The sequence below is a fragment of the Taudactylus pleione genome, unplaced genomic scaffold (assembly GCF_031769625.1).
Source record: "Taudactylus pleione unplaced genomic scaffold, aTauple2 ptg000019l, whole genome shotgun sequence".
NCBI classification, from domain to species: domain Eukaryota; kingdom Metazoa; phylum Chordata; class Amphibia; order Anura; family Myobatrachidae; genus Taudactylus; species Taudactylus pleione.
Window position 1 is genome coordinate 19321634 of NW_028284421.1, and position 113960 is coordinate 19435593.

The 113960-nt window shown below is 43.1% G+C and overlaps 2 protein-coding genes across 4 annotated transcripts; one reads left to right on the top strand and one right to left on the bottom strand.

Annotated features, from left to right (window-relative positions):
• Positions 1 to 23415: 23415 nt before the first annotated feature.
• Positions 23416 to 53683, bottom strand: LOC148540385 (uncharacterized). Of its 3 annotated transcripts, none has more exons than XM_088445813.1 (6): positions 53295 to 53683; positions 48832 to 48999; positions 47835 to 47950; positions 39845 to 39901; positions 34683 to 34830; positions 23416 to 24396 (listed from the first exon to the last, which is right to left on the bottom strand). In XM_088445813.1, the coding sequence occupies exons 3-6, from the start codon at positions 47916 to 47918 to the stop codon at positions 23489 to 23491; spliced, it is 1197 nt and encodes a 398-aa protein (XP_088301939.1). In that variant the 5' UTR covers positions 47919 to 47950; positions 48832 to 48999; positions 53295 to 53683; the 3' UTR covers positions 23416 to 23488. The 3 variants fall into 3 exon arrangements, with proteins under 3 accessions (XP_088301939.1, XP_088301932.1, XP_088301924.1); XM_088445806.1 differs by having other exon boundaries at positions 48832 to 49016; XM_088445798.1 differs by lacking the exon at positions 48832 to 48999.
• A 64-nt stretch (positions 53684 to 53747) lies between these two features.
• On the top strand, positions 53748 to 113274 carry MAN2C1 (mannosidase alpha class 2C member 1). Its single transcript, XM_088445792.1, has 26 exons — positions 53748 to 53974; positions 55002 to 55127; positions 55419 to 55542; positions 56019 to 56089; positions 56629 to 56806; positions 57223 to 57412; positions 58946 to 59052; positions 59373 to 59483; positions 60723 to 60815; positions 70156 to 70272; positions 74610 to 74705; positions 86028 to 86173; positions 86356 to 86479; positions 87054 to 87175; positions 88690 to 88775; positions 93444 to 93614; positions 94901 to 94983; positions 96882 to 96976; positions 97831 to 97935; positions 98029 to 98185; positions 100535 to 100678; positions 101812 to 101921; positions 109100 to 109179; positions 109753 to 109898; positions 112297 to 112400; positions 112887 to 113274. The coding sequence occupies exons 1-26, from the start codon at positions 53844 to 53846 to the stop codon at positions 113002 to 113004; spliced, it is 3135 nt and encodes a 1044-aa protein (XP_088301918.1). The 5' UTR covers positions 53748 to 53843; the 3' UTR covers positions 113005 to 113274.
• Positions 113275 to 113960: the final 686 nt, after the last annotated feature.

Here is a 113960-nt window from a genome sequence, read left to right on the forward strand (position 1 = left end):
TTCTGTTCTTGGATCGCTCCTATTCTCACTCTATATGTCCTCACTAGGTGAACTAATAAGCTCTTTTGACCTCCAATATCATCTCAATGCTGATGATACACAGATTTACCTTTCCTCCCCTGACCTTTCCCCCTCTCTCCTCACTCATATCTCCAACTGTCTCTCTGCTATCTCTTCCTGGATGTCCCAGCGATTTCTTAAACTTAATATGTCTAAGACTGAGCTGATCATTTTCTCACCCCCCAAAATAACGGCACTTCCCACCATTTCTTTATCAATTGATGGCACAACTATCTCCTCTTGCCCCAAAGTGTGTTGTCTTGGAGTTATCCTGGACTCCTTCCTCTCCTTCAAATCACATATCCATAATGTCTCGCAGTCCTGTCATTTTCATCTCTAAAAAATATTTCCGAGATTAGACCCTTTCTCACCCAGGACGCCACTAAAACCCTCATACACTCATTGGTCATCTCCAGATTGGACTACTGTAACCTCCTCCTTTCTGGCCTCCCCATTTCCCTTCTCTCCCCTCTCCAGTCTGTCCTCAATGCTGCTGCTCGGCTCATCTTCCTCTCCAAATGCTCTGCATCCACCTCCCCTCTTCTACAAGCTCTCCACTGACCGTTTCCCTTTCAGAACCCAATTCAAGGTTCTCACACTCAGTTACAAAGCCCTCACCCATTCCTCTCCCATTTACATCTCGGACCTCATCTCCCTTCAATCTCCTGTCCGCCCTCTACATTCAACAAATGCACGCCGCTTCTCATGCCAATTGATTACTTCCTCTCCTGCTTCCCAGATTTTGCCCGCGCTGCTCCCCACCTTTGGAACTCTCTCCCTCTTCCCATCAGACTCTCCACCTCTCTACAATCCTTCAAATGGGCTCTCAAGGCCCACTACTTCATCAAAGCCTTCCAGCTCTCATCTTAACTTGCTGCTACATACTCCTTCCTCCCTACCTACCCCATCTGTGTCACACCTGTTTATCTACCTCTCCCCTTTACAATGTGAGCTTTTATGAGCAGGGCCCTGTACTGTCTTGTGCTTCTCCTTCTCTACTTTCAGCTACTTCTTCTCATTATGGCATCTAACACTTGGTTGCTTTGCTTTGTTGTTTATCTGGGTGTTATGGTCTGTAATGTAGCAATGTATATTATCCATGTCCTTGTCCTGTATTATACTGTAAGTCACTGGTCAATTTATTTGTTTTTGTACTTTGTAAGGTGCTGCAGAACACTTGTGGCACCATATAAATAATAATAATAATACATTGAGCCAGGTTCCCACAACGGATACACCAGCAGTCTAACACATGTGGATCTAACATCTGACCAGGTACTGTTATTTCCAGCACTTCTATTTTATGGAATTACTAGCTGATGTACCCAGTTTCACTGTTACAATTTCCATCTCACCGCTCCAGTAATACATGAATCCTTCACCTCTATAGTAATGCATCACTGGCATAGTAAGACTTTACCCTCCCTAACACATTCCACTCCCTCGTCTCTGTAGTAACACATTATCCTCACTCACCTCTGTATTAACACATTTCCCTCCCTCATCCGTGTTGTAACTAGGGGTGTGCACCGGCCACTTTTCGTGTTTTGGATCTGGATCTTTCTTCGTGTTTTGGATCTGGATTGGTTTTGCCAAAACCACCCTTCCGTGTTTTGGGTTCTGGGTTTTGTGTTTTTTTGGAACTGTATTTTTTGGAAAAAAAGCATAAAAACAGCTAAAATCACAGAATGTGTTGATTTTTCTGCTCCTATGCTATTATTAACCTCAAAAACCTTAATTTCCACTCATTTCCAGTCTATTCTGAACACCTCACACCTCACAATAGTGTTTTTATGTCCAAAAGGTTGCACCGAGGTAGCTGGATGACTATGCTAAGCGACACGAGTGGGCTGCACAAACACGTGACCCATCTAGGTGTGATACTGCAGTGGCAGACAGGATGGCAGTTTGAAAAACTAGGCCCCAAACTGTACATACTGCAAAGAAAAAAAAGAGGTGCAAGATGGAATTGTCCTTGGGCCCTCCCACCCACCCTTATGTTGTATAAACAGGACATGCACACTTTAACAAACCAATCATTTCAGCGCCAGGGTCTGCCACACAACTGTGGCTGAAATGATTGGTTCGTTTGGGCCCCCACAAAACAAGCTGGCAATTAATGTGTCCCTGCACAAACTGGCTCTACGGAGGCAAGATGTCATCCTCATCCTCCTCATCCACCGATTCCTCACCCTCTTCAGTGTGTACATCCTCATCCTCACAAAGTATTAACTCGTCCTCACTTGAATCCACCACCACAGGTCCCTCTGTACGTTCTGGAGGCTGGTCTCCCTGGAAGAGCTGATAATTCATTTTGATGAACATCATCTTCTCCACATTCTGTGGAAGCAACCTCCTACGCCTTTCGCTGACAAGGTTCCTGGCTGCACTAAACACTCTTTCGGAGTACACACTGGAGGGGGGGCAACTCAGGTAAAATAGAGCCAGTTTGTACAGGGGCCTCCAAATTGCCTCTTTTTCCTGCCAGTACAGGTATGGACTGTCTGACATGCCTACTTGGATGCTGTACCGATGTAATCCTCCACCATTCTGTCAATGGTGACAGTATCATATGCAGTGACAGTAGACATGTCAGAAATTGTTGCCAGGTCCTTCAGTCCGGACCAGATGTCCAAACTTGGTCCTGCCTGCCCTGCATCACCGCCAGCGGGTTGCTTAGGATACCTAAGTTTTTTCCTGGCAGCCCCAGTTGCGGGAGAAAATGAAGAAGGAGCTGTTGACGTGTCACGTTCCGCTTCAGCTGACAGTGTGTTCACCAGCAGGTCTTTGCACCTCTGCAGGCTTGTGTCGGCCAGAAAGAGAGACACCACATAGGCTTTAAACCTAGGATCGAGCACGGTGGCCAAAATGTAGTGGTCTGATTTCAACAGATTGACCACCCTGGAAACCTGGCAAAGCGAATGAAGGGCTTCATCCACAAGTCCCACATGCCGAGCGGAATCGCTCCGTCTTAGCTCCTCCTTCACTTTCTCCAGCTGCTTCTGCAAAAGCCTGATGAGGGGAATGACCTGACTCAAGCTGGCAGTGTCTGAACTGACTTCACGTGTGGCAAGTTCGAAGGGCTGGAGAACCTTGCACAACACGGAAATCATTCTCCACTGCGCTTGAGTCAGGTGCATACCCCCTCCTTTGCCTATGTCATAGGTGGATGTATAGACTTGAATGGCCTTTTGCTGCTCCTCCATCCTCTGAAGCATATAGAGGGTTTAGTTCCACCGCGTCACAACCTCTTGCTTCAGGTGATGGCGGGGCAGGTTCAAGAGTGTTTGCTGGCGCTCCAGTATCCGGCACGCAGTCGCTGAATGGCGAAAGTGGCCTGAAATTTTCGGGCCACCCAAAGCGTCTCCTGCACGCCCCTGTTGCTTTTCAGAAAATTCTGCACCACCAAGTTTATTGTGTGAGCAAAACATGGGACGTGCTGGAATTTGCCCAGATGTAATGTCCGCACAATATTGGTGGCGTTGTCAGATATCGCAAATCCCCAGGAGAGTCTAAGTGGGGTAAGCCACTGGGCGATGATTTCCCTCAGTTTCTCTAAGAGGTTGTCGGCGGTGTGCCTCTTACTGAAACCGGTGATACACAGCGTAGCCTGCCTTGGAACGAGCTGGCGTTTCTGAGATGATGCGACTAGTGACGCTGCTGCTGTTGCTGCGTAAGGTGATACATCTACCCAGTGGGCTGTAACAGTCATATAGTCCTTAGTCTGCCCTGTTCCACTTGTCCACATGTCCGTGGTTAAGTGGACATTGGGTACAACGGCATTTTTCAGGACACTGAGGACACTTTTTCTGACGTTTCTGTATAGTCTCTGTATCACCTGCCTAGTGAAGTGGAATCTAGACGGGATTTGGAACCGGGGACACACTACCTCCATCAATTGTCTAAATCCCACTGCACTAATGGCGGACACCGGACGCACGTCTAACACCAACATAGCAGTCAAGGCCTCAGTTATACGTTTTGCTTCAGGATGACTGCTGTCGTACTTCATCCTCCTCGCTAAGGACTGTTGGAGGGTCAATTGTTTAGTAAAAGTAGTGGTGTTCCTACTTCCTCTCTGGGATGATGAACGACTCCCAGCAGCAGCAACAGCAGCAGCGGCAGCAGGAGGCGTAGCAATGCAGGATCCTCCGGAGGAATCCGGGATAGGAGAGTCAGTCATGCCAGTGACATGGCCTGCAGGACTACTTCCGATCCTGACTAAGGAGGAAATTGACGAGGAGGGAGTTGACGGTGTGGTTTGCAGGTGCTTGGATACAACAGGACAACAGGATTTAGGTGTCCCTGGACTGCTTACGGTCTTAGCCAAAGTTTCTGAACTTGACAGTAACTTATTATGAACGCGCTGCAGGTGCCGTATAAGGGAGGATGTTCCTAGGTGGTTAACGTCCCTACCCCTACTTATTCCACCTTTACATAAGGTACATATGGCAAGACAGTTGTTGTCCGGATTTGGATAGAAATATTGCCAGACCAAAGAGGTGGAATGTTTGGTCTTCTGCCCAGGCATGACCGTGATGGGCTTTTTCATCCCACGGACAACAACTGTCTCCCCCGGAGCCTGATTTAAACAAACCACATCACCATCAGAATCCTCCTTGCCAACTTCCTCCTCAGCGCCAGCTACACCAGTATCCTCATCCTGTTGTACTTCAACAGTGACATCTTCAATTTGCATATCAGCAAGTGGACTGTGGGTGCTCCTTTCAGCACTTGCAGGGGGCGTGCAAATGGTGGAAAGAGCCACCTCTTCCCGTCCAGTGCTGGGAAGGTCAGGCATCGCAACCACCACCACACTTGGACTCTCCTTGGGGATTTGTGATATCTTCTTAGAAAGCACAGTTCTTCGCTGTGCTTTTGCCAGCTTAACTCTTTTGAGTTTTTCAGTGGGAGGAGGGCTTCCATCGTCATGTGAAGCTGAACCACTAGTCATGAACATACTAGGGATCGACCTTAGCCGTTCCTTGCCACTCCGTGTCGTAAATGGCATATTGGCAAGTTTACGTTTCTCTTCAGCTGATTTAAATGTTTTTTTCAAGGTCATTTTCCTGAACTTTGTCATTTGGGATTGTATGTGCCCTCTATTATGACATTGGGCATCGGCCTTGGCAGACGACGTTGATGGCATGTTATCGTCTATGTCATGACTAGTGGCAGCAGCTTCAGCACTAGGAGGAAGTGGTTCTTGATCTTTCTCTATTTTATTTTTATCGGAGAAAGTTTGGTCCTCCATTTATGTTATATCGATTTGATATATACGTGCGGCTAAACACAGAAAATATTTTTTTATTTTTGCTGGAGAGTAGTGCACTTTGTGGGTTACACCAGCCTTTAAGAAATGAGCCAGCCGGCTCTTTACTTATGGGACACAGGCGCACGCTTGGCGCTGCTCCTTTGTTGATGCACGTGCGGCTACTGCGCACACAATTCACAAACACAGAAAATAATTTTTTTTTTGGTTTGGACTGGAGTGTACTTTGGGGGTTACAGCACCCTTTAACGGTCAAGCCAGCCGGCCCTTTACTTATGACACAGGCGCACGCTTGGCACTACTTTGTTGATGCACGTGCGGCTACTGCGCACACAATTCACAAACACAGAAAATTATTTTTTTTTTGGTTTGGACTGGAGTGTACTTTGGGGGTTACAGCACCCTTTAACAGTCAAGCCAGCCGGCCCTTTACTTATGACACAGGCGCACGCTTGGCACTACTTTGTTGATGCACGTGCGGCTACTGCGCACACAATTCACAAACACAGAAAATAATTTTTTTTTTGGTTTGGACTGGAGTGTACTTTGGGGGTTACAGCACCCTTTAACGGTCAAGCCAGCCGGCCCTTTACTTATGACACAGGCGCACGCTTGGCACTACTTTGTTGATGCACGTGCGGCTACTGCGCACACAATTCACAAACACAGAAAATTATTTTTTTTTTGGTTTGGACTGGAGTGTACTTTGGGGGTTACAGCACCCTTTAACGGTCAAGCCAGCCGGCCCTTTACTTATGACACAGGCGCACGCTTGGCACTACTTTGTTGATGCACGTGCGGCTACTGCGCACACAATTCACAAACACAGAAAATATATATTTTTTTGGTTTGGACGGGAGTGTACTTTGGGGGTTACAGCACCCTTTAACGGTCAAGCCAGCCGGCCCTTTACTTATGACACAGGCGCACGCTTGGCACTACTTTGTTGATGCACGTGCGGCTACTGCGCACACAATTCACAAACACAGAAAATATATTTTTTTTTGGTTTGGACTGGAGTGTACTTTGGGGGTTACAGCACCCTTTAACGGTCAAGCCAGCCGGCCCTTTACTTATGACACAGGCGCACGCTTGGCACTACTTTGTTGATGCACGTGCGGCTACTGCGCACACAATTCACAAACACAGAAAATTTTTTTTTTTTTGGTTTGGACTGGAGTGTACTTTGGGGGTTACAGCACCCTTTAACGGTCAAGCCAGCCGGCCCTTTACTTATGACACAGGCGCACGCTTGGCACTACTTTGTGATGCACGTGCGGCTACTGCGCACACAATTCACAAACACAGAAAATAATTTTTTTTTTGGTTTGGACTGGAGTGTACTTTGGGGGTTACAGCACCCTTTAATGGTCAAGCCAGCCGGCCCTTTACTTATGACACAGGCGCACGCTTGGCACTACTTTGTTGATGCACGTACGGCTACTGCGCACACAATTCACAAACTCAGAAAATATATATTTTTTTGGTTTGGACTGGAGTGTACTTTGGGGGTTACAGCACCCTTTAACAGTCAAGCCAGCCGGCCCTTTACTTATGACACAGGCGCACGCTTGGCACTACTTTGTTGATTCACGTGCGGCTACTGCGCACACAATTCACAAACACAGAAAATATATTTTTTTTTGGTTTGGACTGGAGTGTACTTTGGGGGTTACAGCACCCTTTAACGGTCAAGCCAGCCGGCCCTTTACTTATGACACAGGCGCACGCTTGGCACTACTTTGTTGATGCACGTGCGGCTACTGCGCACACAATTCACAAACACAGAAAATAATTTTTTGGGGGGTTTGGACTGGAGTGTACTTTGGGGGTTACAGCACCCTTTAACGGTCAAGCCAGCCGGCCCTTTACTTATGACACAGGCGCACGCTTGGCACTACTTTGTTGATGCACATGCGGCTACTGCGCACACAATTCACAAACACAGAAAATAATTTTTTTTTGGTTTGGACTGGAGTGTACTTTGGGGGTTACAGCACCCTTTAACGGTCAAGCCAGCCGGCCCTTTACTTATGACACAGGCGCACGCTTGGCACTACTTTGTTGATGCACGTGCGGCTACTGCGCACACAATTCACAAACACAGAAAATAATTTTTTGGGGGGTTTGGACTGGAGTGTACTTTGGGGGTTACAGCACCCTTTAACGGTCAAGCCAGCCGGCCCTTTACTTATGACACAGGCGCACGCTTGGCACTACTTTGTTGATGCACGTGCGGCTACTGCGCACACAATTCACAAACACACAAAAAATATAATTTTTTTAGCACTTGGGGGGAGCACCCCTGATGGACAGAGCACCCCCTGGACAACACTACAGCACCCCTTTAGGACTGGAACACTGCACAGGACTTTGGAGTGGACACAGCCCCTATGGAGAACTGACTGCACAACACAGTCCAGCCAGCCCCTATGAACTTTGAAGTAGTGGACACAGCCCCTATTAACAACAGCAGCACAGCACAACACAGCCAGCCCCTATGGACTTTGAAGTAGTGGATAACAGCAGCACAGCACAGCACAACACTACTCTGCACTACACTACACAGCCCAGCCAGCCCTAACTCCCACCCTCCCTCTTCACTGTCCACAGCCGAGTGAGAAAATGGCGCAGACGCGGGTACCTTATATAGGATCTAAAACCCGCGAGACCCGGAAGGCGGGATGATGACGTTTTGCCTCGATTTCAGATCCGAGTCAGGCGGGAAAAGTCGAGCCTGACTCGGATCGGACTCGGATCGGGGGGGCTCGGGGGGATTCGGATTTCAGAAATCCGAACCCGCTCACCCCTAGTTGTAACACATATGACATTCCCCTGCCTAACCAGTGCAAAAAAACAATCCCTCCCTCACACCTGTTCTAACACATTACCCTCACTCATCTCAGTAGTAACACTACCCCCATTCACCCCTGTAGTAACACACTCCCCTCCCTCACCTATGTAGTAACATATTACCCCCGCTAACCCCTGTAGTAATACATTCCCCTCACTTGCCTCGTAGTAACAAATGTGACATTCCCCTCCCATATCTATGTAGTAACACACACCAATACCTCATCTGTGAACTAACACATTCCCCTCACTGCTGTTATAACACATTCTGCTCTCTAACCTGTGTAGTAACACATTCCCTTCCCTCACTATTCAAATAGAGGAGCCACACCAACTGCCAGTGATGTTTGGCAGCACTTGGGATGACAGTTGGTGTTTGAATTCTGAACTGTGCTGCAGCCACGATGACAGTCAGAATATTAGACAGAGGGAGGAAACATTTTAGCCTTTTTCACCCTCTTAGGAGTCGAATTTCGAAAAATCCCTTCTTAGTGGGCACCTACGTCATGGAAGGAATATAATCCCCGATTTTCTTGTTTCTAGGTCCAAGGGTTTGGGCTGGGTGTTGATGAATCAGTCAGGACATTTGAGTATATATATATATATATATATATATATATATATATAGTGTATGTGTGTGTGTGTGTATATATATATATATATATATGTGTGTGTGTGTATATATATATATTTAGTTACAATGTGATCCCCCTAAGTGGAGCAGACAGGTGCATGGCAGTATATATGGCCACCAATTCTGATTAGTGCCCTCAGGATTAAGGTAGAGCCAGTGGCAGAACTAGAGAGTGGTGGGCCCAGGTGCAAGAATATGCTTTGGACCCCCCTATGCATTGCCCCTTATACAGTGCCCCCCACATATATAAGGCAAACACACGCAAAAAACAAAACAAAACACAATTACCTGAATCCCCGCTCCTGCACCCGCCACCATCAGCTCTTCTGTCCTCCCACTCTGCACGATGGGATTTCCCATCACCCATTGCGGGACCCGTAAGGTGGAGCTCAGGATTGAGCTCCTGCCTGGCTCCCTCCATGGACGCTGCAGCCACCACTGGAGGTGGTGTGTTTGTTACTGTGTAGTGAGAACTGCTCTCACTGTGGTCTGCACTACACTTAAATACTGTGGGGCCTGGGGGACACTGGCGGTGGGTGCAGTGGCGCTGTTGGATGCAGACGGCTATGGGCCCCTTCACCACAGGGGGCCCCACTGCAAGGCACTGGCTGCACCACCACTAGTTCCACCACTGGGTAGAGCTACACACAGCTCTACTATTGCAGGTACTTTTACTCCCACCAGATAATGGGGGAGATGTATGAAGTAACAACAAACAAATGATAAGTTGAATCCTGGTGCAGACAGAAACCATGTCAGCCCAATCCTATTTCCCTCAAGCCTTCCCAATAAGGCAAAAGGATATAGTAATAGTGAAGATGGGGGATCAGATCCAAGGTGATACAGACATACAATAAAAAGTTATAATAATAATGGCACAGTCAAACCCCAATGTTGTCAGGCGACTCCCCCCTCATAAAGGTCAACTCCAAATGGGCAGAATATGAAAATTAACAAAAAACAGAAAAAGGCAAAATGTGAAGTACAACAAAAAATCTTTATACAAATAATTAAAGAATTAATCCCGTGTAGAAATATCCTTTTGCCTTATTGGGAAGGCTTGTGTGGAATAGGATTTTGCTGACACGGTTTCTGTCTGCGCCAGGATTCAACTAATCATTTGTTTGTTGTTAGCTCTTTCCCAATTTAGTGGATTTAGGCTGCATTATGTTCAATCACATACAAAATAGAAAATAATTAATTAAAGAAGCCTTTGACCTGAATTGTTGTAGGGATATTGATGAAACATCAGATGAGGATCTGGAAACTGCTATGAACAAATTGGGTTCGCTATTATTAAAGGAAAATGCACTCTGGTGGGAAGTAACCACCTTAGAGAAATATCTCGAGGATGAAATTATACCCAAAGGCCTTAGAATTAAAAAACTCCCCACTTTTCAGCATTCAAGTGAAACCTTCAAAAGAGAATGGAGCAAAATTTTAGATATTTGCTCTTTCTCCCTTATTAATCTTATTATTAAAGAGAGAAACTATAAACTTATAGGCATTATTGAAAAGAGATCATGAATTCTATAGAAATGGGTGAAGTTATTAATTCTGCTTTAAAGCGTATTAATTCTGCTTTAAAGCGTAAAAATAAAAAAAGATAAAAAGGTGAAAGAGAGGATCTACACTCCAAAAGGAACAAAAAACTAAACGACGAGTACATTTTGTAGAGGAAAATATAATGGAATTTTCAGAAGATGAAAATTACCCTATACCTAAGAATAGAAATGTATATGATCGAAACCATAGAACTTTAAATCATCCAGTTGAAGACCCTTTTGAACAACCTAGATGGAGTTATTCTAAAAAACCCTTCAGAAATAATTATAGGATCAACAGAGATTAAAGAGGACAACAAGTTGATACGTACAATAGATATGAACCTCTCCATAGATACAAATCTGATTTCCAGTCTTTTTTAGGACCACGGAACCACCAAAGGAACCCATGGTTCTAAATAAAAGAGCTAACAGGGGTGGATCAAAAAGAAAAAAGATAAACTCCATTCAGATCCCAACGAATGATCAAGTAGAAAGTGATGTTAAAATTTTCAATTTAAGTTCAAGAACTTTATCAATAGAGGAAGAAAAAGTTCTCAAAAAGGGTCTTAAATTTGCCACCACATCCCAGAGTGACCCATTTCAAACACATATAGATATACATAAATTCTCTAGAAAAATAACATTAAAAAAGTTTATTGCTATGAATAACACAGATCCAGACTATACCAAGTGATAATAATGAAACCCCATTTAGAAAGAAATCTAATTTCTATCCAGCTCGTATAAAAGGATGTATGGTTGATAGCTTTACCAAATCTGTAATTTAGGATATGAATAAAATTCCAATGAAAACCCCAAAAAAGTTTAATATTACGAAAAAGGAAAAAGAAGCCATCAAATTCCTAAAAAATTATACTGGTATTGTGTTTAAACCATGTGACAAAGGTGGTGGTATTACTGTCCAGGATAAGACAGAATATGTTAAGGAAATAATATCCCAGTGAAGTGAAGATGGAACAGTGTCTGAAACTAAAGAATGACCCCACGTCCAGAATTAAAGGGAATTACTATAAATTCTTAGATAAACATAGAGAAAAGGGAAACATTAGCCAAAAAGAATATGACTACTTGAATATCCAGAATCCAAACACCCCAACCATTTATACCCTACCAAAGGTTCACAAAAATCCGGTGGCTCCTCCAGGACGTCCGATTATTTCGGGCTCAGGAGGGTTGACCACGAACCTTTCTGAAATGATTGATTTCTTTCTGCAACCCTTGGTCGTTCAAAGTAAATCTCATTTAAAAGATACAATGGTTACTATTAATAAATTGAGTTATATTAAATGGGAACACAACACTTTTTTGGTAACGGCAGATGTTACCTCTCTATGTACCATTATAAACCACCAAGATGGTCTGAAAGCAGTGAGATGGCATCTAGAAAAAACGGAAATGACTAGGGATAAGATTGATTTCATTTTAGAAGGAAGTCAATTTATCCTTGAAAATAATTATTTTTTCTTTGAAGGGGACTATTATGTTCAAAAGATAGGAACAGCTATGGGCACAAAGTTCGCACCCAGCTATGCCAACTTGTTTATGTCTCGGTGGGAACATGACTCGGTGTGGTCTGGTCTCGGAATGGGCGTTTCTATCTAATTTTGGAAGCAATTATAAGGAAAAAGAAAAAATTATAAAAAAGCATTGGCATCTGCTATTAAGAGACCCAATTTTTAAGGATATTCTACCTAAACATCCTAGGTTCATATATAGGAGGGGTAGTAATCTTAAAAGTAAATTGGTACGAAGTAGTTTGCCATTTGAACCTTTCAATCCAGTGAGATCGAAGGGCTTTCACTGATGCAGTACTTGCATTGTATGTAGAACTATCCCCTCACAAGAGTCCAAAATCACTGGATTTACTACAAAAGGTTTTAATTATAAAATTAAAGATTTTATAACATGTCATACGACGAATGTTGTATACCTTATAGAATGTTCTTGTGGTTTAATCTATATAGGTAGAACAGGGAGAGCTCTGAAAACACGGATATCGGAACAGGTCCGTAATATTAAAAAAGGTTTAACCACACACACTCTATCAGAACATTTTTTAAAACAGCACAGGTGTTCTACTCCAAACATTGTGAAATTTATAGGTATACAACATGTTAAATCCAATTAGAGAGATCGAGATGTGGAGGGAAACTTGGCTAGGTGTGAAATGCAGTGGATTTTTAAATTGAAGAGTATGATGCCTGAAGGTCTCAATTCAGATTTTGAATTAAAATGGTTTTTAAATTGATGAACCTCTATTAATGAATTTTAAGCTGGTAATTTTATTCATGAATTGGAATGTAGTTGTTTGATTTGCCTTTATTATTCATATGCACTTTATGGATTTATCCAACCATATATAAGGGTATCTAGGAACCCATTTTAAAAGGGAACTGTTCCTCCAGAGGTTTTATGCATCCCACCTGCCTGATTTGCAGCATTTGGTTCCTAATTCTTAATTCCCACGCCATAACCTACTTGCCATTTCTGATTTATGTGTGTGTATACTTGATGCACACATTACATATAGGACTTCCGCCTTGCGTCCCTCACTATTTGATTTGTCTGTGGAACGCTTATGACATGCAGAACCTCCTGGTCCACGTCTCACTGGCCACCTGATTCCCGGAAGCCCCAGAACACATACGAGGCAGTGGAACGCTTGTGACACGCAGGACTTTCTGGTTGACGTTTTACAGGCCATGTGATGTCCAGAAACCCTGGAATGCTTGTGGAACGCAGGTGGCTATATTCCAGCTTGTTTCCACCTTATTCTATGCACTAGCATTTTAGATCCTTTATTGGACGCAAAATATGGTAGCGATATCCCTGAATATATATAATTAAAGGTAATCTTTTGCTTTTTTCTTTCATGCACCTTAGATAAGATTTTATTACATCACTTCCTGTTAGGAAGGATAAATAGTACCATCCACCCACTGTCTTACTACACTTTGATAAAGATCCTGTGGAGATCGAAACGGCGTTGGTGCTGAGACTAGTGGACATTAAGGACAGTCACAGAGACCGGGACATTTGATCTGGAGGATATACAGTGAGTCCGTGACCTATTTTAAGTCCGGACCTTATACTTGTTTTTGAACTTATTGTTTCCTCCGACTTGGATATCTGGGATCTTGTTGATTGTACCTAGTGCTTTTTTAATCATTTTGGAATAAAGTGACCTTTATTAAATTTCTACAATTTGACCAATTGAGTATGTGGAGTTTATTGGATTAAAGAGACCACCAGATTAAGAAATCTAAAGAAACCTTTATATGTGTATCACCTCTATATTACCACGTGAGTTGGGGTACGCTTATTTGGAAAGATACCCTTATATACATTTCTTCTCCTAAACTTATGTGAGTTCATGGTATGCCCAGCTCCTCCATTAGTGGTGGCGAGGTTCTATCCTTTGGATTTTCTTCAGTTGTTACACTGCTCCATTTCTACACGGGATTAATTCTTTAATTATTTGTATAGATTTTTTGCTGTACTTCACATTTTGCCTTTTTCTGTTTTTTATATATTTTCATATTCCGCCCATTTGGAGTTGACCTTTATGAGGAAGGAGTCGCCTGACAACATTGGGGTTTGACTGTGCCATTATTATTATAACTTTTTATTGTATGTCTGTATCGCCTTGGATCTGATCCCCCATCTTCACTATTACAAGATGTATGAAGTGTCAAAGCGGCATCAGCACACGTTATGTGCACTGGTACCGCTTCTCCCCAATGTACAATCGGGGGGTATGGTGGTAAATGACTGTCACTATCGGCGCTGCTGTCTACAAGATAGTAGCACCGATAGCAAGGGCAATGTATGAACGGTCAGTTCGCCTGACCGAACCGCTCACTGCAGCTGTTTCTATCAACAGCTACAGCCTGGCGATGCCCTATCCCCACAGCAGGGACAACGCTGTCCCGGCTGCCGGCTCCAGGGCTGCACGCGGGTAAACTCGCGAGATCCCGCACATGCTCAGTGGAGCTGGCCGGGTCAGATACACAGCGCATCAGCACTTGGCTGATGCGCTGTGTACTCAGGCATGGATCGCCGGAGGGGGGAGTTAACACTCCCCCGCTCCGGCCGATGAGATGTTCATACATCTCATCGTTAGTGCTTCCTGCTTCGCCTCATACATTTGCTAGTGCTTATTCTTAATCGATACTGGTACAACTTGATTGGTGTAGCTATATATTTAATACAGTATTGTGTTATTTGTTTATTTATATATGGAGTAGTTGATTTAAATCAGTCTTTTAATGGATCCCCAGTGTGAATTATATGCTATTTTTAAGTCTGCTATAAGCACTTTTTAATTTTATTGATATAGGATATACTAATCTCTAATATTTAATGTATATATTCAAATGTATTAATACATTTGTTTACATTATAAGCTCAAATTGATCAACTTAATTTGTTCTATCTGCCTATTATAGCACTGCTATTTTATAATAACGCATATTAGCATGACTCCTGCAATAAAGGGCAAAACTCAAGTCATGTGGGATGCTACAGCTGCATGGAAAGGAGTCACATCACACTGTATTATATATTGCTTGCACAAGACGCTTTATGGGCCGTATTCAATTTGAGGCGAAAACCCGTTATTAATTAAATTATCGCCTATGACGTCATTTTCGCCTGTTTTAATTATCCCCGTATTCAATTTCAAAGACTTTTCGCCGGTGCGAAAAGAAAAGTCTTTTTAAAAAAAATGGGGATAACTTTTCTCCACACAATACGTGGCGAAAAAAAGTGCAGAATTGGGGTTTAGGGGTGCAGGCTTAAAAAAAATAGGGAGAGAACCCTACAAGTATTCTGTGTTAAAAAAAAATGTAAAAAAAAGCGTTCATTACACCACAAAAAAGGTAGTTTAATTTTGGGGTTTAAAAAAAATAAATTTGGAACAAAGTTTTAAAGTAGCAAAATTGGTTCAGAGGTGGTCCCCATGTATGCGACAGGTGTTTTGAAGAATGCGGGTAGTAGCGGCAGGTGCATTTTTGAAGAATTTTAAAAGTGCACTTTAGGGACTTAAAAATATGCTTGCACCCATTTTCATGTACCCCAAATTTGATGCAACTAGTTTTTTTTGCAAAATAAATAAAAATCTAAGTGCTATTCTTCACCCCTTCTTCACAGGCGCATTTATGCACCTGCTGTGGCTATTTAAAAACCCTACTTACCTTCCGCAGGCCAATACGGGGGTACCCATAGTGATGCCCCATGTCAGGACATCATTAGGGGGGTCCCTGGATGATTTCCCGAAAATTCTCAGATTTTTTTCCATACTTACTTTTCCGCCGAGTCCCGATTCCGCAGCTTATGGAATTGAATACGGGGGATAAGCAGACATGCGCCCGATACTTTATCCCCTTCAAAAGCTGAGATGTGGTGCGAAAAATCCGTCATGAGAAAAGCCCAGACTTTTCGCACCAAATTGAATACCCCCCTATGCCTTCAGTGAGTATTGGTTAGTGAATAAACAGAAGACTTGGGTTTATAAAAGTTTGTGGAATAAAGTTTTACCCAACTCATTGATAAGGAATAAATAGAAGACATTTGATTTATTAATACATCACTAAAGACTGTCACATCACACAGTCTTGTATTCATTGACATAAATGTTGTTCTTTTTCACATTAGATTGCAGAAGTCACATCATTTAAGGTAGTTTTGGAACTGGGAAAGTTGGGTTGAATCGTTTACTACACAGATTCTCAAACTTGGTCCTCAGGACCCCAAACAGTGCATGTTTTCCAGGTGACCTCACAGAATCACAAATGATATAATTATCTCCACCTGTAGATCTTTTAAAATGTGTCAATGAATAATGACTACACCTGTGTACCCTGCTGGGTGACCTGGAAAACATGACTTGTGTGGGGTCCTGATGACTGAGTTTGAGAACCTCTGGTTTACTACATGTTGATGGCCATCCTATTAATCCTATCACGTTAATTGATAAAGGGTGTACTCAATGGTGGTTTAGTAATGCTATATGGGGAGGATAATGTAAGTTTGACGGCAGCTCTGTACATGCCTACAAAAACAATGCATATCCTAGTGTCTGGATCACACTTTTCCTATATCCCTGACTTGTGTCTCCTTGCATTTGGAAAGACAGAGGGGCTGATACAGAGGTGGACAAAGAAGCAGCTGCATCTACTGGCAGTTGTCTGTCTGCGACTTTATGCAATTGCCGCTAAGTCCTTTCCATGTGTACATCCGTGTGTACGAACGTGCAATGACTTATACGCCTACTGTCAGTGTCCAAAGATGCTGAAATAAAGCACCATTGAAACTTGCACCAGCCCTATGGCAGGTTCAGTTTTCTCCATCAGAGTATGGCAGAGATTTTCAACCTTTTTGAACTCGCGGCACACCGAACAAATTTTTAAAAGTACCAAGGCACACCATCTGTCCCCCATGAAGAAAAACATGCACATTGGTCCCCACGGGGGGAACTAAAGCACATTTATTGGCCTCCACGGAAACCAACAAAGCACATTGGATTCCACATAAAACAAAAATAAAACACATTGGCCCCCATTTAAAAAAAACAATCATTCTGGCCCCCACAGAAGGGAAAATAATACACATAGGGGGTCATTCAGACCAGCTCGCGAGCGGCAGTACTCTTGCAAGCGGGTCGATGTTCCCCACTGCGCATGCGCACGACGGAGGGAGCTCCATCGTGCGCATGCGCGAGACTCGGGGAGCGACGGGCTTTCCATCGCTCCGGGTCTCGCACCAAAGGGGGCGTGCTGTCGATGTTGATTGACAGCACGCCCCCTTTGGTGGGCGTGCCGGGGGCGTGCCTGCCAGACGGAGGCGTTCCCATGGGAACGCCTACCGTCTGAAGCCGGCCCCACTGACATCACTAGTGATGTCAGTGGGAGTGATTTTGGAGTGATTTTGGCTCCATGGCTTGTGGCAAGGAGACCCTACCGCTGGGTCTCCGTCGCAAGTCCGATGGTCGCGATGGTCAAGACCATCGCGACCATCTTTTTGGCCGCTCGCATATGCTGTGGGTGGTCACCCACAGCTATACGAGCGGCCAGGAGGCCGCTCCATTTTCATGGAGGAGGGCCCTGATTCAGAGCGAGCGTTCTGGTCAGAGCGTTCAGCTCTGAATCAGGCCCATGGTTCCCACATAAAAACACAATTACACTGGTACCTCCAGAAAGCAAAATAAAACAAACTGGCCCATAAAACGAAAAAAAAAAAAAATTCACACTATCCAGAAAGCAAAATAATATAAATTGCCCCCACATAAAAAAACACATTTACACTAGCCCCCACAGACAGCAAAATAATACACATTGCCCCCAAATAAAAAAAAAAACACATTTACACTGGCCCCCACAGACAGCAAAATAATACACATTGCCCCCACATAAAAAAGCATATTTACACTGCCCCCCACAGACAGCAACATCAAACATATAGACCTCATACCTGGAGCTCCCTGTCCCTCGGTAGCGTTACTGGGCAGATCCTTCAATCCCTCAGCGCCGGTTGGTGCAGGCTTGCAGCAGTCACATTCACTGCTCATCAGCAGTGTGAAGTACCGTGCAGGCGAGACAGCGATGTGGCGTGCGTGACCTATGATGTTACGCCGACGCGTCTCCTTTGGTATGGCCCGGGCGGCGGCTGACTCACGTGGAAGAGCTCAGCGCTGCCCCGGCACAAAGTTAGGGAAATAAATTGATGCAGCTGTGGGGGGCATCTCCCGGCGGCACACTTGGGAACCGCTCGCGGCATACTAGTGTGCAGCGGCACAGCGGTTGAAAATCGCTGGAGTATGGCCTCTAAAGGTGCGAACACACGGGATGATTTTCTCCCCAAACGAAATCGTCCTGTGTGTCCCGGCAGGGGTTTGCTCAGTGTTGTTAACGACACGGAGCACAAACACTGAACGAAATCAAGAACGATTTAGTTCCGTGCTGGGTTCCCTCCCTCATCCCCGAACATGTTCAACCTGACAATATCGTCAGGTTGGACAGGAGGTTTGGTCGATGTCCGGCAACTACCAACTACAAACGGGAGCGAGCAATGGTAGTTATCGTTCATCGTTTTGGGGATGAAACTGGACGATTTTTTTGACGACTGAATGATAACGCCATCGTTATCGTTCAGTCGTGTAAAAAAATTGACCTGTGTGTACGCACCTTAAGTCCATGGCTGAGCGTGTGTGTGTGCAACCACTTTCACCAACATGCCCACAACACTCCAATAACATGGACCACCACCGTGTGTGCGCAAAGACACTACTCAGTAACCGCCCACTACTTTTCAAAGGCCTTTTTCAGGGGACTTCACACTGATAATGCCCGTGCAATTTCCGCCAAGAGCCAGACAATATGTGCTGGTTCTTGGATAATTTTTTTTTTTGTAGAGGGGAGTGTGTGTGTGTGGGGTGCGGGTAGGTGAGCATATTTTTATTTATTACTTATTTAAACCACCTGTAAGTACAGTATATATCCTAAGATCTATTCTTCCAGATTTATGGTGCATATACACAGTCAGATAAAAAGAACGATATAAACGATAATGATATCGTTTGATCGTTTATATCGTTCTTTTTTGTAACCCCCCAAACTATGGTCAATATCGCCCATCGCCTGTGCATGCAGGCCAACCGGGTTGATGTCGACCCTGTTAGCCTGTTTGCTATAGGGACCCGCAATCGTCGATCGCGGGTTGTTACGTTGTTTGAGGGTTGGTGCATGTTGCTGGATGTTTGTTGTCTGATCGTCCCGTGTGTACGGGCCATTAGGGGTAAATTCACTAAAGGTCGATTTTAATACTTTAAAAATTGTTCAACATTGATGTTGTTTTTCAGGGGCTAAATCACATATTTACTAACACTTAAAAATCGATATAAAAAAATAATTTTTTAGTAAATGTGATTTAGTTCCTGAAACACATCATCCATGTTGATCGATTTAGATAATTTTTTAATGGATTAATAATAAAACTTTAGTAAATGTACTCCTTGATATTGAAAAAGTTAATTTCTAGCTATTGCGCAACAGGCACATACATATGCAGAAATGTATGTAGGGCAGCACGATGGCACAGTGATTAGCTTGCTGCCTCACAGAACTTGAAGTCTTGGGTTTGATTTCTACCAAGGCTCTGTCAGTGTTGAGTTTGTATGTTCTCCACATATTTGCATGGGTTTCCTCTGGGTACTCCAGTTTCCTCTCACTATACAAAGACATACAGGTAGATAAATTGGCTCGGACAACAAATTTACCCTAGTGTGTGTAAATGTGGTAGGGAATATAAACTGTAAGCTCCACTGGGACAGGAATTAATGATCGACAAAATATTATCTGTAAAGCGTTACAGAATATGTTTGGGTGCTATATAAATACCTACTACTAAATCATATGCATGATCAGTCAATCATAGGAAAGCACTGAGAACAAAATGGGATTGAAACCAGGTGGAAAAAAAAATATTTTTTTTTTGTTATAATACAACGTATGTACTTTTTAATTTTTTTAAGGCATATATATATGAGCTCTCGCAAGCGGGTCGATGTTGGCTCCGTTGTGCGCATGCGCGAACCCAGATCGCGACGGCCAAGCCGTCGCTCCGGGTCTCGCTACAAAGGGGGCGTGCTGTCGATGGTGAGTGATAGCACGCCCCCTTTGGTGGGCGTGCCGGGGGCGTGGTTGCCCAGACGGAGGCGGTCCCATGGGAACGCCTACCGTCTGGGGCCGGCCCCACTGACATCACAAGTGATGTCAGTGGGAGTGCTCTCGGCTCTGATAGAGCAGAAACCACTCCAGGGCTTGCGGCAGACAAGACCCTACCACAAGGGTCTCGTCGCAAGCCCGATGATCTCGATGGTCTTGACCATCGTGACCATCTTCCTGGCCGCAGGCTATAGCTGTGGGTGGTCACCCACAGCTATACGAGGGGCCGGGAGGCCGCTCTAAAATTAGGAAGGACGGCCCTGATTCAGAGCGAGCGCTGTCAGAGTGTCCGGCTCTGAATCAGGGCCTGTGTCCCCACAATATACTGGACACAAGAGGCGGCACTCTGAGTCCTTTAGTGAAGAAAAAGGTGCTGAGATTTATATAATCATCAGCTCATCGACGTTTCGGGGCCACGTGCCCCTTCATCAGGATGACAAAGATAAATGAGGATAAAACAGATTTATATAACTCCACCGGACATGATGGTTGCTCTCCCATCCTCTGCGCCGGTCCGAGTCTCGGAAGTTCGGCCAACATATGTGTATAGAATCACAGTGCGTGGCAGGTGCCCCCGTAACGCGGTGAGGCGCACAGGATGACGGAACCTGCCAGGTTCCCATAGGGTAGCCATGGCAACCCTATGATGAATAAACAATATAAACATACTGTATATTCGAAGTGCATGTTTAACATAAGCAAAGGTTCCCAAATGCGGTTCTCAAGGCTCCCCAACAGTTCAGGTTTTAGAGATATCCATGGTTAAGCACAGGTTGTTAAATCAAATTGACTGAGGAACTAATTAAATCACCTGTGCTCAACCAAGGATATCTCTAAAACCTGAACTGTTGGGGAGCCTTGAGAATCGTGATTGGGAACCTCTGACATAACTGATAAAAGAAACAAAAATATTATACATGAATAAAATGCTTATACAAATTACCACCTTAGTGTGTATATGACACATATATTTCATACTAGTGATCAAAAATGTGGAGGCAGAAACACTGGAAGACCACCGAGAGGGAGGAGGACTTCATTTTTAATTTTTCCTCTGTTCCCTTTACTCCAATTGAGACACGGGTTCTTAGTAAAGGTTTGACACTCATTCCACTAAAGAGATGGATGAATTTAAATGGAGAATCGATAATTACAAGTTTTTGCGCACACTCAAATTGAAAGAGTTTTTCAGTAAAAACAAGACACCGCACACAGATCTACCATTATCACCATCTCTTTTGAAGATTGGCCCAAAATCATCATTTGACCCTGTCTCATCCAATGCCTCTATTAGGACATTCCACAGAATGATGGAATCCCTCCCGAGTGAGACAAACACAAACACCTTATACCTCACTTAACATGAACAAAGAGGAATTAACAACCCTCAATTCCCTGAGTTCAAGACAAGATTTTGTAATTAGAGGTGCAGGTAAGGGGGGATCTATAGTAGTAGTGGACACCCCCTTATATAGGGATGAATGTTGTAGGTTAATCAGCGACAATGAGACATATTGTTGTTTATCTGGTTATCTGTTGCAACAGGTCGAAGTAGAGGGCATTATTTCTGAAGCAATTTGTAAGAGATTAACCACAGAGTTTCCTATTGTAGCTTTATTTTATGTTATACCAAAAATACATAAGAATCCACAGAGACCTCCTGGGAGACCCATTATCTGAGCCAGGGGGTCTGTGTGTGAATCTATAGCGGTATTTGTTGATACCTACCTGCAACCCTGTGTACAGGATACCTTTTCATATTTAAAGGATTCCACTACTCTTTTAAAATGCTTGTCTTCTAGGAATACAGTACCTGAGGATCTCGTCATGGTCACACTTGACGTGACAAGTCTATACACCTGCCTTCCGCATGGTGGAGGAATTAAGGCAATTGAACACCTGGTGGTTAATAACCCCAAATATAAGGGCCCTGATATAGGTTTTTCTTATCATTACTTGATTCACATTGAGTCATAATTATTTTTTGTTTGGTGGCACTTATTACAGGCAGAAGACAGAGTGTGCCATGGGTTCTGCGGCAGTCCCTTCTTTTGCGAATGCTTACATGTGGGAAACAGAGAAAGGTCTCTTTTTTGAAAATCCAGATATAGCAGACCGTATTCTGCTATATTACCAATATATCGATGATTTGTTTATATTTTGGAAAGGGGACAGTTCAACATTACTAGATCTTGTAAATACACAGAACATGTCTTCTAGTCCTATCAAACTAACAGCTCACTATAGCTGTAAAGAAATCAATTTTCTTGATATCAGCATCAAAGTTGAGGAATTACAGATACATACTTCGCTTTTTGTTAAGCCCACTGACAGAAATACCCTGTTACGGTATGATAGCTTTCATCCGAGGTCCACAGTGTGTGGCCTGCCTTACTCTCAGTTCATTAGGGTTTGCAGAATCACCAGTGTTAATTTTTTGTTGGGAGCCAATTAACCTACCAGTATATTTTTGGAGTGTGGGAGAAAACAGGAGTACCCGGAGGAAACCCACGCAAGCACAGTTAGCACAAACTCCACACAGTTAGGGCCGTGGTGGGAATTGAACCCACGACCTCAGTGCTGTGAGGCAGTAATGCTACCATTACACCGTCTGTGCTGCATATACATCTTTAGTGTTATGACACTCTTACTTAAAATATAGGCCCTCATTCAGAGCCGTTCGCTATTTGCGTTCGTTCGTTCAAAAACAAGGGGTGGCTATGCAAATGATCCGTTCGCACATTGCAGTCTGTTCACACCTCTAAGTCTGAGCGAGCAAAACATACGCTCTTTTATTTCTTAAAAACGCCCCCTGGCCGCTCGCACCATACGTCATGTCCGCTATTTATTAGATTAATCGAGTACATCGAACAGAATATGAACTGCTCGCTATTCTTGTGGTTGGTTTTTTCAACCGCTATTTTGCGAGCAGTTCTGAGTTTAAAAAAACCAAGTGACGTGGTCATTGACGCTGCTATATTAATTATGCACACCCATAAAACGCCCGTTTTGACCTTTAAGCACGCCTGCGATCGGATCTCCACTCCCCGTTTTCAAGCACCTTCCCCTGTTACCACCCACATACACCTCATTCTGTCACTCAAAATAGCAGGCACTCGCTATATTGCGTACAAATGATTTTCGGCCGCACTGACTGGTTCGCGCATGCGTACTAAAAACCGTACGCATGCGCAGATGTGCGAACATCGCTTGGAACGAGCGTACTGCCGATAGCGAGTGGCTCTGAATGAGGGCCATAAACTCTAATGTACTGTGGTATTATGTAGGTCAGTGATGGTATTTACATAGAAAAACAAAATGGGTTTATTGATAGTAACATAAATTACATTGTGCAATTATCAAGCCAAAAATTTAAATACTAAATTTGCTTCATAAGAAAGCAATTAAATCCCCAGCCACCAGTTCTAGGAATACGTAGCAAACCATTTAAAGTGTCCTTTATTTTCTTTAGAACTGCAGGGGTTAGCTGATATGCCATTGATGTTTCACTGATAATGACTTGTTTCAGGTTATTTGGTAGTGCATGTTTACCACGAGAGCCATCATAATTCGTTTTGTGTATCCATGTTTTATATAACTTGTAGGGTACATGGTGCTGAAACAGCAGTTGTGCAAATCGATGAGGATGGCCCTGGCTTTGCATCTTGAAGTTGTTCAGTAGCCCTCTTGGCAGAGAAGCAAGTGGGATGTCTGGTAACGCTTCTTCGACCAAGTCAGAGATCCGGAAGACATCACGGCGGACCTGCGGCTTTTCTGAAACCTCTAATAAATTAGGAAATGTTGGTGTGCTAATAGATTGGGTATCTATATTAGTTACAGTGGAAAGGGCTATTGATGGGGCACAACTCAGTGGTCCTGTAAATGTTGGTGAATATAAAGACTCATAGGATGATGGAAGTGGTGGAGTCTGGGCTGGCTGCTTTATCGTATCCTTGCAAATATCTAAAAGCAAATCATCTTCTTTGCAGGACATAGAAGCAGTACAATCACTAACCATGTAACAGTGGTTGGCAGGTTCTTGAGTGTCACGTTGTTTAGACTCCACATTAACATTCTTCTGTTTAAATTCTTTTAGAATGTGAGTAATGTTCCGGTCTATTTTTGCGACTCTGTTCCCAAGTTTAGTAATGCAGTGTATGAGCTGTGTAAATTGCACTGAGAGCGGTACGTGTAGATGTGTTTTTTTCACAATACTTGATCTGCTTTCTGGTGTAAGCAGCACCATACTGGGTATATTGGTTTTGGTATCCAAATATGTGATAGCATCTACAAGAGGTATGAAAAAACAAGAGCATATAATGCAATTAACATTCAACAATAGACCAGGCAGTAAACAGAACAGATACACCTATAAATGCCTAAAGACAAATCTGTGGCAACATTATTTTATTTAAATGTCTATCAATTTCTTTATTTAGTCAAGAGAAGACCAAGAAAGAGAACATGAGTTTCTGGAACGTGATACGCATTCCTTATATGAATACACAGTAAGTCAATGACATACAGAATTATAATTAACTAGCTGTTGCCCACGGCTTCGTTCACCCTGAAATCACTTCTGCCAACATTTTTCTATTTGAAGTGCTATAGTCGTATTGCTTCGCATAAGGGCCCTGTTGCGGGAGTGGCCCACGTCACCAGCAGCGCTCTTCAGACTGGTGGCAGCAGCACGTTCACACACTACTCACGCCAATGTCACTGTGTGCCCTGTAAACAGATTGCGATGTAGCCTATCCTATTCAATACAGGCCCAAAGCACCTCACCCCCCCAACCCTTACTGGTCACACGCATCGTGCATTGATGATGCCAATACATAGATTGAGATGAAACAAAGTACACATTATTTCTAAGAGTTTCCACTACAAAACAATGCATGGTCATGAAAATAGGTCCATTATTTTTTGCACCTGCTTGGAGCAAGCCAACAGACACAATGTTCTTATAATATAAGTATAGATTTACAGTCATAAGAAAATTAAAAACATCATCAAATGTAGTCATCATTAAGAAACCATGAGCCTTATTCATATGAGCGGACCCGCGATACTTTTTCGTCTACTTCGTCTGTTTTGCAGGCGGAAAAGTATCACGCGCGTGCCTGCGTATCACCGTATTCAATTTGAATACGCGACAACGTGACCCGGCGAAACAAACAGGCGGAAAGTCCTGTCAGATTTGGGAAAATCAGGCTGACACCCCCCAAAAGATGCTCTGACATGAGGGTTAGCTATAGTACCCCCCGATTTGGCTTGCTGAAGATATTTGGTGTTTTTAAACGGGCTCAATAGCTGCTAAATAGCATTTTTGTATATAAGTGGTGCAGAATAGTATTTTGCAGAAAATAACTTATCCCAGCAAATTTGGGGTACTTGAAAATGGGGGTCAGCATATTTAAAAGTTGCTAAAGTTAAGTTTAAAAAAAAAGTGAAAAATCCACCTGCTGCAAGCCCCTGCAATGAAAAAAGCACATGGGGCATACTTGGGGACCCCCCAGAGTCAAGTTCGCTAGTTTTTAACTTTGTCCCCAAACATTTTTTTTTTTCGCCCCCAAATTCAAAGTGATTTTTTTGGGGTGTCCTTAAGTGTTTTTTTTTACATTTTTTGACACAGATTACCTTTGGGGGAATGTCTGAAGGCTACTCGGGGGTTCCCACAACGTTGCACCCCAAAACCCCAATTCTGCACTTTTTTCTGCATGCTATTCATAGGCAAAACTTTTTCGCCTATTAAATTGCATTGACTTTCCGCCTAGGCGGAAAGTCTTTCAAATTGAATACGGCGATACCTTTCCGCCTAGCGAAATTACGTAATCGGCGAAAAGTTTTCGCCAAAAACATGCAAAAACGGCTTTTCGCCTCAAATTGAATACGGGCCCATGTGTGAAAAAGGAATTACAATCAGGTGGTTTGCTGAACCACCCTTACCAGTAACAACTTCTGTGTGAGGAATTAATCTCTGACATGGTATACAAGACATTTTTTATACTCCTTACCACGTGTATTTACTTCATAGATGTTACAGGGCACAGCTCTCATAAGGTTCTGCCTATGTATCTAAAAGGGAATCGGTAGCAGCAGCCCGACAGAGGAGGAAATCCCGATCATCCCCAGGTAAGTATAAACTAACCTAATTTTACCCCTTAACCCTCCCTTAGGTGTGCCTAACCCTAATCCCCCCCTCTAAGTGCCTAAACCTAACCCCCCCCTTCCCCGCCACCTAAACCTAAGTCCCCCGGGGGGTGCCTTAACCCTAACATCCCCCCGGGGATGCCTAACCCTAACCCTCCCTCCATCTAGCCTAACCCTAACCTCCCGGGGGGGTGCCTAACCCTAAGTTCCCCCTGGGAGCCCTAAACCTACCCTCCCCCCCCGCGGCTGTCCGCCCCCGGCATCCCTTCGATCGGGATGCCGGGCGCCGGTCTTCCGGCATCGGTAAAATGACAGGCATTTAGATTTAGACGCCTGTCATTTAACCCTCGCCAGGATTAAGTAGTCTAGAAGCCGGCGGTTGGCATTCCGTCCGCCGGCTTCATAAACGTATACTTCTAAAAAGGCTTGAGGTCTGCACTTTATTGGAAATCCCAAATCTTTATTGTTTTCTTTACTCAGCCAACCAATCAGATTTACACATGAGCTTTGTATTGATGACCCATTTTTAACCTAGCTTCAGGTGTCAGACAGTTGGCAGGTATTCAAGTCAAAACAATCCTAAATCATTACCTCTCCACCAATATGCTTGACGGCTGGTAGGAGTTCCTTGTGCTGATCTGCTGTGTTTGGTTTTCATAGCTTTATGCATGAAGACCAAACAAATCTTTTTGGGTCATGGCTTTCAACAAGGATACTGTTCCAGAAATATTGTGCTTTGCTTAAATGCACCTTTGCAAACCTAAGTTGCACTGCAATTGTGTATTGGAGACTAGCGCCTTTCTTCTGGTTCTGGCTAACCTTACATAAATGTCATACTTATTTAGTATTTATCTGATGGTAGACTCATGAGTTTTAAAAATGTCTGTGCTGACAGAGGCCAGTAATCCCTGGTTATAGCTTTTAGTTTTTTTGCGTTTTCCCACAACATCTTTCACTGTGTTCTTGGGGTGAATTTGTTGGGATGCTTAATTATGGGATGATTTCCAACTCTATTTATTGTTATCAGCTATTTGTAAATAATCTTTCTCACTGCTCCATGATAACGATAAGTGTAAAGTTGGGTACACACTAGAGCGATGTGTACCCGGACGATATGGCGGACAATATTTTGTATCCGCGTTACACATCAGAACAATGTAAAGAAGGATGGAACGATCCCTCGTTTAGTCTTCCATTACCTTGCATGGCGCAGCTTGCGGTATCGTCCGGTTGGCTGTGCAGCATGGCCGACAAGATGATATCATATCGCTAACAACCACGGGAGCACGCAAATTGGCCATACGCACTGAGCGATCCGGACCACATGTCTAGCTGATTCAGCCAGAAATGACATATCGCGCTGATATCGCTCCAGTGTGTGCTCAATTTAACTTTTTTAATATTATTAGGTGGAGGATACAGTGTTTTGCAGCGTACACGCCTAGGCCCTCATTCAGAGGCGGTTGGAGGATGCAAGCGGTCGCTCAGAAACTGGGCGGCCGCTTGCATCCTGACTGCTCGCCTCTGTTTCGGTCGTTAGGCTGTGGGTTTACACCCAGCTCTAATGACTGCTAGGGTGATGGTCAAAGACCATCGCGACCATCGGGGCTTACGACGAGACCCTAGGGTAGGGTCTCACTTGTCGTAAGCCCCGGAGAGCGTCTGGCTCTGTCACAGCCGGAAGCTCTCCACTGACATCACTAGTGATGTCAGTGGGGCCTCCCCCAAACGGCAGGCGTTCCCATGGGAACGCCTCCGTTTGGGCTGCCACCCCCCCGGCCCGCCTTCCAAACGGGGAGAGCTGTCAATCAACATCGACAGCTCGCCCCCTTTGGAAAGAGACCCGCTACGACCGGCGCTGTCGGTCATAGCGGGTCTCACGCATGCGCGCGAAGGAGCCGGCTCCCTCCTGCGCATGCGCACTGGACAAACATCGAGGCAGCCATGCGGTTGTAGACCGTACGGCCGCCTCTGAATAAAGCCCATAGTACCCTCAATCTCAGCTATGTGCATTAGTAGATATAAAAAATAAGAGTTATGGTATAACATACCTTTGTTAACTCTTTTTCTTCGAGGTCCATGGGGTCCACAGCCATTACGTTGGGGTATGAATCCCGGTCACCAAACAGTTAATACAAACGAGCTCTCTGCTCCCAGGATGCACCGGGTTTCCTCCTCATATACCCCACCCCCTGCCTCAGGTAGCCAGTTCGTTACCAAGCTCAAGCAGGCAGAGACAAACAAAGGGTAAGAAAGAAAAGACCCATACTTACGAGTCCAGACTCTCAAAAGAAGAAACTACGGAAAACCTCCCCCAGAACTACAGGTGCGTCTGGGTGGGTGTCCTGTTGACCCCATGGACCTCGAAGAAAAAAAAAAAGAGTTAACAAAGGTATGTTATACCATAACTCTTATTTTCTTCTTCGGGGTCCATGGGGTCCACAGCCATTACGTTGGGGATATCCCAAAGCACTAACCCTACGGGCGGGGACGCTCCTGACTCTCGGAAGAGAGGAGAATCCTACGCCCGAAGGAGGCATCCTGAGAGGCAAAAGTGTCAAAGGCACAAGGTAAAGGTAAAATTTGACAAAGGTATGGATGGAAGACCATGTGGCTGCTTTACATAATTGCTCAGCAGAAGCACCCCGGCGGGCCGCCCATGATGGACCTACCGCCCTAGTAGAATGTGCCGTCACTGAATCCGGCACAAGCATACCAGCCTGTGTATAAGCCAATGAAATTGCCATGCGAATCCACCTGGCCAGTGTCTGTTTATTGGCTGGCCAGCCACGCTTATGACAACCATAAAGCACAAAAAGTGAATCGGACTTCCTCCATTTGCTCGTGCGTTTAACATAAATTCTCAACGCACGGACCACATCCAGGGAAGCCTCACCTTGTGAGAGACTTGTGACCTGAAATGCTGGAACTTCTATTTCTTCATTAATATGAAATTTAGACACCACTTTCGGAAGGTAACCCTCCCTAGTACGTAGTACTGCTCTATCTTGATGAAATATCAAGAACGGCTCCCGGAAGGAAAGCGCAGCTAAATCCGACACTCTACGTGCAGATGCCATAACAAGGAGGAATACTGTCTTTGCTGTTAGTCACTTGATGTCTATTGAATTTAAAGGCTCGAACGGAGGAGCCTGTAAAACCTTCAGAACTAGAGTCAAGTCCCACGGAACAACCGGGGAAACGAAGGGAGGCTGAATCCTCAAACACCCCCTGAAAAAAGGTCTTTATATCCGGTCTCAGAGCAATTTTATGTTGGATTAGACTGAAAGAGCTGACACCTGTACCCTTAAAGAGGCCAGGCGTAGCCCTTTTTCCAGACCGCTTTGAAGAAAATCCAGCACTCTGGATATCAGGAATTTATGTGGATCATACATTCTTTCAGTGGTGTGAACTGAAAGGGTATGCCAAACCCTATAATATATACGGGCTGAGGATGGTTTCTGTGCCTTCAGCATCGTCTGTATAACAGACTCGGAAAACCCCTTTTCCCTCAAGACGGAGGCCTCAAGAGCCATGCCGTCAAAGATAGCCGATGAAGATCCGGGTACCAGCAGGGACCCTGTAGCAACAGATCCGGTCTCAATGGCAGAGGCCATGGAGTGTCTATGGAGAGAGACCGTAGATCTGTGAACCAGTGTCGTCTCGGCCACGCCAGAACTATTAATATGACGGTGCTGCCCTCTTGTTTGATCTTTCTGATCACTCTGGGCAGAAGAGCAAACGGGGGAAACAGATATACCAGCTTGTAACGCCACTTTACTGTCAGTGCGTCTACAAACTCGGCTCTCGGCTCTCTTGTCCAGGATCCGTACTTGGGAACCTTGTTGTTCCTTCTTGATGCCATCAGATCTATTTCAGGTAGACCCCACCTGTCCACAAGGTTCCGAAAAACCTGTGGATGTAGGGCCCATTCCCCTGCATTTACCTCTTGCCGACTAAGAAAATCGGCCTCCCAATTCAGGATTCCTGGAATGAACATGGCAGATATCGTGGTCAGATGAGTCTCTGCCCATACCAGGATTCTTGATACCTCTGCCAAGGCGGCCCGACTCCTCGTGCCCCCTTGATGATTTAGGTAGGCGACCGCGGTGCGATTGTCCGACTGTATCTGCACCGACCTGCCCTTTAAGATTTCCTGAGCCTGCACTAAAAGCTTTGAATATAGCTCTTAGTTCCAGGATATTTATCGGTAGCCGGCTTTCCGTCACTGACCACCTTCCTTGGAAAGTGTGTGACCCCGTCATCGCCCCCCAACCTTGAAGACCGGCATCGGTTTTGACTAATGTCCAATCCGACACCCAAAAGGGGTGACCCTGCCTGAGATGCATTGTCTGCAACCACCAGGTCAGGGACAACCGTACCTCTGGTGAGAGATGCAGCAGCTGGGACCTGATCGTGTGATGATCCTTGTCCCAGCGAGACAGAATGAATTGCTGCAGTGGTCTGGAGTGGAATTGTGCGTATTCCACCATCCTGAAGGTGGCCACAATCAACCCCAGGACCTGCATGGCTACTAGAACGGATATTTGCCTGTTGCGAAACAACCTGCGTATTCGTGATTGTAGAGCAAGGATCTTCTCCTCCGGCAGATATATTCTCTGCACCACGGAGTCCAATCTCACTCCCAAATGACATATCTGTTGTACCGGATAGGGCGACGACTTTTGCCAGTTTATGATCCAGCCGTGACTGTACAGACATGATACGGTCAGCCTCAAATGATCCTGTAACTGCTGTGGGGACTGCCCCAGCAACAGGAGGTCGTCCAAGTAAGGCAAAATCCTGACGCCTTGGCGCCTGAGGCATGCCATCATCACTGCCATCACCTTTTTGAATACCCGAGGGGCTGTGGACAGGCCAAACGGCAGGGCCTGGAACTGAAAATGTTCCTCCCCTACCGCAAAACGAAGACATTTTTGATGAGCCTGTGTGATTGGGATTTGAAGGTAGGCATCTTGTATGTCTAGGGACACCATATAGACCCCCTGTTCCATTGCCAACATAATCGATCGCAATGTTTCCATCCTGAACCCGGGGGTTCGAACAACTTTGTTGAGCTCTCTCAGATTTAGAATAGGCCGGTATGACCCATTCGGTTTCAGAACCAAGAACAGATTGGAGTAAAACCCCTCTCGGAACTGGTTCTCTGGCACCGGAATCACTACTTCTGATGCTAGTAAGGCAAGAATAGCCTTCTGAAGGGCCAAAGCTCTTTCTGAACCCACCTGTGGGTTTACACAAAAGAACCTTTGAGGAGGAGTCCTCGAAAACGTCAGGGCATACCCTCGGGAAACAACTCCCCGAACCCAGGCATCCTCCGTCGTGAGGTGCCAGGGCTCTGAGAACCAAAGCAGTCGGCCCCCCACCCTGGGATCCCACAGGGGGAGGACCGTCCCATCAGGCCACTAGTTTATTCGGGACTCTAGATCCTGAACGTTTGTTCTGCCAGGGCTTCCTGGGTCCTGCCTTTCTTGGTGGAAATCTCGCTGAGGGCTGACCTTTGGCCTTGCCCTGCGGCCGAAACCCCCGAAAGGACGCCCTCCTCAATTTAGACGAGGTTGCTGATGGTAAACCTGCCGTCTTTGAGGCTGCCATGGAGGATACAATGTTGTCCAGTTCTGGACCAAAGAGCACACCTCCTGTGAATGGAAGGAATTCTAGGGCCTTTTTGGACCCGACATCTGCCCTCCAAACCTTCAACCAGAGGATCCTACGTGCCACCACGGACTCAGCTGAAACTTTAGAGGAAAGGATCCCTGCATCCAAGGCGGCATTACCCAAATAAGAGGCCCCTTCTCTAATAAAGGAGATCATATCCAGTTGCTCCTTAGAGGCATCTGGTAAAGACTGGTAAAGTTTTGGCCCACTCCTCAATAGCTCTTGCTACCCAGGCAGTGGCCATAGCTGGGCGGGTGGCCGTTCCTGCCAGCGAAAAAATTGATTTGAGACAAGACTCCAGTCTCCTATCTGTGGTTTCCTGCAGCGAAACTGCTGGGATTTGCAAAGTGGTACGTTTAATCAGCTGTGCCACATGCGCATCAACTGATGGTGGATTCTCCCACTTGGTACAGTCCTCTGCTGGAAAAGGATATAGAAGCGCCATTCTTTTAGAAGAATGGCTTATCTTATCCGGACGGACCCAGGCTTCCTCCATAAGTTCTGATAAATGTTCAGACTTTGGGAATTCTGCCTTAACCACTTTTTGGCGCTTGAACAGGGGGGGCTTTCCTAAGCGGAAGATCCCCTTACTCGATATTTAACACCGATTTTACAGCCCTTATCAGAAAAGGGACATCGGCTACTGGGAAATGATCATCACCCTCCTTGGAACTAGACTCCTGCGAAAAGTCCTGTGCCTGTTCCTCCTCGGAGGAGGCACTCGAGTACTCACCCATGTAAGGCGGTACATGGCGCCTAGATTTAGGCTGCTTTGGCTTGACAGCCTGAGGCTAAAAAACCCCCGAGGATGATGCCATAACCTTACCAGCACCAGGGTCCATCCAAGGTGGCCACATCATGGGCATAAGATGCATCTGCTGAGGCAAACCCCAAACCAGTGGTACCGGGGCAGCCAGCCGTTCCGCCACCTGAGCCATAACCTGAGAAAATGATGCCCAACGGGGCTCAGGGCCTGAAACAGGCAAACTTAATTGGTGTAGTGGCTGTCTGAAAGTCCTGTGGGGACAAACCTGCCTTGCAGGCTACACAGGATATCAGCAACGGGGCTCCCGCCACCTGACCCTCAGACTCCTTAGACATAACACTATGCCACTGTTTCTGAGTGTATATGTGCTGCTTTCTACTCTCAACCCACACACCTGTAGCAAGGGAAGGGGAGAGACAGTATACAGGAATTACAGTTCTTTTACAGAAGAAACAGTGGGCCTTATTCAGAGCTGGACGCTCTGACCAGAGCGCTCGCTCTGAATCAGTGCCCTCCTACCTAAAAATGGAGCGGCCTCCTGGCCGCGCGCATAGCTGTGGGTGACCACCCACAGCATATGCGAGAGGCCAAAAAGATGGTCGCGATGGTCAAAACCATCGCGACCATCGGGCTTGCGACGAGACCCTGCGGTAGGGTCTCGGTGACTGCAAGCCCTGGAGTGATTTTGGCTCTATCAGAGCCAAAATCACTCCCACTGACATCACTAGTGATGTCAGTGGGGCCGGACCCAGACGGTAGGCGTTCCCATGGCAACGCCTCCGTCTGTCAGCCACGCCCACCAAAGGGGGCGTGCTGTCAGTCACCATCGACAGCACGCCCCCTTTGGTGTGAGACCCGGTGCGACAGCTTGGCTGACGCTGTCCGGGTCTCGCGCATGCGCACAACTAAGCTCCCTCCGTCGTGCGCATGCGCATTGGGGTAACATCGACCCGCTTGCGAGCGTCCAGCGCTCGCAAGCGGGTCTGAATGACCCCCAGTATCCATAAACAACAATCACATATCATGCATAAATACTCTGCGAGCCATATGCATATAAGCTCTCACTACCATAATCAGCCTCAGCTTAGGTAGGATAGAGCCCTGTAAAAACCTAGACCAGCAGTAGGCAAGGTATACAGGGAGACTGCCAGCGTCCCTCTTGTAGGAGCAGCGTTCAGAGAACAACTGACATACACTCTGGCTGCCCTATATGGAGGCTGGGAGGAACAATCCACAATCAACTGTGCCAGAGGACTGAAAAAGCGTGTGGATTGGGGGAGGGGCCGCCGGGGAAGCATACCTCCCCTATGCTGCTTGGACCTGCCCGGTAAACTGACCTGGCCGCCGCCACAAGCCCCGGCTGGTCAGGAACATCAAATCCCGGCGGTCTAGGCTAGGAGAACAAGCCGTATGCCTCCTGACTGCAGCGCGCCTCCGGCCAGTCTCAACGCCGGAGGCCGGACCGCCATGTGGTCCCGGCGTCAGCGGCCGCCGCAACCACCTGCTTACCTGCCATCTCCTTGATCCGGTTGCGGTCCAGGGCCAGAAAGCCCCTGCCGAATCCCCTGCCAAGGACCTGCCGAGGCTAGCAGTGCGGCGCCGGAGGAGGTAGTTGCAGCGCGTGGCCAGTGCACCTCCAATCAGGCGTGAGGCTGCTTCCAGGACAGCTCAGACCACCCGCTGAGATAGAGAGTAAATCTTTTTTTTTTTTTTTTTTTGTACTTGTCTGCAGGACTGCTCCAGCAGTCCCACTGTCTATGTGGTGAATACACCAAACAGGAAGAACTGGCTACCTGAGGCAGGAGGTGGGGTATATGAGGAGGAAACCCGGTGCATCCTGGGAGGAGAGAGCTCGTTTGTATTAACTGTTTGGTGACCGGGATTCATACCCCAACGTAATGGCTGTGGACCCCATGGACCCCGAAGAAGAAACATAGATTTGAAAGATGCATGTACATTATATTAAAAAAAGAGCTACCTGATCTCCCATTTGCTAGGATATTGTATGTATTCTGTGGCTGTTTATTCATTGTGATTACATCCGGATACAACTCTTTATGTGCTTGTAAATATTCCCACTCCTCCTTTGAAAAATAAACTGCAACGTCATCATATTTTACAGGAACCTGGAATAGAGAGGGGAAAATCGTGATCACCAATTTCACAGTCAGGAAGTCTTATGTGCAGATTAAATTTTTTTCCCATATACTAGCATATTTAAAATAGTGATGAGCGGTTTGGCTTTGGCTCAAATATACCCGCCATGTTCTGATCTCATAACGAGGCAAAACGTCCTCTTTTCTCTTTCATGGATAACATGTAATTTTTGTCCCTGAAAGATGACGTTTTGCCTTGTTCTGAGATAAGATCTTGGCAGGAGGAGCCGAGGCAAAACCGAACCGCTCATCTCCAATTTAAAATATCTTTAGTTTCCTGCTACATTGCATTTTTAATTTTTAAAATGATATGCAGTATGCCTATATTCGGTAAGCAACTGCGGATGTATCTGCATGCGAAACGCTATGTTACAGTGTCAGCGGCTGTAACACTAACGTAGCGTTTCGTATGCAGATACACCTGCAGTCGCACACAGAGTATAGGCATGCTGCATATCATTTTAATCAGCAGAAGATGCTTGTGCTAACTATTCACATCACTGTGTGAATAAGACGCATTTGAAGGTAAAAAGTCACATGAAAAGTCGCTCGGCACTACCGAGTCACACAGAGGACATAAAAGTAGTGCTGGATGAGACAGCTCTGGTGACCTGTCAAGGGCATCCAGCGGGAGGAAGATGGTAAATACAGCCCCCAGTACTGCCTGCCACTGACCTTCTCTTTGCCCCCAGTACTGGCTCAACTGCTATCTACCCTTACCCCCTCCCCCACCCCCAGTACTGTCTGCCCCTAACCTATCCTTGCACAGACTGCTGCCCCAACTGCTATTTACAGTTATCCCCTTTACCTTTCCCCAGTACTGCCTGCCCCTAACCCCTCCTTGCCCCAAGTACTGCCTCAAATGCCGCATATCCAAACTCCCCTCTACCCCATCTGCTGCCCCTCCCACAGCACTGCCCGAACTGCTGCCATTACCACATATACCTCAACTGCTACCTGCCCCCAGCACTGCCCAAGCTGCCACCTGCCCCCACCCCCAGTACTGTCCCAACTGCTCCCTGCCCTTACCCCCCTCTCTGCCCTCAGCACTGCACCTGTTGGCTGTGTGAGATCAAGGCAATTTATTTATAAGCTTTTTCAGTATTGAAAATATTAGTGTGACTTGCCATGGTGTAGGTGTAGGGCATGTGGAGTAGTCTGATGGCATATGGGGAGCTCAAAAGCGTAAATTGTAATGAGACCCAGAAAGAGAAGAACCCCAATTTTTTTAAGTGAGTGGTTCCTGGGATCCACATATTTTTTCACTCAGTGCAATCACTGGTTGTGCTTTTGTATCATTTGTTAAAATAATAAATTGCTTATATAAAATTTTTATATCCTAGCCCGCAAGTCCTTTATTAGCAATTCTTTATTATTCATTATTTATATATAACAATTACACTTTATCCTTTAGAACTATGTGTCCCTTCTGATTTCTTTACAAAGAGAAAATAGATGACTTGACATCTGGTACTTGCGGTCCGGATGTGTCCATGCAGCAGACAGTGCGTTCTCCAATTGCAGAGATGAAGAAAAAGTAACTTTCATGTCCTCTTAAAAAGAGCTACATCCTGAGACTCTGAGGATTCTCTGTCAAAGATGTTTTGTCCAGATGTGTCCTCATACACTTAGGGTTAAATTTACTAAAGTGAGAGTTTTTAGAAGTGAGTTTTAAAAGTGATGTTGCCCATAGCAACCAATCAGATTCTACTTAACATTTAACTTACACCTTCTAGAAGATAATAGCTATAATCTGATTGGTTGCTATGGGCAACATCACTTTTAAAACTCACTTCTAAAAACTCTCACTTTAGTAAATTTACCCCTTAGCCACAATACGTCTGGCGTGAGTGAGCTGCCATGTCCCATGTGACTGCTTGTGCTGAATGTGTTTTTCGCCCGCAAATTCTTCTTAATCACAATGTGATGCGACTAAGACGCATCAGGAGACTGCGCCTATTAATTTCATATGCAACACTTGTATATATGTGTGCTACTAAGTCTGGATCTGTATATGAAGTACTGTGTTGCAGTGGCTGCAGCATTTTTTCACACCAAGTTTAATTGTGCATCGTTTATAGAACAGGACCTGATTCAGCAAGGATCGCTATTCTGCTTATACGCACGCAACGCAGTGGCTAATATCAGCAGTGATAGGTAAATGTTCGCATTTGCATTGCGATCACAGCCTGACATAAGGACGTCCACTTCCCCTTACTCACATCCATATACTTGGGCAACATAGTGAAATAATCGGTAAAATCGGACCCATAAGCACAGTTAAAGCAGGTCAAACCTCACTCAGGAATTGTTTACTTCTGCGCAAGCTGTAAGGCCTCAGGCTGCCTATGGTATAGCAGTGGATAATTTATGCACGCCCATGCAACGGCGTTGAAACGTACTGGCACACCTGCGGTCGCCCGACCATCCCCCGTCACCACCTACAAACGGCGCTTCCTGTCAATCACTCTGTGATGTGTCTGAGTGGTCACTGCAATCACAGTCCCGATCGCAGTGGCTGGTTCGATGCAAGCGCGGTAGCAACAATAGGCCGACTGCGTGCGTTTAAGAAATTGCGATCCTTGCTGAATCAGGCCCTCAATCACACACAGATATACAACTTACACATCTGTACCTGGAGTACTGCCTTATTTGAAGCTACTACACACTGTGCCTCAGTTGCATCATCATCTGGTACCCAAGAAAGATCCAGGTCTGATTCTTAAAGAGGCTCTTCTTCTCCTTGAGATGAGCAGTCCAAATTAGATTCCTTCCATGACTGTAGAATAGGTGAAAGGCGCCACTTCTGAGAAGTGTTCCACCTGGTTGAATCTCTAGAGGAGGTATAAGGAAGCCTCTCTCAAGAAAGAGAGGAGGAAACTTGTACCAACCCTTGAGCAGACCAAATATTGTGGCCAGGGTAGCTCAAGTGACCGAAAAAGGCTGAGGTGCCAATTGAGTGAGTGGCTACTTCAGCAGGAGAACCGCCTGGTCTCAATTGACTGGAAACCACCAGTTGTTATGACAATTCCGACTTGGCCCCAATCAGCATTGCCACTCAAGCCAGCGCATCCACCGGAGGAGACACACTCACTGGTACTGCTGCAGTCTGGACCAATGCTGCACAGGAGCCACAAACCGACCCCAGTCTGAGAGTGCACATGAAAATTTACATTATGGATATAATGTCCGCAAGTCCCTACTGGGATCGGAACGCAACCATGACTTTGATACTGGAGACCCATCCACCACTAACTGGAGTATGGAAAACTGTATAAATAATAGCTATGTAAACTGATTAAGTATAATTTTATTGACAAATCTACATATTTAATAATAACATTACACTTAATAAAGTTTAAATATCTATTTACATAATTTGATAATAAAAACAAAATCAACGCTTTTGGGGGCATTTTTTGAAAAAATATTAGCCAGTTAAATGGTTAAACTAAACTGAAGTCAGATGGGGTATGGTGGGGGAGGAGCCAAGTTCAAATCATCCAGGATATAAAGTGCCAGGCTCCATAACCCACTGTCTAGACCTCAGTGTAACTCAAGTGGAAGAAGGAGAAAAGAACTGAATAAGACAAGAATAATAGTGGTGCTTCAAACAGGCTGTTCAGTTGGTACTAGCAGGCACAGAAATGTTACATAGATTTATTTTCTTATAACCATTAGATAGTTGGTAGAGAAAAAACCTTTACGGTTTCACATGTCCTATTAAGGCTTCTTAGACATGATCTGAATTTTCACAAAACCTACTGAATTTCTGCCACTCAAACAAGCAATGAAATTCCGGTCATTAAGGCTGTCACCTTAATGAACGTGTTCCTTGCGCAATACAGATATGGTATGCCATCACACCCTGTGGTTAACTGCAGATTCAGCACTCTCAGAGTGAGATTGTTGACACTCAGAAACTGGTGGAGCTGCTAATTCACAGAATTGTGTGCTCATTGGAATACACACATGCAGTCTATGCAATTGAGGTCTGAGCAGTAATGTAGCACACACATCCCACTCAGTGCCCACAATCTGCCCATTCGTTCACCACAACAATCCCACTGGGTTCCAACATTCTTCTCACTCCATATATCCATCTCATTCAGCTCCCTAATTTCTAAAACTATCATACTCTGTCTATGCATGTACACTATATGCACTGGTTTCCCCCGCCGCCGCTGGGCCCCGCTGATGCCCGCACCGGGCCTCAAGTCCTGGCCTGTCTAACTCACACACTGTTGCCAGGTCCCCACCACTGCTACCGGCCGCTACCATTGCCGGGTCCCAGCACCGCTAGCGCCCGCAAAGGACAGCCATCTTGGTGCACCCAGGTGAAGCCACAGTGAGTACACCCCCTGCTGGAGGCACCTACTGAAGTTGCGTAACAAGTTGAAGCTCCCTATCTATATAAAGGGGCATTTGTGAGGTAATAGTTTAAAAACTATAACTTTCTCAATTACCTGAACCCCAAAAGCACCTACCCTGGAACAAGAGCTACCTAATAAAACAAACCTCAAGTCTAAATTCGGCCTGTACCCTGACTTATGCCTTCCCAAAAATCCCCCATACAGAACAGCAGAAAAGTGGTTCTAATTGAGAGTGTCAGAAAAAACAGAAATTTGGCATGCAGCACAAAGCAACAGTAATACTTGCCCATGCCAAATTTCAGCTCTGTACCACCAATCGCTTTTGAGGTGTAGCCCCATAAACACCATGCACACTCCTCAGGAATTCTCTATGGGAGAATTCCATTTTCTTTGATTCAGCCTTAATATAAGGGCACAACTGTGCCCTTATAATTTCTTTGGGTACATATTATAAAAGAGGGCTAGCGTCTTAATTTATGCTTATGACTTGAATTTGAACAATTGTAGCCCATCCCTCAACTACTGTTGCACACAGCAAACACTTCTTGCCAGGAAGTCAGGATTGCACTAAATAAAATTGGACACCAACACCATTAACGATACATTCTCACCTCTTCAGTCACATGGCTGCTGCACTGGTGGGAGCTCTTCTTGACAACAGTATATTCCTACAAAAAATGTAACAGACATTAGGCTTTATAACAAACCTTCACATTATGCAAGACAGGTTTCTGGTATTTCATCAACAGTTGTCACATAATCTGTAATGGAATATCTGACTATAAATACAAAAAAACAACAGCAAAAGCAGAAAAGGAGGAATAAGTGCCAACACAAAAGTATGAAACACTTTATAACCAGAAAAATTATAGCTATTAATAGGAGTATTCAATATGGGAGCGATAACATCGTTTTTGCGTTAATATCGCACTTATGACATCATTATCGCAGGTTTTACTTTTAAACCATATTCAATTTCAAAGACTTATCGCAGTTTTGAAAAGTCTTTGATAAAAAACGGTGATAACTTTTCACCATTGAATAGGCGTCGAAAAAAAGTGCAGAATTGGGGTTTAGGGGTGCAGGCTTAAAAAAAATAGCCTGCACCCCTGGGAATGACATTTAAAAAAGAACTGTGTCAAAAAAAGTTTTTAAAAAAATAGGGACACCCCAAAAAATTAATTTAAAAATTGGGGTCAAAAAAAAAAAAAAATGGGAAAAAAAAGATGAACAATAGGGAAATAGGTTCAGGGCTATTCTGCAAGTGTGGGGCAGGTGTTTTCTAGAATAGATTTATAGCGGCAGGTGCACAAATGCAGAATTTTTAAAAACTTACTTTAGGGACACCAAAATATGCTAGTACCCATTTTCATGTACCCCAAATTTGATGGGACCACTTAAAAAAACGGAAAAAAAAAAGTGCTCTTCTGTATCACTTCTTCAATGTCGGGAAAAAACACCTGCTGCGGCTATGTAAATCCCCGACTTTCATTTAAAGGCTAAAACGGGGATACCCATAGTGATCCCCCATGTTTTTACAACTTTAGGGGGGTCTTACAATTTTTTTAAGCAAAAATTCGTAACTTTACGCAAATCCAACTTCGGAGGCTCCCGTTTTCGTTAATTTTATATTGAACACGGGGATAAGCGGGCGCGCGCCCGATACTTTAACGCAGGTAAAAACTCCGATATGAAACGTTAACTTCGTCAGTGAAGTTAACGTTTCATATTGAATACCCCTCTTAGAGATTAAATCAATAAAAAGCCACTACACAGGTATTAAAATAGGATACTGAGAATTAACGATTTAATTTTCATATTTTAAGATGTATCTAAAAGGACCAAGTGAAAAAAAAAGGAACAGGATTTGTCAGCAAAAAGGTAACTGAATGGTAGATCAGGGACTGTTCTTTTAGGGGGGCGATTAATGATTATGATTCCTCCTCTTCCGGTATTGGCACCACCCCTTTCGGTTCCCAATGCCTCCCCTTTGCAGGTTTTTTTTTGTGGCCACATTTATTATTACAATGTATACATTTATGTATTCACTATGTGTGAATACACAGTTTGAGCACCAGCAGCCATCTTTCTTCTCCCCCCACCAATTCCTGCTCCCCCCATTTCCAGCGATCTCTCTGCGCCCCCCTTCCCCATGCCCCTGTAGTAGTGCCCATATAGTAATGTCCCCATAGTAATACACCTTTGCCCATATGGTAACGCCCCATAGTAATGCCACTGTAGTAGTCCCCATATGGAAATGACCCCATAGTAATGCCACTGCAGTGCCCATATGGAAATACCCTATTAATAATGCTCCTCTAGTGTCCTTATAGTAATGCCCCCTGTAGTGCCCGTGATACTGTAACACCTGAACCATGTGATCCAGGTGGAACTGAAGTCAGGCAGCTGAATACGCCTTCACTAGCAAATCGTCCAAGTAGGGCACGATTGTTATCCCCTCGGAATGCAGCAGACTCGCCATCGCTGCCATGATCTTTGTGAAGACCCGCGGAGCTGGAGCCAGTCCGAAAGGCAGAGCCTGGAATTGGTAATGAGCTCTTCCAGCTGTGAACCTAAGAGAGAATGATGCCCCGCCCAAATCGGTATGTGGAGATATGCTTCTCTGATGTCGAGAAACGCCAAAAACTTGTTTGCCGATCACAGACCAGAACGATTCCATGCGGAACCGATCCACCCATAGGCTGGCATTCAAGGCTCGCAATTTTAAAATTGGCCGATGAGTGCCGTTGGGCTTTTGGACCAGGAACAGGTTGGAGTAAAAACCCCGTTCTTGTTGAGACTGTGAAACTGGAGCTATAACCCCCTCTGAACAGAGGGAACTGATAGCCTGGTTTAAGGCCAGTCTCTTCTCCGGCTCCTTGGGCAATGCCGTGGCGAAGAAATGTTGCGGCGGTGGCCCCTTAGGTCGATCACATAACCTCAGGAGACAACGCCCCAGGCATCCGCTCATGAAGCTACCCACCAGTCTCGGAAAAGGAGGAGACGGCCCCCACCTTCCCCGAGACCGCATGGGCTGAGATCTTGTCAGGTACTCTGCTTCTCGGGTGCCCTAGCACCCAGGCAACTGAATGTACCGGAGAATCTACCCATGGCGGAGAACCCCTGCTGGGGAAAGTGCATCCTCGGGCCATTTGACCTCTAACTGGTCCCCCCCTCGAAAGGAAGAACGGAAGACCCGGAATTGTGAGCCCTTTTGCTTCTGGAGCACCACAGGTAGGAAAGTGCTCTTTCCACCTGTCGCCTGGGATATGATAGTATCAAGCTCGGAACCAAACAGGATGCCTCCGCCATAAGGGAGATATTCTAAAGCGCATTTAGATTCGGCGTCCGCCTCCCAGGCGCGGAGCCAGAGTGCTCTGCACGCCGCGACTGCCGTAGCTGAGACTCTATAGAGGAAATCTGCACTCCATCTTGTGTGGCTTCACACACACATACAGTCTGCTGCTGCACTAATCTGTTCCGCCAGTTCCAGCAACTCCTCTCTGGATGAGTCACCGGAACGGCCTGCCACTAATTTGTCAGCCCACTTCTCCATGGCTCGAGAGACCCATGCAGACACCATCAATGGGCGAATAACAACTCCAGCGCCCATAAAAATACTCCAAAGGCATCCTTCTAATTTTTTATCCAGCGGATCCTTAAAGGAGGCCGCCCCTTGAACCGGCAGAGCCGTGCGTTTGGCTAAACGAGCCAAGGCCTCATCCACTCTCGGAGGCAGCACTTAGCGACCTGCTCCTGTAGAAAAGGATGAAGGGTTGCAAACTTACGAGGAGTAGCATATACTTCTTGTCCGGGGTCTTCCAGGCTTCTTCAACGAGATCCGAGAGATCCTGAGAAGCCGGAAAACAAACGACCCTCTTACGCCTCCGCTTGAACGGCCCCTCCAGAGGTGTCAAGGTCCAGGCAGTCAAAGGACTGTTGTACCGCCATAATTAGGTCCTCCACGCCCTGACTTGATGCATACTCTGAACCTTCCTCTTCAGGCAGAACCTCCTCTACTGGGAGTTCCCCCTCCTAATCTTCCTCCCCCACGGGATCTGACCCCTCTAACAGGCCCCTGGATGGAGGAGGACACTTAAACACAGTGCATAGCCTAGGATCCTCAAAGAAGCGTTCCATAAAAGAGGATACCTTCTCGAACCCTGCAGCTGAACGCTCCATGGTACGGACCCAAGGCGGATCAGGGCCCTGGTGACCAACCCCTGCTACTGCGGGTGGCGAAGGGAAAATAGGGCTGGCACTGCTTGAGCTAGTTCCTCTTTCTGGTGGAGCAACATCACCAAGTCACAGAGCGAATGGTTCATAACCTGAGCCCACGCAGGTTCCTCTGTAACCGGAGTGGCTCCCCCTCCTGGCTGCGCACAAGTGAGCCTCAGCTGACAGTCCAAGCACAATGCCTCTGCATCCAGTTGTCCACATGATAATTTAACCTGACACTGGGCACATGTAAAAAATATAGCCATAGTGGGGTCTTGGCCCTTTGTGGACTATTTGGCCGTCATTTGAGCCCCCCTCTTCCTGCGCTACCCTGCCGTAGCAGGCAGCCCAGAAAAAACAATAAATACATAAATATATTATATATGCGGCAATGAATATGCAAACACTCCCAAACAGGCACGAAAAAGATTCAGCGGTAACTGAAAACTACTTAGCTGCACCCTGCAGAGGGAAAGGAGCTTGAGATCTCTCTGTCCTTCCTCCATGCTGGTCAGGCTTGACCCGTTATACCGAAGCAAGCTCCACGGCTCCTTCCCTCAAGTGCTATACTCCCCTCTGTGGGTCAAGCACTTGGACTAACCCACGCTCACCGTGGGTGGCCTGTAGCCGTCGCTCTCCCGACAGGAGCCGCCGACAGGAAGCCCGACAAGATGGCGCCTGCCACCCAGGACCACGCCAACTGCCTGCACCTCTACCAGGTACAGCAGCGCGCAACCCGCGGGCCCAGATGGTCTCACAGAGACCGGAGTGTGTAGAACGGGGGGAAGCGCTCAGAGCTATCCCCCCTTTAGCTGCACCTCTCACCGCCGCTATAAGCAGCGTACAGCACCTATACTAAAAATATAAAGAAACATTTACAAATAAAAAGAAAAAGTCTTATGCTAGAAAAAAAGTGCCGTCCTTCCACAGGCACTAAAACTACACTGGAGTCAGGGGTTGCAGAGGGGGTGGGGGAGTTATAGGTTTCAGTCATTAGTGCCAACTCCACACCTTCCCACCTACAACCCTATGGTCCAGTGTCCCCCAGCCCAGACGAAAGAGAAATAGCAGATAAAAAGGTTGACACATGGTTTTACATTATTTTTAGGGTTAGGTTTAGGCACTAGATGGAGAGTTAAAGTTAAAATATAAAAAATAAATCCGTCTGTCGACCATTTGCAAGTCGACCTTTTGACCTTGTCGACCCTTTAACCCTGTCTGCCTTGTGGCGTATCTATTGATGGTCTATATAGATACTATCAATCCACGCGTCTTTTTCAGTGAGCAACTAATATATTAAGTATATACAGATGTGTCCTCACTTGTCTTTACTGAAGCTGCACCAAACAGCCCCTCTCGGTCTGCTTGGTCCCTGAGACTCTGCTAGCCCCGGGCGTCATTTTAACCCAAACTACATCTAAATGGCAATGCAATTCCAGTAGGTTGCACCAGGAGACTGTGCTGATTAAATTGATATGCGACACTTGAAAATCTGTGTGCGACTCTCTCAATCAGCATGTGAAGTGCTACGATGAGGCAACCACAGCTTTTTTTCCACAAAGTTCCGTATACGGACTCAGTTGCACACAGATATACAAGTGGCATATCAAATTAATCAGCACAGTCTCCTGGTGCCTCCAAGTATTATCGCATTGCAACTTAGACACATTTTTGGCAAAAAAAACCTGCCCAAAGCTAGCATACTTGCACGGGACCTGGCGGCTCACTCACGCCAGGCATATGAGTAAGGACATATCTGTAGCTACTTACCATGTATTAAATTTGACTACTAATCTTGTGTGCTACATATTCTGCCATTTTTTATATATATATATATATATATATATATATATATATATATATAATTAACTTTTCTTTTTCATTATTAACTTTTTTAACATTTTTATTAGCATTTTAAAATATTCAAATTTGGGTATGGATTGATTGTTTGATAGATTGTCTATCTAGATAGACTACAGAAGGTAGACAGGCAATAGTTTGACACAGGGTTAAAAGGTCGACAGATATGCGCTGGATTAAGCGATTATCACTGTTTAGTTTACTGTCCAGTTATCATCAGCTACAAGAGAAAAATTTTCCTGTTCCTAGGGACCCCGAATCAAAGCTGGATGCAGTTTAGATTCGGTCACAAATGACTGTTTTGTGGTCAGTACATGTGTCAAAGCCGTACTTACGCATGTGCCGCATTACTCTCTTCTTCTAGACTGTAATCTCTTAAAAGCAGGGCCCTCTATATCTTTTACCTCGTGTCTGCACTTCTCCATGAACATCATGGGGTCGATTCATTTAGGTGCGAATAGTCTTCTGGAATGCTATTCCACATTGCATCTACATTGTTATTTTTTTGTTTGCCCCCTAGAAGTACACACAAACATCTACGATTTTTCTATTATGCCAGGAGTATCATATATAGAGCTAATATGCATACCCCTACATCACATTCACTAACTGAATTGACCCACATACAGTGGTGCTTGAAAGTTTGTGAACCCTTCAGAATTTTCTATATTTCTGCTGAAATTTGGCCTAAAACTACCTCAGATTTTCACACAAGTCCTAAAAGTAGATAAAGAGAACCAAGCCAAACAAATGAGACGAAAGAAATTAGACATGCTCATTTTTAATTTTGAGGAAAAATTATCCAATATCACATATCTGTGAGTGTCAAATATATGTGAACCTTTAGGCTTAGCAGGTATTTTGAAGGTGAAATTAGAGTCAGGTATTTTCAATCTATGGGATGACAATCAGGTGTGAGTGGACAACCTGTCTTTTTAAAAGAACAGGGATCTATCGTCTGATGTTCGCAACACATGTTTATGGAAGTGTATCATGCCATGATGGTCACAACACATGGTTATGGAAGTGTATCATGCCACGAACAAAGGAGATTTCGGAGGACCTCAGAAGAAGAGTTGTTAATGCTCATCAGGCTGGAAAAGGTTACAAAACCATCTCTAAATAGTTTGGACTCCACCAATCAACAGTCAGACAAACTGTGTACAAATGGAGGAAATTCCAGACCATTATTACCCTCCCCAGGAGTGGTTGACCAATAAAGATCACACCAAGAGCAAGGCATCTAATAGTTCGCAAGGTCCCAAAGAAACCCAAGGTAACCTCTAAGCAACTGAAGGCCTTTCTCACATGATAATGTTAATGTTCATGAGTCCACCATCAGGAGGACACTGAAAAACAATGGATTGCAAGGAGAAAGCTACTGCGCTCCAAAAGAACATTGATGCCCATTTACAGTTTGCTAAAGATCGCCTGGACAAGCTAGAAGACTATTGGAACAATGTTTTGTGGTCAGATGAGTCCAAAATAGAGCTTTTTGGTTTAAATAAGCAGCGTTATGTTTGGAGAAAGGAGAACACTGCATTCCAGCATAAAAACCTCATACCATCTGTGAAACACAGAGGCGGTGGGATCATAGTTTGGGCCTGTTTTGCTGCATCTGGCCCAGGACGACTTGCCATCATTGATGGGACAATGAATTCTGAATTATACCAGAATATTCTAAAAGGAAAATGTCAGGACATCTGTCCATGACCTGCATCTCAAGAGAACATGGGTCATGCAGCAAGACAACGACCCAAAGCACACAAGTAAATGCGACAAAAGAATGGTTAAAGAACAATACATTTAACGTTTCGCAAAGGCCAAGTGAAAATTGTGGAAGGACCTGAAGCGAGCAGTTCATGGGAGGAAACCCACCAACATAACAGAGTTGAAGCTGTTTTGTACGGAGGAATGGGGTAAAATTCCTGCAAGCCGCTGTTCAGGACTAATCAACTAGTACCGGAAATGTTTAGAAGCAGTTATTGCTGCACAAGAGGGTCGTACCAGATACTGAAAGCAAAGGTTCACTTTTGACACTCACAGATATGTGATATTGGATAATTTTCCTCAATAAAAAAATTAGCACGTCTAATTTTTTTGTCTCATTTGGTTCTCCTATCTACTTTTCTGACTTGTGTGAAAATTTAAAGTAGTTTTAGGCCAATTTCAGCAGAAATACAGAAAATTCTGAAGGTTCACAAACTTTCAAGCACCACAGTAAGTCCATGTTCTGTTTCTACTAATAATTATCCTATCCATACCCAGATTAATAATGCCATCTACTCTTTAACTACAGGTATGCCTTCTTCATAAAACTATTTAAAGAAAACCAAACAAAACCATTTATTGAGGTCTTGGCCTGATCAGGGTATCTTGTCTCTCTTTGTGTTGTGGTTGATGGCACACTACCCCCTCATGTTACTCTAATGAAAGTGCCTAGTTGGGGCCCCCAAGTTATGTTTGCAGTGTAGTGGATACAGTGCTTTCCTTTTCTCACATACAACATTATTACACACTCACCTCTCCAGTTAGCATATATATAATCTCTAATGCATGGTTCAAGATCATTTCAGTCTTTTGTTTGTCATGTTTGATGTTGTGCATCCTTATTTTGTTGGATTTTCCAAGAATGGGACCTAAGGAACAAATGTGCAGAATGTACACATTTTTAATAATTCTTTATAACAATAAACAAAACAAATGACTACAGCAACAATAACTAAAAAAAGGAAAAAAGAAGAAGATGAAAAAAAGCAAGTGATAACAGACCAGGAACAGAGATGACAATAAGGGGTATGACAGAAGAGTGGGCATTGAGGATAAACGCACCACTGCACTGAGAAACAACGCAGAATAGAACTGCCTCTTAATTTATACTTAAGTACGATACATGCAGCAGCACTAAGGGCCACATACATTTTAGGCTGGTTGAGCTGAAATGGGAAGGGAGGATATACACACATTTTATATATATATATATATATGTAGTACCAGTCAAAAGTTTGGACACACCTTCTCAATCAATGGTTTTTGTTTATTTTAATTATTTTCAACATAGTAGATTAATACTGAAGACATCAAAACTATGAAAGAACACATGGAATATGTTGTAAACAAAAAAGTTAAACAAATCAAAGTATGTTTTATATTTTAGATTCCTCAAAGTAGCCCCCTTTTGCATTGATGATAGCTTTGCACACTCTTGGCACTCTCTCAATCAGCTTCATGAGGTAGTCTCCTGGAATGGTTTTGAATTAACAGGAGTGCCTTGTCAAGAGTCAATCTGTGGAATTACTTGCCTTCTTAATATGTGCTTGAGACCATCAGTTGTGTTGTGCAGATGTAGGGTTAGTACACAGTGGTCACCACTATTTGACTACTGCTATAATCCATATTATGGCACCAACTACTCAACTCAGTAAAGAGAAACGACAATAAACAGTTTTCAAAAAAAAAAAGAGAAACGACAGTCCATCATTACTTTAAGACATGAAGGTCAGTCGAGACCAAGAGTTACCTCTGCTGCAGTGGATATGTTCATTAGTTACCAGCCTCAGAAACCACTACTTAACAGCACCTCAGATTAGAGACCACATAAAGTCTTCACAGAGTTCAAGTAGCAGACAAATCTCAACATCAACTGTTCAGAGGAGACTGCGTGAATCAGGCCTTCATGGTCGTGTTGCTGTGAAGAAGCCACAACTGAGGATGAACAACAAGAAGAAGAGAATTGTTTGGGCCAAGAAACACAAGTAATGGACATTAGACCAGTGGAAATCTGTACTTTGGTCTGATGAGTCCAAATTTGAGATTTTTGGTTCCAACCGCATTGTCTTTGTGAGATGCAGAGGTGAGCGGATGGTTTGTACATGTGTGGTTCCCACTGTGAAGCATAGAGGAGAAGGTGTGATGGTGCTTTGCTGGTGACACTGTTGGTGATTTATTTAAAATTCAAGGCACACTTAACCAGCATGGCTACCACAGCATTCTGCAGCGCCATGCCATCCCATCTGGTTTGCGCTTACTGGGACCATCATTTGTTTTTCAACAAGACAATGACCCCAAACACACCTCCAGGCTATGTAAGGGCTACTTGACCAAGAAGGAAAGTGATGGAGGGCTGCGTCAGATGACCTGGCCTCCACAATCACCCGACCTAAACCCAATTGAGCTGGTTTGGTATGAGTAGGACCGCAGAGTGAAGGAAAAGCAGCCAACAAGTGCTCAGCACCTCTCGGAACTCCTTGAAGACTGTTGGAAAACCATTCCAGGGGACTACCTCATGAAGCTGATAGAATGCCAAGACAGTGCAAGAGTGTGGTACTGTATATATACACACATGTGAGCCATATGTAAATAAACTAACAGGTGACCATAGGAGGAAAGAGTCATGCCCTCTAGAGACATTGGGGAGAATTTTGAAGCGCTTCCCGGCAGATTACAGGTGAATATTTGAAACAGCACTCAGAGTCAGTGTAAAGCCCAACGTGCTTTACACTGATTTTGGGTGCCGTTTTAAATATGTACCTGTAATCCACCTCGAAGGAGCGGCTTTGTAAATTCTCCCCATAATGTTTAGTTGCCCTGCCTATTGTACTATCATTGTAGACAGGTTAATATTTACAATGAGTAAAGATTCTTACATGTTAAATTTTATTTATATATGCCAGTTCTGTAATTATTATAATGGAGCAGGTGAAAGACTCACCTAGGAGCAGTTAAGTTGGTATCGGTGGTTACAGTATGTACTGAAACTGCTCTCACTAATGTACACAACGACCTCCTTGCTGATAAATCCAAAGGCCACTACTCTCTGCTCATCCGCTCCTCCTGCAGATGGTCTACTCCCTTGGTCTGCGCGATACTGCCCTCTCATGACTTTTCTCCTACCTCTGTGACCGTTCTCTCCTCTCATAACTCCCCCCCCCCCCCCACTTTCTCTGCCAGTAGGTTTCCCCCAAAACTCTGGTTTGGACATCTCCTTTTCTCCCTCTATACATCCTCTTTAGGTGAGCTCATCAGCTCTTTTGACCTCCAATAGAATTCTCTATGCTGATGATACTCAGATCTACCTTTCCTCCCCAGACCTTTCCCCCTCACTCCTCACTCGTATCTCCAACTGTCTCGCTATTTCCTCTTGGATGTCCCAGCACTTTCTTAAACTTAAAATGCCTAAGACTGAGATGATAATCTTCCAATCCTCCAACATAACCTCACTCCCCACGATTTCTTTATCAATTGACACCACCATCTCCTCTAGCCCGCAAGTTTGCTGTCTTGGTGTCATCCTTGATTCCTCACACTCCTTCAAACCACACATCCAGCACGTCTCACAGTCCTGCCAATTCCAGCTAAAAAGTATTGCTAGGATTAGACCTTTTCTAATCTTCGGGAACCAAGACCCTCATCCACTCACTGATCATATCCAGACTGGACTTCTGCAACCTCCTCTTATCTGGCCTCCCTGACACCCACCTGTCTCCCCTGCAATCTGTCCGTAATGCTGCTGCCCAGCTTATATTCCTCTCTAAAAGCACTACATCTGCCTCCCCTCTCCTACAGACCCTTCACTGACTCCAGAAAGCACTTACTTACAAAGCCCTCACCCAATCTTCTCCTATTTACATTGCTGACCTCATCTTCCTCCACACACCCACTTCGCTCCACCCATGAATGCCGCCTCTCCTACCAGCTGATTACTTCAACCCACTCTCACCTCCAAGATTTTGCCCAGGCTGCTTCTCACCTTTGGAACTTTCCCTCTTCCTTGTAGACTCTCCACAAAATTTCAAATATGCTCTCAAGATCCACTTCTTCATTAAAGCCTTCCAGCTCTTATCCTAACCCACTACCTCATGCTCCTTACTCACTGTCTCTCCCCTGTCTGTCTGCCCCCTCCTTTAGACTGTAAGCTCTTTTACGAGCAGGGCCCTCTTCCCTCATATGCTTTACTTTCACTTGCTTATACCACCATATCCTCCCCACTGCCTACTACAGTACCCATCCTTTGGGTTACGCCATCCTGCTGCTTTTTTGAGTGTTATGACTGCTGGTGCAGCAATGTTTATAAACAATGTCCATATTCTGAAATGTTCTGTATGTCACTTTCATTCCTGTGTTATCTGTTCATACTGGTTGTGTCTTTTATTACGCTGCAGACCCCTTGGATAAAGGATAATAATAATAATAATGAGAGTTCCTCTCTCCATAATACTTTAACACACAGGGTACACCAAGTTAAAAAATAAAAATTTTTTTTTATCCAGGTCAGGAAGTACCAGTTATGGGGCTAAATGTAAAAGCTTGCGATCTTCAGCCACTGCTGGAATTTATGTGAGTCTCCCTGTATTTTTAAGCTTGGTTTAGCGTATAAAATGTATTCCATTTTAAAAATACGGAGAGACTCACATAAATCTCTTCAGCGGCTTGTGTGACAACTGCAATGTTAAAGTTCTCCTCCCTTTTCCCAAAATATAGAATCAAATAGCTACCCCTAAAGACCCAGAGGCCATGGTCTTGCAAAACAGCATGCTGGACTGGTTTTTCAGAATTTAGGACAGACTGATGTGTAAAAAATCCTATAAGGTTTTAATTTGACAGCACTGCAAGGTTGTGCCTACAAGTTTAAGCTTGCAGAGAAAGGATCCCCTAGGTTGCAGTTGAAAGATAGTTGAGATGAAGCAATTCCTTAGCCATCACTCAAACAATATTTTGGACATACCCAGATGAAAAACATGGAACCCAACTACCATACAAATGAAAAAATTATGCCCTTTGAAATTTTTTTTTATTGTTTTTGCATGGCGCACAGTGTCAGTTTCCAGAGCCAAATGGAGGCTGCAGGAGAGGGATCTCCTGCAAAATGCCTCCAAAGACATAAAGCAGTTTACACCATCTGAGTATGGCGTAAACCAACGGGACCAAATTCCGAGCAAAGGATCACACTGTAGTCCTCACTTGATAATAATCTGCAGCAGTAGTTAATGTTACAGATGAAAAACCAACTTGATAAAAACACCTTGATAAATAGACCACATTAGACGATATTTGGGTGAATATATTTTCAATATCGTCTAATGTGTATGCTCTATGTCGGGCCAGGCACGCTCCCGTTTGGTTGTCAGTCGCATCGTCAGGTCGGCCCTACATGCAGCTCAATTTGACAATGCGACTGACGACCAGCGGAAGGATCGTCAAAAGGTCCCCATACATCAGAGATAGATTGCAGCAATCGTGCAATTTGCAATCGATTGTGTATAAAAATCTTTCCCTTTTTCAATCGATTGTGGCAATTCTGCAATTGATTGAAAAAGGGAAAGATTTTTATACACAATCGATTGCAAATTGCATGATTGCTGCAGTCAATCTCTGATGTATGGGGGCCTTAATATGTTCTGGCCACCCCCGATACGTCGGCCCGTCTCCCATGCAGTCGTCCTCTGAATCGCTATTTAATATATATTATTTAATGTGTACCCAGCTTTAGATTAAATATAACCAGCAGCAATAATGTCAATTTAAAAATCAATCAGTAAATGAGTGGTTTGTTAACTCGTAAAGAAATGCATCAGTTTTAAGAGACTTGACAAATATCTCATCTTCTTACTTACAAGAACTTAAAATAAAACACAAGGACACTTTGTTGCTGGGCTGGCTAGATACATATGTTACGTCAGCCTTTATGCAAATTGTAGTGAGAATGAGATTTAACACAATCTTCAGGAACAGATTTCTAAACCCAGTTTGTGTGTGGCCAGTAATAATCAGAGTGACAGACAGTAACTACAGTAGGTGACCAGGGCATTATTATGAAGAGAGATGAAACAGAGTATGTACGACCAGAACAAGACAGATACAGTATAATATAGTATATAGACAGGACGCCCACGTTTGGCAGCAGAATTAAAACCACAACGACCAAAAAGTTGTATTTGTTCCCCCAATGTTGTAACAACAAGAATAAACAAGTGAAACAACTACCTCTCACAGCCAGTACAGTCAGTGTGGTGCACGCAAGGCAAGCTCAAGCCTCAAGAAGCCGCTTGTTTGGTGGCATGTCACGTAATGGTCGCAGGAGGTTCTGGGAGTTGTAGTCTATTTTGCTACAGACTATAAGGAAGAGTAATGACACTAGTACTTCATGTCCCAGTATACAACTCATGCTTGCTCCCATTTATACAGTTGCCTACCCATGCATGCTTCTGGGTTAGTAGGCTCAACAAAGTAATAAGGTAACCGCAAATAAATATATCGTGTACATGCGGGGACCTAGTTTACATTAGTTTCATTGTCTTGGGTTCATCACAGAGCAGCCAGGCTGCGTGTTGCCCATATGACATTTGTAATTATTCCAGCATGTTGTTGTTCTGTAGGCGTACTACACTGATTTATATGTTCTATTTATCAGCGGACTTTATCCAGACACTTCCGCTTCCGGTGTCATACAGTAATAATAACAGCTGTCACCCTGCGCCTGTCACTGACTGATTGCAGTGACTGTATGAGTACAGTGTGCACAGATACTGCGACATGGAGCAGCAGCGGGGCTGTACGGGGGCGGCAGTAGTGTGTCTGGTGCAGAAGAACAGGAGAGCGACCTTAGAGCGTGTAGAGAAATTCATCTCCGAGCTGTATTTCACTGACTGCAATCTGCGGGGAAAGTGAGCAAAGCTGATATGTTACACCTACTGTATATCCCTATCCCTGTTACTGTAGTACAGCATGTCCTCATTCATTCCATGTATCCACTGCCTGTCATTATAGTCCTGTTACTCATAGGCTGTCCTCATTCCATGTATCCACTGCCTGTCCTTATAGTCCTGCTATTCATAGGCTGTCCTCATTCCATGTATCCACTGCCTGTCCTTATAGTCCTGCTATTCATAGGCTGTCCTCATTCCATGTATCCACTGCCTGTCCTTATAGTCCTGCTATTCATAGGCTGTCCTCATTCCATGTATCCTCTGCCTGTACTTAGTCCTGTTACTCATAGGCTATCCTCATTCCATGTATCCACTGCCTGTCCTTATAGTCCTGCTATTCATAGGCTGTCCTCATTCCATGTATCCACTTCATGTACTTATAGTCCTGTTACTTATAGCTTGTCCTTATTCCGTGTATTCCCTTCTTCCATATATCCACAACCTGTCCTTTCTGTCTTATTGCTTTTATTCATAACCTGTCCTACCGTAATTTGTATCCACAATGTGTCCTTATACCTTTTACCTTCTAATAATGCTGGACAATCCGGCATGCCCGACCGAGGAATATTTAACCCTCTGTCGCCCCCCACACACGCTACAATTATCGGGGCAATCCGCCGATATAAGGCGGATCGCCCCGATAATTGTAGCATGTATGGCCAGCATTATATATAAAGATTCAAAAAACCAAAACAAAAAATTTGTTATGTTTATGTTACTAAAGGATACTTTAGAGTAACTTTTTGTTGACCATGGCAATGTGTAATTTTATTCCATATTTATGTGTATGCAAAACCATGTTTTGAGACTGCAAGGCAAGTGTGCTTAATTTGTGTTTTTGGGCTAACATGTAGCTCTTTCCTTCCTTTTGACTTTGTCACTTTTAAGAATTTGATTGAAATGCAGCCCTATACATTTAAACTGTTCTGTTTAGTATTAACATCTCCTTCACAAAGATTTGTCCTTTGTGTGTGTGTTTTAATAGGTTATTTGGAGCGACATGTCCTGTAGATTCTCTCTCCTGCTTCCTAACAGAGGAACGTGTCCCATATGATATTGCTGTGACAAGAGAGTTTCACAAAGCACAGATTGGACAAACCTTTGGCCCTACGTAAGTACCATAAAAACTAACTCCTTTAGTTTGATTAGATAGCTTAGATACACCTGCAGTCGCACGTAGAACATGGGCGTGCTGCATATCATTTTAATCAGCAGAAGCTGCTTGTGCTAAATATCCACCCTGCTGTGCGAATAAGACACATTTGAAGGCAAAAAGTCGCACGAAAAGACACTCTGCGCTACCGAGTCACATGGAGCTCCCGCATAATGTGTAGCGCATGGAGGATAGATGTATGTGGACACATCTGCATGTGTGACAACCAGCTTTTTTATTTTCTTTAAGATGGTGGACATGTTGGTTCAAAGTACAACTAAGCATCCCTAAAGAATGGTCAGGACAGGAAGTCCACCTAATATGGGAAAGTGATGGTGAGGGATTGGTGTGGAAGGATGGTGTTCCTGTTCAGGTGAGAGCTTTCTCTAAACATCTTTCAATTGATTACATCATTTCTCTACTTTGAACTTATCACACATATAACATCCAACTATAACTATATTACTGTCGAAGGAGATGTTCCGTATTTTCCCATTGAGGAACCCAAATAGCCAGTTGGTACTGTTTGCTACCGTAAAGGGAATGAAGGCTTCAAATCTCTTGAGAATCCAAGCTTCAAAGCCCCTTTTGGCGCAGGTTCTACCAATAGAGACATAAGTGCCACTTTGTTAAAATAATTTATTTAAAAGTTCATCATTAGTAAAGATGCATGAATCTAGTCCCAACAATACAATGGATAGGACACTATCGAACAAATCAGGAAATTGTTTGTGGTTGGAATTCTGCATACAATGTTTTTTTTTTTATCTTTTTTTTTTTTTCATGCTTCTTCTGTCCTGTTCATAGCTAATGCTGGATTGACTTAATAATTTGGTGCTTTTAATTCAGGGTTTAACAAAAGAGGGTGAGAAAACCAGCTACATCTTAACCAGTGAATTGAAAGCTGTGGATCCTCATAGGTGAGCATACTGTGCAGTATATATAAGTGTAATGTTAAATAATAATGATATATTAGTGTGTTTGACATAGAATTGTATTTACTGTTCTGCAGATGTGTTCTTGTATGAAAAACTAAGCGATATCCAAAGAAAGTGAAATACACACTGCAAAGATAGTATGTGGTCATCATAGACCAATGGCCATGTCAGCTTCAGACAGCATACCTGTCAGAATCGCTTTGGATTCATATGTGCTCTCCAGTTCACTATGGCTAGTAATAATAATCTTTCTGTTCTGCTGTAGAGGCATCTTTTCTACCTCCCACATACAGTGTGTCCAAATCAGGACGAGCTGTCCAGGTCTGCCCCATTCACGTCCTTATCCTTTCCTGTGCAGCAAAGCATATAAGGGGTTTCACTGTGTGTATAAATACACAATATTGTTAGATTACATTTCCCTATAAAATATCTCTTGTAGCATCATCTTCGCTATAAAGTCATTTTGTAGTATTATTTGAATGTCTGTACCTTGTTCTGAGTCTCCTTCCTCTGTCTTTCAGTATGACTCTGTACATTGAGATGGCTTGCAATGGGCTCTTTGGGGCAAGTCAGGGAGGGATGATTGCTCATGTTGATCCACATAAAACATTTACTCTGCAAAAAGCTGAGCTTGCCATTTTCCACCGAGATGTAGAAGAGCTCATTCTGGATTTTGAAATTTTATATGATATGGCTAAGGTGAGCTACTGTCGTTCTTAGATTGCTTTCTGCATTTCTTCACATCAGCTGATATATTTCCAGATCTCTGTAATATTTTAGAAAGAGAACTAGCCACATTTGCAGAAAAGTATATGAATTCCTTGCCAAGAAAACATAATCATATCTAGCTACTTTGCTATCTAAAATAATGTATTAATTTGAGCTTAGTCTCCTTTGATTTCCAAAATCTATTGAGACATGCACGGGTTAATTTTTTTTTTTCAGATATGTGGGAAAATTTGCACCCAGCTATTTCTAATAATAATAATAATAATAATGTTTATTTTAAAGTAGGCTTGAATAATTTTATATGTGGTATAAATTGTATTGTTTTACAGGTGGTCATATACATTTAATCTTTCTTATTATTGGATGTTTTATATATTTTTTTTAAGCTACTTGGTGACGAAAACCAAAGAAGCTTTCAGGCTCTGTACGTAGCCAATCAAATGGTCAATTTGTGTGATGTCAATGACCCTGGAACATTTGCTGCTGTCCGCAAGTTATCTTCCACATTCTTCAACCAAAAGAATGGTGACAGCCAACACCTTGTTCATGCCGTAGGGCACTGCCATATTGACACTGGTAATTTTATTCATTGAAATGGACATATGTAAAAAGTAGCACTCATCTGTAGTCCTAAAATAAGGCGAGACTGTATTATAGTGTTTGCTAAATGTTACGGTCACGTCTGTATGTCTAATTCATGAATGGTTACAGCCAGGGGCTAAACTTTTACCTGGGGGTTGGTAAAGAGGTTAATACATGTAAATGCAGATAGGTAAGACTGGGCATTTTTTAAATTAACTAAATAAGTGTGGTATTTGATTATATTATACACCATGTCTGGGTGGATGACGTGTGAGATATTATTTTTATTCTCTTTCTTCCATGTTTTATTAGAACTTTAAATATGTTGATAACTAATTCCTATATCACTTAAAAATTTGAGACTGCAGCTTGCACTTCTTCTTAGGGGCATATTCAATTAGACGCGAAAAGTCGGGAAGGTTTCGCCTGTCATACTTTTCGCCGCCTTTGTGTGTTTTGCAGGCGAAAACTTTTCGTGCGTGGCCCCGTTTTTCGCCCTATTCCATTCCCAAGGACCTGAAAAGGGGACCCGTCGAAACGCAAACAGGTGTAAAGTGCTGTCAGATTTGGGGAAATCAGCCTGACACCTCCCCAAAGATGCACTAACATTGGGGATCATTGTAGATGCCCTCAAATAGCCCTACTGAAGCTATTTGGGGTACTTAAATGCTCTCAATAGCTGCTAATTTGCGTATTTGCACAAGTGGTGAAGAATAGCATTTAGCAGGTTTTTTTGGAGAAAATAGTCCCAGCAAATTTGTGGTACATGAAAATGGGTGCAAGCATGGTTAAAAATCGCAAAAGTGAAGTTTTAAAAAACTTGATAAACGCACCTTCAGCAAGCACCTGCAATAAAAAAAACACCTCCCCCATACTTGCAGACCCCCCAAACGCTTATTTCGCTAGTTTTTAAGTTTGTACCCCAACTTTTTACTTTTTTGCCCCCTTTTTCATAGTCATTTTTTGGGGTGTTCTTCCATTTTTTTGTAGGATTTTTTTGACGCAGTTAACCTTTGGGGACTTTTCCCAAGAGTGCTGGGTGGTTTCCCACCTTTGCACCCCAAAACCGCAATTCTGCACTTTTTGCCGCCTGCTTTCATAGGCAAATCTTTTTCGCCTATACCAAAGCATTCACTTTCCACCTAGGCGAAAAGTCTTTGGAATTGAATACGGGGATAAGTTTTCGCCTGGCGAAACTTTTTATCCGAAAACGGCTTTTTGCCTCTAATTGAATATGCCCCTTTGTCCAGAATGTTTACTCATTGTGTACTGCTGATACAACCAATGCACTAAACCAGTCCAGGTTGGTAGGGTAGAATGCCACAGTCCAGTATTTATTCACGGTAATCCAGGCCTAGCTGTCCATTATGGGTTGCATAATGCAAAACACCGAGTGACTGAAGATTTGAGCTAGCATATGTCCTGACAGCATAGACGTTCAGATTCTCTGTAAAGGGCTTTGTAATCTGGTATCTAAATAAACAAGGTTACAGTTAGTATGACATTGATTATAAAATCCTGTTTCAGCTTGGTTATGGACGTATAAGGAAACCATTCGGAAATGTGCTCGCAGCTGGGTTACCGCAGTGCAACTAATGGCAAAACATCCAGATTTCACATTTACATGCTCTCAGGTAAGCCTGAAATAGGCTTTGTTATATTACTGCATGTAGAAATACACATTGGCATGCTCCTACTACTTCAAATGTCACAGAATTATGACAGGCACGGATCATGTCATCACAAGTAGATAATGTCTACAGTTTAGTCCTGTCCCACTACTGACCCTTAGCATTTCTATGTAGATACAGTATGTGTTAAATGTGGACACTGATAGGAGGTGAATGTACGGGTCAATTTTTTTCCTACATACACTTCGAGAACTATATGATTTATAAGTGATTGCACATCAACACTAAACACTCTCATCAATAATGTCTCATCACCATTGCAGGCTCAGCAACTGGAATGGGTAAAAATACATTATCCAGGATTATTTTCACAAATAAAAGAGTATGCCAAGATTGGCCAGTTCATACCAGTTGGTGGCACATGGGTGGAAATGGTAAGATTCTGGTTTTATTTTCACCTTGATCTTAAGCATATGCCAAAATCTAGTAGAGTACACATCAGTAATATTTATACAAACAAGTATCACATTTTGTTTGTGGCAGAGACACTGAGATTGAAGACTGTATGGGAAATGATTAATGATTAGTACTCTACTTTGTGCTTGTGGAAAATCCGTTCTTCATGCTTTGATTGCTCTGCAATGCTGTAACGATTAAGAATTAAGCTGGGTACACATCTTATGACAGTTGGACCCAGCGATGCGATGTAACGATACATTGCGTTGGTGTACACACTATATGAACCACCATATGATGGCGTGATGTATTGTTTCACACTGCATTTAACAGCACTGCGTCAACCGTCGAGATGATTCAATAAATGATGGATAGGTTATACACGCTATACAATGTGTATAGTTAGAGTCTGTATTAGTCAATATTACAATTAGCAAACACAAAGTTAAATATCCGGAATAATAACCAGCAAAGGCTTGCTCCTGAGGAAGTTGTGGGTATATTCTATGACAAAACACGTTAAGCTAGTACCCCCATTTAGGACACTCTGGAAATTTGTACCCATTTACTGACCCATCTGGACCGGCTCTTTGGATTTATTCCACCATACCTATGCTTACCATCCACTACCATATGTTGCAAAGACCCTTTTGCTAATTTACAAAACAGAGTTTCAAGCTATCTGCTGTACAAGTTGGTAACACGACTCCTTTGCTGGTTAATTAACTTTGTGTTCACTAATTGTAATATGGACTAATACAGACTCTACCCCTTGTGGTCCTATATTTATGAGGTGTCCATGCATTTACATTTATGCAGTATATGTTATCTTTTTAACTATTCAGCTTAATAAATTTAACTTTTTTTTTTTTTTTTTTTACATTTCAACCAAGCCGTATTTGGATTAATTTGTTTATTAGTAAATGCAGATATTATTATACATTTATTAATTATTATATATTTAATATTCTAAACATTTTTTGCATGCTATGCACAAATACTGGGTAACTTTATCTGCACCATGTGGATTAGAACTGAGCTAGTATGAGCCCTCTTCCCAGCTCTAAATCGGTAAGCACAATTTAAATTCACCCCCTGCAGTGCAACATGATTTAACGATTTAATAACTATAGCTGAATCTAAATGGAAGGAAAGCAATATTTAATGGTATGTTTCTCTTGCATGGAAATATAAAGTAGAGATTATTATTTTCTCAGGATGGAAATCTTCCCAGTGGAGAGTCCATGGTGCGCCAGTTCCTGCATGGACAGCTCTTCTTCCAAGAGGAGTTTGGAAATTTGTGTTCAGAGGTTAGATTTATAATATACACATCTTGAATGAAACATAATTATATTGTTAAATGTATTTACATATTTTATAAGGATTGTGCAGTTTTGCTTCCTGCTGTCTTTTGGTATATACATAAAATAACAATGTGTTATGTAGGCGCAAAGTAACACATCACATGCTCTAGCTTCACTGTTTGTTCCAAAATGTAAAGCACTACCAAAAATGCTCACACTTTTTGAAGGTATAAACCTCTTTATATACCTTGCTCGCCTATTTTATTGTAAGAAATACTTTGTGGCAAGTAAGGAAAAAAAATAGATTTTTGGTTACTTACCATTGAGTCCTTTTCTCTTTCATCAAGGTTGGGGGACACTGGACCATGGGATTGTCGGTTGGGCTGGAGCAGGCACTTACCTACTCTGTAGCTTTAACTCCTAGCTCCTCCCCCCTGCAATCCCATCATGCCAGTCTTCGTTAAGTGCCTGAGGAGATAGGCACAATTTTTATGGGACCCCCCCACAGAGCACTATGGTCTCTCTGAGAGACCGCCTGGACCCGGGGACCCTTTTAGAGGGTGCAGGGTGGCAGTGCTGTCCCTGATGGCGACTCCATCTTGGAGGGTTTGAAGAGGGCGGCTCTATTGCGGTAACGCGCTCTCACAGGCAGCTCGTTAGGAGCTTCGCAAGTGCTTTCCCCGGACAGGGGAGTAACACTTCTGTGGGCAGACGGTAGCGACAGCAGCTCCCTTCACATGGAGGCAGGAGGAGCGCGCATGCCATGGAGGTCCCACTTCAGCGGGGCTTACGCTGAGTTTTCCCCTATCAAGGGAAGGTACTCGGTGGCCGGGACAGTGGAGGGGGTGGAGCGTCCAGCGCTGCTCTCCCCCTCCTGCAGAGATACAAGGATAGAGCTTGCAGCCGCTGGCCTCCCCTGAACAGTATTGCTGGGCTTGTTTTGGGCAGCGGCTCCCCTCACATGGAGACAGGAGGAGCGCGCACGCCACAGCCTGCCCGAATCAACCGGGGATCGGAGTCAGCGGGGATAGCACGGAGGCTGTCTATTAAATCTTGTCTCAATGGTTTATGGACTCGGTTCCTTGGGTACTCGGGGCCTACCAGTTGGTGGACCCTTGGCTCTGTGGATTTGCACCACAATACGGTAGGCGCGGACGCAACTAGTGCGCACAGAGTGTAGCACAATGCGGTTCTGCTTGTGTAGGATACAGGGCCGTGTCCCGACTTTTGCAAGGTCTTCCTTGCTTCCAGGTCCATTCCTCGGCTCTGGGGGACTTACCACCTCTTCTTACATCTCCCTCCCTATTACTGACCATGTTTAGCACTGTTGTGGGGTTGAAGGTAGTATTGAGGACCGTGGTAATGATATTATTACATTGTTATAGATAGTTTAACTGAAGATAAAGTGCAAAAGAAAAAGTATGTAAGTCTTATGCACTTTATCTCTATTTAAAACCTCTATAACCATGTAATAATACATTTACCATGGTCTGAAATACACCCACCCCACACCAATGCTAAATATACAGATTATTTAACAATGAAACACATAATGATAAAAAAAGTAGGGGTAAAATAAATATTAAATGACATATTAAATTGTAATAAATAATAACTACATTATGTCTACCCTTCAGACACCCTCTGAGTGACATAATATCACTAACCTAAGCAAAGGCAAGGAGCCACGCTGTGAGGTGCAGCCTGCATGAAGAATGGGAGTCCAGGATGTGTAGGAAGGGGGCGGGGCCGCTGGCTGTAACTGTGACTGTCAGTGAGAGCCAGCCCAGTAGCGGCAGCAGCACAGCATGGGGCTCTGTATGTGTGTAAGTGGCCGCAGGCTGCTGAGAGAGGCAGCGTGTGGCCCGACCAACTCACTAGCTGTGCTGTCAAACCATTCACCCAAGGCACCCCTGCATAAGCGCCGCAGCACCCCTGGGAGCCGAGGTGCACAGTTTGTGAACCGCTGGCCTAATGATTGAATAGATTTGGGCTAATTGAATCTGCCCTTAAATGTATGTGGAAAAACTGATGTATTCGATATTCCACGGTGTTGCATTCTCCACATAAATTATTTGACCACATTCAGCCACAGTACAAAGGTATAATACAAGTCCTGTCTGTTGTTAAATTTATAGTAATTTACAGTGTCAAGCATTTTGTTTTTTTTCTACATGAGGTTCAGAAATCCCCTGTTACTTGGTTAGCAGTTTTGGATTTCTTAATAGTATCTGTAAAATAGGACCTGAAATGTTTGCTTTTTGTATGTGCTGATTATAATCACCATCCTCCACATGGATCTAGCACCAGGGAAGAAGCAGCCACAACAGGTGTATCTGTGGCTGCTTCCGCCTCTACGCAGTACATGCCGTATGTAAAATGCCTATGCATCATTTGGAGTACACGTTCTTTCCCCTTCCTTCAGTTTTTGTAAGTTTGGAAAGGAGCACCTGAGAGCTTCATGCAAAGGCCCCCATACATCTGCTTGCCGTTTCCCCGATTGGCCCGGAAATGCCGATAGACGCCATAGATGTTTGCTGATCCCTCTGGGAATCAGTGAAATTCTTCAAGATAACATTCCTGTAACTATTGCTGACTTTTTTTTTTTTTTTTTTAAACATTACATTTTTGTTGTTTCAAGAATATAAGGGAAAGGCATGGGATACAGAAAAAAGAAAGGGAGGAGGAGAAAAAAAACAACAAAAAAAGCAATCATAAAAAATAAAATAAAAGACACAATGTTTGCAATACAGAGAATATAGAAACTTGAACAAAGATAATATATAGTAAAGACAGATTTAAGGTCCTGACATTGCAACTGTTCTTGTCATCCAATATATGGTGATATTGTGTAGTTCTAGCTATCATTCACTTGACAAGGCTAAACTAAAAAGGTAAAGAACGAAGGCTGAAACATTCCATATGATCAAGATTGTAAGACAAGGGTGATCAACTCTCGCCCAATCAATTATCGGTTAACCTGTAACCGTTTGATTGTCAGTATATTAAAGCTTTATGTCTCATGCTTTGGGTTTTGAGGCCCAGTAATCTGACCAATTTAACCATTGAATCAATGGATTTGATGTCAATGAGGAGTAATATACTCCTGCCGTTTCAAACTCACAATGGTGTTGGACATTTTTCTCTATATCTTCTAGAGTAGGAATTATAGGGGATCGCCAGAATTGGGCTATCAATATTTTAGTAGATATAAGGATGTGTCCCATTATATACCGGTCATTAGTAGTTATAGCTCTTTTTCATCTATATAAAGGAACTCTAACAGGATGTGGTGCAATAAACATCTTTAGAATTTTAGATATTAAAATAAATACCCTTTTCCTCAATGTGGTGATATAGGGACATGCCCAAAATCTGTGAAATAGGGACCCCACATGTCCACAGTTCCACCAGCATAAATTGGAGTGGGAAGGTGAAATAATATGCATTAATATAGGCGTAAAATATTGACGATGGAGCAACCGATAGTATTGTTCCATATGAGAGACACATTTTGATAGTTTATAGCTGGTTTTAAATATCAGACGGCAGTCTTCTTCAGAAAAAACACAAGAGAGGACTGCCTCCCATTACAATATTGTAGATTTCTTAAATTCTGTAGGAGTGATCAGGTAGGAGTACCACCATGTGATGCCTCCTTTGCTATTTGTTTTATTTAGTTGATTAAATAAAAAATGTAGGGAGTTCATGAACGATGTGTGGGGTTGGGGTTATACTATTTTAACCAGTGTCTGATTTGTAAATATATATAAAACTCTCTAAAAGAGGTGTTAAATTGTGCGTGTATTTGGGTGTAGGGCAGGGTAATGCCTGAAATTGTAATTTATTTAAGGGAGACTATACCCTGAGCTTTCCAAGTCACAAGACTTAAGTTAGGTATTAGTGTAGCTAGCCCCTCCAGGGTGAAGTTGGTGGACGGCAGACTGGTACCCGAAGTCACGTTTACCATTTCTAACCACGCCTATCGGGTTGGAGATACTGCCGTGGATCTTTCAATCCACGGTATTTTAACATGTGAAGGCAACCAAAGACAGTCTGTGAGCGGAAACGGGGAAACCATATCACATTTGAGTTGAACCCAGGGCATTATTTTCTCTTTTGAATGCCAAGAAGTTAATTGAGATAATATTGACGCTATTTGGTACCAGTGTAAATCTGGAAGTCCCTGACCTCCCTCCGTTTTTGGCAAAGATAATTGTTTCCTGGCCAATCTTGGTTTCTTACCTTTCCAAATATAGTTGGTAAAAACTTTTTGCATCTTAGTTAGAATATAGTTTGGGACTAATATGGGTATTGTTCGGAATAAATATAATAACTTTGGTAATACAACCATCTTTAAGGCAGAAAGTCTGCCCATCCATGATACATTATGCATCATCCAATCATTTAATAACTACGAAAGTTGTCGTTGCATCGGTAGGTAGTTGGCTGAAATTAAGCTATTAATAGTAGCTGTTAGATGTATTCCCAAATATTTGATATAATTATCCTGCCAGGCATATGATGCTTCCCTTTAAGGGACATTAATAAGCGTTGGGGGAAGTTAATAGGGAGTGCCTCCGTTTTGCAACAATTTAGTTTATAATATGATACAGTATTTCAGTATATTTTTCTAATAAACCATGAAGAGCTGGGTGGGAAGTAGTCTGGTCCGTGAGGGTCAGAAGAATATAGTCAGCAAAAAGGCTAGTTTTGTAAATTTTGTTAAATAGTATGGGGCTTGTAATGTCATGGTCCTTTCTAATGGCCTCGGCTAGGGGCTCGATCGCCTGTCTGGTGCCGTTTGTAATCCTACATGGGGTTGACAATATGCCACTGACAAAGACTCTGGCTGAAGTGGAAGAGTAAATTGCAAAGATTGATGATAGCGGGCTGCCCTTAACTCCAAATTTCTCCAAGACAGCTCTTAGGTATCCCCAATTCAATCTATTGAACACTTTTTCCACATCCACCGATAGAAGAAGTGGTTGGTCCAAACCAGAAAATGATTTGATGATATTTATCACCTTCCTCATATTATCCGGGCCTTGACGTCCCAACACATATCCTGGTGTATTCATTTAGGTAGTAATAGATTAAGTCTATTCGCCAAAAGTTTGGCGAATATTTTTATATCTGTGTTGAGGAGTGCTATTGGCCATGGATGTCAGATTCTTTCCTGGTTTGGGAAAAGCCACTATTCTTGCCTCCAGCATCTCACCCGGAAACGTGCCCACCGACGAGGCGTCATTGAACATTTGTGCTAGAACAGGGGACAATGTGTCTTGTAAACATTTAAAGAATTTGTTTATATACCCATCTGGTCCAGGAGCCTTATCCAAAGGGAGGGATTTTATACTAAGATTTCTTCCTCTGACCAGGGGTTTGCCAGGATACTCAAGGTATCAGCATCCAAAGATGGCAGATCTGCAGAACTCAGAAAATCATCAATCTGTGCTGGGATGGGTTGGGGAATCACTGGGTCATCCTTTAAATTATAGAGGGAGGAATAATATTGCGCAAAGGATTCTGTTATAGCATAGGGGTCCGTGATTTTGATACCTTTAAACGTTGGAGATTGTTCTGATACTTTCTTTCGCTCTTTTCCCCCTCAACTTCCGTGCCAGTAAACGACCAGCCATATCTCCTTGAGTATAGTACTTGAACAATGTTTGATGGACATTTCTAAGTCCCAATGTATTCCATTCTGCTCGGACACTGAGCAGCTCCTCAAGCACTTTATCGTCATTTGGGTTAAGTTCATGTTTAGCGTCTAGATCTGCTAGTCGACATTCTATGTCAACTTGGTGTAAAACAGCTTATGTAAATGAGCCGCGGCCTGGATCGCTGATCCTCTAATCACTGCTTTTAGAGAACACCAGAATGTAAACGCAGAGGTATCTTCTGGTTTGTTGGTTTCTAAATACATAGAGAGGGCATTAGATATTCTGTTTAGCTTCTGTATTTACCAGGAGGTGCTCTCCCAATCGCTAGGGGCCCGGGGAGTTCTCAATCTGGTGATATCCCAAACTAAAGATATCGCCGCGTGGTCTGACCACACCACTGGTGGGGTTAAAGATCATTTGATATATGGCAGGGGCCATTTGTCTGATAAGGCCAGATCTATACGAGAATATGATTTTTGTACCTGGGAATAGAAGGTGTAGTCCCTCTCCCCGGGATGTCCCGCCCTCCATATGTCATAATGCTCATATTCACTGAGAATTCGTCTAAAGCTCAGGGAGTGGTCTGGAGTGGAGTAGGAACCTATTTTGCGTTTGGAAAAGGATTTATCCAATAAGGGGTCTAGGACCATATTGAAATCCCCCAATAGTAGTAAGATACCTTTTTTACACGATTGAAGAACCGTGCAAAATTTCCTGATAAAAGACACTTGTTTCGTGTTTCGGGCATAAATTGATGCAATTGTCACTGGAACATTGTCTATCTTACCTATAAGAATCAGGTATCTGCCTTCCTTATCATTTATTTGTTATTCCAAAACAAAATTGCATGTATTGGAAAATAATATCGCCACCCCTGCTTTTTTACTAGGACTGTTGGAGATATAGAAATGGGGATATTTTTGGTTGTAGAATTGGGGAGGGGAGGATTGTTGGAAATGAGTTTCTTGCATCGCGATTATATGGGCTCTACATTTAGCGAAATGTCTCAATGCACGTCGTCTTTTATTAGGAGAGTTGAGACCCTTCGCATTAATGGAAAGTATCTTATCCATTTGGATAAAGAAAGACGTTGCTGGGAATTAACTTTTCTGAACCATATTGTACATATAACCAAGCCTGTGTATCATATGAAAAAAGTACCTGTAACATTGTTGTGTCAGTAGAATAAAAAAAAAAGGATAAAAAAGGAACACAAATAAAGAGAAAGTAGTTCCTAAAAGGGACTATCGGGGACCACCTTCGTAGGTGGTACATTGAGGTGAGTGGCCAATAAGGCAAATAATCCCCATCGCCCGGGGTTTAATATAGAAACCTAAGAAATCAGTGGTCCTTATGTAGAAAGAACAAGCATAGAGCTAATGTTGAACATCATTTAGAAAGACAATACAGGAAAACATTCCCGGCGATATACATATTAATATCAATACCCAGCCATTAGACAGAGTTGCAAACCAAACATAGGAAAAACAGGATATTCAGAACTGAAACAGGATGGCAGATCCTGTACATAATCCAACAATTCACTACCCCTATACTAGTCAACCAAAACTCGGGGTTTCACATAAATGGAACATCTGGAACCAAACTACAATAGGTGTGTATCATATTCTGAAGAGGTAAGAGTCTGTTATGACCAGTCCTGGTTTACATGGAGGTTTCTTGGGATTTGCTGCGAGATGTCTTCCAAGTTCCATTTCACTAGGAGTTGGTTTCCGTCAGCTGGGTCTGATATAACCGTAGTAGAGCCATTTCTAGATATTATCAATTCAGTGGGAAAGCCCCATCGATAATTGATGGATGCTTTTTGTAGTGCTCTGGTAACCGGAAGAAATTATCTTCTTAACGCTAGGGTTGCTGCTGAGAGGTCCCCAAATATTAGAATTTTTCCCAATATGGCAGCATCCGCTGACCTTGCAGCACAAAGTATCGCTTCTCTAGTATGAAAATAGTGCAGTCGCATCAGAACATCTCTGGGAGCGTTGGTAGGAGCATTACGAGCTTTACGAAATCTATGAATACGGTCTAGCAGAAAATCTGAAATCTGTGTAGTTGGTAGAATTTTTGCAAAAATTTCTGTTATGTGATCCGTCGGCTCCGAGAAATTGCCTCCGGAGTCCCATGGAGTTTAAGATTGATGCGTGAGACCTATCCTCTAGGTCTGCGGTCTTAATTCTAAGAGATGTGACCTCTGACTGTAGATCTTCATGGAGCGTTATCAGTTCATTGTGCGATTTTACCACTCCTAATTTGTTCTTAGTGATCCGTACGTGTCGCCAATTCATCATATGATTGCTGACAGGAATACAATGCCGCTTTAAATTTGGTTGTAATATCATCTTTAAAGGTGGCCAGTAACATTTTCATGGAACCCATTGTAAGAGGTGCATCATCTACAATGTAAAGTTGTCGAGAGGTAGACGGTGGGGATCCGTCAGGCGGGTTGCTTAACGTTTGTAGATGTTTACCGCTTTTATTATGAGTCTGACCTGCTTTACCTATTTGTGATGAAGGAGATTCTTTAAAGAAGGAGACTGGTGGGACAATCGAGGAGGGCTTTGGGCGTTTAGGCGCCATTAATGGTGAGGCCTGAGGACACGTAGGTATGTAATAGATATAAATAACAGCACTGTAGCTCGATATCCAGGTCAGGCGACGGGGGTTAATAATAGAATTAATAAGAATGGGCCATTATTTTGGAGCGGTGGCTATATCGAAATGGTAGCTTAGGAGCCGCACGTATACTGCTCCGGAGAGAATGGCCGCAAGACCTGCTAACCACAGGTATGCTGGCCACTTTTTCAGTGGTGTGATCAGAATGTTCAGTGGTGTGATCAGAATTGCTGACAATTAATTAAATTATTATAGAGCACATCTGTCCCCAGGCTCCTTTAATAACACAAAGTAACCACTGGGGGTCAGTATTGCTTCATAGATGGAGCAGCTAATCCAGATATGGTGGAACAGCACTGTATGCCACAGCCATTTCCTTTTTGTTGTAATAGCGATCAGGGATAATGTGGAGACCTCGGTCCAGCCGACAAATCTCCCACCACTATCTCTCAACTCTCAGAGCATATACAACTATCAGGTCACGCCTCCCTAAGATCTGATTTTAAGCAGGAGATGACACTTGTCAGTGGCCCTCTGGGTTATTATAGCACTGCTTCTTTTCACAGCAGAAGGGTATGGGGTGATGCAATAGGAGTGGCCCCTCCGGTACTCACGTTAGGGCCCCCGGTGTGTGATACAGCTGATCAGCCCGGGTTATTTCCCCCGCGATGACGTCACCTCTCATGGTCCTGCGATCTCCAATATCCCCGGTGAGGGAAAAACCACGGTCCGCTGGAGTAGAGGGAAATCATCGGGGGCTCAGAATGGGAGATGAGAAGGCGTGGGAATAGTCCAAGTGTTCTCCGGTGCCGATCCCAAGGGTCCCGATATTGAGGGCTCGCTCCGATATGTGCGCTTTGTTCAGGCGCGCACACCGCCGTCTGAAATTGAGGTCCTGGCTTCAGCTCCGACTGCTACCAGGCCACGCCCCCCGCTGACTTGTTTTTAATTGCCTATATTGATAACCCTTTATCTTCAGTTAAGAATTCTGTTTTTTGTTATTTCACTTACTGCTAAATGATCACCTTGTGTTCCTTCTCTTTCCCTAGTTCTGGTTACCAGACACATTTGGTTATTCTGCTCAGTTGCCCCAGCTAATGAATGGTTGTGGGATCCATCGCTTCCTCACTCAGAAACTTAGCTGGAGTTTGGTCAATACTTTTCCTGTAAGTACGCTGTGGAGAACTGTGGTAGTTATCCTACAATAGAAGTGTACATGCCAAATAAACCAATTGTGTCATTTTTGAACTACATAAAATGTGGCTGGTACATGCATAAGTCATAATGGTTTTGGAAAGTGCCTATATGCATACTCTTCGCTTAGGTGCAGATTATGAAAGAACTGTATTTGCAGCAAAAGTAAAAAATGTCACCTCGGAGTCCTGACTACTGAAAGTTTTTGAACAATACCCTAATTGCAACTTTTTCTTTTTTTATAATATACTACTGTTGTAGATTTATTTAAGTCTTAATTAAGTCATGATAGTATGGTAACATCAGGCTGTCTATATTTCATAGTTGTACATTTAGATATGTTTATTAGGTTATTTTTTGCACACATATAAATGTGATATCACATATAATGACTTCTTGGATGATGATAAAGGCTTCCCATTGAAAGTAATGGGTGATGCATGAATGCCATCATCTCCAAGGACCAATACTGAACAAGTCATGTTGTTTGTGTACTATTAAGGCACCCACTAAGGCTGGGTACACACCTAAACGACCGGCAATCGTGCCGATGTTAAGGGCGATTTGCCTTCACCGTGGACATCGCATGAATGCTGGTACACACTGCACAATTTAATGAACGACTGAATGATTACTTGTTCCATCCTTCATTAATATGTATTGCGCCGCATGCGATATTGCGTGATTGACTGTGCAGCACAGCCAATCACACGATAACACGTGCGACCAGTGGAAGCGTGCAATTGTGCATACACACTAGGCGATATACACGATTTGTCATACCGATACGCCAAATCGTGCCAATATCGATCTGGTGTGTATGCACCCTAAGATAGGAACACCCCCATTTAAATGTCAAGACACATATTAAAGCACATTTAAATATTTCAAGCTAGAAGAGAATATTTAGTTGTTTTTTTTATTTTTTTTATTTTGCCCTTCTCCATAGGTCCCCCTATAACACCAAGAAAAGCTATGCACTTTACCAGTTGCTGCACTTTTGATGTAAATAAGGAAAAATAGTCCTATAAGGATTTGTACTTGTCTAATATATTCCTAATTTGGAAGTGGTTCATGATACCTATCATGGCCATTTTCAAAAATAAAATTCTACATCCATTTACCTGGTACAGATTGGAACAATACTCTACTTACGTATTCCACCATTTAGAACAAACGATTCTATTTTTCACAAATAATATACATACAGAGGACCTGATTCAGTAAGGATCGCAACTGTGATTGCAATAACGATTACGCACGCAGCCTGACTGCGATAATATGCTAATCCATTGCGATCGCTATGCCGTCACAGCACTACATAAGGACGCCCACTTTACCTTACACACATCCGTAATGTTTAGCAAAACCATTGGTACCATCACAGCCTCACACACACTTGCACAAGCTCTGACCTTACTCAGAAATTGCTAACTTCATCGCATGCTATTGTAGAGGAATCTTTTCTATATTTTATATTTATACCGAGGTCTCCAATAATAATTATTGTTACATATACATATATATATAATATATTTATGTATGTATGTATTATTTATAAGTATAGATGAAGATCAATTAACATACGTTTTATTATATATATATATATATATATATATATATATATAATTTGCACACATATGCAGTTCTCATACGTATGAATTATGAAATAGTGATTCCAATGAGTTCAGACATGAAATTCAAGCTCTGATTTCTGATAGTTATTTACAGGCAAATCAAATTATACAGAATGAGATATACACAGTAGTGATGCATATAGTAGGCATATTTATGCTTCTCTAAGACCTAAAACTTAACAAATAATTTAACAAACTTAGACAATTAATAACATGAATGGCATACTTGCAAGTTCATAGTTACCCTAAAAGATCATTATTCATTTCTCCTTCCTCCTGCGCAAGCTTAAGTTCTTCTGGACTCTGGACTGCACTGTCTTATCTCCACTGAGCTGTACTGCCTGAGCTCCTATACTCACCATACCTATCTCTTCTCTACTGCAACTCATATTTATATCCCTAACTTATGCATTAACTGGCATATTCTCATAGGTTTCAAGTTAAACTCTAAGGAGTTGTAAAACAAGTTTGCTGGACTCATAAAGTCTGACATTTGTCAGTTCATCAAAGGCTCTCCTGTAGTTGTGTTTGATGTGTAAATAAGTATGTAATGCCTGGGGTCCAATATATATGACCTCTGCTGTTATCATGGCCCCTCTTCTGACCCATACTGGACAATGAACATGTCAGTTTATAATTACCAAAGGTACAATACTTTGACCCTGATCCTAATGCTGGGTACACACTGGCCGATATATTGGCCGATCAATTGATCGGCCAATATATTGTACCCCCGTCTGCCAGTGTGTACAGACGATATGTCTGTGAACGACGTCGTTTAGAGATATCGCATTGGCTGTGTTGCACAGCCGATGAACAGATATGACATCGGCAAGTGTGTACGGGCAATCAACCGATCGCCCGTGCACAGGGGCGCCGAGAGGTGGGGGAGCCGCGAACAGGTACTAATTACCCGGATCCAGCACCGCTCCCCATCCCTCTTAGGTTCACAACAGCCCAGAACACGCTGCTGTGTGCTGGGCTGCACTGGGAGACTGTCTGAGGCTGCTAAAGCAGCAGCTGGAGAGTCTCCTATGCCAAAGGGGGGGAGCGATTACGCTGATCGTGCCCCCACTAACTGTGTGCTGGGCTGAGGGGCACACAGCAACCCCCTCCCCAGCGTGCAGCGCCGCAAATGTTATTTCTTTTTTTTTTAAGGGGGCGTGACCACGAGCGCCACGATTAGACCACGCCCCTACCCGCCCCCAGGCCGTCCCGACCCACTGCAGCATGCAGATGATGGTCGTTCAGTGTGTATGAACGACCATCATCTGCAGATATACCTGCAGATCACTCGATCTGCAGATATATCACTATAGTGTGTACCCACCTTAACTGTATGCATTCTCTCACACAAGTATGGATACCAGTGTCTGTTTTGCATATTGTATGGTCTAAGCAGTAAAAACCTGTCTCTTACACAATGAACAAAAAAAAACAAAAAAATGGCAGCTCCTATTGTTCCTCAGCACACTGAATAATACTTGCAACAATATATGAACACTTTATGGTAATAGAACTTCAGAGATATTGGTTGCATGCATTTGCAAATACATGGGAAGCTGCTAGGCCACGTCACGGTTTCTCTATCACTAGCAGTCCCTAACACGAAGGGGTTCACATCCGGGTGCAGAGCACCCCAAAAAACGTCCAGCCCAGGGCATCACATGAAAAATGGAAAAAGAGTGACAGTGCAGTGTAAAGTATAGATGTGTGCGAGTAGTTAATAAGTGTTGAAAAAGAGGTTAAAATATATGTGAAAAAATTACATGAATAAAAAACAAACATAAAAGGTGATGTGAAAAGTAACTGTGTAATAAGTGGTGATGCCCTGAGGAGGCCAAGCCAGAGTAGCCTCGGGGGCCCTACGCCCAAACGCTCACCCCACAACAAATATATCTATATGCATGCTATCTAAACATTTAACATATACAGTATATTTAACCCTATTTAATTTATTTCTTACTTTGCAATATATATATATATATATATATATATATATATATATATATATAAAATAACCATTAATAATGTTTTAATTCTGGCAATGTCTCTAATCCTGATATTCTTTACTAAAGGATATTATTACAATTGATTACCAGCTGCGGCAACACTATGAGTATTCAACCTGCGTACGGCATTGCAGTGGATAATGTATGCATTCCCCCGCAATGACATTCAAACACACTGGCCAGTTTGTGCACGCGCACTATGATGCATGCGCAGAATGCAACAATCGGTCGATTGCGTGTGTAATCGCAGTTGCGGTCGTTAGTGAATCAGATGTTTACGTATATTATGTGTAAATATAATTATATGGCTTCTGTATTTGGAACATAAAGGTAAGCATTTACATTTCTATAGTCTCTGTGCTTATGTTGCTTATTTTGAAATCAACTTTTAATGATATATCATTACTATGAAGCATTGTGTATTACAATTTTAAAAGCTTTGATCTGCATCTTTTACAATTTATAGTTCACAAATTCCTTCTTTCATTACATTTGTAAATTCACTAACCTCTACACCCATGTCCTTTGGTTCCGATTTACCGCAGTGGTGTTATCTGAAATCATATACACCGCTTTATTCTAAAATGCATATATCCCTATTTGTAGTTTATAGACATGTTAATGCACAATAACGGTTTACATTAGCATTGTCTCTTGCAGCATCATACATTCTACTGGGCCGGCATTGATGGCTCTACAGTCCTGGCACATTTCCCTCCAGGTGATTCGTATGGAATGAAGGGCACAGTGGAAGAGGTGAGATATAAAATTCTAACTGTAAGTCGTTATTATGTATTGCTTCATAGTGTGTGTGTGTGTAATAACCAAATGAAATGCTTTGATTTAAACTCCTTACTAGAAAATAACCCCTAAAACAGAATATTGTACAAATTATGACACCTTCAGTACTCCATTGCAGCCTTTCAGATAGTTTGTTCCTTCTAAGTTATGTAGAGACAGGTATGTAAAAACACACCCATGAATGGTATATAATGTAAAGCTTCTTCTTCTTCTGTGTTTTTCCTGTCTCTGTGCTAGGTAAGTCAGAAAGCAGGTTCTTACCTCTCTCTTTGGTCACAGTGGTGCATCATCCGAGGCTGCAAACCAAGGCTGGCTTGCTGGCTGGCTACAATAGTTTGCTACTTCCATAAGTATAACTGGCTGTGAAAACATTCAAATACAGTCATGGCCAAAAGTTTTGAGAATGACACAAGTATCGGTTTTCACAAAGTTTGCTGCTTCAGTGATTTTAGACCTTTTTGTCAGATGTTACTATGATATACTGAAGTAACATTACAAGCATTTCATAAGTGTCAAAGGCTTTTATTGACAATTACATTAAGTTTATGCAAAGAGTCAATATTTGCAGTGTTGACCCTTCTTTTTCAAGCCACTTAGCTATCACTTTTGCCTTATGGCAAGGTGCTCCATCATGCTGGAAAAGGCATTGTCCGTCACCAAACTGTTCTTGGATGGTTGGGAGAAGTTGCTCTTGGAGAATGTTTTGATACAATTCTTTATTCATGGCTGTGTTCTTAGGCAAAATTGTGAGTGGGCCCACTCCCATGGCTGAGAAGTCATGAATGGTCTCAGGATGCTTTACTTTTAATGTCGCCCATGTATACCTCTGGAGCGGAGCAGACTGCTGCAACTAAGGACGAGCCTCCCATGAATAGCTGCGCGCATATCAGTGGAGGCAGTGTCAGTCAGGGGAGTCGCGTCAGAAGAACTGAAGAGCCACAGGTTGGCCACCGCTGCATTAGAGCCTAAGAAAAATTAAGTTCAATTTGGCAGTGCACTAGGGACTTGGGATACAATTTCAACATTTAAAACAATAATCTTTATTGATGACTTCTTAAAACCTTATGTGGAATCCTACTTTAAATCTCACTACGGCTGTTGACACCATGTGGACGCACCTTGCGTATGGCAGTATGAAAATGTGTATGCACAGTGCACGCAACGTGTGATGCATACGCAATACCTTCCCTTATTGTAACATCACTAGTATGCATAATAGTCGCTATCTTTATATCAAAAATACAATATGAATTATAGTGCTATATATATATATATATATATATATAATGTGCGTGTGTGTGTATATATATATATATATATATATCTCACAGTATAATAATCTTATGTGAAAGCAAGTGAACACACACACCAGTTTCTGTGGTCCAACACACAAAAGTAAGTATTGTATTAAAGGATATAACAATACTGTGACAAGTTATACAGTGGTACAAAACAAAAAGGTCAGAGTTACAAACCAGTATACATATGTTTGCATGCGCTCCCTGGATCCAGAGTACAGTCGTCACCAGATGACCGGTAGAATACAGATACTGCTCTCTGGATCAGGGGAGCCTAATTTCTACAGTTAAATTATGGGTGAGTATAATAGTAAGCTGTGTCTTCTTCCATTCGTCCAGGTGCGGGACGTTTCCAGTTCACTGGGGGTGATTGGTTGGCTTAAACAGTGGGCGATGCCTAGGCTCAGGATGCATTTTCAGGAGTTCACCTCTGGGTTCCCTCCGAAAAGCTAGTTTAAATCAACCATTGTTATATGCTATATTAAACATAAATCCGGCATTGCTAATATCTGCTTGCCGCAATGTGCGACAATCTATTCGCAAACACCGGATTACTGCTAACACAATTCTGTACATTGTGACCCCAAACACGATGTTAATATGTGGTTCCATCCCTGGACTATATGTATAGCTGTTTTTCTTCTCTTCAATATATATATATATATATATATATATATATATATATATAAATATAATGTGTGTGTGTGTATTTTTGTGTAAACCGTTGGTTATATGTGTGACTACTATGTGTAAGTTATTGGGTAGGAGGCAGGTTTGTATTGTGTGAGCCATGAAATCCGGGATATATATAATACATTGGACATGTCACTATTAATTCTAATATAAAAGTCTTATCCGTTCTATATATTGTTTTTTGGATAGACTGTATAACTATATATTTTAAAGTGAGAAATAGATTAAATAGGTTTGAACATACTGTATAAGTTAAATGTTTAGTAGCATGCATGTAGATGTATTTGTTTTACACGAGACTATGGGTCATTGTATAAGAGACAGACGGGTTTTTATTGCTTAGATCACTTAAAATGCACACAGATAGTGGTATTCATAGGTGTATGCCTACAGTTCTAATCAGGATCAAAGTATTGTACCTTTGGTAATTATAAACTGACATGTCTATTGTCCAGTATGGGTCAAAAGAGGAGCCATGATATAAGCAGATAAGAAGTCATATATTTTCGTGGACCCCAGACATGACAAGCTTATTTACACATCAACACAACCAAGTAAAGGAAGATTATTAATTAATAGAAATACCACCTTTTATGACACCCTGTCTGCTGAGGGGGACAACAAGCCTTATTGTTTACGAAACCTTGGTATTTGTTACTTAACAACATGGTGTCAATAGAATGGAATAAGGTTCCTTTGAAGAAAGTGATGTATGTGTATAGATCACAGGTTATGGTTTATTGAAATATGCCATGAGAATATGCCAGTTAATGTTAAAGTCTGGGATATGAGTGTATTTAATATTTTTGACTTCAACACTTATCAGTACTGAGATCCACTATTAGTTGAAAGCAAAATATTAAAAAGAAAGATGAATAAGTATGTGAATGTTAGTGAGTGTATTAAAAACCAGGCTGTTTCACCATCTAATATATACTGTTAATTCAGTGGATAGGAATAGAAGTATAATATGCAGTTGAGTGCTGCTGCTGTATCTCTACTTATACAATATTATATCCTATTTGTCTTGTGAGTATAGACAGCAGAAACATATTTAGTTAGATGCTGCTGCTTTTTAAAGTCTCACAGTTGCATCAGTAAGGATCATGTACAGTCTAGCTACCATGTTTCGCAATGTGTATGTAAGGATAGTGTATTTGGTTTTGTTACATTGTAACCAGATGTTTAGGGGCCTATTCGTGTTCACTAATGGGCCTGTTACAAATGGGGAAATTCTAGTTTCCGTATTTTTTAAGGAACTGGCCCAATTATTATAAGGGGCCCGATCTGGCACATAATATTCAGCAAACTTTTCGGAGCAGCTGTCCTCGCACCAGAGCAAAAACAAACTGCTCCAGTAATTAAGTATCCACCGCTGCAACTCGCGGCTAGTTGGATACTTAATCATCAGGGGCCACCCGGCATCCAAAGATAAATAGGTCCCTTAGTTCCTTAATTGATTCGTCTGTGGATAGTTAGGAGGCAGTAGGTGAGGTAAATTGAAATTTAATATTCGAGGTGTGGCTATTGCATAACAAGACTGTGTGAGTTAAAAGGGAGTGGGGGAAAATTGACCTTGGACTATCCCAAAATGTATTTTTCAAGTTTCACCCCTCTCGCAATGATAGTTTGCTGTCACACAGCGTTCAAAGAAGTTTTGTTTTTCCCAGCATCGTAAAAATGCTTAGTTCAAAAGTAGAGCAATGTAATTTTAGTTACATTGAACAAAACGCCCATCAAATCTTTCCGTATGCTAACCAAGGCTTAAGGGGCAGATTGTATGTCACGTGCATGTGTGTTTGAGTGGCACAAAACATTTAGTGATGGTCATGAGGATGATGAAGATGATTAATGCCCCAGAAGACCTTGTACTTTAAAAACAAATGAAAATGTGGAAAAAATTGAGAAGTTCAAATTGACTGACGACCCAGCACCTGAATGAAAGCAGAGATGATAAATATCGACAAACTCTTTTTGGCAAGTTTTGCATCAAGATCTTAACATGATAAACAAAAAAAACAAACAAAAGTTTGTGCTAAGATGATTCCAAGGCTTCTCACTGCCAAGCTTAGAGAATATCAAAAGCAAATTTGTACAGACGTTTTGTAACAAATTCAAGCAGATTCATATTTTTTAGATAAAGTTATTACCTGTGATGTAACATGAATCTTCTAGTAGGATCCTGAGACAAAACGCCAGTCCCATGCACTGGAAAACACCATCATCACCAAGAATGAAAAAAGCACGTCAAAGCAAATCCAAATTCAAAGCTTTGTTAATTGTTTTCATTGATATCAAGATTGTTATTTTGGAATACTGGGCATCAGAAGGCGCAACAGTGAATCACCATTACTACAAAAATGTTCTAGCAACTTTGTGGGAAAGAATCAGGAGAAAGATGTCAGAGCTGTGGAAAAATGGTTCCATCCCCCATCAGGACAACGCACCAGCCCACACAGCTCTCTCTGTGAAGCAGTTTTTGGCTGAGAAATAGATTACAGTGCTAGAACACCCTCCATACTCACCAGATCTAGCACCGTGTGACTTCTTTCTTTTCCCTAATGTCAAATCTGTACTCAAGGGAACCCGTTTTGCATCATTTACTGAGGTAAAGAAGAAAACAATGGCGCTGTTGAGACAGCTGACAGATAATGACTAATGGACATAAGAGTACAGCGGTATGTGGATGCAGAAGGGGAGTGCATAGAAGGGGAACAGAGTTTAAATGTACATAATATAATAAAAAATAAATTTATAGCATCAGTCTTGCTATTTAATAGCCAAATCCCATATAGGTCTCTTGTGAGATAGCTCAAAGGAATTATCTCTTCTATCCTTGTCATTAATTAGGTCTCCTGATATATTGTAAGTTGTACTGGGGTGGGGTAATTTTAAAAATTCTGCAAAAATGCACCTGCCGCTGCTCTGCGCAATGAAGAAAACACCTGCCGCATACTTGGGTACCCCACCAGAATAAATTTTGTTAGTTTGGCATTTTGTTCCCCTATCTTTTTTTTCACCCCCAAATTTAAAGTAAATTTTTTGGTGTGTCCCGATTTTTTTTTTTTTAAAAACAAAAAACTTTTTTTGACACAGTTTTTTTTTAAATGATACTCCCTGGGGTGCAGGCTAATTTTTTTAAGCCTGCACCCCTAAACCACAATTCTGCACTCATTTTCGCCATGTTAAACATGGTTAAAAGTTATCCCCGTTCTTTTACAAAGACTTTTTTCGCACCGGCGAAAAGTCTTTGAAATTTAATACGGGGATATTTCAAATAGGCGAAAATTATCGCCTCAAATTGAATACGGCCCATAGTGTATGTCGACATAGAGTTTTTTACAGTATTTATGCCTAAACCCAAACCTTAACCCTGACGTGACTATCAACATGATGTCCATGTCGACATTGTGAATGTTGGCATTTTCACTATCAACATTTCGACCATGTCGACACTTAGATATTCTCGCGTCGACATGATGACTGCATACCATACTGAGGTTTGTATTGGAATATTGTTTCAACACATTAACAAATGGCTACAACTATTCTGTGCAACAGGCACTGCATCAGTAACACTAGTTCAGATTGAATAGTATTTCTACCTATGATACTATACCCTATATGGAGTGTAACAACACTTCCTCCAGTAAATCCATTCATTTTATAGCCAAGTCTATGGAATGTTGAGCACTTCCTGTTGTATACTATAATGTACAGATGTGTCCTTATACACTGTTGCTTCAGTTGCACCAGCACCTCTCGGGGCCCAGGTACCGGGCGACTCAGCAACAACAAGCGTCTTTCACACTCAAATTTTGCACCTTATTTGCACTAATCAAAGAATTGGGGGCGTCAAAATGACATTGCTAGATTACGCTGATCAATTTGATGTGCTACATTTGTACATCCTGCGTGCAACTGTGGGCCTGATTCAGAGATGTATGTAATCCCGATGTTTATGCACATCTCCAATGTTATTAGTTATGCGCAGAGGCCGCACTGTGCTTGTGCAGATTTGGTGCTTCGGTGTCACTGGCGTGTCGGCCCAGTTTTCTGGGCATATCGAAGCCAGTCCTTGAACGCAGCTTTACTGGTCCCGGCAGCGTGAATTCACCGGACATCCTGAGTAATCTCAGGGTTACTCACATATCCAGTGTTCAAGCAGTTGATGCGATGCTGCGTCTTCGAGAGCAGCATCAGATCACAGAAGCTGGCACTGGGTGTCTTTTTACACAAGATGCCTCCTGTGTTGTTTTTGCATATTTTAGCACAGCCTATGCCTACAAAGACGCAGTGGCAGAGCCGTAACTAGACTTTTTGGCGCCTTGTGCCAGAGAGAGAATTGGCGCCCCCCCTATTTTTTAAATAGGGACATAAGACAGTGCACCTGAAAAAGGGCCATGACCTCATGGGGAAGGGCCAGGGAAGAGATAGTTGAGACCAGGAGATGCTGGGGATAAAGAAGAGGAAGCTACAAGAGAGAATGATAACAAACAGGAAAATTGACAGGCCCAAACAGCGCCCCCTGCCCTGCTGTGCCCTATGCCATGGCACTGGTCGCACTCCCTAGTTACGGCCCTGCGCAGTGGCTGTACAAAAGTATCCATATCTGCATCAAGCCCTGAGTGTTAATCTGTGTAAGGCAGCATACAAACTAGACGATGTGTGTATGTGGCGACATCTTCTGCGGTGGGACCCAGCAGGGGGTGCCGACATTGGTAAGTGTATACACACTTACCAGTGTCGGCCACGACGAACGACGGCAGGGGAGGAGCAGGGTCATGCTGCATTCGGCAGCATGGCATCGTTAATAATATTCCCAGATTGAGCTGCATTTTCAGCCGACTGGGGATATCGTTAATAACCCGCAGGAGCGCGTATCGTTGGTCGACCAGTGCATACACACTGAACGATAACGATATTGATATCGTTCATAAGAATCGTTTAGTGTGTATGCTCCTTAAGAAGGGCTCTGATGCAGCGCCCAAGGCTTTTTCTCACGCAAAGTTCTGTTCTATTTAAACTACGACTTTGTAAGTGTGTAAAATCAATTTTTGTGCGGTTAATGTTGCAGCCTAGTGTCTATAGTACACTGTGAGCGTCTTCTAGGAGCAATGTATATAAGGAGCAATATTGAAAGAAATGTACAGTCTGCTACTCCTCTCTGGGCTTTTCAGTTGTGCCAGGAACTGCGCACCATATGTCATTTAGACGCTAGGAGTATGAGGACATATCTGTATTAGGTTGTTGCAGTGGGTTGGGTATGCGATGCCGATGCTGATAATGCCAGCTGTCAGAATCCCGGCAGCGTAATCCCGATGATGGAAATCCTGGGTATGCGATGCCGATGCTGATAATGCCAGCTGTCAGAATCCCGGCAGCGTAATCCCGATGATGGAAATCCTGGGTATGCGATGCCGATGCTGATAATGCCAGCTGTCAGAATCCCGGCAGCGTAATCCGATGGTGGAAATCGCGACGCATGCAGGTAAATATACTAACCCTTCCCCTATGCCTAACCCACCCCTCCCACAGCCTAACTCTATCCCTCTCCCTAATGCTTAAGCCTAATAGTAACACCCACCGTTGGGATCGCAGCTGTCAGGATTCTGGAGCCGAGATTCTGACCACCAACTTTGTGTGCGCTGGGATGACGACTACATCCCGTTCAAGCGGACACCACATCAGTACATCTAATATTTGTTACAGTATTTACATTGCCTCTGAAGTTTTATGTACATGGTAAACATATCACATGGAGGTTTTCATCACACCGGAGCAATGTAACAAGGGACTTGTGTATAAGTTTAATCTATTATTGTTTAGCAGTTTCATATATTTATCTATCTTTTTTTTTTTTCAGACAAAATATTTTACACAGAGATAGTATGGTTTATCAAGGTTTGATTTGAGCATTTAAATTCGCTATATACAGATGTGTCCTAACACATCTTTGCTGCAGTCTTGCTAAAAAGCCCCTCTCTGCGCACCAGGGGGGAGATGTATTAACTGCCAAAGCAACATTAGCCACATTATGTGCGCTGATACCGCTTCTCCCCCATGTATGATTGGGGGTCTGGGCTATGCGCCCCTGTCATTATCGGCGCCGCTATGTATGAACGGTCAGTTTGTCTGAACGTTTCTGCCCGCTGCAGCTGTCGCTATCGACAGCTACAGCTTAGCGATGCTCTATCCCCACAGCAGGGAAAGCGCTGTCCCTGCTGCGGGGGCTGCCGGCTCCAGGGCTGCATGCGGAATCTTGCGATATTTGCGAGATCCCGCGCATGCTCAGTGGAGGCTGCTGGGACTGAGACTCAGCACTAGGCTGATGCTCAGACAGGGATGGCCGGAGGTGGGAGTTATCATTCCCCGCTCCGGCCGATGAGATATTAATACATCTCATAGTTAGTGCTTCCTGCTTCGCCTCGGTAAAGTGTTATAGCGACGCGTTAAGTTTTTTTTTTTGCCAAAAATGTGTCCAAGATGCAATGCGACTAGAATGCACCAGCAGTGCTGATTAATTTGATATGCGACACTTGTATATCTGTGTGTGACTGAGTCTCTGAAACTGTATACAAAGTGCTACAATGTAGCTGCCGCAGCTTTTTTTTAGCAGATTCATAGTGTTTTATAAACAGACTCGGGTGCACATAGACATACAAGTGTCTCATATAAAATTAATCAGCATAGTCTGCTGTATCAGTATTAGGTGCACCAGATTGTTCTTGCAAATACTGTATCTAATCAGCCAGTCATGTAGCAGCAACTCATTTCGTAAAAGCATACAGACACGGTCCAGAAGGTTATTTCAGACCAAACACCTGGGGGTGGGGGACTAAATCAGAAACTGCTGATCTCCCAGTATATTCACACACGCAGCAGTCACTACAGTTTACATAGAATGGAGCTGTAAACAAAAGACATCCAATGAGTGTTCTTGGGCCGTATTTGCAGCGAATAGCCGTTTTCGGCAGAACTCTTTCGCCAATGACGTCATTTTTGCCGATTTCACTTATCCCCCTATTCAATTTTAGCGTCTTTTCGCCAGTGCGAATACGCAATGCAATGTAATAGGCGAAAAAGTTTTGCCTATGAATACCCAGCAGAAAAAAGTGCAGAATTGGGGTTTTGGGGTGCAGAGGAACGGAAACCACTCTGCACCCTTTGTACACCCTTCTTGACGCTAACTGCGTCAAAAAACGCTAAAAAAAAACACAAATTACACCCCAAAAAAGAACTTTGAAAAAGTGGGCGAAAACTTTCAAAGTGGGGGTACAACTTCAAAAATCAGTGAAATAGCCTTTGGGGGGGGTCTTCAAGTATGGGGGAGGTTTTTTTTTATTGCAGGTGCTTGCTGAAGGTGCATTTTTTGGTGCACTTTAAAGCTTGATTTTAGTGATTTTGAACTATGCTTGCACCCATTTTCCATGTACCCCAAATTTGATGAGAATACTTATATTGCCCCACAAAAGTTGCTAACTGTTATTCTTCACCACTTTCTCAAAGACGCTAAATAGCTCCTATTGAGACCAATTAGGGCAAAGCCTGCGTTGGGGCTAGCATTGCCAGGAACGCTTGCATGGATGAAAGGGCTGGCTGGGACCTGTAGTTCCACGGTTGAAAGTAGCATTGGGAGATGCGCTATTAGCGGGCAGCGTCTTAAGCCAGAGGGATGCGCCCATATCCAGGAAAGCGGGGAGCACAGGGGGGGGTTGATAAAGGGGTGCATGGGGGTGCCCAGCAATTAGGGACAAGGCCTGCAAGGTGTACGTTGTGGCTAGCATTGGCGGGAGGCCGCTTGCATGGATGAAAGGGCTGGCTGGGACCGGTAGTTCCACGGTTGAAAGTAGCGTCCAGGGATGCGCTATTAGCGGGCAGCGTGTAGGATATGTATACCTTTTTTGTATTGTCTAAAAGTAGCATGTCGATCTATCAACTGTCGACCTAGTTGTCATCGATCTTGGACTAGTCGATCTTTTATCTGTCGATCTATTAACTGTCAATCTTTTATCTGTCGATTTGTTAGCTGTCGATTTATTTTATTTCGATCTGTTATTATGTCTTTGCGTGGGTCGATCTATTAACTATCGATCTATTATTTGTCTACCTATTTGGTTTCAAACTTGTAACATTGTCTAACTATTAGTTGTCGATCTATGTTGTGTTGCCCTTATATACCTTTCGATCTTACATATTCAATATATTACATATCGATCTAATGTCCTGTTCGACTATATTACTGTCTGGCTATTGTTTGACAGTTGAACAAAGGAAAAATGTCTCCTGCTCTGACAAATCTACATTTCTGCTGCAATGATGGAGTAAGAATTTAGCATGTACAGCATGAATCCATGGATCCATCCTGCCTTGTGTCAATTGTTTAGGCTAGTGGCAGGAGGGGGGTATTCTGGGGGATGTAGTCACGAAGCCGGCAGTTGACATGCCGACCGCCGAAATCCCGACAGTGAAAGCCCGTCATGGGACTAAAGATAGATGTCTAAATACCGATGCCTATCATTTAGCCCCACGCCGAAATCCCGATGCCCAGCATACCGACACCCCTTGGGGGAGGTTAGGGCTAGGCACTAGGGGGGGGTGGTTAGGGTTAGGCACCACTAAAGGAGGGTTAGGGGGGGAGAGAGGAGGGTTAGGGTACTTACCTTAGTCGGGATCTTCATCTGCCCCCCTTCCGGTTTCGGGATTTCATCCACCGGGCTTAGATCTGGTGTTACATACCTATTCCTATTCTGGTTTGGTGAATGTTTCACTGGCACATTAAATTGAGCACAAAGCCTTCTTGAGTATTGTTGATGACCATGTTTGTTTCTTCATGGACACTATCTATCTTCTAATGGCTACTTCCAGCATATATCCCACATTGTCACATATCCTCTCAAGGTGATTCCATGAACAAGACCACTAGTTCAATGTATTGCTGTGAATTCCAGCAGCACCTCATCTCAATCCAATAGAGCACCTTTGCTATATGGTCGGAGATTTGCAGCAGCTGACAAATTGGCAACAGCTACATATACATATATGATCTCTTGATTTGTACAATATAATATTTTATATGTGTGTATGTCTGTTTTTTGTTTCATAATAGGAGTGGAGATTCCTATAATGTCATAGCCACAAAGCTTTTATCTAGATGATTTCTAATTGAGTTCTCTATTAATCCTCAATCCCAAAACCTATGCACAGCACATTTTTCTTTTAATAAAAGAGAATGAACATCAAGTTCTCACTGTTTTTAAATCTCATTTGATTCACAAATTTTCAGATGCTTAAAACTATAAGGAACAACCGGGATAAAGGTCGAGTCAACTGCAGTATTGCCCTTTATGGCTATGGGGATGGAGGCGGGGGTCCAACTGAGAAGATGTTGGGAAGATTTAAAAGGATGAAGGATACAGATGGTCTGCCCAAGTTAGTACATGTAATTAAATGAACCCGGGGGGAGGGGAAGCACTACTAACCAGTTGCTAACTCAACTCTTTGCATTAAAGCACTAGTATTCAACATATAGTACATATAAATAAATGTATGTGTAAATAGGGCATTAAAACTGCATTATGACCCTAAGTTGCCATTTCATGTCTGCATTGCAGAGTACAATTATCTACTCCTGATCGTTTTTTCTCTGCTTTGGAGTCAGACACTTCACAGCTCTGCACCTGGGTAGGAGAACTGTTTCTTGAGCTGCACAATGGTACCTACACAACACAAGCACAGGTAATTCTATTTTGTTCATGTGTCCACCATTTTTGTACATTAACCCTCCACCTTGTGCTTTCATTTTTAATTCACAGCATTGCACTTGGTTTGAACTAATAACAAATGGTAGCCTTGGAATGGGACGTGTGAACAACAATACTTTAACTGGTTATCAGTAATATTATATTTTAATTTACTCAGCAGGAGGATTTAATAGATTAAGTTGGTGCTGTATCCATTTGTCATTATCCACTGAAGCTAAAGAAAATACATGGGAAGAATAAATAGCTGCTTAGAAAATGCAGCTGCTTCTATCTGGTGTGTAACCATTGTGTAATAGATTTAGTATATTTTATTTATAAATAATCTCTCGTGATTTGAAAAAAAATCCCAAAATTATAAAATATTAAAGGTTGTCACTGCATTATGACTTCAGTGCACTGACTGATGATCCCTCCATCCTGAGTTCCACAGAAAAAGTATTGTGTAACATGCTGTGATCACCTTGGTGTGGAACTTTATGGATAGTGAAACAAGCATATTACTAGAAAACATGAGCTGCACCAGACCTTAAACATTATTTGTTGTTTAGATTAAGAAAGGGAACCGGCAGTGTGAGCAGTTACTGCATGATGTGGAATTCCTCAGCTCTATTGCCCTTGCCCATGAAAAGAATTTCCTGTATCCGGCTGATAAGCTTCAGCGTCTGTGGAGGTAAACCAGTTTCGTGCAAGCTGTGTTTCTTTTTGGTTCAATTCTGAAAGTAATCTTGTGCCCCAAATGCCCCTTTTTCAATAAAATCGCTTTATAAGTTCAGTATAAACACACCATCTAACACAACTATACTTTTTTTTTTTTACAATCCAAAACTCTAGAATATATTCTAACCAGGCCTAGCTGACAGCAATGTGGAGCCATTGTTTCTTATATGTCAGGGGAGGAAAGGTAGATCTGAGTATCATCAGTGTAGAAATTATATTGGAGGTCAAAAGAGTTGATGAGTTCACCTAAAGAGGATATATATAAGAAGAATAGGAGAGGTCCAAGAACAGTACCTTGGGGAATGCCTACTATTAGTGGAAGCGGGGGGGGAGGTAAGAGAAGCCATGAGAGGAGACAGAAGGAATGGTCGAATGGTCAGATAGGTAGGAGGACAGCCAGGAAAGGGCAGTGTCACGTAGACCAAGGGAGTGAAGGATTTGCAGGAGGAGAGGGTCCACAGTGTCAGAAGCAGCAGAGAGTAGCGGCCCTTGGATTTGGCAGCAAGGAGGTCATTTGTGACTTTCGTGAGGACAGTTTCAGTGGAGTGGAGAGAACGGAAGCCAGATTGAAATGAGTCAAGAAGGGAGTGGGAGGAAAGAAAGATGGTAAGGTGGTTGTAAACAATAGGCTTAAGGAGTTTGGAAGCAAAAGGGAGGAGAGAGATGGGTCGATAGTTGGAGAGAGTGTTAGGATCAAGGGTAGGTTTTTTTTAAGAATGGGGGAAACAAGTGCATGCTTGAATGCAGAATGGACACTGCCGGATGAGAGGGAGAGATTGAGGAGGTGGGCAAGATGGGAACAGGCAGAAGGATAGGTAGCGGAGGAGGTGGGAAGGGATAGGGTCAAGGGGGGGAGAGGACTGGATGAGGGCCAAGACTTCCTCTCCAGATACAGGGTAGAAGGTTGTCAGAGTTGGTAAGATCGGTGGTGAGAGGTGGTTTGGGAAAGGAGGGGGTGGAGTGCTGAGGTTCTTGTGAGATATGATGTCCTGACTTATGGAGTAAATTTTTGATGTAGAGTACAGTAGTTTGCAAAGTCAAGGGCAGAGAGCGAGGAGGAGAGGCAAGCAGGGGAATGGCAGAGGAGGGAGTTGAAAGTGGTATTGAGATGCTGGGTGTTTGAGGACTGGGAGGAGATTATATCCAGTCTTATGCCACTTACTAAGCTCCTGACACCTCCCCATCCAGTACATGCTGTCGAGGTATCGGGAGAATATTCCACTCAGTGTACCTGGATGGTCAATGTTAGAACTGCTTAACCATGTAACACCATAGTGGGCAATGCCTTGATTATTTTGGATCAGTGTACAGACATCTTCTAAATGTTACACGGCTAATTACATTCTGTATTTTCATAGAGAAATTTAAACGTTTGTCAGGGGCCCAGCTCGTACACTAATATGGCATTAGCTATGTGTCTGATGTTTCTTCGGTTTATACTGTCTTTGTCCTTTTCTACTGGTCAAGGTTACTTCTGTTGAATCAGTTTCATGATGTATTACCAGGGAGCTGTATACAGCAAGTGGTTGAGGATGCTATTGGATACTATGAAGGTAAGATTACTTTGGTTCTGTTTTCTCTTTGTAAGTCTGCCTTAATGTCTCTTAGTGTTCTTTCTAGTGTATGTAGAGTATATGTGTGTATACAGTATATTGGATTGAATATCCATCGTGTCCTTTCGTATCTTTTGTGTACAATATACAGTATATCTAGAAATGGACAGAACTAGAATATACAGTATATATCAGTGTATCTGCAATTTATTCCAAGTAATGGCAATGTGTCTGCAATATATTGTTGTTTAGATTAAGAAAGGGAAACAGCAGTGTGAGCAGTTACTGTAGAATGTAAGCTCTCACAAGCAGGGCCCTCTTCCGTCATGTGCGTCTCCTTTCCCTTACTTATACTGTCAGATACTCCCCACAACGACACCTATCTTATACAATACAATACCTCCTAAAAGGAGGCCACAGAAGGCTGAAACGCATTGGGGCAATACATATCTCCTACCTACAGCAAGAATCTTTACCCAATACGAAATTCTAACTGCGTTCCCGAATAGCAACACACCACTAACCACGTGACGCGACCTACCCAGAAGTACAGAGATGACACAGCAGCGGCACCAGAAGAAAGAAGACATCAGAGACAGAAGTAGAGAGCAACGGAGTTAATAGTAAGTGCAGGTGGGACCGTGTCTCTGTAAGGGACGGGACACCCGGCCACAGGTTCCTTGGAGCCCAAACCAAGTTTGTCCCCCTTTAGACCACGGTCCACTGCCTCCAGAGCAGTCACTCCGAGGGTAGCCTCTATCAGGTGTGCCATCGGAGTCCCGAACTGCAGGTAGTGAGACCCGGTCCGGAGCACCGTACACCCACTACCTTCCACACTCTGCCCGCTGTACTACACAGAAAAGGACAGATCGACACTGGTATGTGCACGAACTTTACTCTGTAGTTTTTTCAACAGACAGATTAGCGGGACGCCGCACTCTGCCACATTTCTGGACAATCAATCACTGACTATACTCATATATTGACCTGCAATATCGGGAACGTTCACCTGAATATCCCGTTGGGAAAATTATTTAAAGATATACAGATTTAATCGGTCATTGGATGGGACACTATTGATATTTTTATATTTTCTTATTTTTATTTTTTTTCTCATTTTTATCTTTATTTTTTCTTTCACCAAATATCTTCCTTAATAGTTTATTTCTATGATTGTATAATTAATGCAATCTCTGACTCTTCGTAAATATCATTAACATTAATATCCACTGGTCCTGTCATTATCTTACCATCAGTATTAGATTAATTTATATTATTGACACATTCCACCCTTTCTAAATTAAGAAAACACAACTGAGACATCTAATTAACATAATAGACTTAGCACTACACCTTATTTACTTTTACTCTATGCTATTTGAGGTTTGGGGTTACCTTGAGGTTGATAGCAGCTGGCCATTACCCACAAGAGCTCATTGTGCAGAAAAATTATCCTTATCTACTGACACCTAACCTATGGTTGCTGCCGCCCTGCTGCTTATTTGAGTGTTAAGATCGGGGATGCAGCAATGTTTATAAACCATGTATTTGTCCTGCATTGTTTTGTACTGTCACTGTGTTTTTGTTTTGCTCATTAGTAAAGCACTGTGGAACCCTTGTGGGGCCATAAAAAATAGGATTTTTGTTTACTTACCGTTGAATCCTTTTCTCTGAGTCAGGCTGGGGGACACTGCCCTCTGCAACCCTTACTTCAGTACAACATCAAAAGTGGCTGGTAAGGAGAAGCAATACTCAGTGACACTGTCACTCTGAAAAATAAAAATGAAATTGATGGTCAATACGACCCAAAATCATAACATACTCCATACCGCTGAGCGTGAGGGAGGGAACGCAGTGTCCCCCAGCCGGACTCAGAGAAAAGGATTCAACAGTAAGTACCCAAAAATCCTATTGTCTCTTTCATCTGGGCTGGGGGACACTGGACCATGGGATGTTCAAAGGCCGTCCCCATGGGAGGGAACGCTCAGATTGCACGACCGGAGAACTCTACGCTCAAAATGGGCATCCCCAGAGGCAAAAACATGAAACCTGTAGAACCGTACAAACGTGTGGACAGAGGACCAGGTAGCTGCGCGACAAACCTGTTCAGCCGAGGCCCCGTGACGCGCCGCCCAGTGGCATATGAAACCAACAGGGTGGAACCAATAGCGCACTTGCCATGGCAGAGGCAAGTCTCATTCTCTCTTGGGCGGAGACATTCCTCCCGGCAATTTCAGCAGTCTTCATACCAGGGGTGTAGAATTGGGAGGCAGACTACCTCAGCAGGACTACGTTCCGGCCAGGGGAGTGGTCTCTCCACTAAGAGGTTTTCCAGCAGCTGGTCCAGAGATGGGTGCTGCCGGAGGTGGACCTGATGGCGCCTCACCATAATTGCAAGGTCCCTCTATTTTGTGCAAGGTCCAGAGATCCTTTGGCATTTGCAGTGGATGCCATGACACTTCCCTGGAATTTCCATCTAGCCTACATTTTTCCTCCAATTTCCATGTTACCAAGAGTACTCCGTCGAGTCAGGGAGCAGCAGGTTTCAGTCATCCTAGTGGCTCCAAACTGGCCGCACAGGGCCGGGTTGGAGTCTGCCTCTGCGTCCAGATCTTCTGCTACAGGGGCCATTCTGTCACGAGGGCTTACCTCAGTTGGCTTTAATGGCCTGGTTGTTGAGAATGGGCTCTTGAAGGCCAGGGGTTTTTCCCCTTCAGTCATCAGGACCATGCTCCGGGCGGAAGCAGGTTTCCGCACAGAACTACTAAAGGGTTTGGAAAACCTATATTGTGTGGTGTGAGCAGCGGGGAGTACATACTGCCCAGTTCCGCCTGCCAAGGTTTTTAGCATTTCTACAGGGAGGGCTGGATGCCGGCTTACGGCTTCAATCTTTGAAGGTACAGATTTCGGCTCTTTCCATTTACTTTCAGCAGCGTCTGGCTCTCCTCCCAGAGGTGCAAACTTTTTTTTACAAGGGGTCTTGCGAATACAGCCTCCGGTTCAACCTCCAGTAGCGTCATGGGATTTGCCCCTGGTTATGTCGGCTCTTAAGCAGGTTCTGTTTGAACCTTTTGGAATCCGTGGACCTTTGGTTCGTAACGTGGAAAGTGGTTTTTCTTATGGCCATTGCCTCGGCTCGGCGGGTCTCTGAGTTGGGGGCCTTGTCCTGCAAACCACCTTTTCTTGTTTTCCATGACGATAGGGCTGTGCTCAGAACGGTTCCTTCTTTTCAAACGAAAGTGGTTTCATCTTTCCACTTAAACCAGGAGATTGTTTTTCCTGTTTTCTCATCTTTATAGTCCTCAGGGGACCAGGGTGATCTATCACTGTTGTATGTTGTCCGGGCCCTACGCATTTATTTAGACAGAACTTCGATCTTACGTAAGACGGACTCTCCATTGGTTCTCTACGACGCCCACAAAAGGGGGCTGGCCAGCCACAAAGCAGACCATTGCAAAATGGCTCCGCTCAGTGATTTCAAGGGCTTACTTAGAGGTAGGGCGACCGGCACCAGCTAGGGTGTTGGCTCATTCCACTAGGGCCGTGACGCCACGGGGCCTCGGCTGAACAGGTTTGTCGCGCAGCTACCTGGTCCTCTGTCCACACGTTTGTGTGGTTCTACAGGTTTCATGTTTTTGCCTCCGGGGACGCCCATTTTGGGCGTACAGTTCTCCGGTCGTGCAATCTGAGCGATCCCTCCCATGGGGGCGGCCTTTGAACCAGTGTCCCCCAGCCTAGACGAAAGAGAAAATAGGTCAGGCTGGGGGACACTGCGTTCCCTCCCTCACGCTCAGCAGTATTGAGTATGAGTTATGATTTTGGGTCGTATTGGCCGTCAATTTCATTTTTATTTTTCGGAGTGACAGTGTCACTGAGTATTGCTTCTCCTTACCAGGCACTTTTGAAGTTGTACTGAAGTCAGGGGTTGCAGAGGGGAGGAGTTATAGATTTCAGTGTTAGTACCAAATCCACACCTTCTCACCTACAACCCCATGGTCCAGTGTCCCCTAGCCTGACTCAGAGAAAAGGATTCAACGTTAAGTACCCAAAAATCCTATTATCTATCTATCTATCTATCTATCTATCTATCTATCTATCTCTACATTTAGCCTATATATAACTAAGCACATAGGCCCTGATTCAGAGCCGGACGCTCTGACCAGAGCGCTCGCTCTGAATCAGTGCCCACCTCCATAATTATGGAGCGTCCTCCTGGACGCTCGTATAGCTGTGGGTCACCACCCACAGCCTATACGAGCGTGCAGGATGATGGTCGCGATGGTCTTGACCATCACGACCATCGCCAGTGCGAGCAGAAGCCTGCGGTTGAGTTTCTCAACCGCAAGGCCAGGAGTGATTTTGGCTATAAATATCCCAAAATGTGTTTTGAAAAACCGCAGTTTGATAAATAAACCCTTTAGGTTTCCATTACATTGTGCAGAAGGTAAGACTTGTTGGGTATGATGACGGACATACCCATTTGGAGATTAGTGGTCATTGTTAGATGTAATGGGGGGTGTTATGCTATCCAGCACATGTATGTTCCTTTTTAAAGGGTTGTTTTTTTGGGATATAAAATGGACACACCCAAAACACATACCCATCGAATAGCTGTTGCCAGCCGCTGATCTTTAACATATTTTGTTGATTTATTTATTTATTTTACAGAAATCCGAAAAGAAGGAGCCACACTTCTCAGTCAGTCTTTACAGGCATTGCTGAAAGCAGTTTCCCTTCCCCAGCCTACAACCAGTCACTCATTCACTGTAATAAACACTTTGCCTTGGGCACGTACAGAGGTTATTTCTATACCAGGACCATCAGGAGAGCAGATCTTGGGTACGTTTTGGCGCATAGCAAGATTTTTTTAAAGTGTGTCTGATTTGTATCAGAGCATGCTGTTATCAATCTCCATCTCCTCTGAGTGGGGATTGAACTTTCTGATGATCTTGCTATAATTCTAAGTTTTTCATGAGATTAAAATGCTGTGAGAGCCAGTGACCTGTACAGTCGTGTGATTCAGTGAGCGAGGACAAGTCAAAGGTGTTCTATTGGAGGGTCCTGCTCCTTCCACTATGTATGGGGCAGTGTCATAATATCAGGAGAGGAGTGTAGGTAAGCTAAACAGAGTTATATAGTGGAAAATTATATTTGGGCTCCATCCTTCTACCCAATTTTAAATATGAAAGTGGCAAATCACTGTATACAATAAAGCAATCTATCTATACAGTATATCGAAGATACAAAATGGCACAGATACACTCTCTAGTAATGGCACACACTATTAAATTACAAATGCCATTGCCATATACTAAATGACAGACATACTAAAGTGATAGTTAAATGCGCCATATATTACATAATGCACGCTCAAAAATTATCTAAAAGCAGGTTATTTGCTATTACTGTAGCTCATAGTTACATACTTATATGTGTACTAAAACAGTAGCAACCAATCAGCAATCTTTTAGGTGTATATCTGCACCTTTTTGAGCATTAATCATAAAACAAACGCTCACAAATTATATACACACACTAACAAAGTCACATATCATACACAAAATCACATGACAGATGCACAGAAAACACTGCAACATGACGCAGACACACTAAAGTGCAATTTGAAAAAAGTATACTACATGACATGGCAGTATTCTATTTAGTAAATGACTAGGACTTGCACTAACGGAGGCACACCCTCTACTGTATATAGCAGTGCATGTGAGATCCTAACACACATCATTATTTATCTCCTAGTACTGACCTCTTCTGTCTCTTCCTGTCTGTCCACTGTAGGGAACTGTTTTTTTTACAGAACAAAACTTTTACACTCTTGCGTAAACACAGACCTGGAAGCAGCCTACTTTCTCTGCAAAGCACACATTGGGGGTACTGAGGGAGTGAATTGCATGGCAACAGATAGCCCCTGACTTAGATGAACAAATGAGACCCTGTACAGGTTGTATCCTAAAGGCACTGGTACCTTCATATGGTTACTGATATCCTAGTACTATCCTTATGTTTACAACTGGCCATACATTATTCTATACTGTATGCAGTAACATTTATGTAATCTTCTATGTGTATCATACTGTGTGTCTCATCTTTTAATGCCTCTCTTTAAGGACTGGTGAAAGTGCCCAGTATGGGCTATGTTGTGCAGCCAAACCATGTGAGTCCTATTCACCCTGTTACAGTTGTCATGCAGGTATGTATGGATCTCGTAGCTTAATCATTCTCAGCTTGTAGTATTCTGATTTTCAGTTGCATATAAACAAACTGGAGCCCTTAATTGGCTTGCTGTGGACTGTGGTTCAGGACTGTGCTCACACTCTACTTTTACACCCTAAATGCTGTATCTTACAAATATTTATTAAAAGAGCATTTAAATAGTTTGTGAGCCTCCACGTCATATTTTTATACAACACCCCCCTTTTGTCTGACAAATAAAATTAGAAAATCCAGTTGCATTTTAACATCACCTTGCTTTATATAAGAATAAAGATGTCTGACGTGAGTGAGCCGTCAGATCCCGCGCAACTCTGCTAGCGTCTGGCATCTTTTCGTTGCCGAAAATGCAATGCGACTAGGACGCACGAGGAGACTGTGCTGATTAATTTGATATGTGAGACTTGTATATCTGTGTGCAACTGAGTCTGTATACGGAACTTGGCGTGAAAAAAAGCTGTGGCCGTTGCATCATAGCACTTCATATGCTGATTGAGAATCTCAGTTGCACACAGATATACAAGAGTCACATATCAAATTAATCGGCACAGTCTCCTGGCGCATCCTTCTCACATCACATTGCGGCTTAGACGCATTTGCATCAAAAAAGGAAGCAAAAAAGAGACTTGGCGCTAGCAGAGTCGCACGGGACCAGGCGCGCCGAGAGTGGCCTGTTTGACGCGACTGCAGCAAAGATGAGTGAGGACACATCTGAATTTAGCTAGTCAAATCCTTGGGCATTAGGAGTCATATGCATAAGCATTTTCTATGTTCATAACATATATTCAGCCTATGCTCTGGTTATTGAAGTTTGAATGGCTTTCAAAATAGAAATCTTTCCTTCTTATTGTGAACACTATGGGGCTGGTGTAGAGCTAACACACTGCGCATGCTTCAGAGCCAAGCAACTCAGTTGTGTCTCAGCCTGCTGCTAATGGGGCATGGCTGGGTGGTAATTGGGCGTATACATGAAGGCTAAGTTTAGTGAGGGCATATAATCAAAGCAGACACCTCTCTTGCACCTAGTAGAGCTATAGTGCAATTACGCACTGACAATGATAATGATTATAAAACCAAGCATATAGATAAGGGCGGTGTGGTTGCACACATCTGTTCTACTGTAGCGGGCAACTTGCATTACAATCTGCATCAGTCCTTATGTTGGTACTCCATTGACACATGCTGTTGAATGCAATACTGGTAATGAATGCTGCTATTTGCATTCAGGATACATAAAGCATTTGAGAATGTGCTGACATTGGAGGATATTTAATTGTCAACTATGTGTGGCTGCACACCTCACACATAATTATGCTACAGGCACATTGCACCTCTCTATTGGGGGCACAGCAAAATCAGATGTTGGTTGTCACGAGGTGACAGAGAAATGTTTGGAACTCAAGCACCTAGCTGCCATCACCGCTGAGTACCCCACTTTGGGTTCACTATAGGGATCAGTGATCCCTTTATTGCCAGCTTTTGAAGCTGCAAAGAGGAGAGCTCAGGTTGCATGTTCCGCAAGTTTGCCATCCCGACAAGTTCACTTGTTTACCTTTTTCAAAATGCTTTCTAATCACCTCAGTGTTGCTGTCCTAAATTAAATTATAGTCTTCACCTTTATAAAATCTATACAGTTTGAATGATGACTTGAAGTTCAGTTTTCTGAAAACAGTTGTTGTTTTTATGCAGGAGGCACTTTTTGTTTTAATGTTGCAACACCCGTACATTAAATTTACTTTATTGTAATCAAGTATGTAATGTCTTTTCCTGCTAAGATCATGTAGAATCATGTTCACAAATTTAGGGGCTCACGTGGCTGTTTGCCTACAGCTAACTGATTTAGAGAAATACTTAGTCTTTGCACTCTCATATCATCAGGATGATGGTTCTGTAACCATGGAGAATGGGATCCTGCATGCCAACATCGATACTGTGGGACGTTTGAGATCACTAAAACTCCTCTCCTGCAATAGGTACAGCAACAAGCTAAGAATTCTATTATATGATAATGATATGTAAAGAAGGGAATCGAAATCTCGACAGCGTCTGCCCGACATGAGTGAAAATCCCGATCGTCCCCAGGTAAGTATTTACTAACCTAACCCCCCCCCCTAACCCTAACCCTCCTTAGGGGTGCCTAACCCTAACCTTCCCCCCCAGTGCCTAAACCTAACCCCCCTTTCCCCGCCGCCTAATCCTAAGTCCCCCCCGGGGGTGCCTAACCTTAACCCTGCCTCCCCCTAGCCTAACCCTAACCTCCCGTGGGGGTGCCTAACCCTAACCCTCCCTCTCCCTAGCCTAACCCTAACCTCCCGGAGGGGTGCCTAACCCTAACCCTCCCTAGCCTAACCCTAACCTCCTTGGGGGGTGTCTAACCCTAACTCCCCCTCGGGAACCCTAAACCTACCCCCCCCTGCACGGCTGTTCACAGCGGCGTTCGGCATCACTTCGATCGGGATGCCGGGTGCCGGTCTCCCAGCATCGGTGAAATGACAGGCGTCTAGGTTTAGACGCCTGTCATTTAACCCTCGCCGGGATAAAGCAGTCGGGAAGCCGGCCGTCAGGATTACGTCCGGCGGCTTCCCGACTGCATACCGTAAAGAAGGAGATCATTCCTTTAGCTTAATGGTTTACCAAATTCTTATTTTGTTATTTGTGAAAAAATAAACAATGACATACAGAATCTTAAGTTTTACTGTAGACCTACTGTATCTTTGTGTTTTACAATCCATTATTCATTTTATTGGTATGGTATTTTACATCTCACAAGTATTGGGAACAGTGATCTTTTATACACCTGTATTTACCTTATTGCCTGTTGTTTCAGAGAGTGTATCCCTAAAACCTGTTATGGGAACCAGTTTGTGATGTTTGATGATATTCCCTTATATTGGGATGCTTGGGATGTGATGGATTATCACCTGGAGACCAGGTAAACTTAAAAATAACTTCTATTGCCAGGGACAAGTAAACTTCACTTGTTGTACAGTACATTGTCATTTCACACTTGACTTTTTGATTGCAGGAGAACTGTATCAGATCTCTTGAAGAAACTAGAGATCAGTAGCAGTGGGGGAATGAGAGGAGTTGTCACTTTCTCTGTGAAAATCAGTGGGACTAGTACTATTCTGCAGGAGATAATACTAGAAGCTTCAAGCCCATACGTCCGATTTAACACAAAGGTATATACTAGTTTGATGAAGTTGATTTGTAACATCAGCTGTACACTAAAGCTGGCCACACATCTAAAGATTATCTGTCCAACCAGCAAACTAGTTGATTGGTTGGAATGAAACTCTGGTACGATATGAAAGCAAATGACAATCAGCAATTTGCTCCCAAATGCCGGAAAATGGACAAAAATTGTTGTTTGAACAAATTTCAAACATTTAACAAACTTGTCTGACGACCATTTTCATCTGTTTTCTGGCATTTAGGAGCAAATTGCTGATCATCATTTACTCCAATTCGTTACCAGATTTTCATTCCATCCAATCAACTAGCTGGCTGGTTGGACAGAAAATCTTTAGATGTGTGGCCAGCTTAAGATTGCATATCCCTCAACTACTTGTTTGCCTGCAGCATTTTGGTCCCTATTAACTGTCTGTTTTTGTAGTGTTTGGTTTCCTTACACTCTGTAGGAATGCGGTGATTGGCCTTTAGCGGAGGTCATTTATGAAGTGCAAAATGGTCACTCCTCAGTGGAATGTGAGCCTCATTTGTACAAGTATGCTTCTATTTCCAGTGGGGCACATAGATTTGCTGAACAAGATGCAGAGGGGAGGTGTTGGGTGTATGGGTTAGGCACATTGCTGCACCACATTGTGTGGAGTAGTGCAGAAACAATATTTCACTTTGTAAAGCAAAGAATGGAGAAAGCAAATTAGAAGTGGTATGCCTTATACTCCACATCTGCTGTTTCGCCTTTGAGGTTATGGTTTAAATGGCAGGAATTTGGAACTGTTGGTGAGGGTGCAGACCTTCTGCTTGGAGACATGCCTTCTATTTGAAAATAATTTGGGCATTGGTCTTTACGGGGATTTAGGTATTCTGAATATGATACAATTTATATGTATTGTATAATTTTTTTTTTGTGTACTGTGGTACCTTCTCTTTCTCTTTTTTTATATTTTCTCCCCTTGTTTTATTGTATTCTTATGTTATTTATTTTATGTCATTTATATGTAACTATTATTGTAAGTAATGTGTCTTTATTTTCTTCGGTTGTATTGTGTTTTTCTTGTTGAAAAATTAAAAATTTATTGAAAGAAGTGGTATGCCTTGATGTAAATCAGTGGGTGGACAATCCTTTCCACTCTGCAGAATGACTTAATTTTTGCAGCAGCTCAGACCGGGCAGGAATCAGGTCTCCGCCTATACGTTTTAATGGAATCTGTATTGAGCCTCCTGGATGTACTTTAATGGAAACGTGTAATGAGTGAGTTAGTGACACTAAAAAATCCTGATGTCCCCATGCTCTTGTGATCAGTATAAGCTGTATACAATATGATAATGTATAAACACCTAATGCTATCATCACATCATACAGATGTACCCTCATACATCTAGCCTTAATACGTCATGGAACACAACTTGCCTGGCGTGAGTGAGCTGCTAGGTCCCGTGCATCTCTGCTAGCGTTGGGCGTCTTTTTTTCCCTGAAAATGCGTCTGCAGTGCGATGTGACTAGGACGCATCAGCAGACACCTGAGTCTGTATAAGAAGCACAACGGAACTTAAAATAAAAAAAAACTGCGGCTGCTACATTGTAGCACTTTGTATATAGATTCAGAGACTCAGTCACACACAGATATACAAGTGTTGTATATCAAATTAATCAGCACACTCTGCTGAAGCGTCATACTCGCTACAAATTGCAACTTAGACGCATTTTTGGCATAAAAAGAAGCCCACCGCTAGCAGAGTCTCACGTGGCCTGGCGCGCCAAGAGGGGCTTTTTGACACGACTGCAGCAAAAATGTGTAAGGACACATCTATATACTGTCTGATTTCATCTCCAAGATAAATTTAGAGGGTTGGGTATGGAAGCCCAGCAGTCGGGATGCCGGCTGTCAAAATGTCAAAATGCTGACAGGTGCATCCCGACACTCAGAATTCTGACTGGCCACCTAGCCCTCCCCCCTTAGTGCCTACCCCTATTCCCCCCTGGTGGTGCCTAATCCTAACCTCCCGCCCCCGCAGCCTAACCCCGTGGTGACTAAACCTAACCCCCCCCCCCCCCCATCCTGTGGCTAACAGCCAATCTCGGCCACTGTACTTACGATCGGGATGCTGGCTGTCGGGATTCCGGTGTCCGCATCTCACCTGATGTCGGGATTCCGGTGTTGTGGCCGCAGGTCGGAATTCCGGCGCTGGGATATTGCCCGCCGGCATCCTGAACGTTGGTGAACTGACTAAATCCCAATTTATGCTCTATACTACACTGAGAAATATTTGATTTAAGTATATTTTTGACATGGCACATGTATGCTTGGGTTGTCTGCTTTTTAACAAATTCTTTTTCAAAACAGGTGATTTGGAATGAAGCTCATAAATTCTTGAAAGTTGAATTCCCGACCACAGTTCACAGTACCAATGCGACTTACGAGATTCAGTTTGGGCACCTGCAAAGACCCACACACCGCAATACTTCTTGGGACTGGGCCCGATATGAGGTTTGGGCATTTATACTGACTGCTACATTTTTAAATCAGTCATGAAATTGCTGGAAGCAAAGTGGACTCTTTACTGCACTACAGTGAATGCAATATTTGAATTGCCTGCTACAAGATAGAAGGCGTAGTACTTTAAATATAATGCAATATTTGGTTTGCATTTATTTTAGCTTCAGTTGCAGTACAGCGCTGCATAGTATACCTTTATTACATCGTAAAAGGAAATTCACATTTTTCTATTTGCTTTATGGTGGGGACAGGGCAAGTCCAATATTGAATCCTCACTATTGAAAACAAGTACACATAGACATCAACATTACATTTATTTTAACTATTAAAGAATAGAAAATAAATGCAAAACGAATCAGTACATTTATTTTTCTGTATTTATTCGGCCTTCTTAGATGCGTCCATATGTACTGACGATATGAAAGGTTATATTTGAAAATGTCTTCTACATTGTTTCCCATAATATTTTAGATAATTGAGATACAGAGTATTCAAAAATATTAAACAAAAAGTCTTCCTTTGAAATGCATAAGAACGCATAACACTGTGTTTATGCATTTTTTATATTTGCCCCAATGAGTAACCAACTTTATTAAAAAATAGAATTGTGCTTTAAATAGCAAAACAATGGCAATTCATGCATAGTGCTACATTTATTTGTGTCTTGCTACTTACACACACACACATTACAATCTTAGCCTCTAATAATTTTGTAACTACTTTTTCAGAGTTTAAGACTTTTGATCCTTTACGTCTCATTTTTGCTGTACGTGGCCAATGCAGAGTTGAATGTAAATCTGACATTGTTGTTTACGCATTGCGTGCACAGAACCAAAGGCATATACATATTTGCCTGTATGCATAGTTGTGTGTATCTCTGCAGCCTGACTGCCCCTATCTGTGTACTTGCACCAGCCCTGTACAAGGTGCAAAAGACACATCTGAAAAGAGGGTAGATAAGGGTAGATATTACTGATTTCTGCAGAACTCTTAATCAATGTGTGCTTGGTTCCGGAGCATGCTTAGCTGTAAGATACAAATAGATTTGCGTTCAGCTCCGCAGTGACCCTATATACAGTATGTGCATTTTTATACCTATATTAAGCTGCATTTTTGTAACGCAGGTTTGGGCTCACCGCTGGATGGATCTGTCAGAGTATGGCTTTGGAGTTGCTGTGCTAAATGACTGTAAATATGGTTGCTCAGTACATGGGAATGTTTTAAGCCTTTCCTTGTGAGTTACTTTTTATATATAAGAATGTCATTTATTTGCTTTTTTTATAAGTTCTATTACCTTTTTTACAGTGTATACTTCAACATAATTCTTTAAATAAAAGTTCAAGCAGCTAGCAAAACCATGGGTATCTCACACCAGGGGCTTCTGCTGCTCATATACTCACCCATGTTAAAACCTTAAACTACTCTGAATGGCGGCATGTGGATAAATTGTAATCAGAGCAGGTAAAGCACATTTGAGGAGCTGGGTAAGTAATTTGCTCACCGAGTCGCCATCACCTTTCTGGAGAACTGTTTGGATTCTAAATAATCCATGTTTTACTGGTTGTATGGGAAGCGGTTAATTTACCGCCTCCCGGAATGCCGGCCGTCAGAATCCAGACGATGGAAGGCCGACCCGGGACTAAAGATAGGCATCGAAATCCCGACGCCTATCCTTAGCCCCACGCCGAAATCCCGACGCCCGGCATCCCGAACAAGGTAAGCCGGGGACAGTTAGGTTGTAGCCGCGCAGGGGGTGGTGAGGGTTAGGTTTAGGAACCCAGTGTGGGGACATAGGGTTAGGCACCCCCCGGGGAGGGTTAGGATTGGGGAAGGGGGGGGTTAGAGTTAGGCACCCCCGGGGGGAAGTTAGGGTTAGGCACCCACCTGGGGAGGGTTAGGTTTAGGGTGCAGGGAGGGGGGGTTAGGGTTAGGCACCCACAAGGGAGGTTAGGGTTAGGCACCACCAAGGGTTGGTTGGGGTTAGAGGGGGGAGGGTTAGGGGTACCGGCGGCTATTCACTTGTCAGTATTTCATTCAGCTTGTATAATGGTGCAATTGGAGGCGCCCATAGAAGTCCTGTGGATGGAGCCCTCATGGCTTTACCTGTTAAGGTGTTGGTTTTCTATTAAAATGTTTTTTTCTGCCAGGAGTTCAAGAACAAAATAAGATATTAGTATAGTATAGAGATTCCAAATTAGTATTCAGATACCAAACTATGCACATATTGGTTCATTTATCATAGTAATTAATAATGTTTTATTCAGCTAAACGAAATTGATAATAATACTGGGGGTAAAGACCATGCAGAGGGGGTTGGATAATTGAACAAACCATAAAAGTACCTACAGCCAGAGAGCTATTGTAAGTTTTGAAGTGCTCTTGGTAAAGAGGTTATGACCACGGGTAAATCATGTGTCAGGAGGTGTATTTTTGGTTATGTTCTCCCTGAACTTTGCTTTACTTTATACAGTATTATCTCTGCAGGTTATACATTATTTAACAGCCTACTATGCGGCTTACTACTTTACAGCCTACTATGTCTGATAAGGAACCCTGAGGGCTGCACCTTTTGGCACCTAGCTTTCCAAAGTCCCCTGGTTGCATCTTAATTATGAGATAAGTGACCGTCAGAAGCCCCTCCTAGGTAGTCAGGTTCCACATGAAGTATATAGAAAAGAAGAACCGCTAGTGAGTACTCTGATACTTTATAACAAAGAAACACAACACTTCAATTTATAAAAAATTTATCTTTTTCTGAGAATCTTTATACATATGATCCAATAACCTATAAGAAAAACACAATCCAAATACATATCCTACCTTGCACTGATTTTCAGTTCTAGACAGTCATTTATGAGTATATCTATTATACTGTAACATAATTTATTTGATATATGAAAACCTATGTGGTTTATAGTAGTTATAATAATATTAGTTCCAATCACCTTAGGTTATTCTCCACTCTGTTACTTTCAATGTTTATTTGTACTGTGATCCAAAGCCAAAATACATTTTTAACTGTTCATATATTTTTTGCAAAATCTGTAGTACAGTGCCTAATTATAGTTCTCTCATTGCTTGCATAAATAAAAAAAAGTCCCCATTAGGAAACTTATACTGTATTTTCAAACAAAATATTTATTATTCCTGCTTCTAACCCACCTATATTTGCTTAATTTATTTTACAGGCTTTCTGTTTTACCAGATTAACCTTTAGATATTTATTAGAGCTTTAAAGGATTCATTCAGTTCACTTCTTCAATGTTTATTTTAAACAATACAGTCAGGTCCCTAAATATTGGGACATTGACAGAATTTTCATATTTTCTCCTCTATTCACCACCACAATGGCTTTGAAATAGGGGTGAGCGGGTTCGGTTTTACTCGGATTTACTCGGATCTTTAAACGGCATTTTATTGGCTATCGCCTATCATGTGTTTTGGATAGCCAATATAATAAATCCGAATTTGCGGTAAAGTGGCGATAAGAACCGAGTAAATCTGAGTAAAACCGAACCCGCTCACCCCTACTTTGAAATGAAACAAACAAGATGTGCTTTAACTGCAGACTTTCAGATTTAATTTGAGGGTAATTACATCCAAATCAGGTGAACGGTGTAGGAATTACAACGGTTTCTATATGTGCCTCCCACTTTTTAAGGGGCCAAAAGTAATGGGACAAACTAAACAATCCCAAATCTAACTTTCACTTTTTAATACTTTGTTGCAAATCCTTTGCAGGCAATTACAGCCTGAAGTCTGGAACGCATAGACATCACCAAACGCTGGGTTTCATCCCTGGTGATGCTGTGCCAGGCCTCTACTGCAAATGTCTACAGTTCCTGCTTGTTCTTGGGACATTTTCCCTTCAGTTTTGTCTTCATCAAGTGAAATGCATGCTCAATCGGATTCAGGTCAGGGGATTGACTTGGCCATTGCATAACATTCCACTTTTTAGCCTTAAAAAACTCTTTGGTTGCTTTTGCAGTATGCTTTGGGTCATTGTCCATCTGCACTGTGAAGCGCTGTCCAATGAGTTCTGAAGCATTTGACTGAATATGAGCATATAATATTGCCCGAAACTTCTCAGAATTCATTCTGCTGCTTTTGTCAGCAGTCACATCATCAATAAATACAAGGGAACCAGTTCCATTGGCAGCCATACATGCCCACGCCATGACACTGCTTCACTGATGAGGTGGTATGTTTTGGATCATGAGCAGTTCCTTTCCTTCTCCATACTCTTCTCTTCCCATCCCTCTGGTACAAGTTGATCTTTGTCTCATCTGTCCATAGGATGTTGTTCCAGAACTGTAATGGCTTTTTTAGATGTTGTTTGGCAAACTCTAATCTGGTCTTCCTGTTTTTGTGGCTCACCAATTGGTGAACCCTCTATATTCACTCTTGTGAAGTCTTCTCTTGATTGTTGACTTTGACACATATACACCTACCTCCTGGAGAGTGTTCTTGATTTGGCCAACTGTTGTGAAGGGGTTTTTCTTCACCAGGGAAATAATTATTCTGTCATCCACTACAGTTGTTTTCTATGGTCTTCCGGGTCTTTTGGTATTGCTGAGCTCTCCGGTGCGTTCTTTCTTTTTAAGACTGTTCCAAACAGTTGATTTGGCCACACCTAATGTTTTTGCTATCTCTCTGATGGGTTTGTTTTGATTTTTCAGCCTAATGATGGCTTGCTTCACTGAAAGTGACAGCTCTTTGGATCTCATATTGAGAGTCGACAGCAACTGATTCCAAATGCAAATGTCACACCTAGAATCAACTCCAGACCTTTTACCTGCTTAATTGATAATGAAATACCGAGGGAATAGCCCACACCTGTCCATGAAATAGCTTTTGAGTTGATAGTCCCATTACTTTTGGCCCCTTAAAAAGTGGGAGGCACATATAGAAACCGTTGTAATTCCTACACCATTCACCTGATTTGGATGTAATTACCCTCAAATTAAATCTGAAAGTCTGCAGTTAAAGCACATCTTGTTTGTTTCATTTCAAAGCCATTATGGTGGTGAATAGAGGCCAAAATATGAAAATTCTCTCATGTCCCAATATTTATGCACCTGATTGTATTTGATCAATATTTTTTACTTCTAAAATATACATTGAAAATTATAATCTATCCTCTTTGTTCAACCCTTGTTTTGAAATTGTAACAAAACATTGTATCAACTTTCAATCAAATACAGATTATCTAAGATCATTCCTTCTGTTATGCATCTTTCATAACTCCAGTTTTTTATTTCTTCAAAGAAAAACATTTTCTCTAGCAAATTATTTTTAGTTCAATATTTTCATATAAGCCATCTGGTATTAATGAACCAAAGGCAAAAAATCCAATATGACTCCCTGTGACACAGTGGGGCTGATTCAGCAGTGGACGGACTTGCAAGCTGCTTGCAATTCCATCCTTGCAATTATGACACCTCCTGCTGTGTTACCATATCTCCTGCATGTACTAATGTTCTGAGCTGCGTCCATGGACACAGCATAGTCAAATCTGAGTGTCCCCTGGCAGACTGAGAGACCATGGGGTCACACAGGCTGAGGTTCGCAGATGACGGAAAGAAGCCAGGAAATCTGTGTCAGCCGACGGAAATCCTGGCCTCTTCCCTCCCCCCCCAGCAGTGTGGCCTCCGCTGCAAGTGTACGGACGGTTGGCTGACTCCCAGTACACACAGCATGATGCCCCAATACAGTATATGTGTAGATATATTGGGCATAGGCTGTGCAGCACAGCCGACGTGATATGTCTGTGAATGACGTCGTTCAGGCATATTTGTATAATTGCAACTACGGTATATGCAGACCAGCACACAGGCGCATATATATGTCAGTCCAAGCCACATCCTTTGATTATGCCTGAGGCTGGGAGATATATGCAATATTCATTCTGATGGTAACAATTACCTTCAATAGCAATCTACTTGTGATTGTTTTTCTCTTATTACTGTCCTGTTTCTCATTGCTATATGGAAATTGGATCCCTGGCTGGATGAGGGTATTGGATGGGATTTTCTATTTCTTTTTTTAGCATAGATGCCATGCATCTTCTTCATAATGCTTATCACCAGTGTTATACTTTCTACTCCATTTGAACGCTGAGAAAATAATTTCTCACTATGTAAAAAATGTAAATCCTGTTAGACCATTGGACCACATACTTGCTTATAGATACTGGGGGAGATGTTTTATAGCAGCACTTAACGTGCCACTATAACGTTTCCTGCTTCGCCTCTTTACTGAGGCGAAGCAGGAAGCACTACCGATGAGATGTATTAGCAGGAAGCACTACCGATGAGATGTATTAGCAGGAAGCACTACCGATGAGATGTATTAACATCTCATTGGCTGGAGCGGGGGTGTGATAACTGATGTGCTGCGTCTCAGTCCCGGCCGGCTCCACTGAGCTTGTGTGGGATCCCGCAAGTATCGTGAGATCCCGCGTGCAGCCCTGGAGACGGCAGCCTCCGCACCAGGGACAGCGCTGTCCCTGCTGTGGGGATAGGGCATCACCAAGCTGTAGCTGTCGATAGCGACAGCTGCAGCAGGCAGAACGGTCAGGCGAACTGACCGTTCATACATAGCCCAGGCTATCGGCGCTGTTATCTTGTAGAAGGAAGTTAAAAATAAAAATGGTGTGTTGCGCTTGTATTTCCGCAGCTCAATAAATAGTGGTCAGATTAAAAATATGGGTATATGAGCGCTGGTATGGATTAGAATTGGTGGACCACACAAATAAAAATATATGAATGTAATGAATAATCAGTAATCAATAATAAAACAAAAAAAAAATAAAAATAAAAAAACAAAGATGAAAATAGAAAGAAAAAACAGCAAAGGAGAGAAAAGGCATAAACAGTATTATGGAATTAATGTTTATAGTCTTTATAGACTAGTTGGGGGTGTGCCAGTTCTGCATGTACCCCAAGAGGGGTCCGCTGTGCTATTGCCATCTAACTCACCCTAACTAGCTCGGCGTTAACTGCTGACTTCAGCTGCAGATTCCCATCTGAGCTGCGATCACATGTCCTGCCGGGCTGGCACCGCTTGATGACAGAGGGCGCCGGGGGATGTTCAGTGGGCTTGTAGAGGCAGCGGCAGTTGTTCTTTTCCTGTGCACTCCTTCCAATCACCAATGCGTTTCGGACCTTCCACGGGTCCTTTGTCAAGGATGAAGGGGGTGGGCCTTGGTATGGCTTTATTTATAGTGTGACTAATTAGTAAAAAGAGTTAAAACCCGGATATCCGGTCCCGGAAGTTGCAGGAGGGTTGGAGGCAAGCACATGTTCTTTTTTCTGTGCCTGACTCCATTTTGGTTTATGCCAGAATGGTGTAGATTGAGAAAAGTTAAAGAAAAATAGAAATGAAAGATAAGCAATGATATGAAACTAACAAAATAAGAATAAATATAAAGATAAATAAAGATAATAATAACATAAAAAGTAAATAAAAATAAAATCCTTGACAAAGGACCCTCTGTCATCAAGCGGTGCCAGCCCGGCAGGACATGTGATCGCGGCTCAGATGGGAATCTGTAGCTAAAGTCAGCAGTCAACGCCGAGCTAGTTAGGGTGAGTTAGGTGGCAATAGCACAGCGGACCCCTCGTGGGGTACATGCAGAACTGGCACACCCCCAACTAGTCTATAAAGACTATAAACATTAATTCCATAAAACTGTTTATGCCTTTTCTCTCCTTTGCTGTTTTTTCTTTCTATTTTCATCTTTGTTTTTTTATTTTTTATTTATTTATTTTTTTGTTTTATTATTGATTACTGATTATTCATTACATTCATATATTTTTATTTGTGCGGTCCACCAATTCTAATCCATACCAGCGCTCATATGCCCATATTGTTATCTTGTAGAGCCCAGCCCCCCAATCATACATGGGGGAGAAGCGGTATTAGCGCACATAACATGCACTGATGCCGCTTCGGCGCTTGAATCATCTCCCCCACTGTTTGTCAAGGACATTTACAGTACTGTGTTATAGATTTTTTAGTGACTTAGGGACCTATATATCAAAGTTTGATAAGAGATAAAATTGTGAGATATAAATCACCAACCAATCTGCTTCTACCTTACCTTTTATAGGCTGTGTTTGCAAATTGACAGTTAGGAGCTGATTGGTTAATACTTTTTCTCTCACAATTTTATCATCTCATCAAGCTTTGATACATAGGCCCCCAAGTGTAGTGAATTCAACACATTTGTGTGATTTAACATTCTGTTCTGCAAAGAAAAGTAATATTTTGTTCCTAATTAGAGTAGTCACTGTTAGCGTCATTACTAGAAATATTAAACATTGAACTCCATAACACCCATGTCATAATTTAGAACCGTGAGGTGATATCTTTGGTAATAATATGTATTTTTTGCATGTTTTCTATCAGACTAAGAGCCCCAAAGTCCCCAGATGCAACTGCTGATATTGGACATCATGAGTTTTCCTATGCACTTATGCCACATGAGAGTATGTATTTTAGTATAAGATTGATACTTGCTGCATGAAGCGGGATGCTCAATTCATAGTCTTAGGTATTAGTGTCTATAGCTATTGTGTTTACAATTTCAAATAAGTACGAGTTAAGACAGGAGATTCTGTGATTACTCTTTAATCTTGCTTCTTAAATAAGGACACACATTTTTCCATGAATGTACTAGATCTTGTTGGTTGTCTTCCTCTCAATTGCCATTAGGTTGTGGAAGCTACAGTATTTATAGTGTTATGACTTCATAATGTAGTGTTTTCAGGAATTAAAGGATAAAATCATATTAAAGAGGTTTTGAGTAAACAAAATGTTTGTTGAAATCACTTGACTTTAATGAGAACTTATTTTGATGACATATCATGGGCCTTTATGACATTTAGGTGATCGGTATATAAATGACCAGGCATAATAGGGGAATGTATAGCCACTGATTATTAATTATACACCTCACTAGAAGGCCACCATACTGTGCATTGATAATGTGCTTTGTATGTTTTGTTGCTTTGGTTACTGTTAGATGTGCCTCACTTTGCTTTGTCTCCTTACTCAACTAGGTACATTTCAGGACGCTGGAGTTATTCAGAGCGCACATAACTTCTGTTTCCCCCTCCTCACCACCTCATCTCTGCTTACTCAGTCCAGCTCATGGAGTGCCTTTACTGTCCTGTCTCCAGCAGTTGTTCTAGAAACTGTCAAAAAGGTATATTCAATATTCCTTTTACAGATCAATGTTATGATTTATTGGCACATTAATTTGTATTTACCTTCTGCCTGCATGTTATTTCTTAGAAGAACAGCTCTGCTAAACACAGGTGCTTTAAAACATAATATATTTTATTATATATACCTATGATCCAGATCCAGGAAGTAGATATGGAAACATGCATGGTTAGTGTGTCCTGAGGACTACATTGGGAAGCACTGCGTTGTACAAAGCAGGGGCCACAGATTATGCACTGTAATGACCTTGCGCACAGCCCTGTGATCTTTATTCCCTTAAGTTCTCTTCCACACATTCGGGCATGTAAAGTCTTCTGCAATGTGCTGCTGCACATCATGGTAGATTGCGCTATCCCAGCTGAGAAAACTGGCGATGTTACTGGTTGCAAAGTGATTTTGCCCCTGCTTTCCAATGGCACTTTGTGGCTATAGGTTAGATTTGAATGACCCCATTTGTGCCCAGCAGTTACACACACAATTCTGGTTGCTGTGCGGCTATGCCCATGGTATCAAAAGAGCAAGAAGCTCTGATTAGTTTTGCAAAACTACTGACACCACAGAGCAGCAGACTAGCAACAATTGGATTCGCTCTATGGCATGTGTGTCACACTAATGCTGCCCATCCACTACACCACATTTAAACGACAGCACTATTACGACATTGTAATCGTGCTGTCGTTTCTATGTCTGCGATGTGCCTACACTGAACGAGCAGTCGTTCAGTGCAGGCTCATCAATCATCTGGTAACATGCTGAACCTGACGTTATCGTCAGGTTGACCAGCTTGTTTGCTCGATGATAGATGTCCAATACGACCAGCGGGAGCACGCATCACTGGTCGTATTAGACATTAAACTGCACGATTTGCGGGCGATTACCAAGTGATCGATAACGACGGTCGTTATCGATCAATCGCTAAGTTTAATCGCCTAGTGGATGGGCAGCTTAACATATCCACACAAGTTTGCTGTGTTAGAATGTTTGAGATTAGAAGTGATACAATTCTAAACCTCTTTCTCTTTCCTCAATGCTGGGGGACACTGGAACATGGGGAGTTGCTGGGTGTTATAGGAGCTGGCACTTAAACTAAGAACTATCACTTTAAGCCTAAACTTCTCCCCTCTGCAACTCCCAAGAGGTCAGTGCGATATACAGATGTGTCCTCTTGCATCTTTTCTGCTTTCGCAACAAATTGCGCCACGCATGGCGCGAATGGCGTACCCGCATGTCCAAATCATCGCATGGTGCACCGTAGCATATGTGGACGTGGCTAATCGCATGGCACAATGCGTGTGCACGTTTGTAGCGCGATCAGCAAAGATGCAAGAGGACACATCTGTAAGTGTCCTCCGGATTTGGGCATGTTTCCTGGGGGCTGCGGTTATTTAGGTAGGTTTTCTTTTACTTTCTAAACTTTTTATTTCTTTTTACTAAGCTTAGCTGTGCGCTGCTAGCATCAGCGGACCGCAGGTAGTGCAGCCGCTGTGGGAGCCTGCGGGGCACTTTGGCACTCAGGTTTCACTGAGACCGCCTGGACCCGGGGACCGGAGCGCACTCTCACTCTTTTAGAGGGTGCAGAAGTGTAGCGCTGTCCCGTATGGCCGCCACCATTGTCTGCGGGTTTCAGTGTCCGCTTCCCTGTGGGGAGTGGGCACACAGGCAGCCATGAGCAGCGGGCTATACCATTGGTTTCCCCGGTGCAGGGAGAGGGGGTTCACTGGTTTGTACAGTGCACTTTAGCAGGTCCGGTGAGGAGGGTGGCGCCGATGGGTGCTTGAGGGGCTTGTTTTGCCCCTCCTGCTGTGGTGCAGTCTGGATTTACTAGTGCTCACCACCTCCACCAACGCCATTCCTGCGAAGCCTGTCACTGCTGTGTCTGCTACAGGCTTACATAGGAGCAGCTTCAGTGCCTCTTCTCTGCTGCTCCTGGGGGCCTCTTCAGGAAGGCTAAGTGCTACGAAGCAGACCATTTCCTGTTGGCATCCTCCTGGGCGGCATGGTATGAGGCTTCCGCAGAGCAAGTCTGCCAGGCGGCTACTTGGTCATCTGTCCACACTTTCGCTCGTTATTCATGTTTTTGCCTTTGGCGACACCCACTTTGGGCGTACAGTTCTCCGGTCAGGCAGGCTCAGCGTTCCCTCCCCTGGAGGCGGCTGTTGACCGTCCCATGGTCCAGTGTCCCCCAGCAGTGAGGAAAGAGAAAAGGGGATTTGAAATCCTTTTCTCTGAGTCATGCTGGGGACACTGCGTTCCCTCCCTCACTCGCAGCCGTGTGGTGTTTTGTTTTGACCGTTTCCCTACTGAAGTTTTCTGATTGTTACAAACGTTTCACTGGGTTACTGGTTAACTTTGTTTGCTGCATCTTGTTGCTCTCCCAGGCAGAGAAGCGGCCAGACTCCCTTGTACTCAGATTGTATGAGTCTTACGGCAGCACTGTGGACACCTGGCTGCAGACATCTCTTCCGGTGAAAGAGGTTTTCTTGTGAGTATACACAAATTTATTACAAAGTTATGGTTTTAGCCAAGGTCTATAGATAATGACAATCACTGAGTGCTATTGTGCAGTTACCTGTAAGGTAGTCACATACCTGTTTGTTGATGGAACAAAGGACATATATCAAGCCATGTATTAAGTGAAGAAGTTGCCAGTAGTAACCAATCAGCTTTGACATATCATTTATTAAGTACATTCTCTAACTGATAGGTCGAAGCTGATTGGTTGCTATGGACAACTTCTATACTTCTCCACTCTTGACACTGCTCAATACATCTCCCCCCTAAATTACCCAAGATCAATTTTCCCAAAAGGGGTTTGTTTAGGGTAATAACCTTGAGATGGAGAATGTAACAATATAATTTGTGCTTGTTTCCATTTACTTATGTTCATTTTTGTCATATTACTTTCAGTATGACTGAGGTGTACTTTACATGGCATTTTGTAAAATGATGTTATCATATCTCCTCTCAGGTGTGACCTCCTAGAACGTCCAAGTGACAGACAGACAGTAATGCTGGAGGACCAGGCTCTGAAACTTTCATTTACACCATTTAAGGTGCTCACTGTTCTCCTGGTTCTACAGCGATAGCGTCTTCTAACTGCCACACACTTCTGGATAATCAGCTTTATAGCAGATTCCTTCTTTCTGAATGTGACGATTTAAAATGGACCAAAGTAATTTGCTGTGATCAATGATGCTGTAAAACACAGATACGGACAACAGTAGAAATAATTTTGTTTATGTGACTGTATGCCCTGATTTGTCTCACATGCCAAACACTATGTGTTTCATAGGTATATCACATTATATACTACATATGTCAAAATATAATTTGTTAGAATAAAATGAAAAGTTGTATTTTTGGTTTTCCTCTCACTACAGCCACACACAGCCAACTCTCTTCCCTTCCTTTTTGGTATTATTACTCTTTTTTGCATGAGAAGTACTATTTTGCCTTTAGACATAGTAAGTACAGTATTTCTGTGGTTTCTGTATTGGATTACCATGGAGAGGTCAAAATTTCAGGACAGCTGCTCAGTGATATTCCCCTCTAAGCCCCACTAACAGCCTATGAGATTGCAGCATGGATGGAAGAGAGAGCTGTCGGTCCTGTGGATACACATTGGCTCACACACACTAGACGATGTGCTGTATGAACGATATTGATAAAATATTTCCCTTGAGCTTTCTGTAGTGCAGGATAAACAATATTGGGTGTACGCACTGAAAGATTCCTTTAAAGATATCTTTCAGTGAAGTCATCCTGCCACATCTCTGAACAGGCATTTTTTGACTATATCGTCAGATTGGTCTGCATGTACGGATGACAAAAGACATCGTTAACGACCCGCGGGAGAGAGCATCATTGGTTGTTCACTGCATACACACTGAATGATATGTACGATATATCGTTGAACGATTTTGTTATTGTCCATATCGTCCATAAAAATCGTTTAGTGTGTATGCGGCTTGAGTCTTGCTGTTCAGGCAACCAGGAGAAGTAGGGGGAACAGGTGTATCATTAAAATGCTGTGTAATCCGAA

Coding starts and splice junctions, on each gene's coding strand:
- LOC148540385 (XM_088445798.1), bottom strand. CDS start 47,918: ATGCACAACATCAAACATGACAAACAAAAGACTGAAATGATCTTGAAC. Junction 39,902..47,834: donor TATATATGCTAACTGGAGAG/GTGAGTGTGTAA, acceptor CATTTTTTGTAG/GAATATACTGTTGTCAAGAA. Junction 34,831..39,844: donor GCAGCCATGTGACTGAAGAG/GTGAGAATGTAT, acceptor TCTCTATTCCAG/GTTCCTGTAAAATATGATGA.
- MAN2C1 (XM_088445792.1), top strand. CDS start 53,844: ATGGAGCAGCAGCGGGGCTGTACGGGGGCGGCAGTAGTGTGTCTGGTG. Junction 57,413..58,945: donor GCACTGCCATATTGACACTG/GTAATTTTATTC, acceptor ATCCTGTTTCAG/CTTGGTTATGGACGTATAAG. Junction 93,615..94,900: donor ATCAGGAGAGCAGATCTTGG/GTACGTTTTGGC, acceptor CCTCTCTTTAAG/GACTGGTGAAAGTGCCCAGT.